Consider the following 121,080-nt stretch of genomic DNA (forward strand, 5'->3'; position numbering starts at 1 on the left):
CACTTTTTGGCATGAAAACAATGTTTTTGATCACAACGTTTGATAGCAAATGTTTAATAACAACTAACATTAATTACAGACACGGTGACGTTTGCTAGCGACATGTTTTTGCATTAATGAATTAACTTAGTTAACTTATAGTTTGAGATATGCTGTTTACTGCAGACCATAGTAGTTTATGTGACTAAATAATAAGTAATAAGTAAGTATTTTGGAGGAGGCACTGATATTCAGCCCAGGGGCAGTCCACCTCCTCAGGCTCAGCTCAGGGGCAGTCCACCTCCTCAGGCTCAGCCCAGGGGCAGTCCACCTCCTCAGGTTCAGCCCAGGGGCAGTCCACCTCCTCAGGCTCAGCTCAGGGGCAGTCCACCTCCTCAGGCTCAGCCCAGGGGCAGTCCACCTCCTCAGGTTCAGCTCAGGGGCAGTCCACCTCCTCAGGCTCAGCCCAGGTGCAGTCCACCTCCTCAGGCTCAGCCCAGGTGCAGTCCACCTCCTCAGGCTCAGCCCAGGGGCAGTCCACCTCCTCAGGTTCAGCCAAGGCTAATGAATCAGGTGAGGGAAAAACTCCATATATAACTCACCATATATATTTAATTTCTAGTCAAATTATCTCATTAAGATATACTAATATAAGATATAATTATATGACAAGGGACATGTTTTTCATTTTGGGTCCATCTCCATCCTCTGCTCTGTGCCTACTGTCCCCTCTGTGTCTGCTGCAACCTCAGCTCTACCTGGTAAGTTAACAACACAACAGCCTTTGTAATTGCTCAGTGTACTGCAGAACATTCTGAGATGAATAATTTTTAATATAAGACATAATCATATAAAAAAGGGACATGTTTTTAGACAAATGCATATTATGTTTTTATTATCCACTGTGCCCACTGTCCCCTCTGTGTTGCAGTTTATTTAAAACAAAAATAATAAAGCAGATTGTGTTTACAGTAAATGACTGGCTTATTTTGTAACTTTTAGTTGGCCTAGATGACATTTGGTATCCCACTTAGTACTATATCACTTTGAATACTAAGTGTAAACCCCAGGCTGCTCTTGTAGCTGAATTTGCTACCATTTCAGATTAAAACCCATAGATGGGTAAAACATGCCAGGCTGCTCTTTAAGGTTTTATGTATTGACTCTCTGTGTGGCCAGTAGGGGGAGTTGCTGACTTTGCCAAATATTAATTGAAAGATTTTTCAGCAAGTTTGCAAATCTGTTGTCTGCTTCCATGGCCTTAATCACTGTGGATTACAATCTAACTACAACAAAAAGTTCTCACATCTAGTTTTACAAGTGATGACAGAGTAGAACATGAAATAAATTACAGTAGGTGTGTGAATGATCAATAATCAGTATTATTGGCAGTAAGAGAGGGCCCCAAAATTAGATTTTGCTTAGGGCCCCATGTAGGTTTGGCCCGGCCCTGACTGGGACATGTAACAGTAAAATCACTGGACGGAGTTACACAGCTGCAGATCAATGTAAATACAAAGTAGCTTGTGAGTTCCTGGCGTGTGTGCTGCGTTGCCTGGCAACAGACTGGGGGAACTGTTTTTTTTGTTTTTCGCAGAGCTACATAACATGCCTAAATAATTTATTTCATCACCTTTTGTTAACATTTCCTTACTCAGCATTGCTGTTTAAGCTGTTGTTGAACTGTTGTATAAAAGCAATATCACACTCGAGGTCGTGATGTTGGACTGTATATCGTCACGGCTGTGATTGTCTTCTATGACCGAATCATAGCCGTGATGATATACAGTACAACGTCACAACCTCGAGTGTGATATTGCTTAAATACAAGGCAATTTTAGGTTTGCTTTCGTCTTACCTATGTGTCCTTACCATGCCAAGGAGTACTGGACAGTACTCCTTATGCTCCCATGACCTTTACCTACTTTCAGTCTCAAACGTCCGTACTGAGCTTGGGAAAAAGGCATTTGCTTATTCTGCCCCCACTGCATGGAACAATCTGCAAAATATCTTACAACTGGACTGCCTAGTTTCTCTAAATGAGTTTAAATCTAAACTTAAGGACTTAGAGGCGGCTTCAAGCTGTCAGTGCTCTTAATTCTGTGCAATGAACTAGTTTTTAAAATTGTTACTAATTTACTCTTTTTACTGTATGTACTTTTATGATGTTGTCCTTTTTATGTTGCCTGTAACTGTGTTTATTTCATGCTGCTGCCTGTCTTGGCCAGGTCTCCCTTGAAAAAGAGGTTTTTAATCTCAATGGGACCTCCTGGTTAAATTAAAAAAAAAAAAAAAGATTATTGTCACCTTAACCCATATGTATACTATAATATATTAACATATACCTACAACCGTAATATATAGCCGTAATTGTAACTATAATATTATTACTTTCATTAATGTTTTTGTAAGCTACTGTCATTACTGTCTGTCCTGCATCTCTCTCTCTCTCTCTGTCTCTCTCTCTCTCTCTGTCTCTCTGTCTCTCTCTCTCTGTCTCATTGTGTCATACGGATTACTGTTAATTTATCATGCTGATCTGTTCTGTACGACATCTATTGCACGTCTGTCCGTCCTGGAAGAGGGATCCCTCCTCAGTTGCTCTTCCTGAGGTTTCTACCGTTTTTTCCCCGTTAAAGGGTTTTTTGGGGAGTTTTTCCTGATCAGCTGTGAGGGTCATAAGGACAGAGGGATGTCGTATGCTGTAAAGCCCTGTGAGGCAAATTGTGATTTGTGATATTGGGCTTTATAAATAAAATTGATTGATTTCTTGATGAATTGCTAACAGCAGCTGTTCTTCACTGAGTTAGCTGTTAACTGCTAACTGCTGCTGTTCTTCTTTGAGTTAGCTGCTAACTGCTAACAGCTGCTGTTCTTCTTTGAGTTAGCTGCTTACTGCTAACAGCTGCGGTTCTTCTTTGAGTTAGCTGCTAACTGCTAACAGCTGCTGTTCTTCTCTGAGTTAGCTACTAACTGCTGCTGTTCTTCTTTGAGTTAGCTGCTAACTGCTAATAGCTGCCGTTCTTCTTTGAGTTAGCTGCTGACTGCTAACAGCTGCTGTTCTTCTTTGAGTGGCTGCTAACTGCTAGCAGCTGCTGTTCTTCTTCTTTGAGTTAGCTGCTAACTGCTAACAGCTGCTGTTCTTCTTCTTTGAGTTAGCTGCTGACTGCCAACTGCTGCTGTTCTTCTTTGAGTTAGCTTACTGCTAACAGCTGATATTCTTCTTCTTTGAGTTAGCAGCTAACTGCTAACAGCTGCTGTTCTTCTTTGAGTTAGCTGCTAACTGTTAACAGCTGCTGTTCTTCTTCTTTGAGTTAGCTGCTGACTGCCAACTGCTGCTGTTCATCTTTGAGTTAGCTTACTGCTAACAGCTGATATTCTTCTTCTTTGAGTTAGCAGCTAACTGCTAACAGCTGCTGTTCTTCTTCTTTGAGTTAGCTGCTAACTGCCAACTGCTGCTGTTCTTCTTCTTTGAGTTAGCAGCTGACTGCTAACAGCTTCTGTTCTTCTTTGAGTTAGCTGCTGACTGCTAACAGCTGCTGTTCTTCTTCTTTGAGTTAGCTGCTGACTTCTAACTGCTGCTGTTCTTCTTCTTTGAGTTAGCTTACTGCTAACAGCTGATGTTCTTCTTCGAGTTAGCTGCTAACTGCTGCTGTTCCTCTTTGGGTTAGCTGCTAACTGCTAACAGCTGCTGTTCTTCTTTGAGTGAGCTGCTAACTGCTAACAGCAACTGTTTACATCACCCACAGTGGGTCGCACACAGAACACTTTGTCAATACCTCACACCTGTCCTGTCCATGTTCGTCCTGCTGTCTGTCCCTTTGTCTCGGTGCTGTTACTACCCTTTGATTAAAGGTGAGACAACTCTGTCCCTCAATCTGTGTCGGACCTTTTACACAGAACGGCGACACAGAACAGTGAAGTGTTGGACTGACCTTGGAGACAGAGACAGACGGTGTGGATGGTGGACTCTGACGTCATCAGCAGATATTCTGATGTCAGCGTGCAACAGATCTGGGTTGAGCGTCGGTGGGCGGAGCTTCTGTAAATGTCTCCTGAGACTGTTGACACCTGTTCGTCACACAGGAAGGTGAAATATGGAGAGAGGAAAGCTGTGACTGAAAGCTGTGTCACAGCCCCACCTGGTGGACGTCAGAGGAAGTGCACACAAGCCAAACACAGCACACCTGTCAGGCTTTTATTTTGAAATCCAGTGATAATCCATGATGACACTGACAGTCACAGATAAGTGTGTGTGATGTCACACAGCACGCTCCGCCCCCCCAGGTGACCTGTTGTAAAGTTCAGTTTAAATACAAATCTGGGCATGGAGGCTGTATGAGCCCTCTGATTGGCCGACCCTGCAGTATGTGGGCATCAGCTTTGTAGCGTCTTCCAACCATTGTCTTTTATATTTAATTTCATATAAGTTTTTCCTGGAGATGATGGAGAATCAGACAGGATCAATAGTTATCACAGAACAATACTCAACATAAAGAAAAACATCAGCCGTCATCACTGTTCAATAGCCTACATCAGTCAATCAATCAATCAATCAATCAATCACATGAAAAAAAAACACATCACATCTGCTCAGATCCACATATTCAGTCACTATGGTAACCGGCACAGTCATGTGTGGGCAGGGCTTAGCCTGACCTCTGACCTGAGCAGAAACAAACACAAACCTTCACATTAAAAACGGGAGTCATGGCCCTTTAACCCGTTTGAGTGGGGCCCCGTCCCCTGGTAGCTGTCAGCCACCGAAACAGGAGAGGCGGGGCTTCCACTGATGCTACCCACGCTAACTAATCTACCCACAATTCATTGTTCCAGTGCAACAGCTCAGCTAACTAATAACTAACTATGGGTTAGAGTGCAACAGCTCAGCTAACAGGCTAACACGCTAACATCTAGCCTAGCATGGTTCATTAGACACAGTGCACCTGATCAAGCTAATGGCTAATGAGCAGCTGATTGGTTCAGATTGTCGTTTGATCCCTGATAAAACTTGATATGTTATTCAGTAAAAATCAGTTCAGAGCTCAAAACTTTGATATTAAAAAATATTCAGATCTCTGGAGCTAACGTCGGAATGCCGTCTGTCAGCAGCTGTGGGCGGGGCCTCTTATTAGAATTATCAGCTGGCTGCAGTCTGCAGAGGAAATATCAGCAACATGAGTTTTATTACTCCGAGCGGAGAGATGATAAAGTGTAACTAACAGCTGCTGTTCTTCTTCTCTGAGTTAGCTGCTAACTGCTAACAGCTGCTGTTCTTCTACTGTGAGTTCACTGCAAACTGCTAACAGCTGCTGTTCTTCCTGTTCTTCTTCTTTGTGTTAGCTGCTAACTGCTAACAGCTGTTGTTCTTCACTGAGTTAGCCCCTAACTGCTAACAGAGGCTGTTCTTCTTTTTTGAGTTAGCTGCTAACTGCTAACAGCTTTTGTTATTTTTCTTTGAGTTAGTCACTAACTGCTAAAAGCTGCTGTTCTTCTTCTCTGATTTAGCTGCTAACTGCTAACAGCTGCTGTTCTTCTAATCTGAATTAGCTGCTAACTGCTAAAAGCTAACCGCAAACAATGCCTGAGAATTTCACAACATCACATAAAAAAATTTACAGGTAACACTTGTAAAATTTCAAATATCATGCAGGAATTTAACAACGAAAACTGACAGAAATGTCACAAGAAAAAATCTAAAGATTTCATGAACAAATCTGAAAGTCAAAATATTTTTAGGATACAAAAGTTGTAATATCTTAAAATAAAGTTTTAATATTTTTAATAATAAAATTTGAAAAATCAAATTTCAATATTTCCATAAGAAAAGTCATTACATTTGAAGAAAGCCTGAATTTTTAAAGAGCAATAAAGTTCATAACATTTCAGAGAGAAACTTTGACAACAGGCTAATGTGACGTCATCATGTTGGTTTTAACGTATCGTTTAATGATGGAACATGACCCTGATAAAAACTCGCTGTGTTCACACGCGTGCTTTTACACTCCAACAGAAACCTGATTGGTTAGTTTGGTCTTGTCTCAGCACCATGACTCCACCCACAGCTGCTCAGCTCTGCCTTCCTATTGGTCCGAACTCCTGATTGTCATAATCAAAGCATTGATTGGTGATTGGAGGTTTTATTGCTCTCACAGTGACCTCAGTGTTCACTTTGCTGGTTTCAATAAAGCTGGCTTCATTCAAATTAGGTGCGTCTTAATAAAGTTTGATTCAAATCAAAGCTACGCTAATAAAGTTTTTTTTTCTGTGTTCAAAGCAGCTAACAGAGCTAACAGGCTGACTGTAGCACCGACTGGAAGACGTTTACGACATCATTATCATCGTCATCATCATCATCATCATGTTTTCCCAGCATGCCTTTGGCATCCTCAGCCACCTCTCTGACCTGTGACCCTGAGATTCATGTTGCTATGACAACCATCCAACCGACATGATGTTGTGATACTTAAACTACAACAATCAAACACCTTCATCTGCCCCATCATCCTCATCCTCACAGTAGTGCAGTAAAGACACAGTGTCTGTGTGTGTGTGTGTGTGTGTGTGTTACAGTTTATATACAGTTTGGGTGTCTACATATATCAGAGTCTGTTGGATGTGTCTGATGGTGTGTGTGTGTGTTATATAAATATATGCGTTATATATAAATAAGTGTATATATATCAGTGTTCGCTGGACATGTGTCTGATGGTGTGTGTTATATAAATATGTGTGTTATGTATAAATGAGTGTATACACATATGTATATATATGTGTGTGTATATATACATATATATATATATGTGTGTGTGTATATATATATATATATATATATATATATATATCAGTGTTCGTTGGGCATGTGTCTGATGGTGTGGAAGATCCAGTCCATCTTGGTGCTCCAGCCTCCATGATGAGCGTCGTTCATCTGTTTGGTGAAATACTCCAACGCCTCCTGCTGGCTTTTCTCTGAGAGACAGAGACAGGTGGACAAACAGACAGACAGACAGACAGACAGACAGACAGAGACAGAAGAAGATGAGACATTATCTTTGAGAGTCAGAGGATTTCTGCTGAAGTCGTCAAATGTGGAGGTGAAGCTTTGTGTGGACGTTTGTGCCAAATTTGAGAAAACTCCCTCAAGATGTTCGTGAGATAATGTGATAACAAGAATCTGATAGATGGGGTCACAGTGACCTTTGACCTCTGACCATCAAAATCTTATCAGTTTATCTTACGACTGTGTAATTCAACTGGACGTTTGAGCCAAATTTGAGGAAAATTACGTGTTTTTGAGACATCGTGTTCACATTGGTCTCATTCTCGTGAAAATGATATCTTAAGACAGTATGACAGAGTTCTTCAAATCTGGCACAAACGTCCACATGCACTCAACAGTGAACTGATTCCATTTTGATGGTCAAAGATCATTGTGTAGCACACAGCCTGAAAAACAGCAGGCTGCACTTTCTTTCTGTGCAGAGGAGGATTTGGTGAGTGGCTGTGACAGCAGAGGAGTGGGTGTGATGGTAAATGTGGGGTGTGGTTAAAACAGAGCAACAGATAACGATTGCTGACTGCAGACACCTGTGACGTGTGAAAAGAAGACAACAGGTTCGTTCGAGATGAGCCAGTCCTGCGCAGATTCGATCACTGGCGATCGGCGCACAATGCATGCCGGTTAGTTTTGTGTCTGACTTCATCCCGACTTTCTCTGACGTATTACAAAAGTGGACAGCGCAAGAGCGAGGTGGCCGCAGTTTTTAGAGCCAGGTGCTGCAGTTGCTCTCCACCGACTGCACCGCCTGGCTCTCACCTGATCTAACAGCTGATTGGTTCAGATGTCGACTCAACAAGATGACGTTTTAGATAAACTACTCATTTTTGTTGACTTCTAGAGATTAAGATTGTATTTGTCTGATCTGAAGGTTTACTCTGTGAACAGAAAACATGTTATGTGACTGATGGTGAAAACAAACTGATATATGGGTCTGATCACTTTTTTAATGAACTGACATCATTCCAGACAGGATGTAAGTGTGTCTGTGACTTCCTGCACGGACTGAAGGCTGCTGGAAACTGTCGGGAAACTGTCCGACTTCACTGCAGCTTTTTGTCACCGCCCCCCGCTGCGGCCGCCTGCTCTCGTCTACTTTCCAGGCGAGGCGCAGTTCATCTCGAACGAGCCTAACGCCAGTGTGGAGTAGAGTGGCATGAGCAGAGGAGTTTTTGAGACACAAACAGCATTTTCGGCACACAAGTCATCTCTTTTTGACTGATCATTACAAGCTCCTTGAGGTGAGTTCTCCCTTCTTAGAGGATCTTGGAGAATGACAGTGTGACCATGAAGGATTGTTGATTGTGATTGTTGTTATAGTGACCATCATCAACCCTCTGTGTTCTTCTCCCATACGAGTGTAAAAGCACTCGTTTGTTACGTTTAATGCTTTTAAACTTTTAATCTATGTAAAGGAACTTTACATGTGTAATAACAGACTTACTTTCTGTCCAGGGCGACGTTCAGCAGTTACGAGCCGTCACGTGTTTTTAGAATCCATCGAGGAGAGAAGTAATCCATCAGGGAAACACTTCAGAAACATTATAAAGTGATAGCTGTATGTTTTATCCACTTATTTCTTGAATACCTAAATAATTATTTACTGTTTTGGAAGCGGCGTTTGTTAGACGGTGGCAGCTGTGTTGATTCTCTCGTCCAATCACAAATTGTGTTATTAGATGGTGAAACGCGTGTAAACAGCTGAACCAATGACCGTTGCGAATAGCGGAGGCGATCCTCAGAGAGTAAATAATGACCAAGATAGTTATCTGTAGTTTACCGAACTAACTAAAAAGATAAGTTTTTAGCTCAATTATTATTTTATATTAATTTTTGATGTGTTTATCTAAAACCCGCAATCCGACCCGCATGTTATTTTTTCCACCCAGATCCGAACCTGGGAAAAAAAAAATTTCTTTTAAAAACCCACCCGCAAATCAGCTGTTTTTGCGGGTACCCGTTGGGTACCCCCAGTGCAGGACTCTGATTCACAGTTGTTACCGGCCAGCTCTTCGCTTTAAGACGGTGGCCATGTGGGTGTGACGTAGTAGATGTTGTCGGAAGTAAAGCGGCGTATAGCGTGTACGGACGGGAATGCCCCGTGAAAACAGTACTGTTCATGCTACGGGGTGGTTGCAGTCTGTTTACAGTCTGTTTACAGTGTTTAGATAGGCTCCAGTTACAGCATAGTCTCTGTGAGAAGACCCTGCGTTATGTTGTGTTATGTTTTCCTGCTGTAGAGAAGAAATAAATGTGCTTCTGCACGGACGTCAGTTCTGCATCCTCGTTCTTCAAGCAGAGTTGGTCCGGACTCCTAGAGCTAGTTACAGCAACGAGCCAGGTTGTAAAGATAATCTAAAGATACCCCCCCCCCCAAAGAAAAAAAAAACGTTTTTAAGTTTTTCGTGTTCTAATTTTTCATAACCGTTTATGATCTCAAACACATGTAAACGTGCAGGAAGAGGCAGGTGAGGAGGATGAGGCAGGTGAGGAGGACGAGGCAGGTGAGGGTATGAGGTAGGTGAGGAAGAAGAAGCAGATGAGGAGGATGAGGCAGGTGGGGAGGATGAGGCAGGTGAGGGAATGAGGCAGGTGAGGAAGAAGGAGCAGGTGAGGAGGATGAGGCAGGTGAGGAGGACGAGGCAGGTGAGGGCATGAGGTAGGTGAGGAGGACGAGGCAGGTGAGGAGGATGAGGCAGGTGAGGAGGATGAGGCAGGTGAGGGAATGAGGCAGGTGAGGAAGAAGAAGCAGATGAGGAGGATGAGGCAGGTGAGGAGGATGAGGCAGGTGAGGGAATGAGGCAGGTGAGGAAGAAGGAGCAGGTGAGGAGGATGAGGCAGGTGAGGAGAAAGAAGCAGGTGAGGAAGATGAGGCAGATGAGGAAGGAGCAGGTGAGGAGGAAGAGACAGGTGAGGTATGAGGTAGGTGAAGAGGAAGAGGCAGGTGAGGAAGAAGAAGCAGGTGAGGAGGATGAAGCAGATGAGGAGGATGAGGCAGATGAGGAGGAAGAAGCAGGTGAGGAGGATGAAGCAGATGAGGAGGAAGAAGCAGGTGAGGAGGATGAAGCAGATGAGGAGGAAGAAATAGGTGAGGAGGATGAGGCAGGTGAGGAGGAAGGACAGGTGAGGGAATGAGGCAGGTGAGGAAGAAGAAGCAGATGAGGAGGATGAGGCAGGTGAGGAGGATGAGGCAGGTGAGGGAATGAGGCAGGTGAGGAAGAAGGAGCAGGTGAGGAGGATGAGGCAGGTGAGGAGAAAGAAGCAGGTGAGGAGGATGAGGCAGATGAGGAAGGAGCAGGTGAGGAGGATGAGGTAGGTGAGGTATGAGGTAGGTGAAGAGGAAGAGGCAGGTGAGGAAGAAGAAGCAGGTGAGGAGGATGAAGCAGATGAGGAGGAAGAAGCAGGTGAGGAGGATGAGGCAGATGAGGAGGAAGAAGCAGGTGAGGAGGATGAAGCAGGTGAGGAGGATGAAGCAGATGAGGAGGAAGAAATAGGTGAGGAGGATGAGGCAGGTGAGGAGGAAGGACAGGTGAGGAGGAAGAGGCAGGTGAGGAGGATGAGGCAGGTGAGGGAATGAGGCAGGTGAGGAAGAAGAAGCAGATGAGGAGGATGAGGCAGGTGAGGAGGATGAGGCAGGTGAGGGAATGAGGCAGGTGAGGAAGAAGGAGCAGGTGAGGAGGATGAGGCAGGTGAGGAGAAAGAAGCAGGTGAGGAGGATGAGGCAGATGAGGAGGGAGCAGGTGAGGAGGAAGAGACAGGTGAGGTATGAGGTAGGTGAAGAGGAAGAGGCAGGTGAGGAAGAAGAAGCAGGTGAGGAGGATGAAGCAGATGAGGAGGAAGAAGCAGGTGAGGAGGATGAGGCAGATGAGGAGGAAGAAGCAGGTGAGGAGGATGAAGCAGATGAGGAGGAAGAAGCAGGTGAGGAGGATGAAGCAGGTGAGGAGGATGAAGCAGATGAGGAGGAAGAAATAGGTGAGGAGGATGAGGCAGGTGAGGAGGAAGAGACAGGTGAGGAGGATGAGGCAGGTGAGGAGGAAGGACAGGTGAGGAGGATGAGGTAGGTGAGGGAATGAGGCAGGTGAGGAGGAAGAGACAGGTGAGGAGGATGAGGTAGGTGAGGGAATGAGGCAGGTGAGGAGGAAGAGGCAGGTGAGGAGGAAGAGACAGGTGAGGAGGAAGGACAGGTGAGGAGGAAGAGGCAGGTGAGGAGGAAGAGACAGGTGAGGAGGATGAGGTAGGTGAGGGAATGAGGCAGGTGAGGAGGAAGAGACAGGTGAGGAGGAAGGACAGGTGAGGAGGAAGAGGCAGGTGAGGAGGATGAGGCAGGTGAGGAGGAAGAAGCAGGTGAGGAGGAAGATCTGAAATGACATCAATAGTTGATATGAAAACAGATGAAGACATGAACTTAGTGTCTCACACACTTGGAGGACTCTGAAGACAAAGTCTGACGTGATGAGTTCTGTGTTTGGAGAAGCTCCGTCCCCCACTGACTCTGTGTCACGACAGGACGGGGTGGAGTTCATTAACAAGTAAGATGTTTTTTTTAAAGGTGTATTAACTGTTTTTGGTCCCTATCAGACACCGTATCAAGTTTCATTCTTCATTTATCAGGGCTGACACCAGGTCAGTAAACAATGTGACGTTTTTTGGTGGGCGGGGCTTAGCTGAGGCAAAACAGTTCTCCACAGACATTAGCTAGTGCTAGCTAACATTAACGGTTATCAAGTTTTAGACAATGGAGGAAGATGATGTGAGTGGTGCGTTCAGAAACACTCATTCTGAGTGTCTGAATGTACCGTTTGGTTATCCAGAGCGCCGCACTGTCAGGGTGTCAATCTCTGCCTCTGTCTCCACCTGCCTGTCTCTGTCTCCACCTGTCTCCGGCCATGTGTCTTACCCAGTGCCAGGGTCTTCCTCAGGTAGGCGATGTCATCAAAGCTCTGCAGTTCGGGCATGCCGCAGCCCAGCAGGAGGGAGAAGAGGTTGATGAAGAGGCTGGCGTGCTGCCGGATGGCCAGGTAGGCTTTATAACACATCTCCTGGAACCTGACACACAGATGGGTAAACAGACAGTGAGATGGGCACAGGTGGAGACAGGAGGACCAGCACTGAGACAGGTGAGGTGCAGGTGAGACCTCTCAAACTCTTTGGTCTTGGTGGACTCCTGGACTCCTTTACTGATTACGATGAGGAAGTCCTGAGTGAGAACGAACGGCACTCGCTCCCTCTTGTACCCAAACTTCTTCTTCTTGTGGTCCAGGAAGTGGCCGAAGTCGATGTGGAACAGCTGGAGGAGGAAGAGGAGGAGGAAGAGTTAGGGGGTTTGGAGTTTGGACACTTCCAGGATGTGTGGACGACCGCCAGCTCACCTGTCCGTTCTCCTTCACCATGATGTTGGAGTTGTGTCTATCTCCGATTCCCAGGATGAATGTTGCCACACAATAACCTGCACACGACCTGGTGAAGAGGTCGATGGCCCGGTCGTACCTGAGACACACACAGGAAGTCAGGTGAGATCAGTGGTTAAACTGCTTCCTGTGGGGGCGGCGAGGACAGACATGTAGGGATGGAAAATAAAAGAGCCGTCACAGCCACGGTGTTTCCATTCAGACGGTATGGAGTTTATTTGCTAACATTTCTATCGTCACTTTATTCTGTTCTGTCTTCACGTTCTGGATTTTTACCTTTACCTTTATCGTTGTTTATCATTTATCGTTATTTATCACTGTTTATCATTTATTGTTGTTTATCACACCCATCAGTGTTCATTTCATTGAAGAAAACTCTGATTAAAAAAAATACGTCAACAGCGTTTACTTCCAGAACGAAGACGAGACGATGACGAGCTGAAAACAGATCTTGATGATAAAAACTGATGACGTGTGTGTTAGTCAGCTGAGGACTGTTGGACATCTAAAATAAGACAGGAGGAGGATTGGACGGACGGAGAAATGTTTCTAAGAGTGCAGAGTAGAATCAAAGATCCCCGTCTGATGCCACCTGTCCCCTGGACACCTGAAAGTTCAGACAGCTGTCGTCGACTGAAACTGTGAATCTAACGAGCATTTTCATGTGAAGACAGAATCTGAAACAGCTGCCAACATCAACACTGGTTCTGACACACCAAAACAAATCTGTTGTAGGTTCAGTCCTCCTGGTGATAAACCTGATTCTGTCTCTGACTGACAGCACTACCTCAACAAACTTTGTACACCTGCACCAAATTCATACGTCATACATGTTTAGATGTTCCCCACACGAAGACTTTTAAAAACTCGATCACTGAATCCATACGTCCAGTTTGTCTTATTGTAATCAGATCTGTTCATAGACTGATAAAATGACACAACACGTTTACCGCAATATGTCAGATAATCATATTGATTTACTCAGTCTCACTGAAACCTGGCTGTGTCAAGATGAATATGTTAGTCTAAATGAATCCACTCCTCCCAGTCATAATAATACCCACATTCCTCGAGGCAGCGGCCGAGGAGGGGGAGTTGCAGCCATTTTTAGCTCTAGTCTGTTAATCAGCCCTAAACCTAAACTAGAATATAATTCATTTGAAAGCCTCGTTCTTAGTGTTTTACATCCGACCTGGAAAACCTCGCAGCCACTTTTATTTGTTATAGTGTACCGTGCTCCTGGCCCGTATTCTGAATTTGTATCTGAATTCTCAGAGTTTTTATCCAGTTTAGTTCTTAAATCAGATAAAGTTATTATTGTAGGCGATTTTAACATTCATGTCGATGTTGATAATGACTCCCTGGCTACTGCGTTTATCTCATTATTAGACTCCATTGACTTCAGTCAGGGTGTACATGAACCCATTCACTGTTTTCACCATACCCTCGATCTAGTTCTGACGTATGGAATTGAAATTGATAACCTAACAGTCTTTCCACAGAATCCCTCGCTATCGGATCATTATCTGATTACTTTTGATTTCTTTTTACTCGATTACACGCCACTCAGCAACAGTTACTATACTAGATGTTTATCAGATAGTGCTGTCACAAAATTTAAGGAAAAGATTACTCCGTCGTTAAATTCAATACCAAGTCCCTCAGTAACAGAGGTTTCCCGTACTGACTTTGATCGTTTTGTCGATAGCGCCGTAGGCTCGCTGCGAACAACACTTGACTCTGTAGCTCCTCTTAAAAAGAAGTTAACAAAGCAAAGAAAGTTCGCTCCTTGGTATAACTCTCAAACCCGTAAGTTAAAACAAATATCACGAAAATTTGAAAGGAATTGGCGATTAACCAAACTGGAAGAATCTCGTTTAATCTGGACAGACAGTCTCAAAACTTATAAGAGCGGCCTCCGCAATGCCAGAGCAAACTATTACTCAGCATTAATAGAAGACAATAAGAACAACCCCAGGTTTCTTTTCAGCACTGTAGCCAGGCTGACTGAGAGTCAAAGCTCTATTGAGCCTTGTATTCCTTTAGCCCTTAGCAGTAATGATTTTATGAGCTTTTTTAATGACAAAATTCTAACTATTAGAGGCAAAATTCATGACCTCCTGTCCTCAGATAGTACCTATCTAACCTCAAACACAGCTGTAAGACCTAATATATATTTAGATTGCTTCTCCCCAATTTCTCTTCAAGAATTGACCGCAGTGATTTCTTCATCTAAATCATCAACGTGTCTCTTAGACCCCATCCCAACTAGGCTACTTAAGGAGGTCTTTCCTTTAGTTAACACTCATATATTAGATATGATCAATATATCCTTATTAACAGGCTATGTACCACAGTCTTTTAAGGTAGCTGTAATTAAACCTCTACTAAAAAAAGCCCACCCTGGATCCAGAGGTGTTAGCCAACTATAGACCAATATCTAATCTTCCTTTTATGTCAAAGATCCTTCAGAAAGTAGTCGCAGACCAGCTGTGTGATTTTCTCCATGATAATAATTTATTTGAGGAATTTCAGTCAGGATTTAGAGTGCATCATAGCACTGAGACAGCACTAGTTAAAATTACAAATGACCTTCTGATTGCTTCAGACAAAGGACTCGTCTCTGTACTTGTTTTATTAGATCTTAGTGCGGCGTTTGACACAATTGACCATCAAATTCTACTGCAGATACTGGTAATGGTAAATGGACCTGCATTTGTATAGCGCCTTTCTAGTCATCTAGTGACCACTCAAAGCGCTTTTTACACTACGAGTCACGTTCACCCATTCACACACACACATTCATACACTGGTGGCCGAGGCTACCATACAAGGTGTCACCTGCTACTCAGTTTTCACACACTCACACACCGATGGAACAGCTATCGGGAGCAATTTGGAGTTCAGTATCTTGCTCAAGGATGCTCCGACATGCAGCCTGGAGGAGCCCAGGATAGAACCGCTGATCTTTTGATTGGTGGACGACCCGCTCTACCTCTGAGCCACAGCCGCCCCACACTGGAACACTTAATTGGCCTAAAAGGTTCTGCACTAAGCTGGTTTAAATCTTATTTATCTGATCGTTTTCAGTTTGTTGACGTTCATAATGAATCATCCTTACGTACCAAAGTTTGTTTTGGAGTTCCGCAAGGTTCTGTGCTCGGACCAATCCTATTTACTCTATATATGCTTCCTTTAGGTAACATCATTAGAAATCACTCTGTAAATTTCCATTGTTATGTGGATGATACACAGTTGTATTTATCTATGAAGCCAGAAGAAAGTAATCAATTAACTAAACTCCATAACTGCCTTAAAGACATAAAAACCTGGATGAGCACCAATTTCCTGATGTTAAATTCAGACAAAACTGAAGTTATTGTTCTTGGCCCCAAACAACTCAGAGGCTCTTTATCTGATGACATAGTTTCTCTAGATGGCATTGCTCTGGCCTCTAGCACTACCGTAAGAAACCTCGGAGAAACATTTGATCAAGATTTGTCTTTTAATTCTCATTTAAAACAAACCTCACGGACTGCATTTTTTCATCTGCGTAATATTGCGAACATTAGGCCTATCCTGACCCGAAAAGATGCAGAAAAATTGGTCCATGCTTTTGTTACCTCAAGGCTGGATTACTGTAACTCTCTATTATCAGGTAGCTCTAGTAAGTCCTTAAAAACTCTCCAGCTAATTCAGAATGCAGCAGCACGTGTACTAACAGGAACTAAGAAACAAGATCATATTTCTCCTGTTTTAGCTTCTCTGCACTGGCTCCCTGTAAAATCCAGAATTGAATTTAAAATCCCACTGTTAACTTATAAAGCTCTAAATGGTCAAGCTCCGTCATATCTTAGAGAGCTCATAGTGCCATATTATTCCACCAGAACACTGCGCTCCGAGAACGCAGGGTTACTCGTGGTCCCTAAAGTCTCCAAAAGTAGATCAGGAGCCAGAGCCTTCAGCTATCAGGCTCCTCTCCTGTGGAATCATCTTCCTGTTACGGTCCGGGAGGCAGACACCGTCTCCACATTTAAGACTAGACATAAGACTTTCCTCTTTGATAAAGCTTATAGTTAGGGCTGGGTCAGGCTTGCCCTGTACCAGCCCCTAGTTAGGCTGACTTAGGCCTAGTCTGCTGGAGGACCCCCCTATAATACACCGGGCACCTTCTCTCCTTCTCTCCTTCTCTCTCTCTCTCTCTCTCTCTCTCTCTCTCTCTCCCTCTCTCTCTCTCTCGTGTCCTATTACTGCATGTCACTAACTCGGCTTCTTCTCCGGAGCCTTTGTGCTCCACTGTCTCTCAGATTAACTCATATCACAGCGGTGCCTGGACAGTGTGACGTGTGTGGTTGTGCTGCTGCCGTGGTCCTGCCACGATGCCTCCTGCTGCTGCTGCCATCATTAGTCATTAGTCATACTTCTACTGTTATTATACACATATGATTATTGTCACACATGTATACTGCCAGATATTAATATATACTTTCAACATATTGTACCACAGTAGCCAGAACTATAATCATAATATTAATACTTTCATTAATGTTGTTGTAAGCTACTGTCATTACCGTCTGTCCCGCATCTCTCTCTGTCTCTCTCTCTCTCTCTCTCTGTCTCTCTCTCTGTCTCTCTTTCTGTCTCATTGTGTCATACAGATTACTGTTAATTTATTATGCTGATCTGTTCTGTACGACATCTATTGCACGTCTGTCCGTCCTGGAAGAGGGATCCCTCCTCAGTTGCTCTTCCTGAGGTTTCTACCGTTTTTTTTCCCCATTAAAGGGTTTTTTGGGGAGTTTTTCCTGATCAGCTGTGAGGGTCATAAGGACAGAGGGATGTCGTATGCTGTAAAGCCCTGTGAGGCAAATTGTGATTTGTGATATTGGGCTTTATATATAAAATTGAATTGAATTGAATTGATTTCAGTGGACAAACAGACAGACACTTGGACAGACAATTGAACAGTTGTATTGTTTGACTCTCACCCCTCTCTGCGGTTCTTGTCTTTAGTCCAGTGGTGCAGGGTGTTGAAGTTGACAGGTATTCAGACATTTGGACAGACAGTTGGACTGACAGACAGTTGAACAGACAGACAGTTGGACAGTGGGACACTGACCCCTCTCCGCGGTTCTTGTCTTTGATCCAGTGGTGCAGGGTGTTGGAGTTGAACTGCAGCGCCCCCTTCAGGCCTCCTTTACACTGAATCTGCATGATGGTGAAACTGTTCTTCACCACCTCGATCAGACCCACACAGTCCCCGATGGACAGGCAGCCATAAGGCAGCATGCTGACACACACACACACACACACACAGAGGTTAGACAGCTGCATGATGATGTCACAGAGGTCACTGATGATGTCACAGGTTCTCACCGCAGGTCCAGGCCCTGGTTCTGCCAGATGTTCTCCATAATTTTGATGATCTGCAGTGTCAACATGTCCTGACGCAGGTCTGCGACACACACATACACAGGTCACACACTATATTACCCACAATCCCCAAGCACAGCGCTCATGTTAACATAGTTAGCAATGTGCATCGAAACCAGTGTAGTTGTTAGCACTGAGCTAGCTACCATCTCCATTCTTAAAGATGATCTCGTTGTTGATGAAGAGCAGCTCGGACATGATGTCGGGATTCTCCCAGTTCAACCACAGGGGGCGCTTTGCCGACGACATGATGCGACACTCCTCCAGCCTGAACACACACACACTCTAATTTAGTATAGTTGTTTGGTCAGTCAGTCGGTCGGTCAGACGGTTGGTCAGTCGGTTGATCAGTCGGTAGGATGGTCAGTTGTTCGGTCGGTCGTTGGTCAGTCGATCAGTCAGTTGATCAGTCGGTCACTTGGTTGGTCAGTCGGTTGATCAGTCGGTCGGTTGGCTGGTCGATCAATTGGTTGGTCGGTCTATCTGCTGATCAATCGGTCGGTTGGTTGATCAGTCCGTCGGTTGGTCTGTCGATCAGTCGGTCACTTGATCGGTCAGTCAGTTTATCAGTTGGCTTGTGGTCGGTCGATCAATCTGTCGCTCGGTCGGTCGGTCGGTCGATCAGTCAGTAGGTTGGTCAGTTGGTCGATCGGTCGTTGGTCAGTCGATCAGTCAGCTGATCAGTCGGTCACTTGGTCGGTCGGTTGGTCTGTTGATCAGTCGGTTGGTCGATCAATCGGTCGGTTGGTTGATCAGTCCGTCGGTTGGTCGATCAGTCTGTCGGTTGGTCAGTCGGTTGGACAGTCAGTCGGTTTATCAGTCGGTCGGTTGGTCGGTCGATCAATCGGTCGCTCGGTCTGTCTGTTGATCAGTCGGTAGGTTGGTCAGTCAGTCAATCAGTTGGTCAGTCGGTTGGTCAGTCGGTTGATCAGTTGGTAGGTTGGTCAGTTGGTTGATCGGTCGTTGGTCAGTCTATCAGTCAGTTGATCAGTCGGTCACTCGGTCGGTCAGTCGGTTTATCAGTCAATCAATCGGTCGGTCGGTCTGTCCGTTGATCAGTCGGTCAGTTGAACAATCAGTCGGTTGATCAGTCCGTCGGTTCGTCTGTCGATCAATTGCTCCGTCAGTCAGTGGGTTGAAATGGTACCTGAGGTTTCCCAGCTGATGAACAGGGTTCAGCGGAGAGACAAATCCTTGAAGAGCCTCCATGTAATCAGGACGAGACATGTGTTCAACCAGGAACTTCATCTGAGTCTGACAACCAATCACAGTACAGACACATCAGATTAACCAATCACAGCACAGACACATCCGATCAACCAATCACAGACATAGTTTAAATGTTTCTTACTTTCTGTGTTTCATCCTTCTTCTCTTGTTTCAGTGTGTCGGTCAGATTCACCAGTTTGTCCATGGCCTCCACCTGCAGACACACACACACACACACACACACACACACACACACACACACACACAGGTTTGTTATTGGTGTTTCAGGTCTCACCTGTCTGTTCAGGTGTTTCGGTCTCACCTGTCTGTCCAGGTGTTTCAGGTCTCACCTGTGTGTTCAGGTGTTTCAGGTCTCACCTGTCTGTTCAGGTGTTTCAGGTCTCACCTGTGTGTTCAGGTGTTTCAGGTATTGCCTGTGTGTTCAGGTGTTTCAGGTCTCACCTGTCTGTTCAGGTGTTTCAGGTCTCACCTGTCTGTTCAGGTGTTTCAGGTACATGCCACAGGCTCTGCAGAAAGCCTCCAGCAGCAGGCCGAAGCGGCGGGACACGGTCTTGTTGTGCATCTCTGACCTGAGAACAGACTTCCTGTTAGTGTGAACACGTCACAGACTAATTAATGACTCATTAACATCAACACAAACTCTGTGCGCCGGCTACTCCTCACTTGAGATGCCAGAAGAAGAAGTGTCCTATCCTCTGATTGGTCAGAGCCTTCTTGATCAGGAAACGTGCCAGTGGATTGTCCAGGTACATCTCATACTTCAACACCTGAAAACACATCATGTGATTCTTCATTAAACTTTATCAGCACAGCATGATGTAACAGTGATCAGTGAGGACAGGTGGTGAGGACAGCTGGTGAGAACACATGGTGAGAACATGTGGTGAGGACACGTGGTGAGGACATTTAGATTCAGATTCAGATTCAGACAACTTTATTTATCCCGCAAGGGGCAATTCATATGTAGCTTTCCCAGTGTACCTTCATACATACATCAGACAACAACGTCAATAAAACATATTAAGAGCATGGGACAGAGAAGAAGCTACGGTAAAAGCAAAAATACAAAAGAAATAAATTAAACAATAAATAGGACAACCTAAAAATTTCCTGTAAGAGTCATTTAAAACGGGTGCGGTCTGTGTTCAGCAGCTTAATAGCAGAAGGAACATGTGGTGAGGACAGGTGGTGAGGACAGGTGGTGAGGACGGGTGGTGAGCACACATGGTGAAGACAGGTGGTGAGAACAGGTAGTGAGCACACATGGTGAGGACAGGTGGTGAGGACAGGTGGTGAGAACGGGTAGTGAGCACACATAGTGAGGACAGGTGGTGAGAACAGGTGGTGAGCACACATGGTGAAGATAGGTGGTGAGCACACATGGTGAAGACAGGTGGTGAGGACACATGGTGAAGACAGGTGGTGAGCACACATGGTGAGGACAGGTGGTGAGCACACATGGTGAGGACAGGTGGTGAGCACACATGGTGAGGACAGGTGGTGAGCACACATGGTGAGGACAGGTGGTGAGGACAGGTAGTGAGAACAGGTGGTGAGCACACATGGTGAGGACAGGTGGTGAGCACACATGGTGAAGACAGGTGGTGAGCACACATGGTGAAGACAGGTGGTGAGAACAGGTGGTGAGGACACATGGTGAGGACAGGTGGTGAGGACACATGGTGAGGACAGGTGGTGAGGACAGGTGGTGAGAACAGGTCATGAGAACAAGTGGTGAGAACAGGTGGTTAGGACACATGGTGAGGACAGGTGGTGAGGACAGGTGGTGAGAACAGGTGGTGAGGACACATGGTGAGGACAGGTGGTGAGGACAGGTGGTGAGAACAGGTGGTGAGGACAGGTGGTGAGAACAGGTGGTGAGAACAGGTGGTGAGGACAGGTGGTGAGGACAGGTTGTGGGAACAGGTGGTGAGAACAGGTGGTGAGAACAGGTGGTGGGAACAGGTGGTGAGGACAGGTGGTGGGAACAGGTGGTGAGGACAGGTGGTGAGGACACATGGTGAGGACAGGTGGTGAGGACAGGTGGTGAGAACAGGTCATGAGAACAAGTGGTGAGAACAGGTGGTTAGGACACATGGTGAGGACAGGTGGTGAGGACAGGTGGTGAGAACAGGTGGTGAGGACACATGGTGAGGACAGGTGGTGAGGACAGGTGGTGAGAACAGGTGGTGAGGACAGGTGGTGAGAACAGGTGGTGAGAACAGGTGGTGAGGACAGGTGGTGAGGACAGGTTGTGGGAACAGGTGGTGAGAACAGGTGGTGAGAACAGGTGGTGGGAACAGGTGGTGAGGACAGGTGGTGGGAACAGGTGGTGAGGACAGGTGGTGAGGACACATGGTGAGGACAGGTGGTGAGGACAGGTGGTGAGAACAGGTCATGAGAACAAGTGGTGAGAACAGGTGGTTAGGACACATGGTGAGGACAGGTGGTGAGGACAGGTGGTGAGAACAGGTGGTGAGGACACATGGTGAGGACAGGTGGTGAGGACAGGTGGTGAGAACAGGTGGTGAGGACAGGTGGTGAGAACAGGTGGTGAGAACAGGTGGTGAGGACAGGTGGTGAGGACAGGTTGTGGGAACAGGTGGTGAGAACAGGTGGTGGGAACAGGTGGTGAGAACAGGTGGTGAGAACAGGTGGTGAGAACAGGTGGTGAGCACAGGTGGTGAAGACAGGTGGTAAGGACAGGCAGTGAGGACACATGGTGAGGACGTGGTGAGAATTGACCAATCAACAGTTAATATTTAAAATAATCAATGATAATATGTTCTAGTTACTGTGTTCATCACATGATTGTTACATGACAGGTGGTGAGCACACATGGTGAAGACAGGTGATGAGAACAGGTGGTGAGCACACATGGTGAGGACAGGTGGTGAGCACACATGGTGAGGACAGGTGGTGAGGACAGGTAGTGAGAACAGGTGGTGAGCACACATGGTGAGGACAGGTGGTGAGCACACATGGTGAAGACAGGTGGTGAGCACACATGGTGAAGACAGGTGGTGAGAACAGGTGGTGAGGACACATGGTGAGGACACATGGTGAGGACAGGTGGTGAGGACAGGTGGTGAGAACAGGTCATGAAAACAGGTGGTGAGAACAGGTGGTTAGGACGGGTGGTGAGCACACATGGTGAGGACAGGTGGTGGGAACAGGTGGTGAGAACAGGTGGTGAGGACACATGGTGAGAACAGGTGGTGAGGACACATGGTGAGAACAGGTAGTGAGCACACATGGTGAAGACAGGTGGTGAGAACAGGTAGTGAGCACACATGGTGAGGACAGGTGGTGAGGACAGGTGGTGAGAACAGGTAGTGAGCACACATGGTGAGGACAGGTGGTGAGAACAGGTGGTGAGCACACATGGTGAAGATAGGTGGTGAGCACACATGGTGAAGACAGGTGGTGAGGACACATGGTGAAGACAGGTGGTGAGCACACATGGTGAGGACAGGTGGTGAGCACACATGGTGAGGACAGGTGGTGAGCACACATGGTGAGGACAGGTGGTGAGCACACATGGTGAAGACAGGTGATGAGAACAGGTGGTGAGCACACATGGTGAGGACAGGTAGTGAGGACAGGTAGTGAGAACAGGTGGTGAGCACACATGGTGAGGACAGGTGGTGAGCACACATGGTGAAGACAGGTGGTGAGCACACATGGTGAAGACAGGTGGTGAGCACACATGGTGAAGACAGGTGGTGAGAACAGGTGGTGAGGACACATGGTGAGGACAGGTGGTGAGGACACATGGTGAGGACAGATGGTGAGGACAGGTGGTGAGAACAGGTCATGAGAACAAGTGGTGAGAACAGGTGGTGAGGACACATGGTGAGGACAGGTGGTGAGGACAGGTGGTGAGAACAGGTGGTGAGGACACATGGTGAGGACAGGTGGTGAGGACAGCTGGTGAGAACAGGTGGTGAGGACAGGTGGTGAGAACAGGTGGTGAGAACAGGTGGTGAGGACAGGTGGTGAGGACAGGTTGTGGGAACAGGTGGTGAGAACAGGTGGTGAGAACAGGTGGTGGGAACAGGTGGTGAGAACAGGTGGTGGGAACAGGTGGTGAGGACAGGTGGTGAGAACAGGTGGTGAGAACAGGTGGTGAGGACAGGTGGTGAGCACAGGTGGTGAGGACAGGTGGTGAGAACAGGTAGTGAGAACAGGTGGTGAGCACAGGTGGTGAAGACAGGTGGTAAGGACAGGCAGTGAGGACACATGGTGAGGACGTGGTGAGAATTGACCAATCAACAGTTAATATTTAAAATAATCAATGATAATATGTTCTAGTTACTGTGTTCATCACATGATTGTTACATGACAGGTGGTGAGCACACATGGTGAAGACAAGTGATGAGAACAGGTGGTGAGCACACATGGTGAGGACAGGTGGTGAGCACACATGGTGAGGACAGGTGGTGAGGACAGGTAGTGAGAACAGGTGGTGAGCACACATGGTGAGGACAGGTGGTGAGCACACATGGTGAAGACAGGTGGTGAGCACACATGGTGAAGACAGGTGGTGAGAACAGGTGGTGAGGACACATGGTGAGGACACATGGTGAGGACAGGTAGTGAGAACAGGTGGTGAGAACAGGTCATGAGAACAGGTGGTGAGAACAGGTGGTTAGGACGGGTGGTGAGCACACATGGTGAGGACAAGTGGTGAGAACAGGTAGTGAGCACACATGGTGAGGACAGGTGGTGAGGACAGGTGGTGAGAACAGGTAGTGAGCACACATGGTGAGGACAGGTGGTGAGCACACATGGTGAAGATAGGTGGTGAGCACACATGGTGAAGATAGGTGGTGAGCACACATGGTGAGGACAGGTGGTGAGGACAGGTGGTGAGAACAGGTAGTGAGCACACATGGTGAGGACGGGTGGTGAGCACACATGGTGAGGACAGGTGGTGAGAACAGGTAGTGAGCACACATGGTGAGGACAGGTGGTGAGGACAGGTGGTGAGAACAGGTAGTGAGCACACATGGTGAGAACAGGTGGTGAGCACACATGGTGAAGATAGGTGGTGAGCACACATGGTGAAGATAGGTGGTGAGCACACATGGTGAAGACAGGTAGTGAGCACACATGGTGAGGACAGGTGGTGAGCACACATGGTGAGGACAGGTGGTGAGCACACATGGTGAGGACAGGTGGTGAGCACACATGGTGAGGACAGGTGGTGAGCACACATGGTGAGGACAGGTGGTGAGCACACATGGTGAGGACAGGTGGTGAGCACACATGGTGAGGACAGGTGGTGAGCACACATGGTGAAGACAGGTGATGAGAACAGGTGGTGAGCACACATGGTGAGGACAGGTGGTGAGGACAGGTGGTGAGAACAGGTGGTGAGGACAGGTGGTGAGAACAGGTGGTGAGGACAGGTGGTGAGGACAGGTTGTGGGAACAGGTGGTGAGAACAGGTCATGAGAACAGGTCATGAGAACAGGTGGTGAGAACAGGTGGTGAGAACAGGTGGTGAGGACAGGTGGTGAGGACACATGGTGAGGACAGGTGGTGAGAACAGGTGGTGAGGACACATGGTGAGGACAGGTGGTGAGGACAGGTGGTGAGAACAGGTGGTGAGAACAGGTGGTGAGGACAGGTGGTGAGAACAGGTGGTGAGGACAGGTGGTGAGGACAGGTTGTGGGAACAGGTGGTGAGAACAGGTCATGAGAACAGGTCATGAGAACAGGTGGTGAGAACAGGTGGTGAGGACAGGTGGTGAGGACAGGTTGTGGGAACAGGTGGTGAGAACAGGTGGTGGGAACAGGTGGTGAGAACAGGTGGTGGGAACAGGTGGTGAGGACAGGTGGTGAGGACAGGTGGTGAGAACAGGTGGTGAGGACAGGTGGTGAGCACAGGTGGTGAAGACAGGTGGTAAGGACAGGCAGTGAGGACACATGGTGAGGACGTGGTGAGAATTGACCAATCAACAGTTAATATTTAAAATAATCAATGATAATATGTTCTAGTTACTGTGTTCATCACATGATTGTTACATGACAGGTGGTGAGCACACATGGTGAAGACAGGTGATGAGAACAGGTGGTGAGCACACATGATGAGGACAGGTGGTGAGGACAGGTAGTGAGAACAGGTGGTGAGCACACATGGTGAGGACAGGTGGTGAGCACACATGGTGAAGACAGGTGGTGAGCACACATGGTGAAGACAGGTGGTGAGAACAGGTAGTGAGCACACATGGTGAAGACAGGTGGTGAGCACACATGGTGAAGACAGGTGGTGAGAACAGGTAGTGAGGACACATGGTGAGGACAGGTGGTGAGGACAGTTGGTGAGAACAGGTCATGAGAACAGGTGGTGAGAACAGGTGGTTAGGACACATGGTGAGGACAGGTGGTGAGGACAGGTGGTGAGAACAGGTGGTGAGGACAGGTGGTGAGAACAGGTGGTGAGGACACATGGTGAGGACAGGTGGTGAGGACAGGTGGTGAGAACAGGTGGTGAGGACAGGTGGTGAGAACAGATGGTGAGGACAGGTGGTGAGCACAGGTGGTGAAGACAGGTGGTAAGGACAGGCAGTGAGGACACATGGTGAGGACGTGGTGAGAATTGACCAATCAACAGTTAATATTTAAAATAATCAATGATAATATGTTCTAGTTACTGTGTTCATCACATGATTGTTACATGACAGGTGGTGAGCACACATGGTGAAGACAGGTGATGAGAACAGGTGGTGAGCACACATGATGAGGACAGGTGGTGAGGACAGGTAGTGAGAACAGGTGGTGAGCACACATGGTGAGGACAGGTGGTGAGCACACATGGTGAAGACAGGTGGTGAGCACACATGGTGAAGACAGGTGGTGAGAACAGGTAGTGAGCACACATGGTGAAGACAGGTGGTGAGCACACATGGTGAAGACAGGTGGTGAGAACAGGTAGTGAGGACACATGGTGAGGACAGGTGGTGAGGACAGTTGGTGAGAACAGGTCATGAGAACAGGTGGTGAGAACAGGTGGTTAGGACACATGGTGAGGACAGGTGGTGAGGACAGGTGGTGAGAACAGGTGGTGAGGACAGGTGGTGAGAACAGGTGGTGAGGACACATGGTGAGGACAGGTGGTGAGGACAGGTGGTGAGAACAGGTGGTGAGGACAGGTGGTGAGAACAGGTGGTGAGGACAGGTGGTGAGGACAGGTGGTGAGAACAGGTGGTGAGGACAGGTGGTGAGGACAGGTGGTGAGAACAGGTGGTGAGGACAGGTGGTGAGAACAGGTGGTGAGGACAGGTGGTGAGAACAGGTGGTGAGAACAGGCGGTGAGGACAGGTGGTGAGGACAGGTTGTGGGAACAGGTGGTGAGAACAGGTCATGAGAACAGGTCATGAGAACAGGTGGTGAGAACAGGTGGTGAGAACAGGTGGTGGGAACAGGTGGTGGGAACAGGTGGTGAGAACAGGTGGTGGGAACAGGTGGTGAGAACAGGTGGTGAGAACAGGTGGTGAGAACAGGTGGTGAGCACAGGTGGTGAAGACAGGTGGTAAGGACAGGCAGTGAGGACACATGGTGAGGACGTGGTGAGAATTGACCAATCAACAGTTAATATTTAAAATAATCAATGATAATATGTTCTAGTTACTGTGTTCATCACATGATTGTTACATGACAGGTGGTGAGCACACATGGTGAAGACAGGTGATGAGAACAGGTGGTGAGCACACATGGTGAGGACAGGTGGTGAGGACAGGTAGTGAGAACAGGTGGTGAGCACACATGGTGAGGACAGGTGGTGAGGACACATGGTGAAGACAGGTGGTGAGCACACATGGTGAAGACAGGTGGTGAGAACAGGTGGTGAGGACACATGGTGAAGACAGGTGGTGAGCACACATGGTGAAGACAGGTGGTGAGAACAGGTGGTGAGCACACATGGTGAAGACAGGTGGTGAGCACACATGGTGAAGACAGGTGGTGAGAACAGGTGGTGAGGACACATGGTGAGGACACATGGTGAGGACAGGTAGTGAGAACAGGTGGTGAGAACAGGTCATGAGAACAGGTGGTGAGAACAGGTGGTTAGGACGGGTGGTGAGCACACATGGTGAGGACAGGTGGTGAGAACAGGTAGTGAGCACACATGGTGAGGACAGGTGGTGAGGACAGGTGGTGAGAACAGGTAGTGAGCACACATGGTGAGGACAGGTGGTGAGAACAGGTGGTGAGCACACATGGTGAAGATAGGTGGTGAGCACACATGGTGAAGACAGGTGGTGAGGACACATGGTGAGGACAGGTGGTGAGCACACATGGTGAGGACAGGTGGTGAGCACACATGGTGAGGACAGGTGGTGAGCACACATGGTGAGGACAGGTGGTGAGCACACATGGTGAGGACAGGTGGTGAGCACACATGGTGAAGACAGGTGATGAGAACAGGTGGTGAGGACAGGTAGTGAGGACAGGTGGTGAGGACAGGTAGTGAGAACAGGTGGTGAGCACACATGGTGAGGACAGGTGGTGAGCACACATGGTGAAGACAGGTGGTGAGCACACATGGTGAAGACAGGTGGTGAGAACAGGTGGTGAGGACACATGGTGAGGACAGGTGGTGAGGACACATGGTGAGGACAGGTGGTGAGGACAGGTGGTGAGAACAGGTCATGAGAACAAGTGGTGAGAACAGGTGGTTAGGACACATGGTGAGGACAGGTGGTGAGGACAGGTGGTGAGAACAGGTGGTGAGGACACATGGTGAGGACAGGTGGTGAGGACAGGTGGTGAGAACAGGTGGTGAGAACAGGTGGTGAGAACAGGTGGTGAGGACAGGTGGTGAGGACAGGTTGTGGGAACAGGTGGTGAGAACAGGTGGTGAGAACAGGTGGTGGGAACAGGTGGTGAGAACAGGTGGTGGGAACAGGTGGTGAGGACAGGTGGTGAGAACAGGTGGTGAGAACAGGTGGTGAGGACAGGTGGTGAGCACAGGTGGTGAGGACAGGTGGTGAGAACAGGTGGTGAGAACAGGTGGTGAAGACAGGTGGTAAGGACAGGCAGTGAGGACACATGGTGAGGACGTGGTGAGAATTGACCAATCAACAGTTAATATTTAAAATAATCAATGATAATATGTTCTAGTTACTGTGTTTATCACATGATTGTTACATGGCAGGTGGTGAGCACACATGGTGAAGACAGGTGATGAGAACAGGTGGTGAGCACACATGGTGAGGACAGGTGGTGAGCACACATGGTGAGGACAGGTGGTGAGGACAGGTAGTGAGAACAGGTGGTGAGCACACATGGTGAGGACAGGTGGTGAGCACACATGGTGAAGACAGGTGGTGAGCACACATGGTGAAGACAGGTGGTGAGAACAGGTGGTGAGGACAGGTGGTGAGAACAGGTCATGAGAACAGGTGGTGAGAACAGGTAGTTAGGACACATGGTGAGGACAGGTGGTGAGGACAGGTGGTGAGAACAGGTGGTGAGGACACATGGTGAGGACAGGTGGTGAGAACAGGTCATGAGAACAGGTCATGAGAACAGGTGGTGAGAACAGGTGGTGAGAACAGGTGGTGAGGACAGGTGGTGAGAACAGGTGGTGGGAACAGGTGGTGAGGACGGGTGGTAAGAACAGGTGGTGAGAACAGGTGGTGAGGACAGGTGGTGAGGACAGGTGGTGAGAACAAGTGGTGAGGACAGGTGGTGAGCACACATGGTGAAGACAGGTGGTGAGGACAGGTGGTGAGCACACATGGTGAGGACAGGTGGTGAGCACACATGGTGAGGACAGGTGGTGAGAACAGGTGGTGAGCACACATGGTGAGGACAGGTGGTGAGCACACATGGTGAGGACAGGTGGTGAGCACACATGGTGAGGACAGGTGGTGAGCACACATGGTGAGGACAGGTGGTGAAGACAGGTGGTGAGCACACATGGTGAAGACAGGTGATGAGAACAGGTGGTGAGCACACATGGTGAGGACAGGTGGTGAGCACACATGGTGAAGACAGGTGGTGAGCACACATGGTGAGAACAGGTGGTGAGCACACATGGTGAGAACAGGTGGTGAGCACACATGGTGAAGACAGGTGGTGAGAACACATGGTGAGGACAGGTGGTGAGCACACATGGTGAGAACAGGTGGTGAGCACACATGGTGAGAACAGGTGGTGAGCACACATGGTGAGAACAGGTGGTGAGCACACATGGTGAAGACAGGTGGTGAGAACAGGTGGTGAGGACACATGGTGAGGACAGGTGGTGAGGACACATGGTGAGGACAGGTGGTGAGGACAGGTGGTGAGAACAGGTCATGAGAACAAGTGGTGAGAATAGGTGGTTAGGACACATGGTGAGGACAGGTGGTGAGGACACATGGTGAGGACAGGTGGTGAGAACAGGTGGTGAGGACACATGGTGAGGACAGGTGGTGAGGACAGGTGGTGAGAACAGGTGGTGAGGACAGGTGGTGAGAACAGGTGGTGAGGACAGGTGGTGAGGACAGGTTGTGGGAACAGGTGGTGAGGACAGGTCATGAGAACAGGTCATGAGAACAGGTGGTGAGAACAGGTGGTGAGAACAGGTGGTGAGGACAGGTGGTGAGGACACATGGTGAGGACAGGTGGTGAGAACAGGTGGTGAGGACACATGGTGAGGACAGGTGGTGAGGACAGGTGGTGAGAACAGGTGGTGAGGACAGGTGGTGAGAACAGGTGGTGATGACAGGTGGTGAGGACAGGTTGTGGGAACAGGTGGTGAGAACAGGTCATGAGAACAGGTCATGAGAACAGGTGGTGAGAACAGGTGGTGAGGACAGGTGGTGAGGACACATGGTGAAGACAGGTGGTGAAGACAGGTGGTGAGGACAGGTGGTGAGCACACATGGTGAAGACAGGTGGTGAGAACAGGTGGTGAGGACAGGTGGTGAGGACACATGGTGAGGACAGGTGGTGAGGACAGGTGGTGAGAACAGGTCATGAGAACAAGTGGTGAGAACAGGTGGTTAGGACAGGTGGTGAGGACAGGTGGTGAGGACACATGGTGAGGACAGGTGGTGAGAACAGGTGGTGAGGACACATGGTGAGGACAGGTGGTGAGAACAGGTGGTGAGGACACATGGTGAGGACAGGTGGTGAGAACAGGTGGTGAGGACACATGGTGAGGACAGGTGGTGAGGACAGGTGGTGAGAACAGGTGGTGAGGACAGGTGGTGAGAACAGGTGGTGAGGACAGGTGGTGAGGACAGGTTGTGGGAACAGGTGGTGAGAACAGGTCATGAGAACAGGTCATGAGAACAGGTGGTGAGAACAGGTGGTGAGAACAGGTGGTGAGGACAGGTGGTGAGGACAGGTTGTGGGAACAGGTGGTGAGAACAGGTGGTGGGAACAGGTGGTGAGAACAGGTGGTGTGAACAGGTGGTGAGGACAGGTGGTGAGGACAGGTGGTGGGAACAGGTGATGAGGACGGGTGGTAAGAACAGGTGGTGAGAACAGGTGGTGAGGACAGGTGGTGAGCACAGGTGGTGAGGACAGGTGGTGAGAACAGATGGTGAGAACAGGTGGTGAGCACAGGTGGTGAGGACAGGTGGTAAGGACAGGCAGTGAGGACACATGGTGAGGACGTGGTGAGAATTGACCAATCAACAGTTAATATTTAAAATAATCAATGATAATATGTTCTAGTTACTGTGTTCATCACATGATTGTTACATGACAGGTGGTGAGCACACATGGTGAAGACAGGTGATGACAACAGGTCGTGAGCACACATGGTGAGGACAGGTGGTGAGCACACATGGTGAAGACAGGTGATGAGAACAGGTGGTGAGCACACATGGTGAGGACAGGTGGTGAGGACAGGTAGTGAGAACAGGTGGTGAGCACACATGGTGAGGACAGGTGGTGAGCACACATGGTGAAGACAGGTGGTGAGCACACATGGTGAAGACAGGTGGTGAGAACAGGTGGTGAGGACACATGGTGAGGACAGGTGGTGAGGACACATGGTGAGGACAGGTGGTGAGGACAGGTGGTGAGAACAGGTGGTGAGGACAGGTGGTGAGAACAGGTGGTGAGGACAGATGATGAGGACAGGTTGTGGGAACAGGTGGTGAGAACAGGTGGTGAGAACAGGTGGTGAGAACAGGTGGTGGGAACAGGTGGTGAGGACAGGTGGTGAGAACAGGTGGTGGGAACAGGTGGTGAGGACGGGTGGTAAGAACAGGTGGTGAGGACAGGTGGTGAGCACACATGGTGAAGACAGGTGGTGAGGACACATGGTGAAGACAGGTGGTGAGGACAGGTAGTGAGCACACATGGTGAGGACAGGTGGTGAGAACAGGTGGTGAGAACAGGTTGTGGGAACAGGTGGTGAGGACAGGTGGTGAGAACAGGTGGTGGGAACAGGTGGTGAGGACGGGTGGTAAGAACAGGTGGTGAGGACAGGTGGTGAGCACACATGGTGAAGACAGGTGGTGAGGACACATGGTGAAGACAGGTGGTGAGGACAGGTAGTGAGCACACATGGTGAGGACAGGTGGTGAGCACACATGGTGAGGACAGGTAGTGAGCACACATGGTGAGGACAGGTGGTGAGCACACATGGTGAAGACAGGTGGTGAGCACACATGGTGAAGACAGGTAGTGAGCACACATGGTGAGGACAGGTGGTGGCACACATGGTGAGGACAGGTGGTGAGCACACATGGTGAGGACAGGTAGTGAGCACACATGGTGAGGACAGGTGGTGAGCACACATGGTGAAGACAGGTGGTGAGCACACATGTGGGGACGGGTGGTGAGGACAGGTGGTGAGCACACATGGTGAAGACAGGTGGTGAGCACACATGTGGGGACGGGTGGTGAGGACAGGTGGTGAGCACACATGGTGAAGACAGGTGGTGAGCACACATGGTGAAGACAGGTGATGACAACAGGTCGTGAGCACACATGGTGAGGACAGGTGGTGAGGACAGGTAGTGAGAACAGGTGGTGAGCACACATGGTGAAGACAGGTGGTGAGAACAGGTGGTGAGGACACATGGTGAGGACAGGTGGTGAGGACACATGGTGAGGACAGGTGGTGAGGACAGGTGGTGAGAACAGGTGGTGAGGACACATGGTGAGGACAGGTGGTGAGAACAGGTGGTGAGGACACATGGTGAGGACAGGTGGTGAGGACAGGTGGTGAGAACAGGTGGTGAGGACAGGTGGTGAGGACAGGTTGTGGGAACAGGTGGTGAGAACAGGTCATGAGAACAGGTCATGAGAACAGGTGGTGAGAACAGGTAGTGAGAACAGGTGGTGAGGACAGGTGGTGAGAACAGGTGGTGGGAACAGGTGGTGAGGACGGGTGGTAAGAACAGGTGGTGAGGACAGGTGGTGAGCACACATGGTGAAGACAGGTGGTGAGGACACATGGTGAGGACAGGTGGTGAGGACAGGTAGTGAGCACACATGGTGAGGACAGGTGGTGAGCACACATGGTGAGGACAGGTAGTGAGCACACATGGTGAGGACAGGTGGTGAGCACACATGGTGAAGACAGGTGGTGAGCACACATGGTGAAGACAGGTAGTGAGCACACATGGTGAGGACAGGTGGTGGCACACATGGTGAGGACAGGTGGTGAGCACACATGGTGAGGACAGGTAGTGAGCACACATGGTGAGGACAGGTGGTGAGCACACATGGTGAAGACAGGTGGTGAGCACACATGTGGGGACGGGTGGTGAGGACAGGTGGTGAGCACACATGGTGAAGACAGGTGGTGAGCACACATGTGGGGACGGGTGGTGAGGACAGGTGGTGAGCACACATGGTGAAGACAGGTGGTGAGCACACATGGTGAAGACAGGTGATGAGAACAGGTCGTGAGCACACATGGTGAGGACAGGTGGTGAGGACAGGTAGTGAGAACAGGTGGTGAGCACACATGGTGAAGACAGGTGGTGAGAACAGGTCATGAGAACAAGTGGTGAGAACAGGTGGTTAGGACACATGGTGAGGACAGGTGGTGAGGACAGGTGGTGAGAACAGGTGGTGAGGACACATGGTGAGGACAGGTGGTGAGGACAGGTGGTGAGAACAGGTGGTGAGGACAGGTGGTGAGAACAGGTGGTGAGAACAGGTGGTGAGGACAGGTGGTGAGGACAGGTGGTGAGGACAGGTTGTGGGAACAGGCGGTGAGAACAGGTCATGAGAACAGGTGGTGAGAACAGGTGGTGAGAACAGGTGGTGAGGACAGGTGGTGAGGACAGGTGGTGGCAACAGGTGGTGAGAACAGGTGGTGAGAACAGGTGGTGGGAACAGGTGGTGAGAACAGCTGGTGAGCACACATGGTGAAGACAGGTGATGAGAACAGGTGGTGAGCACACATGGTGAGGACAGGTGGTGAGGACAGGTAGTGAGAACAGGTGGTGAGCACACATGGTGAGGACAGGTGGTGAGCACACATGGTGAGGACAGGTGGTGAGCACACATGGTGAAGACAGGTGGTGAGCACACATGGTGAAGACAGGTGGTGAGAACAGGTGGTGAGGACACATGCTGAGGACAGGTGGTGAGGACACATGGTGAGGACAGGTGGTGAGGACAGGTGGTGAGAACAGGTGGTGAGGACACGTGGTGAGGACAGGTGGTGAGAACAGGTGGTGAGGACACATGGTGAGGACAGGTGGTGAGAACAGGTGGTGAGGACAGGTGGTGAGAACAGGTGGTGAGGACAGGTGGTGAGGACAGGTGGTGAGAACATGTGGTGAGAACAGGTCATGAGAACAGGTCATGAGAACAGGTGGTGAGAACAGGTGGTGAGGACAGGTGGTGAGAACAGGTGGTGAGAACAGGTGGTGAGGACAGGTGGTGAGGACAGGTTGTGGGAACAGGTGGTGAGAACAGGTGGTGAGAACAGGTGGTGGGAACAGGTGGTGAGAACAGGTGGTGGGAACGGGTGGTGAGAACAGGTGGTGAGAACAGGTGGTGAGAACAGGTGGTGGGAACGGGTGGTGAGAACAGGTGGTGAGAACAGGTGGTGGGAACAGGTGGTGAGAACAGGTGGTGGGAACAGGTGGTGAGGACAGGTGGTGAGGACAGGTGGTGGGAACAGGTGGTGAGGCCAGGTGGTGAGGACAGGTGGTGAGAACAGGTGGTGAGAACAGGTGGTGAGGACAGGTGGTGAGGACAGGTTGTGGGAACAGGTGGTGAGAACAGGTGGTGAGAACAGGTGGTGGGAACAGGTGGTGAGGACAGGTGGTGAGGACAGGTGGTGGGAACAGGTGGTGAGGACAGGTGGTGAGGACAGGTGGTGAGAACAGGTGGTGAGAACAGGTGGTGAGGACAGGTGGTGAGGACAGGTTGTGGGAACAGGTGGTGAGAACAGGTGGTGAGAACAGGTGGTGGGAACAGGTGGTGAGAACAGGTGGTGGGAACAGGTGGTGAGGACAGGTGGTGAGGACAGGTGGTGGGAACAGGTGGTGAGGACGGGTGGTAAGAACAGGTGGTGAGAACAGGTGGTGAGGACAGGTGGTGAGGACAGGTCATGAGAACAGGTGGTGAGGACAGGTGGTGAGAACAGGTGGTGAGAACAGGTGGTGAGGACAGGTGGTGAGAACAGGTGGTGAGGACAGGTGGTGAGCACAGGTGGTAAGGACAGGCAGTGAGGACACATGGTGAGGACGTGGTGAGAATTGACCAATCAACAGTTAATATTTAAAATAATCAATGATAATATGTTCTAGTCACTGTGTTCATCACATGATTGTTACATGACAGGTGGTGAGCACACATGGTGAAGACAGGTGATGAGAACAGGTGGTGAGCACACATGGTGAGGACAGGTGGTGAGGACAGGTAGTGAGAACAGGTGGTGGGCACACATGGTGAGGACAGGTGGTGAGCACACATGGTGAAGACAGGTGGTGAGCACACATGGTGAAGACAGGTGGTGAGAACAGGTGGTGAGGACAGGTAGTGAGAACAGGTGGTGAGCACACATGGTGAGGACAGGTGGTGAGCACACATGGTGAAGACAGGTGGTGAGCACACATGGTGAGGACAGGTGGTGAGAACAGGTGGTGAGGACACATGGTGAGGACAGGTGGTGAGCACACATGGTGAAGACAGGTGGTGAGAACAGGTGGTGAGGACACATGGTGAGGACAGGTGGTGAGGACACGTGGTGAGGACAGGTGGTGAGGACAGGTGGTGAGAACAGGTCATGAGAACAGGTGGTGAGAACAGGTGATTAGGACACATGGTGAGGACAGGTGGTGAGGACAGGTGGTGAGAACAGGTGGTGAGGACAGGTGGTGAGAACAGGTGGTGAGGACAGGTGGTGAGAACAGGTTGTGGGAACAGGTGGTGAGAACAGGTCATGAAAACAGGTCATGAGAACAGGTGGTGAGAACAGGTGGTGGGAACAGGTGGTGAGAACAGGTGGTGAGAACAGGTGGTGGGAACAGGTGGTGAGAACAGGTGGTGAGAACAGGTGGTGGGAACAGGTGGTGAGGACAGGTGGTGAGCACAGGTGGTAAGGACAGGCAGTGAGGACACATGGTGAGGACGTGGTGAGAATTGACCAATCAACAGTTAATATTTAAAATAATCAATGATAATATGTTCTAGTCACTGTGTTAATCACATGATTGTTACATGACAGGTGGTGAGCACACATGGTGAAGACAGGTGATGAGAACAGGTGGTGAGCACACATGGTGAGGACAGGTGGTGAGGACAGGTAGTGAGAACAGGTGGTGGGCACACATGGTGAGGACAGGTGGTGAGCACACATGGTGAAGACAGGTGGTGAGCACACATGGTGAAGACAGGTGGTGAGAACAGGTGGTGAGGACAGGTAGTGAGAACAGGTGGTGAGCACACATGGTGAGGACAGGTGGTGAGCACACATGGTGAAGACAGGTGGTGAGCACACATGGTGAAGACAGGTGGTGAGAACAGGTGGTGAGGACACATGGTGAGGACAGGTGGTGAGGACAGGTGGTGAGGACAGGTGGTGAGAACAGGTCATGAGAACAGGTGGTGAGAACAGGTGGTTAGGACACATGGTGAGGACAGGTGGTGAGGACAGGTGGTGAGAACAGGTGGTGAGGACACATGGTGAGGACAGGTGGTGAGGACAGGTGGTGAGAACAGGTGGTGAGGACACATGGTGAGGACAGGTGGTGAGGACAGGTGGTGAGAACAGGTGGTGAGGACAGGTGGTGAGAACAGGTGGTGAGGACAGGTGGTGAGGACAGGTGGTGAGAACAGGTCATGAGAACAGGTGGTGAGAACAGGTGGTTAGGACACATGGTGAGGACAGGTGGTGAGGACAGGTGGTGAGGACAGGTGGTGAGAACAGGTGGTGAGGACAGGTGGTGAGGACAGGTGGTGAGAACAGGTGGTGAGGACACATGGTGAGGACAGGTGGTGAGGACAGGTGGTGAGAACAGGTGGTGAGGACAGGTGGTGAGAACAGGTGGTGAGGACAGGTGGTGAGGACAGGTTGTGGGAACAGGTGGTGAGAACAGGTCATGAAAACAGGTCATGAGAACAGGTGGTGAGAACAGGTGGTGGGAACAGGTGGTGAGAACAGGTGGTGAGAACAGGTGGTGGGAACAGGTGGTGAGAACAGGTGGTGAGAACAGGTGGTGAGAACAGGTGGTGGGAACAGGTGGTGAGGACAGGTGGTGAGAACAGGTGGTGGGAACAGGTGGTGAGGACGGGTGGTAAGAACAGGTGGTGAGAACAGGTGGTGAGGACAGGTAGTGAGGACAGGTGGTGAGAACAGGTGGTGAGGACAGGTGGTGAGCACACATGGTCAAGACAGGTGGTGAGGACACATGGTGAAGACAGGTGGTGAGGACAGGTGGTAAGAACAGGTGCTGAGAACAGGTGGTGAGGACAGGTGGTGAGGACAGGTGGTGAGGACAGGTGGTGAGAACAGGTGGTGAGCACAGGTGGTGAGGACAGGTGGTGAGGACAGGTGGTAAGGACAGGCAGTGAGGACACATGGTGAGGACGTGGTGAGAATTGACCAATCAACAGTTAATATTTAAAATAATCAATGATAATATGTTCTAGTTACTGTGTTCATCACATGATTGTTACATGTTCGTCACATGAACGGCGGGGGTTTGTCGAGTAACGTGAGGTGATGCCATGCTGTGATGGTTGATGGTTGGAAATATTTCCCTTCGAGAGCTGAGTGAAGACAACGACTATGTCGGGTGATATTGAGAACTCAGAGTCCAGGAAGTGAAACCTGTGTGTAGTGGCAGCAGGACGTGTAGCAGCAGGTGAGACAGAAGGTGTAGCAGGAGGTGTAACAGGAAGTGTAACAGAAGGTGTAGCAGCAGGTGAGACAGAGGGTGTTGCAGGAGGTGTAACAGGAAGTGTAACAGAGGGTATAACAGAAGGTGGAACAGGAAGTTTAGCAGAAGGTGAGACAGAAGGTGTAACAGAAGGTGTAGTAGGAGATGTAGCGTGAGGTGTAACAGAAGGTATAAGAGGAGGTGTAGCAGGAGCCGAACAGCAGGAGGTGGAGCTGGAGGTGAGACAGAAGACACATCTGGGCCAGTCAGACCACTTGTCCCTGCTTACGATACCAGCATACACCCCCCTCAGTAAAACTGCTCTTATCACATCCAAAACTGTTCAGGCCTGGCCGGAAGGTGCCTCCCAACAGCTGCTGGACTGCTTTGAAACAACAAACTGGGATGTTTTCAAGCATCAGAACCTGGAGCAGTACACCTCAGCTGTTTTGGGGTACATCAATTTCTGCACCGACAACGTCACTGTGGATAAGAACATCCAGATCTATCCAAACAGGAAGCCATGGATGAACGGGAAGGTCGAGAACCTGCTCAGAGAAAGAAACATTGCCTTCAGATCTGGTGATGGGGTGCTGTACAACACCGCCAGAGCCAACCTGGGGAGGGGCACCAGGGAGGCCAAAGCTGCCTACAGGAGGAGGACCGAGAAATGCTTCCAGAGCAGTGACTCCCAGCAGGTGTGGCAAGGAATACAGAACATCACCAACTACAGATCTACCAGCCCATCAGTCACCAACAGCAACGCCTTACCGGCGGAGGAGCTGAACAACTTCTTTGCTCGCTTTGAGGTGCTGCAACCAGAGATAGCTGTGCAATATTCATCAGCTTGCAGCAGTGATGTCCTCATTTTGGAGGAGCAGCAGGTGAGGCGTACGCTGAGAGCTGTGAACCCCAGGAAAGCTGCCGGTCCTGATGGTGTCCCTGGAAGGGTGCTGAAGTACTGTACGGCTCAGCTGGCCGGCATCTTCACCAGCATCTTTAACCAGTCCCTGAGTCAGGCTGCTGTCCCTCCCTGTCTGAAGTTCTCCATCATTGTTCCCCTCCCCAAGAAGAACATCATCAGTGGTTTGAATGACTATCGGCCAGTAGCCCCTACAACGTTTGCTATGAAATGCTTATGAAAGCTTGTCCGTGCCCACATCACCTCTAGTCTCCCCCCCAGGCTCGACCCCCACCAGTTTGCCTACAGAGCAAATAGGTCCACAGAAGACGCCATCCCCACAGCTCACCACTCTGCTCTTTCCCACCTGGAGCAGCAGGGGAGCTACACTCGGTTGCTCTTCGTGGACTTCAGCTCTGCTTTTAATACCATCCTACCTGACAGACTGGTGACCAAACTGTCAAACCGGGAATACCACACTCCAGACCGCCCCCAGAGGGTAAGAGTAGGTGCCCACCTCTCCTCAGCCATCAGCCTCAGCACAGGCTCTCCACAGGGCTGTGTGCTGAGTCCACTATTCTTCACCCTATACACACATAACTGTACCCCCACACAGGCCAGCAACTGCATCATAAAGTTCGCTGATGACACCACCGTGGTGGGGCTCATCTCGGGGGGTATTAGTCAGCGTATCGGGATGAGGTGAAGCGGCTGTTGGTGTGGTGCACAGAAAACAACCTGATCCTAAACACTACCAAGACAAAAGAGATGGTGGTAGACTTTAGGAGGGCAAAAAAGAACGTCATTCAACCACTGTTCATCGGAGGAGACAGTGTGGAGAGGGTCTTTGACTTCTGGTTCCTGGGAGTACATCTGAAGGACGACCTCACATGGAGTGTTAACACCACCACAAATGTCAAGAAGGCCCAGCAGAGACTGCATTTTCTGCAGGTTCTCAGGAACAACCACCGGACCCAAAACCTGCTGGTGTCCTTCTACCACTGTTCCATAGAGAGCATTTTGACATACTGCCTGTGCGTGTGGTTTAGCAGCTGTACTGCAGCAGACAGGAAAGCACTCCAAAGACTTATAAACACAGCTCAAAAAATCACAGGTTGTCCTCTGGCATCCCTCGAGGAACTGTTCAAGGCCCGCTGTCAAAAGTGAGCACAGAACATACTCCGGGACCCCTCCCACCCTGGACACTCCCTGTTCCAAGTGCTGCCCTCAGGCAGACGTTTCAGGACACTGAAGGAAAAAACAAACAGGCTAAGGAACAGCTTCTTTGCCAGAGACATCACTGAAGTAATGAAAATGTGGGTTGTGTGCGCCATAGACTGAGATCTCCTCTGAGTGTCACGATTTATTTATTGTTTTTATTGTGCTTTTTTATTATTTATTGTATTTTTACATATTCTCGTACTTGTACTCGTCGTCCTCCGCTTATCCGGGTCGTGGGGGCAGCAGCCTCAGCAAAGAAGCCCAGACAGTCAGCCCAGCCACTTCCCTCAGCTCTTCCGCGGGAACCCCGAGGCGTTCCCAGGCCAGCCGGGTGATGTAATCCCTCCAGCGTGTCCTGGGGCGTCCCAGAGGTCTCCTCCCGGTTGGACATGCCCGAAAGAGTGGGCAATCTACCATTTTCTGGCTGAGCACCATGGCCTCAGACTTGGAGGAACTGATTCTCATCCCAGCCGCTAAACACTCGGCTGTGAACCATCCCAGCAAGAGCTGGAGGTCACTGTTCGATGGAGCTAGGAGGACCACGTCATCTGTAAAAAGCAGGGACGAGATTCTCCCGTCACCGAAGCTGACACCCTCCACCACTCGGCTGCGCCTAGAAATTCTGTCCATTAAAGTTATGAACAGAACTGGTGACAAAGGGCAGCCCTGGCCTAGTCCAACCCTCACCGGGAACAGGTCCGACTTACTGCCAGCCACGCGAACCAGACTCACGCTTCGTCAGTACAGGGACTGGATGGCACTTAGCAAGGGGCCACCAACCCCTTACTCCCGGAGCACCACCCCCCAGGATGCCCCTGGGGACACGGTCGTAAGCCTTCTCCAAATCCACAAAACACATGTGGACCGGTTGGGCGAACTCCCATGCCCCCTCCAGCACCCTGGCGAGGGTAAAGCGCTGGTCCACAGTTCCGCGTCCAGGACGAAAACCACATTGCTCCTCCTCAATCTGAGGTTCAACTATCGACCGGACCCTCTTCTCCAGCACCCTGGAGTAGATCTTACCGGGTAGGCTGAGGAGTGTGACCCTTCTGTAGTTGGAAAACACTCTCTGGTCCCCTTTCTTGAAAATGGGGACCACCACCCCGGTCTGCCACTCCAGAGGCACTGCCCCCGATGTCCACACAATGTTGCAAAGGCGTGTCAGCCAGGACAGCCCTACAACATCCAGAGACTTGAGATATCCAGGGCGAATCTCATCCACCCCTGGGGCTCCGCCGCCTCGGAGTTGCTTCACTACGTCAGCGACTTCTGCCCCAGAAGTCACCAAACCCCTCCCACCAACTCCAATGACAAGTTTTTGCCTCCGCGACTGCCGCTGCTGCGCTCTGTTTGGCCCGCCGGCACCCGTCAGCTGCTTCCGTAGACCCACAAACCAACCCTGCCCTGTAGGCCTCCTTCTTCAGCCTGACGGCTCCCCTCACCTCTGGTGTCCACCAGCGGGTTCGGGGATTGCTGCCGCGACTGGCCCCAGTGGCCTTGCGGCCACAGCTCGCAACCGCCACCTCGACAGTGGAAGAGCGGAACAAGGCCCATTTGGACTCAATGTCCCCCTCTGCCCTCGGGACGCAGTCGAAGCTCTCCCGGAGGTGGGAGTTGAAGATCATCTGGACAGGTTCTTCCGCCAGGCGTTCCCAGCAGACCCTCACTGTTCGTTTGGGCCTGCCAGGTCTGCGCGGCGGCGTCCTCGCCTGCCATCTGATCCAACCAGGTGGTGATCAGTTGACAGCTCTGCTCCTCTCTTCACCCGAGTGTCCAGAACATATGGCCGCAGGTCAAATGATACGACTACAAAGTCAATCACTGACCTGCGACCTAGGCTGTCCTGGTGCCACGTGCACCGATGGACATCCTTATGTTTGAACATGATGTTAGTTATGGCCAAACTGCAACCCGCACAGAAGTCCAATAACTGAACACCACTTGGGTTCAGATCAGGCAGGCTGTTCCTCCCAATCACTCCCCTCCAGGTCCTGCTGTCATTGCCCACGTGAGCGTTGAAGTCCCCCAGCAGAACAATGGAGTCCCCAGTCAGGGCACTGTCCAGCACCCGTCCCAGGGACTCCAAAAAGGGCGGGTACTCTGAACTGTTGTTCGGCTCATAAGCGCAGACAACAGTCAGGACCTTTTCCCCCGACCCGAAGGTGCAGGGAAGCAACCCTTTCGTCTACCAGGGTGAACCCCAACGTACAGGCAGAGTCTGGGGGCTATCAGAAAGCCCACCCCGGCCCTCCGCCTCTCACCCGGAGCAACTCCAGCAAAGGAGAGAGTCCAACCCCTCTCAAGGACTTGGGTTCCAGAGCCGGAACTATGTGTCGAGTTGAGGCCGACTATATCTAGCCGGTAGCGCTCAACCTTTTCCACAAGCTCCGGCTCCTTCCCCGCCAGAGAGGTGACATTCCATGTCCCAAGAGCCAACTTCTGTAGCCAAGGATCGGACCGCCAATGCCCCTGCCTTGGTCTGCTGCCCAATCCACATAGCACCGATCCCTTCTGGATCCCTCTGCGGGTGGTGGGCCTGCAGGGGGACGAGCCCATCTAGCTGGTTCGGGCTGGGCCCGGCCGGACCCCATGGGCAAAGGGCCAGCCACCAGGCGCTCGCCCATGGGCCTGGGTTTGGGCCCATGGGCGAGCGCCTGGTGGCTGGCCCTTTGCCCATGGGGAAGGAAGTGTAACAGGAAGTGTAGTGGCAGCTGTAACGGGAGGTGTAGCATGAGGTGCAACAGAATTATAACATGATGTGTGAAAAGGGGGGTGTAACAGAACGTTTAACAGGAGGTGTAACGGGTGTAACAGAAGGTGTAACAGAAGATGTAATAGGGGGTGTAGAGGGAGGTGTAGCAGCAGGTGTAACAGGAGGTGTAGGGGGAGGAGTAGCAGGAGGTGTTACAGGAGGTATAGCAGGAGGCGTAGCAACATGTGTAACAGCATGTGTAACAGGAGGTGTAGCAGCAGGTCTAACAGCATGTGTAACAAGAGGTGTAGCAGGAGGAATAACAGCAAGTGTAACAGCAGGTGTAACAGGAGGTGTAGCAAGAGGTGTAGCAGGAGGTGTAGCAGCAGGTGTAACAGAAGATGTAGCTGGAGATGTAGCAGCAGGTGTAACAGAAGGTGTAGCTGGAGGTGTAGCAGCAGTAGACTCACCTGTACCAGCTGCAGCAGGTACTGTGACAGCTTGTCGTCGGTCAGATTCTGAACCAGGCAGCGCAGAGCAAATTCTCTGACCATCGGATCAGGAAAGTTACAGTCCAACAACTCCAAAGCTGATTCAGGCTCCATCAGAGGCCACTCCTTCAACAGGCAGTACATCTGAGGAGGGACAGGAGGAGGAGCAAGAGCAGGAGGAGCAGGAGCAGGAGGAGGAAGAGGAGTAGCAGGAGGAGGAGGAGCAGAAGGAGCAGGAGGACAAACACAGGTAACTGATGAGACAAACTGAGACACAGTGAGACACCATCCTGACCGAAGAGTGTTTTGTACCTGGGACACTTCGTCTCTTGAGTTCCATTTGACGGACAGAAGCAGCTTAGGAAGAGACTCAGGGATGTTTACACAGTAATGTCTGCAGAGAGAGAGACAGGGACACACAGAGACACAGACAGAGACAATAACACAGACAGGGACAAAGACGGACACAGTTAAAGACAGGTAGAGACACAGAGACAGGTGTAAACAGGAAGGAAGACACAAAGTCACATACAGGTAGAGAAAGTCAAAGGGAAAGACAAAGGTAGAGTGAGCTAGATAAAAGCCCTGCCCCTCACTGGTGTCTCCAGAGGAAGCCCCGCCCTCACCTGTGTCTCCAGAGGAAGCCCCGCCCTCACTTGTTTCTCCAAAGGAAGCCCCGCCCTCACCTGTGTCTCCAGAGGAAGTCCTTCTCCTGCTCTGAGAGCTCGTACAGAGGATCTTTGGAGCAGAGACAACGAAGCTGTTCTGCATCACCTGCTGATACACTGCTGTCACAGGCCAGACGACTGCTCTGAGACACAGAAACAGGGACGGACAGGGAGGGACAGGGAGAGAAAGGGATGGACAGAGTTGTTGTGCATATGTGTTTATGTTACCTCTCCTCTGCAGTAGCTGTGTATATGTTTATGTTACCTGTCCTCTGCAGTAGCTGTGTATATGTTTATGTTACCTGTCCTTGGATGTAGTTGTATATATGTTTATGTTACCTGTCCTCTGCAGTAGTTGTATATATGTTTATGTTACCTGTCCTCTGCAGTAGTTGTATATATGTTTATGTTACCTGTCCTCTGCAGCAGTTGTATATACGTTTATGTTACCTGTCCTTGGCAGTAGTTGTATATACGTTTATGTTACCTGTCCTTGGCAGTAGTCGTATATACGTTTATGTTACCAGTCCTCTGCAGTAGTTGTATATATGTTTATGTTACCTGTCCTTGGCAGTAGTTGTGTATATGTTTATGTTACCTGTCCTCTGCAGTAGTTGTATATATGTTTATGTTACCTGTCCTTCGCAGTAGTTGTATATATGTTTATGTTACCTGTCCTTGGCAGTAGTTGTATATACGTTTATGTTACCAGTCCTCTGCAGTAGTTGTGTATATGTTTATGTTACCTGTCCTTGGCAGTAGTTGTATATATGTTTATGTTACCTGTCCTTGGCAGTAGTTGTATATGTGTTTATGTTACCTGTCCTTGGATGTAGTTGTATATATGTTTATGTTACCTGTCCTTGGCAGTAGTTGTATATATGTTTATGTTACCTGTCCTTGGCAGTAGTTGTGTATATGTTTATGTTACATGTCCTCTGCAGTAGTTGTGTATATGTTTATGTTACCTGTCCTCTGCAATAGTTGTGTATATGTTTATGTTACCTGTCCCCGGCAGTAGTTGTGTATATGTTTATGTTACCTGTCCTCTGCAGTAGTTGTGTATACGTTTATGTTACCAGTCCTCTGCAGTAGTTGTATATATGTTTATGTTACCTGTCCTTGGCAGTAGTTGTATATATGTTTATGTTACCTGTCCTTGGATGTAGTTGTATATATGTTTATGTTACCTGTCCTTGGATGTAGCTGTATATATGTTTATGTTACCTGTCCTTGGATGTAGTTGTATATATGTTTATGTTACCTGTCCTTGGCTGTAGTTGTATATATGTTCATGTTACCTGTCCTCTGCAGTAGTTGTACATGTGTTTATGTTACCTGTCCTTGGCAGTAGTTGTATATATGTTTATGTTACCTGTCCTTGGCAGTAGTTGTATATATGTTTATGTTACCTGTCCTTGGATGTAGTTGTATATATGTTTATGTTACCTGTCCTTGGATGTAGCTGTATATATGTTTATGTTACCTGTCCTTGGATGTAGTTGTATATATGTTTATGTTACCTGTCCTTGGCTGTAGTTGTATATATGTTCATGTTACCTGTCCTCTGCAGTAGTTGTACATGTGTTTATGTTACCTGTCCTTGGCAGTAGTTGTATATATGTTTATGTTACCTGTCCTTGGCAGTAGTTGTATATATGTTTATGTTACCTGTCCTCTGCAGTAGTTGTGTATATGTTTATGTTACCTGTCCTTGGCAGTAGTTGTATATATGTTTATGTTACCTGTCCTCTGCAGTAGTTGTGTATATGTTTATGTTACCTGCCCTCTGCAGTAGTTGTATATATGTTTATGTTACCTGTCCTCTGCAGTAGTTGTGTATACGTTTATGTTACCAGTCCTCTGCAGTAGTTGTATATATGTTTATGTTACCTGTCCTCTGCAGTAGTTGTGTATATGTTTATGTTGCCTGTCCTTGGCAGTAGTTGTATATATGTTAATGTTACCTGCCCTCTGCAGTAGTTGTGTATATGTTTATGTTACCTGTCCTCTGCAGTAGTTGTATATATGTTTATGTTACCTGTCCTTGGCAGTAGTTGTATATATGTTTATGTTACCTGTCCTTGGCAGTAGTTGTATATATGTTTATGTTACCTGTCCTCGGCAGTAGTTGTATATATGTTTATGTTACCTGTCCTCTGCAGTAGTTGTATATATGTTTATGTTACCTGTCCTTGGATGTAGTTGTTTATGTGTTTATGTTACCTGTCCTTAGCAGTAGTTGTATTTATGGTTATGTTACCTGTCCTTGGCAGTAGTTGTATATATGTTTATGTTACCTGTCCTCTGCAGTAGTTGTATATATGTTTATGTTACCTGTCCTTGGCTGTAGTTGTATATATGTTTATGTTACCTGTCCTTGGCTGTAGTTGTATATATGTTTATGTTACCTGCCCTCTGCAGTAGTTATGTATATGTTTATGTTACCTGTCCTCTGCAGTAGTTGTATATATGTTTATGTTACCTGTCCTTGGCTGTAGTTGTATATATGTTTATGTTACCTGTCCTCTGCAGTAGTTGTATATATGTTTATGTTACCTGTTCTCTGCAGTAGTTGTGTATATGTTTATGTTACCTGTCATTGGCAGTAGTTGTGTATACGTTTATGTTACCAGTCCTCTGCAGTAGTTGTATATATGTTTATGTTACCTGTCCTTGGCAGTAGTTGTATATATGTTTATGTTACCTGTCCTTGGCTGTAGTTGTATATATGTTTATGTTAAGTGTCCTCTGCAGTAATTGTGTATATGTTTATGTTACCTGTCCTCTGCAGTAGTTGTGTATATGTTTATGTTACCTGTCCTTGGCTGTAGTTGTATATATGTTTATGTTACCTGTCCTCTGCAGTAATTGTGTATATGTTTATGTTACCTGTCCTCTGCAGTAGTTGTGTATATGTTTATGTTACCTGTCCTTGGCTGTAGTTGTATATATGTTTATGTTACCTGTCCTCTGCCGTAGTTGTATATATGTTTATGTTACCTGTCCTCTGCAGTAGTTGTGTATATTTTTATGTTACCTGTCCTTGGCAGTAGTTGTATATATGTTTATGTTACCTGCCCTCTGCAGTAGTTGTGTGTATGTTTATGTTACCTGTCCTCTGCAGTAGTTGTATATATGTTTATGTTACCTGTCCTCTGCAGTAGTTGTATATATGTTTATGTTACCTGTCCTCTGCAGTAGTTGTATATATGTTTATGTTACCTGTCCTTGGCAGTAGTTGTGTATATGTTTATGTTACCTGTCCTTGGCAGTAGTTGTATATATGTTGTATATATGTTTATGTTACCTGTCCTTGGCAGTAGTTGTATATATGTTTATGTTACCTGTCCTCTGCAGTAGTTGTATATATGTTTATGTTACCTGTGCTCTGCAGTAGTTGTATATATGTTTATGTTACCTGTCCTCTGCAGTAATTGTATATATGTTTATGTTACCTGTCCTCTGCAGTAGTTGTACATATGTTTATGTTAGCTGTCCTCTGCAGTAATAGTATGTATGTTTATGTTACCTGTCCTCTGCAGTAGTTGTATATATCCCAAATTCCTCTTCTCCAAAATTGATATTTTAACAATCAGTAATTTTAATAGATCACCTAAGACAACGACCAATGCCCTTTGTGAGGACTTTGCAGACCACTTCAGAAGTAAAATCAATGACATCAGATCCAGTCTCTTATCGCAACAGATTTTAACGGTCAACACACCTGGATCATTGCTTTTACCTGAGGAAACACTGGAGAGTTTTGCCCTGGTTGATGCGAGGACACTTTGTCGAGTTTTCTCCCAAGTAAAGCCCACAACCTGCCTTTCATACCCAATTCCCACACCATTTTTTAAAACATTTTATGGATTCTTTGAGAAACAGCTACTGTACATGGTGAATTGCTCTCTTCAGACAGGTGTCTTCCCGGCCTCCTTGAAAATGGCGGTAGTGAAGCCCCTTCTGAAGAAGAGCAATTTAAACCCCAACATTTTTAATAATTATCGACGTGTATCCAACTTACCATTTTTAAGCAAAATTTTAGAAAAACTGGTTTTTAACCAAGTAAATGATTTTTTAAATACAAACAACACTTTAGAGAAGTATCAGTCTGGTTTTAGGATGAACCACAGTACTGAGACAGCCCTTTTAAAGATTGTAAACGACATCAGGTGCAATTTAGATAACCATAAACTCACAGTCTTGGTACTACTGGATCTAACCACCGCCTTCCATACAGTAGACCATCACATTTTATTAAATAGACTGAGGCACCTGGTCGGCCTCTCTGGTACTGTTTTTAACTGGTTCGTCTCTTACCTTACTGATCGACACTTCTTTGTAAGTATGGATACATGTTCCTCAGGAACCCATGAGATCAATTTTAGGTCCAACTCCTTTTAATCTCTACATGCTTCCTCGGGGGGACGTCATCAGGAGGCACGGCATCAGCTTCCACAGTTACGCAGATGACACACAGCTGTACATCGCCGTGTCTCCTGATGACACAGGGCCAATTGATGCCCTTTTTAACTGCATTTTAGAGATCAAGCCATGGATGGCAGTGAATTTCCTGCAGCTCAACCAGGACAAAACAGAGGTTTTAGTCATTGGTCCTGAAGGCCAGAGAGAGAAACTTCTACCAAAACTACAGGATTTTAAACCAACACAATCTGTATAAAATCTGGGTGTGATTTTTGACTCTGAGCTCTGTTTTATTCCACATATTAAAAACATAACAAAGGCAGATTTCTACCACCTTAAAAATATAGCCAGAGTCCGCCCGTTTCTCTCTCAGGCCAGCACGGAGGTGCTGATGCATGCTTTTATCTCCTGGAGGTTAGATTATTGTAATGCCCTGCTCTCTGGTCTTCCCAAAAAGAGTATCTCAAATCTACAATTATTACAGAATTCAGCCGCACGAGTGCTGACGAGGACCAGAGGGCGGGAGCACATTACACCAGTTTTAAAATTGCTGCATTGGCTCCCCGTGCGCTTCAGGATCGATTTTAAGGTTCTTTTATTAGTTTTTAAATGTCTTAACGGTCTTGGGCCTTCTTATTTATCTGACCTGCTTTTACCATATCAACCCTCGCGGACCCTGAGGTCCTCCGGCACCGGCCTTTTAACCATACCACAAGTTAGGACTAAAACACACGGGGAGGCGGCATTTAATTATTATGGCCCCCGATTGTGGAACAGCCTGCCGGAGAACCTCAGAGCTGCAGAGACTGTTGATGTTTTTAAAAAGAGGCTCAAGACTCATCTTTTTAATCAGGCTTTTAACTGATCTCTTTATTGATCTATTTCTAATTCCTCTTATAACTGATTTATCCATCTATTATCTATTTTTTATTTATTTATTATGTTCTTACCCTTCCTCTTTTTACGTTCTTATCTCATTTAACCTTTATCTCTTGTTATTTTAGTTAGCCTATAGGTTTTAGTTTTGATGCATTTTATGTCTCTGTTTAAGATCATTCTTACCTAGCTACTAACTCAATTTTATGAGCTAAATAGCTTTTTGTTGGGTGGGAGGGTTGGGTTTTCTCTTTTCTTTTTGTTTTCTGTTTGGATCTTTGTTGTTTTTAACCTCTGTGAGGCACTTTGTGTTACTGTTGTATGAAAAGTGCCATATAAATAAAGTTGATTTGATTTGATATGTTTATGTTACCTGTCCTCTGCAGTAGTTATATATATGTTTATGTTACCTGTCCTCTGCAGTAGTTGTATATATGTTTATGTTACCTGTCCTTGGCAGTAGTTGTATATATGTTTATGTTACCTGTCCTTGGCAGTAGTTGTATATATGTTGATGTTACCTGTCCTCTGCAGTAGTTGTATATATGTTTATGTTACCTGTCCTCTGCAGTAGTTGTATATATGTTTATGTTACCTGTCCTCTGCAGTAGTTGTATATATGTTTATGTTACCTGTCCTTGGCAGTAGTTGTGTATATGTTTATGTTACCTGTCCTTGGATGTAGTTGTATATATGTTTATGTTACCTGTCCTCTGCAGTAGTTGTATATATGTTTATGTTACCTGTCCTCTGCAGTAGTTGTGTATATGTTTATGTTACCTGTCCTCTGCAGTAGTTGTATATATTTTTATGTTACCTGTCCTCTGCAGTAGTTGTGTATACAGTACAGGCCAAAAGTTTGGACACACCTTCTCATTCAATGCGTTTTCTTTATTTTCATGACTATTTACATTGTAGATTCTCACTGAAGGCATCAAAACTATGAATGAACACGTGGAGTTATGTACTTAACAAAAAAAGGTGAAATAACTGAAAACATGTTTTATATTCTAGTTTCTTCAAAATAGCCACCCTTTGCTCTGATTACTGCTTCGCACACTCTTGGCATTCTCTCCATGAGCTTCAAGAGGTAGTCACCTGAAATGGTTTCCACTTCACAGGTGTGCCTTATCAGGGTTAATTAGTGGAATTTCTTGCTTTATCAATGGGGTTGGGACCATCAGTTGTGTTGTGCAGAAGTCAGGTTAATACACAGCTGACAGCCCTATTGGACAACTGTTAAAATTCATATTATGGCAAGAACCAATCAGCTAACTAAAGAAAAACGTGTGGCCATCATTACTTTAAGAAATGAAGGTCAGTCAGTCCGGAAAATTGCAAAAACTTTAAATGTGTCCCCAAGTGGAGTCGCAAAAACCATCAAGCGCTACAACGAAACTGGCACACATGAGGACCGACCCAGGAAAGGAAGACCAAGAGTCACCTCTGCTTCTGAGGATAAGTTCATCCGAGTCACCAGCCTCAGAAATCACAAGTTAACAGCAGCTCAGATCAGAGACCAGATGAATGCCACACAGAGTTCTAGCAGCAGACCCATCTCTAGAACAACTGTTAAGAGGAGACTGCGCGAATCAGGCCTTCATGGTCAAATAGCTGCTAGGAAACCACTGCTAAGGAGAGGCAACAAGCAGAAGAGATTTGTTTGGGCCAAGAAACACAAGGAATGGACATTAGACCAGTGGAAATCTGTGCTTTGGTCTGATGAGTCCAAATTTGAGATCTTTGGTTCCAACCGCCGTGTCTTTGTGAGACGCAGAAAAGGTGAACGGATGGATTCCACATGCCTGGTTCCCACTGTGAAGCATGGAGGAGGAGGTGTGATGGTGTGGGGGTGTTTTGCTGGTGACACTGTTGGGGATTTATTCAAAATTGAAGGCACACTGAACCAGCATGGCTACCACAGCATCCTGCAGCGACATGCCATCCCATCCGGTTTGCGTTTAGTTGGACGATCATTTATTTTTCAACAGGACAATGACCCCAAACACACCTCCAGGCTGTGTAAGGGCTATTTGACCAAGAAGGAGAGTGATGGAGTGCTGCGGCAGATGACCTGGCCTCCACAGTCACCGGACCTGAACCCAATCCAGATGGTTTGGGGTGAGCTGGACCGCAGAGTGAAGGCAAAGGGGCCAACAAGTGCTAAACACCTCTGGGAACTCCTTCATGACTGTTGGAAAACCATTTCAGGTGACTACCTCTTGAAGCTCATGGAGAGAATGCCAAGAGTGTGCAAAGCAGTAATCAGAGCAAAGGGTGGCTATTTTGAAGAAACTAGAATATAAAACATGTTTTCAGTTATTTCACCTTTTTTTGTTAAGTACATAACTCCACGTGTTCATTCATAGTTTTGAAGCCTTCAGTGAGAATCTACAATGTAAATAGTCATGAAAATAAAGAAATCGCATTGAATGAGAAGGTGTGTCCAAACTTTTGGCCTGTACTGTATATGTTTATGTTACCTGTCCTCTGCAGTAGTTGTGTATATGTTTATGTTACCTGTCCTTGGCAGTAGTTGTATATATGTTTATGTTACCTGTCCTTGGCAGTAGTTGTATATATGTTTATGTTACCTGTTCTCTGCAGTAGTTGTGTATATGTTTATGTTACCTGTCCTTACCAGTCCTTGGCAGTAGTTGTAGCCCAGCTCTCGGCTGATGGTCCAGTTGGCGTGTTCTTCTATCTGCTGCTCATCTGGAAAAACAACAGTCTGATTGAACCAGGAGAACTCCAGCTCCACACAAGGCGTCTCCTACAGAAGACAATCAATCAATCAATCAGCTGAATTAATTATATGTCCTCACTGTGATGGACAGGTGGAGAGACAGGTCAACAGAGGTGTTGTGTACCTTGTTCGGATTTGAACCGGCGACTCCGATAGGATTCAGGAGGTCCTCGAGCCCATGAGGGACTGGCCAAAGACTGAGAGCCACTTTACCAGAAACCAGAACGTCTGTGTAGTCAAAGAGGTTGACGTTCCCCCAGGCCAGAGGACAGTGCTCCTGACGGACAGAGAGACGGACGGACAGACAGACAGACAGACAGGTTAATTCAGCCATTCCTTCATTAATTATTTTGTTTACTCATGTGCCCCTGTCTCCTTCCGGTCTCACCTCCTTGGCTCCTTTCCTTCCCTTCACAGAGCAGATAGACAGACAGAGTCTGGCTGAGCGAGGGAGGTCAGCCAGGTAGATGTCATACGCCAACCACTCGTTCCACCTGGAAATAAGGAGAGACAGGTGAGACGGACAGGTGAGACAGACAGAGGAAAAGAGAGGCGGTAAAAGGTGTGTATACAGTAAGTGTGTGTTACCTGGGGTTGGAGCAGGGGACTCTCTGAGTGTTGACGTTGTCACAGAGCGGCTCTCCACCGTGATAGATACCTGTTCTCACATAGATCTATAAACAAACACACACATATTTAAACCTTTACACACTGTGACTCACTGATGTCAAACTGATGTCAGGTCTGTACATTAGGGACAGTCCAAGGGGACAGGAGGACAGACGACACAACCACAGAGACACAAAACAATCCCAGAGACACAAAACAACCATTTTTTTCCGGTTCCGGTAGCATGCCGTGACACGCTTAGCTGCTTCTCTCCTTGTCCCGCACTATTTAATTATTTAATTTCTGCCTGATGGAGTTTTGTTGAACAATCTTTCAGCCGAAAATTTAACATAAGAATTTTTGGCCTTCCTGGAGGTGCTGAGTCTGGTAACCCTACTACTTTTACAACTAAAGTTTTATATGAACTGTTCGGGGAAGAGTCCATTGGGCCCGCTCCGTTGATCAGTATAGCGCACCGCACCGGACCTGCCAGGAAGGACTCCCGATGCATGATCGCAAGGCTGTACAGCTTTGAGGTCAAAAGGAAGATTATTCGTCTGGCAGCAGAATCCCGTACTTTAATTCATAATGGGAGAAGGATCAGCATTTACCCAGATCTCAGTGCTGAAACCATGAAGCAGAGAGCAACCTTCAATCAAGTCAGATCGGAGCTGCGGAGGCTTAATTTGAGATCTGGATTTATTCACCCTGCCACTCTCATCTTGACCTTCTGTGATGTGACACACAATTTTTCCACTGCGAAGGCTGCGCAAGACTTCTTCGATCAACACATACGGCGTGGAGATGAGGGTGACGCTCCTTCCACTAACGGCTGATTGATTTATTGTTTCTTTTTTTCATTCATTCATTCATTCAAAGCTCTAAATGGTCAAGCTCCATCATATCTTAGAGAGCTCATAGTGCCATATTATCCCACCAGAACACTGCGCTCCAAGAACGCAGGGTTACTCGTGGTCCCTAAAGTCTCCAAAAGTAGATCAGGAGCCAGAGCCTTCAGCTATCAGGCTCCTCTCCTGTGGAATCATCTTCCTGTTACGGTCCGGGAGGCAGACACCGTCTCCACATTTAAGACTAGACTTAAGACTTTCCTCTTTGATAAAGCTTATAGTTAGGGCTGGCTCAGGCTTGCCCTGTACCAGCCCCTAGTTAGGCTGACTTAGGCCTAGTCTGCCGGAGGACCCCCCTATAATACACCGGGCACCTTCTCTCTCTCTCTCTCTCTCTCTCTCTCTCTCTCAGTCTCTCGTATTCTATTACTGCATCTTGCTAACTCGGCCATTCTGGATGTCACTAACTCGGCTTCTTCTCCGGAGCCTTTGTGCTCCACTGTCTCTCAGATTAACTCATATCACAGCGGTGCCTGGACAGCGTGACGTGTGTGGTTGTGCTGCTGCCGTGGTCCTGCCAGATGCCTCCTGCTGCTGCTGCCATCATTAGTCATTAGTCATACTTCTACTGTTATTATACACATATGACTATTGTCACACATGTATACTGCCAGATATTAATACATACTTTCAACATATTGTACCACAGTAGCCAGAACTATAACTATAATATTATTACTTTCAATAATGTTGTTGTAAGCTACTGTTATTACCTGCATCTCTCTCTCTCTCTCTCTGTCTCATTGTGTCATATGGATTACTGTTAATTTATTATGCTGATCTGTTCTGTACGACATCTATTGCACGTCTGTCCGTCCTGGAAGAGGGATCCCTCCTCAGTTGCTCTTCCTGAGGTTTCTACCGTTTTTTTCATCAGCTCCCATGACGTAACGGCTGCACAAGTTTTTGTTTTGTTTTGTGTTTTTTTTCTCCCCTCCTTTTTTTCTGTGCATAAACTATGGCGATAATACGGACGATGCTTGTTCCACTAAGGGCTGATCGACCATGCGACCTACTAAAATCAGGTACTGTCTCGATTAACCCACAGTTGGATAATCCTGCGATAAGGGTCACTACTTATTTAAACTACAGGACAATATATTTATTATCTTCTTGTTTTGTTTGTAGGTTTAACAATTGGCTTACTTTGTTGTATGAGTTATGATATTATCATCGGGTTATGTGTCCTGGATGATAACGATGATAGCAATATTGCGTCGTGCACATGGGTGTGTATATGTGTGCGCACACGTGTGTGTGTGTGTGTGTGTGTGTCTATGTGTGTATGTGTATATGATTTTTTCTCCTCCTGTTTTTTCATTAGACTATGCTGCATTTCTTCATTTAGTACTTCATTCAGGATATATTAAATTTGAGAATGGTGAGGTACTTGGCTGCTTGGAGCTATGCTGCATCCCTGTGCTATCTATACAGAGCGGGGAGGATTTACTGGGAGGGACGCCGACCACTGTTTCTATTTTATTTGCTCCTATTTTTTGGAGGGGATATATTTGGTGTTGATTAAGGGGTTTTATTTTCTATGGACCTTCCTTTTTTGTTTTTTTCCCATTATATGGGCTTCTTAATAAAAAAGAACTGAATATTATATTTATACTCCATTTTTTTAAATCAGAATGGCCTCACTAGCTATTCTTTCATGGAACCTTAAAAGTCTTAACTCTCCTATTAAACGGGCTAGCTGTCTTGACATTTTATGAAGAAATAAAGTTGAGATTGCCATGTTACAAGAAACTCATTTAACTAAGAAAGATATATATAGATTGGAAAATCATCGTTATAAAGTATCTGCTTTCTCTTCAGCTCTAAGTAAAACTAAGGGAGTTGCTATTATTATTGATAATAAACTTAAAATTTCTATTACGGATAAAGACAGTGATCAGGGTGGCAGAATCACTTTTCTCAAATGTATTTTTAACGGTATAAAAATAGCTTTAGTCAGTGTGTATGCACCCAACTGTTACGGACAAAAATTTTTCCAGTCTTTAACTAATATACTGATGGGTTTATCTGACTTTCAATTGTTTATTGGGACCGATATGAATGTTGTGGTGGACCATATCTATGACAAATCTAAGACAGTTAATTATAATTTTAGGTCCTCAAATGCATTAAGACATGTAATATCAGACTTTAAGGCGAGCACATAATCCAGGCATCAAAGAATTTACTTTTTATTCTAACAGACATCAGTCTTTCTCTCGGATCGATTTTATTTTGATGTCTTCATCATTATTTTCTTTTGTTAAAAAAATTGAAATTCAACCCATGAGTTTATCAGATCATCATGCCTATTACTGTCAACTCCACTTATCTCAGTTCAAACAAAAAGCCAATAGATGGCGCTTTAATTGTACTTTACTGGATAATCAAGCATTTTGTGAACAATTTCAAAATGAACTAAGTTATTTCATAACGATAAACAAAAACTCAGTTGATGATTTCCGTGTATTTTGGGATGCCATTAAAGGCTTTGGAAGAAATAATACTACTGCATTTGCTTCAGGTCTTAATAAATTACATTTGAAGAAAATATCTGAATTAGAAAATCTGTTATCTGTCCTGGAGCTTTCACAACAGAGAAACTACTCTCAAAATGTGGCCCACACTCTTGCTAAGGTTAAGACTGAATTAAATATTGTGATTAGGAAAAGAGCTTAATTTACCATCCATAGAGCTCGAGTTAATCATTATTTTCATGGCAATCAACCGAGCCAGTTTCTGGCCAACAAATTACGTAATAGCGACCATTTAGCGAATATTGCATCTATCATATCAGAAGATGGTGATTCGTTTACTGATCCAAGTTTAATTCATCTCAGATTTGCTAATTTTTACAATAAACTATATACATCAGAAGGTGAGCCTTCTTCTGTAGAGATTGATATATTTTTAAAAGGGCTTAAACTCCCTGTCTTATCGGCAGCCGAATCAAGTTCACTGGGTGATCCATTATCTCTACAGGAGCTTAGAACATCTTTAGAAACCATGAATAAAGGCAGATCATTTGGCTGGGACGGCATTCCTCCTGAATTTTATTTGAAATTTTGGGATCAATTTGGTCCATTATTACTGGAGATGTTTAATACAGCCATTTCTAAAGGTTCATTTGGGAGAGATGTAAAAATGTCTTTAATCTCACTTTTGCTGAAAAAAGGCAAAGACTCAAATCATTGCTCTAATTGGTGCCCACTATTATTGATAAATACTGATGTTAATTTTCCAAAATTTTATCTCGTCGCCTTGAATTCTTTCTACCTAAATTGATTCACCCAGACCAAAGTGGTTTTGTGAAGAAAAGACTTTCTTCAGATTACTTACGCCGTCTTTTTCATATTATCAATTTTTCTCCAGATGCAAAGGCCTCTTCAGCAGTTCTTTCCATGACGCTGAAAAGGCTATTGATTGCCTAGAGTGGTCTTATCTCTAGTCCGTCTTAAAATATATGGGACTGGGTGAAAGATTATAAACATGATTAAAATATCATTTGCTAATCCATCTGCTAGTGTTATAACAGGTAACGTGCTCTCCTTCTTTTAAAATTACATGTGGGAATAGGTAGGGAGATCCAATCTGTCCTATCTTATTTATTTTATCCATGGAACCATTAGCTCAAACTATTCGTCAGTCTAAACATATCAAACCAATCACTGTTAATTCTACTGATCATCATATTTCTTTTTATGCTGATGACATACTGCTATATCTAGAGGGCACTTCTCATTCTCAAATCTTCTTGATATTTTTAATCTTCTTGATATTTTTAATACTTGTAGTTCAATTTCAAGTTATAAAATAAATTGGTCTAAATCATCTTTAATGTATCTTAAGACCCCTCCCAAATGTACTCCCACTCATCAGATCCCTGTTGTATCTCATTTCAAATATTTAGACATAGATATATTCCCTTAAATTGAAAAAATTGTAAACATGAATTATAGTAAAATTCCTACATCAATCATAGATGACCTAAACAGATGGTGTAATATTCCTGTTTCTCTGTCAGGAAGAATCTCTGTCATTAAAATTAATATATTGCCTCCAATTAATTTTTGTAGTTCTATGATTCCTATTTCTCCTCTCGTGATTATTGAGCGAAACTACATAAAAATGTTTCAAAATTCATCTGGAAAGGTAAGCAAGCTCATGTCAAACTCTCAGCTTTGTAGAATAGCAAACAAGCTGGTGGACTTGCTGTTGCAAATTTTAAATTGTATTCTTATGCCTTTTCAATTTGCCCTTTATTAAGCTGGTTTGATCCTATCACTAATGTCCCCTGGATAGGGATTGAAAAAAATATTGTTGCATCTATTCACCTGCAAGACCTTCTTATTACATATATTTCTTTAAAGCACTGTAAATTAAGTTTTGGGCCAATAATTTCTCATGCGGTGTCAACTTGGCGTAAATATCAAAAGCTACATAACTGGGACATTAAGTGGCACATGTGGCTCATAATCCCTCATTACGTAAGGGTGGTTCCTGTTTTGTATCTTACCAGTGGTCCAACTCAGGCTTACATACTTTAGGGGATGTCATGGATCCTAATGGTCTCAGAGCCTTTTTTCCTGATCTGAAAGATTATTATAATTTGCCTGGCTCCTCTTTCTTTTTACACTTACAACTTCACTCAGCTATGTGGGCCTATGGCGTTCCCTGGTCTCAACCACCCAATCATCCTTTATTTATTTTTATTTTATTTTTCCTAAAAGATATGTTTCCATAATATATATAGATTTGTTAAAAAGAACAGCATCTTCACCATCTGCCATTCAAGCTTGGAATTTTGATCTTGACACACAACATCATATAAACTGGGACAAAGTCTGGGTAAATATTTATATGGCATCCCGAAACCTAAATCATCAGCTGATTCATTTTAATTTCGCCCATAGAACTTATTTGATTCCCCAAAAATCCCATAGAATGAAATTATCACATTCACCAAATTGTTTACTTTGCCCTTTAAAAGTTACTGGTACTTTCTTACACATGATGTGGGAGTGTCCCATGGTTAAATCTTTTTGGGAGCAAGTTTCTAACTATCTTTCTACAGTATTACAAATAAATATACCTTGCTCCCTAAAAATGATGCTCCGATAATAACGATGTATTAACCCTAAATTCATATCAAAGACGTTTTTGGCTAGCAGGAAGCACAGCAGCAAAAAAAATGTTAGTACTCAGATGGCAACCTCCTCATACTCTGTCCCTTAACCAATGGAAACAATCACTTGCAGACATTGTTTTATTAGAATTATCTACAGCAAGATTAAATGGTGTTAGTCAGCAAACAATAGAAGTTGGAATTCCATTTTAGATCAAGTTAAGACCTCTATCTCATAAAGTTAGGTTCTCTGCTATGTAAACAAGACGCCCAATTTACTGTACTTTGCTTCTCATTATAGGTCCATATATTTAATTATTATTCAGTTATTTGTTTGTTTATTTTATTTATTTATTACTATTTCATTTATTTGTTTTCATTTTTTTCCCTCATTTTGTTTTGTCTGCTCTGTCTTGGTTTCCTAATTGAATGTTATCAATTTTATTTTCTTTTTTCTTTAGTTTAAGAATACCAGTGAACATTTCTTCCAGTGTGGCAAATGTATAGAATGTGAATGCTCTGAGTGGAAAATATGGTGATGTTTTGTTCTTTTCTTTCATTATTGTTTATCTACCTCCCTTGGAAAATAAAACTAAAAAAAAATAAAAAGTTGGTCACAAAAAAAAAACAATCACAGAGACACAAAACAACCACAAAGAGACACAAAACCATCAAAGCGACACAAAATAACCACAAAGAGACACAAAACCATCAAAGCGACACAAAACAACCACAAAGAGACACAAAACCATCAAAGCGACACAAAACAACCACAAAGAGACACAAAACAACCAAAGAGACACAAAACCATCACAAAGAGACACAAAACAACCACAAAGAGACACAAAACCATCAAAGTGAAACAAAACAACCACAAAGAGGCACTAAACAACCACAGAGACACAAAACAACCACAAAGAGGCACAAAACAACCAAAGAGACACAAAACAACCACAAAGCGACACAAAACAACCAAAGAGAGACACAAAACAGCCAAAGAGACACAAAACAACCAGAGAGACACAAAACAACCACAAAGAGACACAAAACCACCAAAGAGACACAAAACAACCAAAGAGACACAAAACAACCACAGAGAGACACAAAACAATCAAAGAGACACAAAACAACCACAGAGAGACACAAAACAACCAAAGGGACACAAAACCACCAAAGAGACACAAAACAACCACAGAGAGACACAAAACAACCACAAAGAGACACAAAACAACCACAGAGACACAAAACCACCAAAGAGACACAAAACAACCACAAAGAGACACAAAACAACCAGAGACACAAAACCACCAAAGAGACACAAAACCACCAAAGAGACACAAAACAACCACAGAGATACACAAAACAACCAAAGAGACACAAAACCACCAAAGAGACACAAAACAACCACAGAGACACAAAACCACCAAAGAGACACAAAACAACCAAAGATACACAAAACCACCAAAGAGACACAAAACAACCACAGAGAGACACAAAACAATCAAAGAGACACAAAACAGCCACAGAGACACAAAACAACCACAAAGAGACACAAAACAATCACAAAACAGCCACAAAGAGACACAAAACCACCACAGAGAGACAAAACAATCAAAGAGACACAAAACAACCACAGAGACACAAAACAATCAAAGAGACACAAAACAGCCACAGAGACACAAAACAACCACAAAGAGACACAAAACAACCACAGAGACACAAAACAATCAAAGAGACACAAAACAGCCACAGAGACACAAAACAACCACAAAGAGACACAAAACAATCACAAAACAGCCACAAAGAGACACAAAACAACCAAAGTGACACAAAACAACCACAGAGACACAAAACAATAAAAGAGACACAAAACAGCCACAGAGACACAAAACAACCACAAAGAGACACAAAACAATCAAAGAGACACAAAACAGCCACAGAGACACAAAACAACCACAAAGAGACACAAAACAACCACAAAGAGACACAAAACAATCAAAGAGACACAAAACAGCCACAAAGACACAAAACAACCAAAAAGACACAAAACCATCACAAAGAGACACAAAACAACCACAAAGAGACACAAAACCATCAAAGTGAAACAAAACAACCACAAAGAGGCACTAAACAACCACAGAGACACAAAACAACCACAAAGAGGCACAAAACAACCAAAGAGACACAAAACAACCACAAAGCGACACAAAACAACCAAAGAGAGACACAAAACAGCCAAAAAGACACAAAACAACCAGAGAGACACAAAACAACCACAAAGAGACACAAAACAACCACAGAGACACAAAACAACCACAGAGAGACACAAAACAATCAAAGAGACACAAAACAACCACAGAGAGACACAAAACAACCAAAGAGACACAAAACCACCAAAGAGACACAAAACAACCACAGAGAGACACAAAACCACCAAATAGACACAAAACAACCACAAAGAGACACAAAACAACCACAAAGAGACACAAAACCACCAAAGAGACACAAAAAAACCACAGAGATACACAAAACAACCACAGAGACACAAAACCACCAAAGAGACACAAAACAACAACAGAGACACAAAACCACCAAAGAGACACAAAACAACCACAGAGAGACACAAAACAACCACAAAGAGACACAAAACAACCACAGAGACACAAAACCACCAAATAGACACAAAACAACCACGAAGAGACACAAAACAACCACAAAGAGACACAAAACCACCAAAGAGACACAAAACCACCAAAGAGACACAAAAAAACCACAGAGATACACAAAACAACCAAAGAGACACAAAACCAACAAAGAGACACAAAACAACCACAGAGACACAAAACCACCAAAGAGACACAAAACAACCAAAGAGACACAAAACAACCACAAAGATACACAAAACAACCAAAGAGACACAAAACCACCAAAGAGACACAAAACAACCACAGAGAGACACAAAACAATCAAAGAGACACAAAACAGCCACAGAGACACAAAACAACCACAAAGAGACACAAAACAATCACAAAACAGCCACAAAGAGACACAAAACCACCACAGAGAGACAAAACCATCACAAAGAGACACAAAACAACCACAAAGAGACACAAAACCATCAAAGTGAAACAAAACAACCACAAAGAGGCACTAACCAACCACAGAGACACAAAACAACCACAAAGAGGCACAAAACAACCAAAGAGACACAAAACAACCACAAAGCGACACAAAACAACCGAAGACAGACACAAAACAACCAAAGAGACACAAAACAACCACAAAGAGACACAAAACAACCACAGAGACACAAAACCACCAAAGAGACACAAAACAACCAAAGAGACACAAAACAACCACAGAGAGACACAAAACAATCAAAGAGACACAAAACAACCACAAAGAGACACAAAACAACCAAAAAGACACAAAACCACCAAAGAGACACAAAACAACCACAGAGAGACACAAAACAACCACAAAGAGACACAAAACAATCACAAAGAGACACAAAACAACCACAGAGACACAAAACCACCAAAGAGACACAAAACAACCAGAGACACAAAACCACCAAAGAGACACAAAACCACCAAAGAGACACAAAACAACCACAGAGATACACAAAACAACCAAAGAGACACAAAACCACCAAAGAGACACAAAACAACCACAGAGACACAAAACCACCAAAGAGACACAAAACAACCACAGAGATACACAAAACAACCAAAGAGACACAAAACCACCAAAGAGACACAAAACAACCACAGAGAGACACAAAACAATCAAAGAGACACAAAACAGCCACAGAGACACAAAACAACCACAAAGAGACACAAAACAATCACAAAACAGCCACAAAGAGACACAAAACCACCACAGAGAGACAAAACAATCAAAGAGACACAAAACAACCACAGAGACACAAAACAATCAAAGAGACACAAAACAGCCACAGAGACACAAAACAACCACAAAGAGACACAAAACAATCACAAAACAGCCACAAAGAGACACAAAACAACCACAAAGAGACACAAAACAACCACAGAGACACAAAACAATCAAAGAGACACAAAACAGCCACAGAGACACAAAACAACCACAAAGAGACACAAAACAATCACAAAACAGCCACAAAGAGACACAAAACAACCAAAGTGACACAAAACAACCACAGAGACACAAAACAACCACAGAGACACAAAACAGCCACAGAGACACAAAACAACCACAGAGACACAAAACAATCAAAGAGACACAAAACAGCCACAGAGACACAAAACAACCACAGAGACACAAAACAACCAGAGACACAAAACAATCAAAGAGACACAAAACAACCACAGAGACACAAAACAATCAAAGAGACACAAAACAACCAAAGAGACATAAAACAACCACAGAGACACAAAACAACCAAAGAGAGACACAAAACAATCAAAGAGACACAAAACAGCAACAGAGACACAAAACAACCACAAAGAGACACAAAACAATCACAAAACAGCCACAAAGAGACACAAAACCACCACAGAGAGACAAAACAATCAAAGAGACACAAAACAACCACAGAGACACAAAACAACCACAAAGAGACACAAAACAATCACAAAACAGCCACAAAGAGACACAAAACAACCACAAAGAGACACAAAACAACCACAGAGACACAAAACAATCAAAGAGACACAAAACAGCCACAGAGACACAAAACAATCACAAAACAGCCACAAAGAGACACAAAACAACCAAAGTGACACAAAACAACCACAGAGACACAAAACAGCCACAGAGACACAAAACAACCACAGAGACACAAAACAATCACAAAACAGCCACAAAGAGACACAAAACAACCACAGAGACACAAAACAACCAAAGAGACACAAAACAACCAAAGAGAGACACAAAACAACCACAGAGACACAAAACAGCCACAGAGACACAAAACAACCACAAAGAGACACAAAACAATCACAAAACAGCCACAAAGAGACACAAAACAACCAAAGAGACACAAAACAACCACAGAGACACAAAACAACCAAAGAGAGACACAAAAAGTGACCCACAATGTGACCAATTTGTTTAGCTGCTATGTCTAGCATGTGTTTTATATTGTGTATTGATGCATGATGAACAGGATTTAACTGACTGTATTCGTCTTTTTAGTTTCACGGTGTAAATGGTGAGGACGGAGAATAAAAATCCACTGTTGCACCCGTAAAGGAGACTCTCTGCGTGTTTCATAAAGCCAAGAGCAGCTACAGTGAAACTTGACTCTAAGATCGAGACCTCCACTACGCTGCTGCGGGCGGCCTGCTGTCGGCAAAGAGATCCCTGATCCTCCACGCCGACCCACACATGCCACAGTTACTGTACCACTAAGAGATTTGCATCGGGTGGCGCTGTTCCTTTTTCTCTGCATTTAAAAAAAAAAAAGAAGGAAGGGAAAACGAACTTAAAGTCGGTGTGAAAGGAACTGATACAAGCTGGTCTCATTTCCTCAAATTCATTTCGTTTTAATGACATGAAACGACTGCAAGGAGAAGTCAAAGGTCTGTTGTGTTATTTGTTTAAAAGTGTTTTATGAAATGTGTGATAATGACTGAGGTAAAGGCTTGAGTCTTAATGTTAATTGTGATTGAGTGAAACATTGTGTCATGAAAGCAAACTCTTGAACCTGAGCAAATATTCCTAAAAGAGTAAAACTGACTGACTAAATTTAAATGCTACTTTGCTCAAGGAAAAATGCTCTTGTTTTGTTTAACCTTCGTCTACAAATTGTAAATGTCTGATATGCGTGGTATTAAAAAAAAAAAAAAATCCATAGGGATTAAATTAAAGCTACCATTCATTTATATCTGAATAGACATAAATCACCTTTAAAATTGTTAATGAGACAAATTTCATACAAACAAAATGTCAACACCTGCTGAAGAATCAGACAAACCCCAAGAGGCACAACATAGCAGATCCAGCTCCCGTGACAGAGCTTTAACAGAGAAAGGACTCAAATTGCGTGAACAGCAAGCAAAGAAAAATGAAAAGGAATTCAGCAAAGCTTACGACTCGTGGAAACAGACAGCAAAGGAGGTTCGAATGAGACTGAAAGCCTTTTGTTCATCTGATGATCTGGATAAAATGAAGACAGATAGTAAACAAAAGAGTGCCTTAGTACAACGCCATTATGAACCCATTCGACGTAACCAAACTGCAACTACAGTTATTGTCAAGAGAATGGACGCATGCATCATATTAACAACTGAAATCTGCGAACTCATCGACAAACGACAGGAAAATGTTGAACAACCCTTCAATGATCAACTGGAGAAGGAAAGAGTGAGAATGGTGTTAAACAAGGAGGAACATGGATCAGTTTTTGGAAATACAAATACTGAAACTGTTATCTCTGACAAGTCACAAGAATCCAGTAGTCAACTGAGCATTGCCTCCATGTCCTCAAGTAAATGTGTAGACGCAGAGGCAGAACTAGCAGTCAAACTAGAACAAGCAAAGGCTATACAAATAATGAATACTCAACAAGCAAAACTTGACAAATTAGAAAATGAATGGAAATTAAAGGAGACACAAATGCTAGTAGAGATCAAGCAGAAGGAGGCTGAAATGAAATTAAAGCTAGAAGAAGAAAGGACTAAATTAAGGCAGCTACAAGCAGACAATGAAGTGAAGGTTGCAGCTGCTCGAGTGAAAGCATATAGTAGCTCTGCTGCCTTTGAAAATGGGTCTCAAGAGACTGACCAGAAATTTAAAGGTGACTGTCAAAATCCTGAAAACAGATCTTTTCTTGACCCTGAAGCAGTCCCATTCCAGCCCCACTTAGCAGCCTGTCAAGCACCAACAACTCCAGAGTATCTCAGCTTAACCCAAGCACTTGTAAGCTCACTCATTTTAAACCGTCTACCTGTGCCTGAACCAACAATATTCACTGGTGATCCTTTAAAGTTCATAGATTGGAAAATATCCTTTATGGCCCTTATTGACCAGAAGCCTCTCCCAGTCAGTGAAAAAATGTTTTATTTAAAGAGTTATCTCGCTGGAGAAGCATGCAAGGCTGTCGAGGGATTTTTCTACCGTAACTCAGAAGAAGCATATCGAGGTGCCTGGGCAGTGTTGGACGACAGGTATGGAAATCCATTTATTGTTCAGAGAGCATTCAAAGATTAACTTACAAGGTGGCCAAAAATATCTGCAAACAATCCAACTGCGCTCAGAGAGTTTGCTGATTTCCTTCAGGGTTGTGTGGAAGCCATCCCTCATGTCAAAGGCTTAGCCATTATGAATGACTGTGAAGAAAATCAAAGGCTCTTAAAAAAACTGCCTGAACGTATGGTATACAGATGGAGTCGAATTGTTTTGGAAGAATTGGATAAATCTGGAGACTATCCAAGTCTTGCACGTTTTGCAGATTTTGTGAGAACAGAAGCCCGAATAGCATGCAACCCCACCTGTGCCCCTCTCCTGATGAATACAGCTGCTGAAGTGAGGGTTTCTACAAGAGCCAAGACTTTCAATACAATTGCAAAGGTTAACAATCCTAATTCAGGAACATTTGAAACTTCAAACTCAACACCAAAACTGCCTTGTGTTGTGTGTAAGGACGAATTTCAGGGTGTCATTCGGTGTCCAACCTTTGCAGCCAAAACAGCTGATGAGAAAAGGGCCATCATTCATGAAAACCATCTCTGCTTTGGTTGCTTAAGAAAGGGACATGTTACAAAGGACTGTAAGAGGCGCCACACCTGTATCATATGTGGCCGACGTCATCCAACCTGCTTGCACATAGAAAGAGACCAAAATCCTGAAAGATCAAGTAGTGATTCTGAAGCCACAGGAAATCAGTCAGACACAGCTATTCACAAGGTTATGGTTCATGCCTTGACACACAATGCTTCTGCCACTTCTAGTATCGTTCCTGTTTTTGTGTCATCAGTAACCGAGCCTCAGAGGGAAATTCTCACCTATGCACTACTTGATACTCAAAGTGACTCAACCTTTATTTTGGAGGATTTAGTAACTGAAATCGCTGTGGATGTTCAACCTGTGCAACTTAAGCTCAGCACTATGACAGCCGCTAATACAATTATAGCAAGTAAAACCACATGTGGTCTACAAGTTCGTGGATTCAACTCTGATATATGTCCAATTGAAGCAAGCCTACACAAGAGACTTTATCCCAGTTGATAAGTCCCATATTCCCACCAAAGCTACAGCGCAGCAGTGGCCTCATTTAAAACACCTTGCAGCTGAGTTACCACCACTACAGGACTGTGAAGTTGGATTGTTAACTGGTTACAACTGTCCATCAGCACTGGCGCCTTTGGAGGTCATCACAGGTGGCGAAAACGAACCATTTGCACAAAGGACCACACTTGGATGGAGCATTATAGGATCAACAAATCCTCATTTGGATAGACAAGGAAACCAAAGTGTTGTGCATCGTATTACAGTGAAGGAAACGCCATCAGCCACCGACATGTTGAAAGTTCTTGAATCTGACTTCATTGAAAGGAGCTGTGAGGACAAGTATGTGTCTCAGGATGATGTCCAATTTATTCAGTTCCTCAGTAATAACATCCAACAAAAAGCAGATGGACATTATGAGATGCCCCTTCCCTTCAAGGGTGATAGTCCACCATTATTGCCATACAACAGGAAGCTGGTTGCTGTTCGACTCCAACATCTTAAGAAAAAGTTAAAGAACAATAAGCAGTATTACGACCACTACACAGCCTTTATGAAAGAAATTATCAGCAAAAGTGATGCAGAGCTTGCCCCTCCTGCTTCTCATGGAGAGACTGTGTGGTACACCCCTCATCATGGGGTGTACCACCCCAGAAAGCCGGGCAAATTGAGGGTCGTTTTTGATTGCTCGGCAAAGCAGCGTGGTATTGCTCTTAACAACACTCTTCTGACTGGCCCAGACCTAATAAACTCATTAGTTGGAGTTTTGTGTTGGTTTAGAAAGGATGCAGTTGCTGTGGTCTGTGACATTGAAAAGATGTTCCACCAATTCAGTGTGTCACCTGAAGGGCGTAACTACTTGAGGTTTCTATGGTGGGAGGATGGGCAGTTGGAGAGGGAGCCTCAAGAATACAGAATGACTGTCCATCTCTTTGGTGCTGCTTCTTCCCCCGGATGTGCCAATTTTGGTTTGAAGTACCTAGCACAACAACACAAAATGGACTACCTTGCAGCATCAGCCTTCCTGGAAAGGAGCTTTTATGTGGACAATGGGCTTATCAGTGTATCTTCAGCCAAGGAAGCCAAGGAACTGATTGTCGAAGCACAGGAGTTGTGTAAACATGCAGGGCTACGCCTTCATAAATTTGATTCAAACCAAAGGGAAGTGCTCTCCTGCTTAGCCATCTCAGAAAGAGCCTCAACCACTGACTCAGTCAACTTCAATCCAAATGCGACTCCAGAAGGACAAGTACTCCGCATTCAGTGGTCAGTGAATAATGACACCTTGAGCTTTAATATCAATGCCAAGGACTTTCCCCCAACTCGTCGTGGTGTCTTGTCAGCTGTTGCCTCTCTGTACTCCCACTTGGTTTTGTTGCTCCATTCACTCTAACTGGGAAGCGTGTTCTACAAGAGCTGTGTCGCAGAGGCATTGGATGGGACGATTCACTTCCCGAAAACTTGTGTCCACGGTGGGAGGAGTGGAAGAATGGTCAAGACTTTGGTAACATCAGCAGGGTGGAATTGCACCACTTTTCAGATGCCAGTAATACAGGATATGGAACCTGCTCCTACCTAAGATACAAGAATGACAACAACGAAGTTCACTGCAGTCTTGTCATGGCTAAGGCAAGGGTCGCACCTACTAAAGTTACAAGTGTTCTAAGACTGGAACTCTCTGCAGCAGTCACATTGGTCAGGATGAGTGTGATGCTGAAGAATGAGCTTGAGATGAAAATCACTGAAGAATTTTTCTGGACTGACTCTCAAGTGCTGCTGGCGTACATCAACAATGAGGCTCGAAGGTTTCATGTGTTCGTCGCAAATTGGGTTCAACTAATTAGAGAAAACACAAACCCCAGTCAGTGGCACTATGTTGACACAGCACAGAATCCAGCCGACCACGCTTCCAGGGGCCTTCGGGTGGTAGACATCTCCTCAACCAACTGGCTGTCAGGACCCAAGTTTTTGTGGCTCTCTATAGCCGACCCTCCTACAGAGCTGCTAGTTGGTGATCCTGAAGTCAAGACAACTCAAGTGTTTACCACCAATGTCAATGAGGGTGAGGATATTCTAAGCCGACTGAAGCGGTTTTCCAACTGGAGAATGCTTGTCAAGGTGGTTGCAAGAATTAAAAGACTGGGGTCCCAGAAGAAACATCCTGGAGACCTTTTGACAGTCAAGGAACGTAATGAAGCAGCTGAGGTGGTTATTAAACTGGTTCAAGAGCAGGCTTTCCCTTGAGAACTTAAGTTGCTTCAAGAAGGTTCTCAAGGCAACAGTCTCCTGAGCTCAAGTCCCCTTTTTTGTCTCAACCCCATTTTGGAAGGAGGACTACTCCGTGTTGGTGGAAGCCTGAGACGGCCAAGTCTGAGTTATGATGTCAATCAATCAATCAAACTTTATTTGTATAGCACTTTTCATACATTAAAAATGCAGCACAAAGTGCTTCACAGAATAAAAACAAACAAAAATAATACATACATATTGAAAACCCGCCCCTCCCACCCCCACATATAAACACACACACACACACACACACACACACAGTCAATGTAGTCAATAACATGGCTGGGCACTGAGGAACCAGGTGAGGAAAGAACCACCTATGGGGAGCTCATCCACACTGAGAGGCACTACAGCCCACGGCCACAGGGAGAGCCGCCACAGAGACCACCCCGACCCAGACAGACTGGGGTGGTCTCCACACATGGTGTGGAGATTATGAAAAATTAAAGAGTTAAAGATTAAAATAATATTAATAATAATAAATAAATTAATTAATTAAGATTTAGAGACTAAAATGCATAAAGATTTAAAAATAAATAATTTAAAAGCATTAGAAAGTAAAAAGAACATATAATAGAAGAATTAAAAGAGTAAAAGAAATCAGTTAAAAGCTAAATTAAAAAGGTGAGTCTTGAGCCTCCTTTTAAAAACATCAACAGTCTCTGCTGTCCTGATGCTCTCTGGCAGGCTGTTCCATAAGTGAGGGCCATAATGGCTGAATGCAGCCTCCCTGTGGGTTTTTGTTCTAACTCTTGGAACAATTAAAAGGCCGGTGCCGGAGGACCTCAGGATCCGCGAGGGTTGATATGACAAAAGCAGGTCAGATAAATAAGATGGCCCAAGACCGTTAAGACATTTAAAAACTAATAAAAGAACCTTAAAATCTGTCCTGAAACACACGGGGAGCCAATGCAGCGATTGTAAAACTGGTGTAATGTGCTCCCGCCCTCTGGTCCTTGTCAGCACTCGTGCGGCTGAGTTTTGGAGTAGCTGCAGGTTAGAGATGGTCTTTTTGGGAAGACCAGACAGCAGGGCATTACAGTAATCTAAACGACAAGAGATAAAAGCATGCATCAGCACCTCCGTGCTGGCCTGAGAGAGAAACAGGCGGACTCTGGCTATATTCTTAAGATGATAAAAACCTGTCTTCATTACATTTTTGATGTGGGGAATAAAACAGAGCTCAGAGTCAAAAATGACGCCCAGGTTCTTTACACATTGTGAAGGTTTAAAATCTTGTAGTTTTGGTAAAAGTTTCTCTCTCTGGCCTTCAGGACCAATAATTAAAACCTCTGTTTTGTCCTGGTTGAGCTGCAGGAAATTCACTGCCATCCATGACTTGATATCTAAAATACAGTTAAAAAGGGCATCAATTGGCCCTGTGTCATCAGGAGACACGGCGATGTATAGCTGTGTGTCATCTGTGTAACTGTGGAAGCTGATGCTGTGTCTCCTGATGACGTCCCCAAGGGGAAGCATGTATAGATTAAAAAGAGTTGGACCTAAAATTGACCCCTGGGGCACCCCACATCTGATTTCATGTGTTCTGGAGGAACATGTATCCATACTTACAAAGAAACAACAATCTGTGAGATAAGAGCTGAACTAGTTAAAAACAGTACCAGAGAGGCCGACCAGGTTTCTGAGTCTGTTTAATAAAATGTGGTGATCTACTGTAGATCCAGTAGTACCAAGACTGTGAGTTTTTGTGAATCAACATTCAACCTGATATCATTTAAAATCTTTAAAAGGGCTGTTTCGGTACTGTGGTTCATCCTAAAACCAGACTGATATTTCTCTAAAATACTGTTTCTTTTTAAAAAATCATTTACTTGGTTAAAAACCAGTTTTTCTAAAATCTTACTTAAAAATGCTAAGTTGGATACAGGTCGATAATTATTAAAAATGTTGGGATCTAAATTACTCTTCTTCAGAAGGGGCTTCACCACCGCCGTTTTGAAGGCAGCGGGGAAGACACCCGTCTGAAGAGAGTAATTCACTATATTTAAAATCTGTTCCTCAAAGAATCCATAAAATGACTTTAAAAGTGATGTGGGAATCGGATCTAAAAGGCAGGTTGTTGGGTTTACCTGGGAGAAAACTTGACCAAGTGCCCTTGCATCAACCAGGACAAAACTCTCCAGTGTTTCCTCAGGTAAAAGCAATGATCCAGGTGTGTTAAAAATTACATTCTGTTGGGATAAAAGACTGGACCTGATATCGTCGATTTTACTTCAGAAGTGGTCTGCGAAGTCCTCACAGAGGGCGTCTGTTGATATGTTGGATGGTTTATTAAAATTGGTGCTGGTTAAAAGATCGAAGGTGGAGAAAAGGAATTTGGGGTTGTTTTTATGATCGGAAATGAGTTTTGAAAAGTGGGATATTCTTGCCTGTTTGACTGTTTTATTGTAGGATTTGAGTTGATCGCATAATATTTCATAATGAACTGTCAGTTTGGTTTTTCTCCACCTCCTCTCTGCACTCCTGCATTTTCTTTTCAGTCTTTTGATGTTATCATTTCTCCACGGGGGTGTAGGTTTTGTTTTTATTGTTTTTGTTAAAAGTGGAGCCACTGAGTCAAGTGTTGACTTTAATTTACTGTTAAAATTGTCCACAATAAAATCACAGGGTGCTGGTAAAATTTCAGCAGGAGTGCTCTGTAAAATCTGGATAAAATGTGCAGCCACTTCAGAAGTTAGGTAGTGTTTCCTCACCGTTCTCACCGGGGCCTCCTGATGGCTAAAACTGGTGATGTTAAAATACACACAGTAGTGGTCAGACACAGCCAGGTCAACAACAGAGGACACACCAGTGGACAGGCCATAGGTTATGACCAGGTCCAGGGTGTGTCCTCTGTTGTGAGTTGGCTGTGTGACGTGCTGTTTAAGATCCATGCAGGTTAAAAGGTTTAAAAATTCTCTGGTCATTGGATCCGAGGTATTATCTTTTTTTTTTTTTTTTTTTTAACTTGTCTGCATTGGTCTTCATAGCTTAGCGCCACTAAAGGGTGTAAGCTTCTTGTGAAGACTGATGCACTGTTAATCTTGCAGTCAAGTATTTTATACCCATAATGCGTGGTTGTGACCGTCACCCACCCTCCCTGGAGACTAGCCTAACAGCCTTTATTGGAAAAAACTTCCTAATATGAGTCAGAGAGGGCCGTGATACACCAAAGTGTGTCAGGGGGAAAGTAAGGAAACAAGCAAGGGGGAGGGGGCAGGTGCTTAAGTCCTGAGTTATATAGTGATAGTGCATGCGGAGAAGAAGGAGGAAAAACAAACAAACAAAAAAACGGGAGAAACAGGCAGCGTAGCTGATGTATTGTGGCCTTGAGGTGGTTGTGCTCCATGCAGATTATCGAAAATAAACATATACATGTCTACTATACTGTACTGAAAAACAAAAACAAAAGAGAAGTCTATACTGAACACCAAAAATGTGAGAGTCTTGGTGGAGGAGGAAAGCCCAATTGCAGAGAAGAGTTGCCAGCGCGGTGTGGTAGGTTTGAGAAGCAAGTGGGCCCCTTTGGAGTGATCCCATCGGTTCTTTGTGATGCGTCACGGAGCTGAAGTATCGAACATGCATGTGTGTATTTGAACCCTTCCAATGTGTTTATGAAAACCATCACCAGGGTCCAGGGCCAGCCCTGTGGGGGAAGGGGGGCGGTATGGCACCCCAAGACCGCAGGAGCGCCCAGGCCCCAAGACCAGGGAGCCGCAGAGGCTGCAGGACACCACGCAGGCCCAAGGACCCAGGGCGGCGAAGGCCGGCACCCCCAGAGAGCCAAAGACACACCCCAGACAGGCGGGGCAGGAGGGCCCGCCCACCCACCGCCCGACGCGGACCGCCCCCACCCCCCGAACCACCACCCGCACCCGACCACCCGCCCGCCCCCACCCACGGACGCACCCAGGGACCGCCCCCGACCCAAGGAGCCAGGCGCGGGGGCCCGGCACCGCCCCCAGGGAGAGAACCAGCACCGGACGGGCCCGCACCAGACACCAGCAGACGCCGGACCGGACAGTAATGAGAGCCCACCCAGGCCCGGGCGGACGAGGGAGGCAAGGAGGCGGTGATACTGCAAGGCATATGTCCCCGGCGCATCGGGAACCAGGGGACCGCGAAGGGCCACCCGCCCAAACCCTCCAGGACGGGCCCCCACCAACACACAGGAGAGAGCGGCCCGCCACGAGCAGTCAATCCCCCATCAGGACCCCATAGCAGAGGGCCCATAAACCACAGCCGGTCAGGAGGCAGAACCCCAGCAGAAACCCACAGAGCCCCCAGGGCGCCACCCGGCCCACCCGCCACAGGGCCACGGGACCCCCCAGACACCGGGAACCCAGCCAAACCACCATGATGTAAATGGGCTCCCTGGCTCCGTATCTACAGTGTGTGTAAACCTGACGGAGAAACATTAACCCTACACCGTGAATGTGAATGTGAGTGCCCATAAGTGTGATGTGGTGCATTAAAATTGAGGAACATAGGAGACAGGTGGGGGCAAGGCTGGTGGCTACAGCACACTGCTGTCCTGCAGCCCGTGCAGCCATAAGGCACCTGGAACCTGTTCCCATCTGTCCCCCAAAATGTAGGTGTATGTGGTGCTTTAAAATTGGAGAACAGATAAAGATGGGCTGGGGGGCAGCATGGAGGGCTACCGGACACCACTGTCCCATAGCCTGCCCCATCATGAAGCCCCCCAATCCATCAGTGGTCTGCACCTCGAAGAGTGAGTGTATGTGGTGCATTAAAACTGTGCAATGTGTGGTGAGTGAACTAAATGTGGTTTAGGAGGCCAGGCCAGTGTAGGCCCGGCCCGAGGGCTGGAGGGATGGATGGGAGGGGCCAGGAGGTGGCGCCAACCAGACCCCGGCGCCGCGAGGCCCCCAGCGCCCATGGACAGCGGGCCAGGCGGGCCCCAAGGAAACCCAACGGGCCCCCACCTAACTCCGCCCCCCTGGCAACTGCAGCGTCGGGCCCCCGCAGTGGTCCCGACCTGGACCACACGCAGCAAATCGGCCCCCAGCAGAAGGACAAGGCACGCCACCAGGGTGCACGGACGACGGGCCCCACCCAGCCCCCCCGAACCCTGACGCGCAGGAGCACAGGCCAACCCGCAACCCCGCCAGTACCCCCCCAGACAGCCACAGACCCCAAGCCGGACCCCCAGCCCATCCGACCCGCCCCCCACCGCCGACCGCACACCAACGGGCAGGCCCACACTGTGCAGCACCAGAACACCCCCCGCGGGCAGCACCCAGCCCCCACGCCAGGCCCCGCAACCCAGGGGAGGACCCCGGGCCCACCCGAGGCCGGGAGAGAGGAGCAGGGAGGGACGGGGAGAGGGGGGAGGGAGGAGGGAGGGGGAAGGGCGGGAGCGGAGCGAGGGGGGGGGGGGAGGAGGAGGAGCCCACCCACCCCGCACCACCAGGGGCGGAAACAGCCCCCCAGGGGGGACCGGCCACGCCGCCCCAGGCCCAGGGAGCACGAGGAGACCCCGCCCCCCCCAGGCACACAGGGCGAGCAGTCCAGACGCACCCGCCCCCAGGGGAAACCGCCCGGCCCCGCAATCCCCCACAGAGCCAGGGAGCAGGCCCGGATTCAAGGGGAAGAAGGTGCACCTGACACATTCTTAAGACCTTGAGTTCTGATGAACCGCTGTGGTGTATTGTGGTGAGTGAGATAGAGGGATTAGGGGTTACATCATTAACAGAAACACATTACATATTACACAACAGTCTTTCTTGAGTTGTAATATTTATATGTACAGGTGGCATATGCTCACAGGCTGAGTGGCACTATACAGACACGTTTAGTGAGTGGATAAATGGTGACCATTTTTCTGTAAAGTATGTTAATTGGTTTCTGTGGCCAGCAGATATTTTCTCCAGCGAAATATGTTCTACAAGGAGATTCAGCCAATGGTTGATGTTGAGGGTCTGTTTATCTTTCCAGTTGACTAGGATTGTTTTCTTGGTGATGGCGAGAGCTACAAGAAGAGAGTTGCAGTGGCTGTTTGGGGGGTCAATTGTCATCAGGTCACCAATTAAGCACAGGTTGGGAGATAATGGGATCCTGCAGTCCAAAATGGAGGAGAGTTTTTGAGTGACTGTTGACCAGAAGTGCTGGACGGGTGAACATAACCACAGTGCATGAAAGTAGGTGTCTGCAGTGTTCTGAGTACACTGAGTGCATGTGTCAGATTGACTAAAGCCCATTCTATTCATCTTTTGTTGGGTGATGTGTGTTCTGTGGAGTACTTTAAATTGGATAAGTCGTATATTAGTGTGTCTTGTCATCTTAAATGTATTTTTGCATATCTGAGTCCAGAAGTCAGGGTCCGGTGATACACCCAGTTCTTTTTACCATTTTAAAGTTGGTAAATGTATAGAACTGGTCTTTGACAGTAATTTATAAATCTTAGAAAGGTTCTTCTTATTACTCGGAGAAAGCTTTGTAATATGTTTGGCAAATTCTGGTGGCTGCAAAGTGTCCTGAGGCGCTGGAATTCTCCTCTTGATTGTTTTTATCAATTGTAAATATTGTAGAAAATTGCCATTTCTTATTTCAAAAGTTTGAAATAAGTTTGTGTATGTCATAAGTATATTGTCTTGGAAAAGGTGATGGAGATGAGTTACTCCCTTCATCTCCCATGTGCTAAAATGGAGAGGTCTTTTGTTAATTTCAAAAGTGTGTGTTATGAGATTAAATACTTCATGTAAAGACGATTTCAGTTCTTGTAGATAAAGTAAAAAGTCGTCGGCATATAGCTTAATTTTATGCTCTGAATTGGCGGAATGGATACCTATGATCTTGCTGTTCTGACGGACTGCCATAGCCAATGGTTCGATGAATATTGCAAACAGTAGAGGCGAGAGTGGGCACCCTTGTCTTGTTCCTCTCTGCAAAATGAAGCTTTTAGATGTCATCCCGTTGGTGGTGACTGTGGCCTTAGGGGAATTGTATAAGGCTGATACCCACTGGATAAATGACTCTCCAAAGCCAAATCCACTCAGGGTGGCAAATAGGAAGGACCAGTTGACCTTGTCGAAGGCTTTTTCTGCATCAAGTGACAAAATAATTGGTTTTGTATTAACGCGTTTTTGCTTTACTTATCAGATTAAGAACTCTTCTGACATTATTGCTTGAGTGTCTGCCATTAATGAAGCCCGTTTGATCATTATGAATTATTGATGCGATTATTTTCTCCAGTCTAGAAGCAAGTGCCTTTGAGATAATTTTGATATCACTGTTAATTAGTGATAGAGGACGGTAGCTAGAAGGAAGTGTGGGGTCTTTGTCTGGCTTTAGTAATAATTTGATTGCTGCTGTATTCATGTGAGGTCTTATACCTCCGTTCTTTTTGATCTCTGTTACTGTCCTGATGAAAAGTGGTGCTAATATTGTCCAGAAATGTTTTATAAATTCGGCAGGAAAGCCGTCTGGACCTGGAGCCTTACCTGTTGGCATTTTGTCTAATGCGCTCTGCAGGTCATTAATAGTCAGGGGGGCGTCTAACATATTTCTGTGTTCCGTGGATAACTGAGGTAAATTTAGGTTATCGAGAAAAGCCTGAATATCTTCTGGGTTTGGATTGTTTACTGTTGAATATAAGTTATGGTAGAAAGAATAGAAAATCTGATTGATCTCCTGAGGAGATTGTGTATAATTTCCGGACGGCCCCTGGATTGTTGGTATCAGAGATTTTTCTTTATTGCGTTGGAGCTGATTAGCCAAAAATTTTCCTGATTTGTTACTGTGTTCAAAATTATTATATCTTAGTTGTTGTATGATAAATTCAGTTTTCTTTGATAGAATATTGTCCAGTTGCGATTTTGTACACTGTAATTGGGTCCATACTTGATCACTTGGATTGTTTGCATATTCCTGTGTTAGTTGTTTAATTTTTTCCTCAATGTTTTTTTCTGCTTGCAATTCCTTTTTCTTCTTGTAGGAGGAGTATGATATAATTTTTCCTCTGATTACTGCCTTCCCAGTTTCCCATATTAAAGATGGAGATAAAGTTGGAGAGTCATTGTCTTCAAGAAAGTTTGCCCACTCCCGTCTCACCATTTTGTCAAAGTCTGGGTCTTTGAGTAAAGAGATATTAAAGCGCCATGTTGGGGGCCGTTTATGGATGGTTTCTATTTGCAGATTGAGTGATATTGGTGCATGGTCGCTGATAATGATCGGGTGTATTTTTGTGGTAATTTTTTGTGAGATGGAGTTATTTAAGAGAAAAAAGTCAATTCTTGAAAATGAGCGATGCACAGGAGAGAAGAAAGTATATTCCCTCTTCGATGGGTATTTGAGTCTCCAGCCATCGCCAAGCCCAAAATCATCCATGTATTCCTGTATTACCTTAGCCGATTGTGATTGCTTTGTGTGTACTGAGTTGCTAGATCGGTCTAATGAAGCATTTCGGACTGTGTTAAAGTCTCCTCCAATTATAGTTGTCGAGCTGTCTGATAGGTTAGATAGTAAAGAGAAGATTGTGTGAAAGAAGGCTGGATCATCATTATTAGGGGCATACAGATTAACGATTGTATATAATTTGTTAAAGATTGTTGCCTGAACAATGATGTAGCGGCCTTCTGGGTCTGTTACCGTGCTGTTTAAAGTAAATGGTAGTCTCTTGTGGACCATGATAGAGACACCTCTTTGTCTGTTGTTATAGCAGGATGAAAAAATTTGATTAAAATTTGGATCTTTAAGAGATTTTTCTTCTGACTTTAGCAAGTGGGTTTCTTGTAGGAGAAAAATATCTGTTTTCAATCTTGTGACAAAGTCCATCACTTTAATTTTTTTCACCTGTGAGCGGATGCCATGTACATTCCAGGAAACCAAGTTTAGGTGTGACATTGACAAAGTGGGGGTTTTATCATACTGTGTGTGGGTATGGAGAATGATCTGTGTGTGTTTCTATGTGAGTTTCTATCTGCGTGGATTTTGCATGAGTATATGTAATTGTTAAGTGTATGTATTACAGTCAACCGATGTGTCATGGTGAAGCACCGCAGGGTTATGGAGCAGAGCATTAGAATATATACAAGCATGTTCAACAACCAGAAGCGCCTGTGCCTTGAGGTATTTACAAACCTGAAAGAACAAAGGGGTTACATGGAGTGTATTTGTGTGTGAGGTGAGGGAGGGGGAGTGAGTGAAGTAAAGGGAGAATGCTGGGTGGAGTATGTGAAGTGTACATTCACACCCTGTGAGATTTTTTTTTTTTTTCCTTTTCAATAAGTCAGTGTTGTGTTCATTATATATACATATATATATATATATACATACATATATACACATACATATACATACATACACATACACACATACATATATATACATATACACACATACACATACATACATAAATATATATATATATATATATATATATATATATACATATATATATATATCCATATAACCACATGTACATACATATACATCTGCATATATACATATATACATACATATATACCACGGCCGCATGATTAATTGCATTGCAATCGCAGGAATGCTTAATTATCTGTTGCAGGAGAAATGTGTCAGAGTACCATTTTCAATGAAATATACATACATATATTTATTTATGTATTTCAAGAATAGTGCAGCCCCAATATATACAGTACAGGCCAAAAGTTTGGACACACCTTCTCATTCAATGCGTTTTCTTTATTTTCATGACTATTTACATTGTAGATTCTCACTGAAGGCATCAAAACTATGAATGAACACATGTGGAGTTATGTACTTAACAAAAAAGGTGAAATAACTGAAAACATGTTTTATATTCTAGTTTCTTCAAAATAACCACCCTTTGCTCTGATTACTGCTTTGCACACTCTTGGCATTCTCTCCATGAGCTTCAAGAGGTAGTCACCTGAAATGGTTTTCTAACAGTCTTGAAGGAGTTCCCAGAGGTGTTTAGCACTTGTTGGCCCCTTTGCCCTCACTCTGCGGTCCAGCTCACCCCAAACCATCTGGATTGGGTTAAGGTCCGGTGACTGTGGAGGCCAGGTCATCTGCCGCAGCACTCCATCACTCTCCTTCTTGGTCAAATAGCCCTTACACAGCCTGGAGGTGTGTTGGGGGTCATTGTCCTGTTGAAAAATAAATGATCGTCCAACTAAACGCAAACCGGATGGGATGGCATGTCGCTGCAGGATGCTGTGGTAGCCATGCTGGTTCAGTGTGCCTTCAATTTTGAATAAATCCCCAACAGTGTCACCAGCAAAACACCCCCACACCATCACACCTCCTCCTCCATGCTTCACAGTGGGAACCAGGCATGTGGAATCCATCCGTTCACCTTTTCTGCGTCTCACAAAGACACGGCGGTTGGAACCAAAGATCTCAAATTTGGACTCATCAGACCAAAGCACAGATTTCCACTGGTCTAATGTCCATTCCTTGTGTTTCTTGGCCCAAACAAATCTCTTCTGCTTGTTGCCTCTCCTTAGCAGTGGTTTCCTAGCAGCTATTTGACCATGAAGGCCTGATTGGCGCAGTCTCCTCTTAACAGTTGTTCTAGAGATGGGTCTGCTGCTAGAACTCTGTGTGGCATTCATCTGGTCTCTGATCTGAGCTGCTGTTAACTTGCGATTTCTGAGGCTGGTGACTTGGATGAACTTATCCTCAGAAGCAGAGGTGACTCTTGGTCTTCCTTTCCTGGGTCGGTCCTCATGTGTGCCAGTTTCATTGTAGCGCTTGATGGTTTTTGCGACTCCACTTGGGGACACATTTAAAGTTTTTGCAATTTTCCGGACTGACTGACCTTCATTTCTTAAAGTAATGATGGCCACTCGTTTTTCTTTAGTTAGCTGATTGGTTCTTGCCATAATATGAATTTTAACAGTTGTCCAATAGGGCTGTCGGCTGTGTATTAACCTGACTTCTGCACAACACAACTGATGGTCCCAACCCCATTGATAAAGCAAGAAATTCCACTAATTAACCCTGATAAGGCACACCTGTGAAGTGGAAACCATTTCAGGTGACTACCTCTTGAAGCTCATGGAGAGAATGCCAAGAGTGTGCAAAGCAGTAATCAGAGCAAAGGGTGGCTATTTTGAAGAAACTAGAATATAAAACATGTTTTCAGTTATTTCACCTTTTTTTGTTAAGTACATAACTCCACATGTGTTCATTCATAATTTTGATGCCTTCAGTGAGAATCTACAATGTAAATAGTCATGAAAATAAAGAAAACGCATTGAATGAGAAGGTGTGTCCAAACTTTTGGCCTGTACTGTATATACATGTATACCCGCATCTTTTTTTATTTATTTATTTATTTATTTTTTAATTCCTTTTATGATACAATTAAGCTATGGTTCTACTTTGTTTTGTGGTTTTAGGGGCACTTATCTCACTTAGAAGAGCCATGGGGTGGTGGTAGAGTGCCGGAACAGCTGCCCATCTATGTATAATTTGTCGACCACAAGAGAGGTCCTATTTCCCTTCTGCCTGTGCTCTTTTAAAATGGGATATAACACTTTACGCCTCTCGTTGATTTCCCTGGGGAACTGATCGTTCATACCGAACGAAGTGCCTTTTAGCTCTCATCCTTTACTCTTAACGAGCATTTTCTGCTGATAATGTTCAAATTTGGCGATGATCGGACGAGGACGCTGACCTCCTCAGGGTCCGAGCCTGTGGACGCGGTGAAAGGTGATGTTGTTGACAGTCTCCATCGGGATCTTGAGGGCCGTCACCATGAACTTTTTTACCTGGACTTCTGGGTTGTCTGGTGTGCTCTCCGGGATGCCAGAAATGATTAAATTGTCTCTCATGCTTCTGGACTGCACGTCGAGAACAGTTTCCTTCAGGAGTTTATTTTCCTTTTTGAGGAGATCTACATCTGACGTGACCGCCGCTAAGGTGGAGCGGAGTTCAGCATTGTTTTGCTGCAGGTCGCTAATCTGCTGGTAAGTGAACTCCAAGCTTACCTTCAGGTCTTTTATCTCCTGGTGAAGCATACCGAGCACTTCTAGCTTCTTGTTGATGGATTCCAAGACGCTAAATTCGGAGGATAACAAGTCTTGTGTATCGGTGGCTGAGTCGGTCTTCTTCCTCTTATTGGGGTTGTCGGCAGGACCCTCCATGACGCACTCGTAGTAGTATTGATCGATAAACTCTTCTAGGTCCTCCACTCTGGCTGATGGTGCAGGCTGGAGTTGTCACCCGTTAGGTAATTATATTTGTTTGGCTAGTTTGTTGATATCTAATCTAGCAGCTAGGCGCCGCCATGTTGAATCTCAAAATCCCACAGTGGTCTCGTGGTCTCACGCTGCCATCCGGTCTCAATCCGAGGTATTATCAACATGTAAATTAAAATCACCAGTTATTAAAATTCTGTTATAGGTGGTGTGTATGATTGATAATAGTTCTGAAAAATCAGTGATAAAAGAGGTGGAATGGTGGGGTGGTCTGTAAACTGTGATGCAAAGAATAGGAGGGCTGCTAAAAACAAAGGCATGATACTCAAATGATGAATAGCTGTTACAAGAAACTTCAGTAGAGTGCAGCAAATTTTTGGTGACTGAAGCAGTTCCGCCTCCTCTTTTACCTCCCCTAGTAGAAAATAAAAAGTTAAAATTTGTTGGGCAGGCCTCAGTGAGAACAACAGGTGCGTCAGTGCCAAGCCATGTCTCTGTTAAAAGAATACTGTCCAACTTGTTATCTAAAATCAGGTCATTTATGATAAAAGTTTTATTTAAAAGAGAGCGCACGTTCAGCACGGCCAGGTTAATGTTCGTGCCGAACATGCGCTCATCATCACAATGTGGTGAGTGTGGAGCAGGTGTGAGGGGAACTAAGTTTTTGGGGTTGCTATTGGTCCATGGTGAAGTTGTTCTGTTAAATCTGTTTGAAATTCTGACTGGGATGGATGTGGATGTGGGAGTGGGAGTGGGTTGGGGATGAACCAAAGAGGAAAGCAGGGGGGCGTGTGCTTCCAATGTACGTCAGTCACATGGGGCACACTGAACAGCGTGCTGAATGTTAGCCACTAACATGTGGCTGCCCAGCCTGCTCGGGTGAAGCCCGTCAGCCCTGAAAAAAGAGGACCGGTTCCAAAATAAGTTAAAATTGTCGATAAAAGTGAAACCATAGGTGCTACAGGCAGCCTGGACCCATGAATTGAGGGAGAGGAGCCGACTGAAGCGTTCTGCCCCGCGGGACAGTGTTGGCAGGGGACCGCTGATAAAGACCGACTTACTACAGTTTTTTAAAGGTTAAAAAGAGCAACAAAATCCATTTTTGTCTGCTCTGATTGCCAGCGGGCCGTGTCGTTTAAGCCCAAATGGAAAATCAGCCGATTTATGGAGGAAGGGAGTGAATGAAGCAGTTCTGGAAGTTTGTCAACGATGACCGGGACTGTGGCTCCAGGAAAGCAGTGAGTTGTGGCGTTGAAAAAACGAATATTCCTGATGATGCTGTCTCCAAACAACACGGTGGAAGGAGGGAAAAGAGGACGAAGAGGAACACGATGGGGATTGGGTGACTCACATGAGGCAGGTGGACGGTCCATGCTGCGTGACCGGGGGGGCAGGAGCGGCGGCGACTCGGCGGTCCCGGTCCCGGCCCCTCCAGGAGCAGCGCCATCCCGGCTGTGGGAGAGGATTCCCCCGCAGCGTCTCCGTACAGCCTCCTTTAGGAGCCTCCGACTCGCCGTAGAAGCCGATGTCCGGGATGGGAGTCGATGGTCGGGTCCTGCAGCCGCGGCACTCCGGTCCACAGGTGCCAGCGAGGAAGACGCGGATCCATCCGTGTAGGGCGCTGCAGGTGTACCACCAGCCGGCGGAGAGGGAGCCACAGTACCGTTAGATGCCAAGGCCGACTCCTCCAAGCGGGGAGCGGCTGGAATAGCACCGGTCGGCGGGGAAGGAGCCACAGCAGCAGCGTCTGCAGTGCCAGCGTCTGGATCTCCGTCCGATGCCAGGGCGCTGTAGCGGTTTGACAGGCTGAGGCGCGGAGGTGAGGCAGCACAGCCAGGGCCTCTTTTACCGCTGCCAACCACCTCCACCCAAGACCACCGGCGACTCGGTGTTGAGCTGGAGGACGGTGGAGGCCAAGCGCTGGGATCCCAGTGCACCGTGTCCTGGAGGGCCGCCGTGAGTGAGGCGATCTGGAGCGACTGTTCATGAGCCACCTCCTGGAGAGCGGTCAGCATGGAGGATTTGATGTTTAGCTCACCAGAGAGCTGGCGAATGTCCTTTTTCAGGTCAGAAATCTTTTTGTCTGCTTTTACAAGCTGGGGGTCCACATCGGCGTGCATAGATGTAGCCGTATATAGGCTATGCTGGCGGAAGTTTTCCCACCTGTCAAGCAGGCCATGTCTGGCTGTTAAAACCCCTAATGCTTGGACATCCAGTGATTAAAATAACGTCCGATTAAATGAGATAAATAAAAACAAAAATAAAAACAACTGATGTCCAAGCAGATAGCTTAAAAGTCACTCCAAAGCTAAAATAAATCAGTTTAAAATCGCGGGTTAGGGAAAGCACAGACAGGCAGCTACAGACGCCAGTTATTCTTACTAAAAATGACCACATTACTCAGTTGATTCTGTCTCATTATCATGTTCAGATCTGTCACCAAGGCCGGAGTCAAACTTTAATCGAAGTTAGAGCAAATGGGTTTTGGGCCATTGGTGGGAGCAAAGCTGTTGCCAAGTTAATACATAAATGTGTGCCATGTCGCAAGCTCAGACGACCTGCTGAGGAGCAACAAATGTCCCAGCTGCCCAGAGAACGTGTTGAAGTCTCAGCTCCTTTCTCGTTCTGCGGAATGGATTGTTTTGGCCCATTTGTTGTCAAACGAGGCTGCAAGAAGTGCAAGAGGTATGGGCTCATCTTCACCTGCCTGGCCTCTCGGGCTGTGCATCTCGAAATGTTGGAAGACTTATCCACAGACTCCTTCATTAATGCTTTGAGGTGCTTTATCAGCCTCAGAGGGGCTGTCCTGCAGCTCCGTTGTGACCAAGGCACAAATTTTGTAGGAGCCAAAAATGAATTCCAGGAAGTGCTCAAGCAATGTGATATCAAGGCTCTGGAAGCTTTTCTGACAAACAAGCAGTGTGAGTTCGTTTTCATCGCCCCTTCAGCAAGTCACACGGGTGGTGTATGGGAGCGACAAATTCGGACCATTCGTAATGTACTGAACATGACTGTTGCTCAGAGTCAGGGCAGGCTAGATGACTCCTCCCTTAGAACATTGCTCTATGAAGCTATGGCTATTGTTAATAGCCGGCCATTGAATGTTGATGGTATCAATGACCCCATGTCACCTGAACCTTTGACTCCAAACCACCTCACCTTGATGAGGGTGGTTTGGTTTGAGGTGGTTTGAGGTCAAAGGTGGCATGCAATCCGGCGAAACAGTGGATGACATTGTCATCATTAAGGAGGACACGCTCTCGAGACAACATTGGCAACTTGGAAGAGTGGTCGAAACTGTAGAGGCAACTGACGGCCTTGTCCACAGGGTTAAGGTACAAGTTGGAGACCGAAGACTAACAAACAAAGCAGGCAATTGCTCCAAGTCCTCTATCATTGAACGTCCCATTCAGAAGCTTGTGCTCCTCATTGAAAGCGAGTAATTTGCTGTCAGTTACACATTCACATCAGACATCTTAAGGTTGAATCTGCCTATGTATTCAAATAAACACAAGAAGTTTGTGCTAATAAAAAAAAAAAAAGGGATTAGCACTCAGTGAATAATCCTCCTAAGTCCTACGATAAGCTATTATGGCAAGGCTTAACTATACAGACCCGTGAGCAGTGATAACTAACATGTCTTTGGGGTCATCGGGTGGGAACCTCCTTTCACCTGTGTTTCGTCTAGTTAGTCCCACGACACCTCCAGGAGGCTAGACAGTGATCTCTGGCGTCCCAGAGACACTCCCCTAATGCCAGGTCTCACTGCTCCCCACACTAACCGAACAACCTCCTTTCCCTTACCTATACTACCACAGAGGAGGTAGACCCAGGGAAGGAAGCCTTGTTAGGCTATCACACTCCCCCGCCGGGTTAGGCTGTACAGTCTACCTCCCCAGGACGAGCCCTCACAACAATGACACCTCCAGGAGGCTGGACAGTGATCTCAGCCCAACCAGCACTGCCACCTTCAACCAAGCCCAGGCTCCGTTTATGCGAGCTCCAGGCAGAAGCAATGCTGATACTACCTTTACTAGCACATTCACCATACTCTATTTCACACGCTACATAGCATAACTACAATGTAAGCTAAAGTTAAAGGAGATAAATGAACTCACAGGATCAGCAAACACACTCACTTTGCAGCATGGTCTCAAACAAAATGGATTCAAATAGGCCACTCCCACACTTAAATAACCTTCCTCTTCCTGGATTTCCTTCTTACTTACGCATGGCTTTCTCAGCCCAAACAGCACTGCCATCTTCAACCAAACCCAGGCTCCATACATGCGAGCTCCAGGTAGAAGCAATGCTGATACTAGCTTTCCTGTCACATTCACCATACTCTATTTCACACACTACATAGCATAACTACAATTCAATTCAATTTTCAATTTTATTTATAAAGCCCAATATCACAAATCACAATTTGCCTCACAGGGCTTTACAGCATACGACATCCCTCTGTCCTTAAGACCCTCACAGCGGATAAGGAAAAACTCCCCAAAAAAAACCCCTTTAACGGGGAAAAAAAAAACGGTAGAAACCTCAGGAAGAGCAACTGAGGAGGGATCCCTCTTCCAGGACGGACAGACGTGCAATAGATGTCGTACAGAACAGATCAGCATAATAAATTAACAGTAATCCATATGACACAATGAGACAGAGAGAGAGAGAGAGAGAGAGAGAGAGAGAGAGAGATATGCAGGTAATGACAGTAGCTTACAACAACATTAATGAAAGTAATAATATTATAGTTATAGTTCTGGCTACTGTGGTACAATATGTTGAAAATATGTATTAGTATCAGACAGTATACTTGTGTGACAATAGTCATATGTGTATAATAACAGTAGAAGTATGACTAATGACTAATGATGGCAGCAGCAGCAGGAGGCATCTGGCAGGACCACGGCAGCAGCACAACCACACACGTCACGCTGTCCAGGCACCGCTGTGATATGAGTTAATCTGAGAGACAGTGGAGCACAAAGGCTCCGGAGAAGAAGCCGAGTTAGTGACATCCAGAATGGCCGAGTTAGCAAGATGCAGTAATAGGATGAGAGTGAGAGAGAGAGAGAGAGAGAGAGAGAGAGAGAGAGGGAGAGAGAGGGAGCCCGGTGTATTATAGGGGGTCCTCCGGCAGACTAGGCCTAAGTCAGCCTAACTAGGGGCTGGTACAGGGCAAGCCTGAGCCAGCCCTAACTATAAGCTTTATCAAAGAGGAAAGTCTTAAGTCTAGTCTTAAATGTGGAGACGGTGTCTGCCTCCCGGACCGTAACAGGAAGATGATTCCACAGGAGAGGAGCCTGATAGCTGAAGGCTCTGGCTCCTGATCTGCTTTTGGAGACTTTAGGGACCACGAGTAACCCTGCGTTCTCAGAGCGCAGTGTTCTGGTGGGATAATATGGCACTATGAGCTCTCTAAGATATGACGGAGCTTGACCATTTAGAGCTTTATAAGTTAACAGTAGGATTTTAAATTCAATTCTGGATTTTACAGGGAGCCAGTGCAGAGAAGCTAAAACAGGAGAAATATGATCTCGTTTCTTAGTTCCTGTTAGTACACGAGCTGCTGCATTCTGAATTAGCTGGAGAGTTTTTAAGGACTTACTAGAGCTACCTGATAATAGAGAGTTACAGTAATCCAGCCTTGAGGTAACAAAAGCGTGGACCAATTTTTCTGCATCTTTTCGGGTCAGGATAGGCCTAATTTTCGCAATATTACGCAGATGAAAAAATGCAGTCCGTGAGGTTTGCTTTAAATGAGAATTAAAAGACAAATCTTGATCAAATATTACTCCGAGGTTTCTTACGGTAGTGCTAGAGGCCAGAGCAATGCCATCTAGAGAAACTATGTCATCAGATAAAGAGTCTCTGAGTTGTTTGGGGCCAAGAACAATAACTTCAGTTTTGTCTGAATTTAACATCAGGAAATTGGTGCTCATCCAATTTTTTATGTCTTTAAGGCAGTTATGGAGTTTAGTTAATTGATTACTTTCTTCTGGCTTCATCGATAAATACAACTGTGTATCATCCGCATAACAATGGAAGTTTATAGAGTGATTTCTAATGATGTTACCTAAAGGAAGCATATATAGAGTAAATAGGATTGGTCCGAGCACAGAACCTTGCGGAACTCCAAAACAAACTTTGGTACGTAAGGATGATTCATTACGAACGTCAACAAATTGAAAACGATCAGATAAATAAGATTTAAACCAGCTTAGTGCTGAACCTTTTAGGCCAATTAAGTGATCCAGTCTCTGCAGTAGAATTTGATGGTCAATTGTGTCAAACGCCGCACTAAGATCTAATAAAACAAGAACAGAGACGAGTCCTTTGTCTGAAGCAATCAGAAGGTCATTTGTAATTTTAACTAGAGCTGTCTCAGTGCTATGATGCACTCTAAATCCTGACTGAAATTCCTCAAATAAATTATTATCCTGGAGAAAATCACACAGCTGGTCTGCGACTACTTTCTCAAGGATCTTTGACATAAAGGGAAGATTAGATATTGGTCTATAGTTGGCTAACACCTCTGGATCCAGGGTGGGCTTTTTTAGGAGAGGTTTAATTACAGCTACCTTAAAAGACTGTGGTACATAGCCTGTTAATAGGGATATATTGATCATATCTAATATATGAGTGTTAACTAAAGGAAAGACCTCCTTAAGTAGCCTAGTTGGGATGGGGTCTAAGAGACACGTTGATGATTTAGATGAAGAAATCACTGCGGTCAATTCTTGAAGAGAAATTGGGGAGAAGCAATCTAAATATATATTAGATTCTACAGCTGTGTTTGAGGTTAGATAGGTACCATCCGAGGGCAGGAGGTCATGAATTTTGCCTCTAATAGTTAGAATTTTGTCATTAAAAAAGCTCATAAAATCATTACTGCTAAGGGCTAAAGGAATACAAGGCTCAATAGAGCTTTGACTCTCAGTCAGCCTGGCTACAGTGCTGAAAAGAAACCTGGGGTTGTTCTTGTTTTCTTCTATTAATGCTGAGTAATAGTTTGCTCTGGCATTGCGGAGGCCCCTCTTATAAGTTTTGAGACTGTCTGTCCAGATTAAACGAGATTCTTCCAGTTTGGTTAATCGCCAATTCCTTTCAAATTTTCGCGATATTTGTTTTAACCTACGGGTTTGAGAGTTATACCAAGGAGCAAACTTTCTTTGCTTTGTTAACTTCTTTTTAAGAGGAGCTACAGAGTCGAGCGTTGTTCGCAGCGAGCCTACGGCGCTATCAACAAAATGATCAATTTGGGAGAGGTTAAAGTCGGCACGGGAAACCTCTGTTACTGAAGGTATTGGTATTGAATTTAACGACGAAGTAATCTTTTCCTTAAATTTTGTGACAGCACTATCTGATAAACATCTAGTATAGTAACTGTTGCTAAGTGGCGTGTAATCGAGTAAAAAGAAATCAAAAGTAATCAGATAATGATCTGATAGCAAGGGATTCTGTGGAAAGACTTTTAGGTTATCAATTTCAATTCCATACGTCAGAACTAGATCGAGGGTATGGTTAAAACAGTGAGTGGGTTCATGTACACCCTGACTGAAGCCAATGGAGTCTATTAATGAGATAAACGCGGTAGCCAGGGAGTCATTATCAACGTCGACATGAATGTTAAAATCGCCTACAATAATAACTTTATCTGATTTAAGAACTAAACTGGATAAAAACTCTGAGAATTCAGATACAAATTCAGAATACGGGCCAGGAGCACGGTACACTATAACAAATAAAAGTGGCTGCGAGGTTTTCCAGGTCGGATGTAAAACACTAAGAACGAGGCTTTCAAATGAATTATAATCTAGTTTAGGTTTAGGGCTGATTAACAGACTAGAGTTAAAAATGGCTGCAACTCCCCCTCCTCGGCCGCTGCCTCGAGGAATGTGGGTATTATTATGACTGGGAGGAGTGGACTCATTTAGACTAACATATTCATCTTGACACAGCCAGGTTTCAGTGAGACTGAGTAAATCAATATGATTATCTGATATTAATTCGTTTACTAACACTGCTTTAGACGATAGAGACCTGATATTTAACAGTCCGCATTTAATTCTCCTGTTTTGTCTTTCTGTCACAGAAGAGGTTTTAATTTTTATGAGGTTGTTATGCACAACTCCTCTTTGTTTAATTTTAGATTTAAATAATTTAGGTGGTCGGGGGACAGACACCGTTTGTATAAAACTATGAAAACTATGGCTGGGTAACTGAACTAGAAGCTCAGAGAGGCGTTTAGGACTGCAACTCTCTGTCCTGGTCTCAACTCTGGGTTGTCAGGGATTTAAATTACTAATAAAATTTCCAGGTTCCTAGAAATGAGAGCAGCTCCATCCAAAGTGGGGTGAATGCCGTCTCTCCTAATAAGACCAGGTTTTCCCCAGAAAGTTTGCCAATTATTAACAAAACCCACATCGTTTGCTGGACACCACCTGGACAGCCAGCGGTTAAATGATGACATGCGGCTAAACATGTCATCACTGGTCAGATTTGGGAGGGGTCCAGAGAAAACTACGGAGTCCGACATCGTTTTTGCATATTCACACACCGAGGCAATATTAATTTTAGTGACCTCCGATTGGCGTAACCGGGTGTCATTGCCGCCGACGTGAATAACAATCTTACTGAATCTACGTTTAGCTTTAGCCAGCAGTTTTAAATTTGATTCAATGTCGCCCGCTCTGGCCCCAGGGATACATTTGACTATGGCCGCTGGTGTTGCTAATTTCACGTTCCTCAGAATAGAGCTGCCAATAACCAGAGTTTTATCCTCAGCGGGTGTGTCGCTGAGTGGGGAAAAGCGGTTGGAAACGTGAACAGGCTGGTGGTGAACCGTGGGCTTCTGCTTGGAGCTGTGCTTCTGGCGAACCGTAACCCAACCTCCCGGCTGAACGGGAGTTACCGGAGGACAGTTAGCAGAGGCTAAGGCTATGCTATGTGGCTCCGCACCGGCTACAGGGGGCTGGCTAACTACCGCAGCTTTTGAATGGTTTTCCATGGTGCGGAGCCGCGCTTCTAATTCACTAAGCCTCGCCTCCAACGCAGCAAATAAGCTACACTTATTACAATTACCACTGTCGCTAAAGGAGGCAGAGGCATAACTGAACATTTGGCACACCGGGCAAGAAAGAGCAGGAGAAGGAGAAGCCATGGCTAAGCTAAAGTAGCTAACAAGGCTAAGAGCGTGCAAACAACAGCTAAGAGATTAGCGAGAAACAGAACCAGTGTGGGTTATGACTTGAAGTAGACGTTAAAGCAGCGTTAAAGCAACTGAGGTGAGAAAGCAGGCTAGCAGAATTCACCAGAGCAGTACAGAGACACTGTCACAGAAACACCGGAAATGACACAACTCGCTTACCGCAAACTACAATGTAAGCTAAAGTTAAAGGAGCTAACTGGACTTACAGGATCAGCAAGCACACTCACCTTGCCGCATGGCCTCAAACAAAATGGATTCCAATAGGCCACTCCCACACTTAAATACTTCCTCTTCCTGGATTTCTCCTGACAGGAAGTGGATCTCTCCACCTGATCTCAAGGAGTTATGTGCCCTGCTTAGTAGTTCCCCGTGCTGGCCCCCAGCTGACATTATTTCTTTTGTAATAGATAATGTTGGGAATAGAATGATGTTATGTGTTTTACTATAAGTTGTGTTTCACTATATAAGTTTTAGATGTGTGAACAATGAGAATACTGAGATGATTTCAGCTGATCTGAATGTGTTTGCTTTGCAGAAGTGGAGAAGTACAGGAGAGGAAGAGACATGAAGTCTGAGGAGCACATACCGCAATGCTTAGATAATTAGTTTCATATATGGTAAAAAGAATAGAAAGTGATATACAGATAGTAAGGTACAGCACGTGTAGGGAGTTGTGTTGTTCTCTTGTCTTTCAAAACAGGAACCACGCCCCCACCGCCAGCGGGAAGGAGTCAGATTAACAGGAGGCAGGGGCGTGGTGTGGTGAAGGAGGAAGTGGAACTGCCAATGAGAAGAGGACAACGCCTTGCGTGCACAATGACACTCTGTTACGCTCAAATATACTGGGTCAGGGGAAGGACAGGAGGTCAGACTTCGTGAACTGACACACCTTTGTTGTTCGTCAGGGACGTGAAGTTGAGACCCAGAGCTCTGTAATTTTATTCCTTTACTGCTTAATAAACTACATTAACTGAGACCGAATATCTTCTCCTATTGCTTCATTAAAGAACACGCAGGACTGAGCTCACACATAGCACACTGGAGAGTAGGAGGAGACTCTTAGTCCATCAATTGGTGACCCCGACGTGATGAAGCCGGAGGAGTGACGGGACAAAAGACATTCAACAGCGGAGGACAGCAGTATCGTGACAACACTTGCCGCGGCCTAAAAAGAAGGTAAGCAGACGCCTGTTTTATCAAAGTTCTGCATTTGGAAACACTAAAACTTGTGTTGTCATTGTACTAAAGTGTCCTAGTCTAAAATGTAAAGGAATAAAATTAAAACAAAACACAAAAGTGAAATGCCCCGGGGCAGGGTGAAAGGCCCTGGAGCAAATCATAAATTTGACTCCTAAATACGAAACATAGTCAACACCTCGACAGGACAGGGTGAAAGGCCCTGGAGCAAATCATAAATTTGACTCCTAAATATGAAACATAGTCGGGTGTAAGGCCCTGGAGCAAATCATAAATTTGACTCCTAAATATGAAACATAGTTGGGTGAAAAGCCCTGAGATTAGGTTTTCCATCTAATCTCTAAAAAAGAAAAAGACGAGTGTCCTGAGGTGGATAAGCTCGGGGGGAAACCCATAAGGTTGCTCCTTGGACAGCTGAGAATATAGTCTGAAGACACGGGTTGTCTGAGGTTGAAAGACCTTTGTGTAGATTGTTACAACACAAAAAAGAGGTTACAGAGTTCTGCGGGCAGGGGAGCGTTTTCCATGTGATCCCTAACACTGAATACTATCGCTTATGTTGAGACATCTATTCAGTGGTCCGCAGAACCACCCTGATATTGGGAGTGTAAATAAATAAGTCTTTTAAGGGGTTATTGTTTTGTGGGTGGCTTACCGACAACCAGCTATTTTTACGGGGCGAGAGAGTTGTGTAGAGTCTATTAGAGGTGACTCAAATTCCTGCTCTCTCAGTGCCTGAGCGGTGGTCGTGTTCTGTGGGGAAGAAAAAGAGGAAGCTGTGTAATTTTGCCTTAAGATAGAAGCTAGTTGTCGCCGAGCCATAGGCATCCCGCACCCTCCTAGGAGAGTGGTGTAGAAGCTTGGATGTGTCGGCCTGCAACTGGTGGAACTTAAGCAGCGAAATCACAGCGATAAAAGGGGAATAATAAGCCCGCGTGAACTGCATTGTAGAGCGGTCACGTGGCACAAAGCATTGTGTACAGTTTTGTTTTTTGAATAATAAGCCCGCGTGAACTGCATTGTAGAGCGGTCACTTGGCACAAAGCATTGTGTATAGTTTTGTTTTGTTTTTGTTTTTTATTGTGTGCAGCAGTACCTTACTGGTAGAAACAAGTCAGAGCGGAAGAGGGACAGAGAAACGTGATGATCGGTGAATTCGACAGGGACTGTCGCGAGCAGGGAGGCTGCCCTCCCATGCTGGTAAAAACTCAGTTTAGGGAAATTAGAAAACAGTTGTTGTCAGGAGTAGAGGATAAGCGGAGACAGGAAGTTGGTAGAGAGTTTGATGAGCTGTGGAAGGCATTACAGGCACAAGGTGAGTTGCCTGGGGATGATGAGGAGGGAAACGTCACAAAGAAATTGCAGGCTGCAGAAGTAAAAGCACAAAATGATGTGGAAGAACACGCTAAAAAGGAGAATGAACCTAAATTTATGAAGAGAAAATGGAAAAATCAGAAAGAAATGAAGGAGCGCAAACGAGCTCTGCTCCATCAGATGGCAGTTACAGCCATGGCCTATTGGAAAAACACAGACAAAAGTCACAAAAAACAAAACAGAGATAAGCAACCTCTGTCTGCTCCTGCAAAGGATCCAGCCTCACCCCCACCAGAGCCCACCTCTAATAGGTTGTATCCTGAGCTACCCCAAACAACACAGCTCCGGACAGGTCAGTAACTAAGGCGCTAGAAGGGCTGCGCACGCTCTCTGAGGAAATGCATGAACACTCAGGCATTGATAAACCCCTGGGTGGTATCTTCGAGAAGTGGTTCGGTAAGTGGAAAGATTTAGTGGTATCGGTATTCTTGTCTCTGGTGGGAATGCTCGCGGTGTTAGCATTATGTGGTTGTTGTTGTATCCCATGTATCCGGTCACTCTGTGAAAGAATCATAGTGACAGCTGTGGAGAGAAAACATCCACAACCCCCACCATATCAAATGACTCAAATGGAGACGGCCACCCTGTTAGGAGAGCCGCCTACTGATTCAGATTTGGACTCAGACTCAGGAGAAGACAAGGTGTGAGTGGTCTCATGTGTATGAGACCAAAAGGGGAGTTATAACTTTTTGTTTCAAAAGAAACAAAAAGTGCAGTAATCAAAAGACCTAAAAAGGGGGACCTGGATACATTGAGACTGAAAAAAGTGGCCTCAGTCCTATGAGGCCAAAAGGGGGACTGTTGGGAACAGAATGATGTTATGTGTTTTACTATAAGTTGTGTTTCACTATATAAGTTTTAGATGTGTGAACAATGAGAATACTGAGATGATTTCAGCTGATCTGAATGTGTTTGCTTTGCAGAAGTGGAGAAGTACAGGAGAGGAAGAGACATGAAGTCTGAGGAGCACATACCGCAATGCTTAGATAATTAGTTTCATATATGGTAAAAAGAATAGAAAGTGATATACAGATAGTAAGGTACAGCACGTGTAGGGAGTTGTGTTGTTCTCTTGTCTTTCAAAACAGGAACCACGCCCCCACCGCCAGCGGGAAGGAGTCAGATTAACAGGAGGCAGGGGCGTGGTGTGGTGAAGGAGGAAGTGGAACTGCCAATGAGAAGAGGACAACGCCTTGCGTGCACAATGACACTCTGTTACGCTCAAATATACTGGGTCAGGGGAAGGACAGGAGGTCAGACTTCGTGAACTGACACACCTTTGTTGTTCGTCAGGGACGTGAAGTTGAGACCCAGAGCTCTGTAATTTTATTCCTTTACTGCTTAATAAACTACATTAACTGAGACCGAATATCTTCTCCTATTGCTTCATTAAAGAACACGCAGGACTGAGCTCACACATAGCACATTAGAGAGTAGGATGAGACTCTTAGTCCATCAATAAACTGGCTGCATTTAATTGCTTCATCTGACATTTCCCTCACTGTCTTCCTCAAATTCTGTCCCCGCACTCCGAGTTCCCCCAGGAGTGAGACAGCTGGTCTTGCTATGAACACCCCACTTCCACTGGACAAATCCTAGTCCTCCATCCTCGCTGCTCAGCTTCTGCTCCTAAGTCTGCATATCTAAGCTTTTTTCTTTCATAGGCTTCTTCCACTGAGTCTTCCCAAGGAACTGTCAGCTCAATGAAATAAACTATCTGTTGACTCACTGACCACAACACTAAGTCAGGCCTCTGCCTGGTACAGACTATTTCCTGAGGAACAACAAGCTTTCCCCCTAAATCTACTTGCATTTCCCAATCACAAGCACCTTCTAGGCGGCCACACCCTTGCCTCCTCACTAACTTATCCCTTCTGTATTTCTCTCCCTCACGGACAAACTGAATTACTAAGCCCCTATCCTTAACACCTTCTGAATTCACCTGTCTTCGTTTCCCTTCGATGCCTGCAGCTAAACATTTCAACAGCTGATTATGTCGCCATGTATATCGGCCTTGTGACAAGCTAACTTTACAGCCTGACAAAATATGCTTTAAAGTTGCGGTACGTGAACACAATGGGCATGATGGGTCCTCATTTACCCACAGTTTTAGGTTCTGGGGGGTTGGTAACACATCGTATGTAGCCCCTACCAGGAATCTAATACGATTCTCCTCCATACTCCACAGGTCCCTCCAACTAAGCTTCCTCTTCTCTACACTTTCCCAATTCAACCACTGTCCCTGTTTAGCCTGGGCCACTACCTTTGCACCCCTTACTATCTCTTCCTGTCTGCGTATCTGTTCTACAACCAGCTTTCTTTTATCTTTGAGGCCTGCTGTATTCCATACCGGTTTACCTGAGCCAAGCCCCAGGCCTCCCCGGCCAAACTGAACATTACCTACAATCTCTGCATGTCTAAGAGCTGCCTCTGCCTCCTGAACTGCCGATCTTGGGTTCCACTTCCTCCCCTTGGTTGGATTTGGAACCACACTCCTGACTACCACGTCCTTACTCCCAGATAACAAGAGCTCTGTCCTGACCTTGGTACATTTAAATTCCTCTGTTAAACTAGATACTAGCAGCTGAAGTATCCCTTTTCCATACAATGCAACACTACTTAGGCACCTAGGAGCACCCAACCACTTCCTAATGTAGGAGCTAACCGACCTTTCCATTCTCTCCACAACAGATATTGGAATTTCATAAACTGACAATGGCCACATTAACCTAGGATATAGCCCAAATTGCAAACACCACAACTTCAACTTTCCTGGAAGTTCTGATTTATCTATTCTATCCAATCCTTCAGCCACATCTTTTCTAAATTTCACCACCTGTTCCTTATCATTCAACTCTACATTGTACCACCTACCTAAGCTCTTTACTGACTTTTCCCTAATTGTTGGGATTTCCTCATCATCTATGACAAACTTCCTATCACTTAACTTCCCTCTACATATCGAGATGCTTCTAGATTTACTAGGCTTGATTTTCATGCTGGCCCACTTGAGGTTCTTATTTACCTTCTCTAGTAGCCTCTTTGTACATGGCATTGTTGTGGTCACCAGTGTCATGTCATCCATGTAAGCCCTAACTGGTGGAAGATGCAACCCATTCTGTCGTCTCTCTCCACCTACCACCCACTTAGAAGCCCTGATGATTACTTCCATTTCCATAGTAAATGCTAATGGAGAAATTGTACACCCTGCCATGATGCCTATTTCTAGCCTCTGCCAACCTGTTGTGAAATCTGCTGTACTTAGACACAACCTAATATCCTGAAAATATGCTTTCACTAAGTTAACAACTACCTGTGGCACTCTGAAGTAGTCAAACGCACTCCAAATGAGGCTGTGCGGTACTGAACCAAACGCATTTGCAAGATCTAAAAATATTACATGTAGGTCCCTTTTGTTAATCTTCGCTGCCTGAATCTGGTGCCAGATCATGCTAGTATGCTCTAAACACCCTGAAAAACCTGGTATTCCTGCCTTCTGCACCATGGTATCTATTAAGCTATTCCTTTCTAAGTAGCTAGCTAGTCTCTGCACTACTACACTAAACAAAATCTTCCCCTCCACATTCAAGAGAGAAATCATCCGGAACTGGCTAAGGTCCACAGACTCATTCTCCGTAGGAATGAGGACACCCCCTGCCCTACACCATGCTCTTGGTATAATTTGTTTTTCCCAAACTATTCTTAGCTGTTTCCACAAAAATTTAAGGGTATCAGGCGCACTTTTATAAACCCGGTAGGGGACTCCATTAGGCCGAAGAAGCCTTTGCACGCCTGACCACCTCCTGAACTTCCTTCCACCTAGGTGGCCTGACATCCATCTCATGCTCTATCCCTCCTAATGGAGGGATATCTAGTGGAAAACCTACTATCCTATTCTTCTCCAAATCTGAATACGTGTTTCTCAAATATTCTTCAACCTCTAACCTTTCTGCTTTAAGCTGCCCTCCCTTTTCCTGGCTGAACAATCCTTTAACAAACTTAAAAGGGTCCCTGAAAAAACCTGTCCTAGCATATTCTTTCTTCCTCCTCTTTTTCCTGAGATGCTCCGCCCTTCTAAGAACTGCTAGCCTGCTTCTCAACTCCTCTTGCAACACCTTAATTCCCTCCCTTTCTTCTTCTGTAGCCTTTTTCCACTGCTTTCTTAACTGTCTCCTTTCCTTGACTAACTTCTCTATTTCTCTCTGCCGCCTAGACTTACCTGACTGTACCCTCTCACTCCTCTTTCTCTCATGCACCCCAAACCTCTCTACACCATATGAATACATTATATCTCCCATCTTTTCTAACCTTTGTATTGCATTTCCTCTAAGCCTACTCAAGATTACTGACAAGTCTCTATTAACTATCTCCCATTCTTTACTGTCATTTGCTCTAGGCCATCTAACTCTAACCTTTTGCTCCATGGTTCTTTCTCTAGCTAGCATACTGGCCTCAGTGTCACCTGCATCCTCTCTTACTACCCCCTCCTCCTCAGTGGCAGCGTTACTGATATCCTGCGAACTGTGGTTTTCTACCTGCCGCTGGACTTCATCCGACTGACTCGACTGACTTCTTAGGAAGTACTGATCAATGCGGCTACTCTGCCCTTTCTTTGCCACACACTTCTTTCCCTGATGAGTTCTGAGGCCTTTCACTGATGTTACTTTCTGCCAGCCGCAAGGACAAACCTGAAGCATCTTGTTCTCAACTATGCTACTTTTGCCCTCTACAGATGCGCTCACCTTGCCCTGAGTGCTGCTAATTCTAGCACTGGTGGATAGGTCCGTGCCCCTATCCTTCACTGAGTCACCGGTCCAAGTCATAGTCGTGTCCTTTCCAACGTCTGTTACCGTGTAATCCACCTGTGAGTCATCTTCCACCCCTGCTCTCGCTGACTCTTGGGGTATTTTCCCTATGTTGGCTGTAGCTAATTTTGGTTGTATGTATGTGTGTAAATTGCTTATGATTTTATATACAATCATTTGTTGATTGGAAATCGTGTATAATTATGAATTGTTTGACCTTTGATGAGCTGGTCCATTATGATACAATTTGGTGGGAGTGTAAGTGACCCACAATGTGCGGAGGTTGTCAGATGTGGGCGCTGTAACCTGTGTCATAATACCTGGGCGAAGTGCCCGGAAGCTTTATGTACCTCCTTACCTCTTTTCCTCTTTTGACTCCTCACAGTAATGGTGATCCTCCAGAAAAGCCATGAGTTAACATTTATTTGTGCCTTTGTTGAAATTTGTCTTTGTTGTTTCATTGTTTGTTAAATCTCCTGGTTAATTGGCGTTTAATTTTGTGTCGGGTAGCAATAGTGCCCGAAATGGCAGATTGACAGGAGGAAAAGAGGACGCTAGATAAAGTTTGCACCCTTGGTGAGCAGAGCGAGGTGCGTTCATGATTTTAACTCTTGATAAATGTATTATTAAAATCATTAAATAATGTTTGTAAAGTGACCAATTTGTTTAGCTGCTATGTGGAGCATGTGTTTTATATTGTGTATTGATGCATGATGAACAGGATTTAATTGACTGTATTCGTCTTTTTAGTTTCACGGTGTAAATGGTGAGGACGGAGAATAAAAATCCACTGTTGCACCCGTAAAGGAGACTCTCTGCGTGTTTCATAAAGCCAAGGGCAGCTACAACCACCACAGAGAGACAAAACATTACATTAAAATCTAAACAGTGACTTTTATTAAACATGATGTGGGGACAAGTGTCTCCCATAAAGGGACAGAGCACGGACACTTCCTCTTGTCTACACAGGGACTCTGAACAGCACACACCTAGACTGAAGATGTCTCACAAGAACAGACGTAAGGACAGACCAAGGACACCCAGAGACAAACCTTGTCGATGTCTCTGATGTTGACGTTGACGTAGGTGGCACAGAGCAGGCGGACCCTCAGCATAGTGTTGAAGGCCCACAGGGAGCAGGGAGGAGAACCATCACCTCCTCCTGGACAGGGAGACGGCTGAGGAGTCCTCCGACTGAAACACAAACAACAAACATCTTCCGCCTGATACCGGACACCTGTGCAGGCTCCTGATTGGCTGTGATACCTGTGTGACAGCTGCTGATTGGCTGCTGTACCTGTACGAAGGCGTGACAAAGCCAGAGGCAGGAAGCTGAGAGTAGAGACTGTCCTTAGAGACCAGCATCAGGTGAGGAAGACGACCCACGATGATACAGGAGCGGATGTACTGCAGACAGACGAACAGACAGGTGGAGACTGTGAGACTGGTGGAGACAGACAGCTGGAGTCAGACAGATATGTGGAAACAGTGAGAGGGGTTGTTCTGTGACAGTTTGTTTTCAGAGTGAAGTTGTTACCTTGTACTGACTGAGAGGATACTTCTCCAACAGGTACTCGTCACAGCCACACACCTGAGGAGAGACAGACAGGTGGGACAGGTGAGTCAGACAGGTGAGACAGACAAACAGACAGACAGACAGTTGAGACAGACAGGTGAGACAGGTGAGACAGACAGACAGTTGAGACAGACAGTTGAGTCAGACAGGTGAGACAGACAGACAGACAGACAGTTGAGACAGACAGGTGAGACAGGTGAGACAGACAGACAGACAGACAGTTGAGTCAGACAGGTGAGACAGACAGACAGACAGACAGACAGTTGAGATAGACAGGTGAAACAGGTGAGACAGACAGACAGGTGTACCTTGAGAATGTACTGTCCCTGGTACTCCTGGACACAGAGGCGGAGTTGCTGAGGTGACAGGTGCATGGATCGGCTCTTCTTCCTGATGGACTCTGCTATGAGCTGCTCAGGTAAACTGTCATGACTCACCTGGACACAAACACACAGCAGACAGTGACATCATCATTGCTGCAGGCTGATGACATCGTTACACGCTGACAACATCATTACAGGCTGACGTCTGAGCTGGGTCCTGGACTTCATTTGACACGTAGCACTGACCTAAACATCGACCAACTACACTGCACAGAAACATGAAGGTCACAGTGTTAAAGATCACAGTGTTAATGACCATAGTGTTAGAGGTCACAGTGGTAATGGTCACAGTGTTAGAGCTCACACCGGTAAGGGTCACAGTGTTAGAGATCACAGTGTTAATGGTCACAGTGTTAATGACCATAGTGTTAGAGGTCACAGTCCTAAAGGTCACAGTGGTAATGGTCACAGTGTTAGAGGTCACAGTGGTAATGACCATAGTGTTAGAGGTCACAGTCCTAAAGGTCACAGTGGTAATGGTCACAGTGTTAGAGGTCACAGTCCTAAAGGTCACAGTGGTAATGGTCACAGTGTTAGAGGTCACAGTCCTAAAGGTCACAGTGTTAGAGGTCACAGTCCTAAAGGTCACAGTGTTAGAGGTCACAGTCCTAAAGGTCACAGTGTTAATGGTCACAGTGTTAGAGGTCACAGTGGTAATGGTCACAGTGTTAATGGTCACAGTGTTAGAGGTCACAGTCCTAAAGGTCACAGTGGTAATGGTCACAGTGTTAGAGGTCACAGTGGTAATGGTCACAGTCCTAAAGGTCACAGTGGTAATGGTCACAGTGTTAGAGGTCACAGTGGTAATGGTCAGTGTTAATGGTCACAGTGTTAGAGGTCACAGTCTAACAGGAAGTCAGTTAAACTATCATTCCAGTGTGTGAATCAGTTTCAGCTGCTTTGGGTCAAATCAAAGAGACAACAGGAACAATGGAGAGACAAACAGGAAATGGTTTTACATGTGGTGTCCACAGACAGTTGCTCTCTCCTTATCCTTCCTGACTGATTCTTCTCTAGTTTGGTCTTCTGCAAGTGTCCTTATCACTACTGGTAGCATGGGGCGGCACCTGCAGCCCAATCAGGTTGATACTAGATACCAGGAGACCGGCCGTCACACCAGGAGAGCTGGACAGGGCCGTAGAAGGGCATCAACCCAGCAGCAGGACCGCTATCTGCTCCTTTGTGTGAGGAGGAACAGGAGGAGCACTGCCAGAGCCCTACAACATGACCTCCAGCAGGCTACTGGTGTGCATGTTTCTGACCACACTGTCAGAAACAGACTCCATGAGGGTGGCATGAGGGCCCCACGTCCTCTGGTGGGACCTGTGCTCACAGCCCAGCACCGTGCAGCTCCATCATTCACCAGAGAACACCAGAACTGGCAGGTCCACCATCGGTGCCCTGTTCTCTTCACAGATGAGAGCAGGTTCACACTGAGCACATGTGACAGGCGTGAAAGAGTCTGAAGACACTGTGGTGAACGTTATGCTGCCTGTGACACCATCCAGCATGACCGGTTTGCTGGTGGGTCAGTGATGGTCTGGGGAGGCAGATCCTTGGAGGGCCGCACAGACCTCCACATGCTAGCCAGAGGTACCCTGACTGCTGTTAGGTACCATGATGAAATCCTCAGAGCGATTGTCAGAACTTACGCTGGTGCAGAGGGCCATGGGTTCCTCCTGGTGTGGAGGGCTCTGGGTTCCACCTGGTGTGGCGGGTCCTGGGTTCCGCCTGGTACAGAGGGCTCTGGGTTCCTCCTGGTGCAGAGGGCCATGGGTTCCTCCTGGTGCAGAGGGCCCTGGGTTCCTCCTAGTGCGGAGGGCCCTGGGTTCCACCTGGTGCGGTGTGCCCTGGGTTTCTCCTGGTGCAGAGGGTCCTGGGTTCCACCTGGTACAGAGGGCCCTGGTTTCCTCCTGGTGCGGAGGGCCCTGGGTTCCACCTGGTGTGGCGGGCCCTGGGTTCCTCCTGGTGCGGAAGGCCCTGGGTTCCACCTGGTGCGGTGTGCCCTGGGTTTCTCCTGGTGCGGAGGGCCCTGGGTTCCACCTGGTGTGGCGGGCCCTGGGTTCCACCTGCTGCGGAGGGCCCTGGGTTCCTCCTGGTGCGGAGGGCCCTGGGTTCCTCCTGGTGCGGAGGGCCCTGGGTTCCACCTGGTGCGGTGGGTCCTGGGTTTCTCCTGGTGCGGCGGGCCCTGGGTTCCTCCTGGTGCGGCGGGCCCTGGGTTCCTCCTGGTGCAGAGAGCCATGGGTTCCACCTGGTGCGGTGGGTCCTGGGTTCCACCTGGTGCGGCAGGTCCTGGGTTTCTCCTGGTGCGGCAGGTCCTGGGTTCCGCCTGGTGCAGAGGGCCCTGGATTCCACCTGGTGTGGCAGGTCCTGGGTTTCTCCTGGTGTTGCAGGTCCTGGGTTCCTCCTGGTGCTGAGGGCCCTGGATTCCACCTGGTGTGGCAGGTCCTGGTTTCCTCCTGGTGCAGAGGGCTCTGGGTTCCGCCTGGTGCAGAGAGCCCTGGATTCCACCTGGTGTGGCAGGTCCTGGGTTTCTCCTGGTGCGGCAGGTCCTGGGTTCCTCCTGGTGCAGAGGACCATGGGTTCCACCTGGTGCAGAGGGCCATGGGTTCCTCCTGGTGCAGAGGGCCATGGGTTCCTCCTGGTGTGGCGAATCCTGGGTTTCACCTGGTGCAGAGGGCCATGGGTTCCTCCTGGTGCTGGGGGCCCTGGGTTCCACCTGGTGCAGAGGGCCCTGGGTTCCACCTGGTGCAGAGGGCCATGGGTTCCTCCTGGTGCAGAGGGCCATGGGTTTCTTTTGGTGTGGTGATTTTGATTCCAGCCCTCAGTGGGTGGATGATTTTGGTTATTATGTCATTTTGTTCTCAGCAGATTACTCAGTGTGCGTTAGTTAAGTTTGCACTGTCGCTCGTTCATCAAGATGTGACAGTATTCCTGACGGCAGTGGTTCTTCCAGGAGGATCATGTATCTGTCACAACATGAAACGTGTTCAGGGATGGTTTGAGGAACAGGACAGAGTTCGAGGTTTGGCCTTTAAACTCCACAGATATGAATCTGATCGATCATCTGTGGGATAAGCTGGAAAAATCGGTCTGATCCATGGAGGTCCCAGATCACAGCTGACAGGACTGACCGCTCAGGGTGTTGGATTTATTTAGTGGTGTCCATCAGTAAGAACTGAAACTTGTCCTGGTCAGATTCCTTCATTGATCAGGATCTGAATGATCCTCAGAGTCTCTGTCTCTCAGAAACTAACAGAGCAGCTGATTTACACCAGGAAACACTCTGACCAGGTTTCTCCTGGTGCGGAGGACCCTGGGTTCCACCTGGTGTGGCGGGTCCTGGGTTCCGCCTGGTACAGAGGGCCATGGGTTCCTCCTGGTGCAGAGGGCCTTGGGTTCCTCCTGATGCGGAGGGCCCTGGGTTCCACCTGGTGCGGTGGGTCCTGGGTTTCTCCTGGTGCAGAGGGCCCTGGGTTCCTCCTGGTGCGGAGGGCCCTGGGTTCCTCCTGGTGTGGCGGGCCCTGGGTTCCTCCTGGTGCAGTGGGTCCTGGGTTTCTCCTGGTGCGGAGGGCCCTGGGTTCCACCTGGTGTGGCAGGCCCTGGGTTCCACCTGGTGCGGAGGGCCCTGGGTTCCTCCTGGTGCAGAGGGCCCTGGGTTCCTCCTGGTGCGGTGGGTCCTGGGTTTCTCCTGGTGCGGTCGGTCCTGGGTTCCTCCTGGTGCAGCGGGCCCTGGGTTCCTCCTGGTGCAGAGGGCCCTGGGTTCCACCTGGTGCGGTGGGTCCTGGGTTCCACCTGGTGCGGCAGGTCCTGGGTTTGTCCTGGTGCGGCAGGTCCTGGGTTCCGCCTGGTGCAGAGGGCCCTGGATTCCACCTGGTGTGGCAGGTCCTGGGTTTCTCCTGGTGTTGCAGGTCCTGGGTTCCTCCTGGTGCTGAGGACCCTGGGTTCCACCTGGTGCAGAGGGCCATGGATTCCACCTGGTGTGGCAGGTCCTGGGTTCCTCCTGGTGCAGAGGGCTCTGGGTTCCGCCTGGTGCAGAGGGCCCTGGATTCCACCTGGTGTGGCAGGTCCTGGGTTTCTCCTGGTTTCGGCAGGTCCTGGGTTCCTCCTGGTGCAGAGGACCATGGGTTCCACCTGGTGCAGAGGGCCATGGGTTCCTCCTGGTGCAGAGGGCCATGGGTTCCTCCTGGTGTGGCGAATCCTGGGTTCCTCCTGGTGCAGAGGGCCATGGGTTCCTCCTGGTGCTGGGGGCCCTGGGTTCCACCTGGTGCAGAGGGCCATGGGTTCCACCTGGTGCAGAGGGCCATGGGTTCCTCCTGGTGTGGCGAATCCTGGGTTCCTCCTGGTGCAGAGGGCCATGGGTTCCTCCTGGTGCAGAGGGCCCTGGTTTTCTTTTGGTGTGGTGATTTTGATTCCAGCCCTCAGTGGGTGGATGATTTTGGTTATTATGTCATTTTGTTATCAGCAGGTTACTCAGTGTGCGTTAGTTAACTTTGCACTGTCGCTCGTTCATCAAGATGTGACAGTATTCCTGATGGCAGTGGTTCTTCCAGGAGGATCATGTATCTGTCACAACATGAAACGTGTTCAGGGATGGTTTGAGGAACAGGACAGAGTTCGAGGTTTGGCCTTTAAACTCCACAGATATGAATCTGATCGATCATCTGTGGGATAAGCTGGAAAAATCGGTCTGATCCATGGAGGTCCCAGATCACAGCTGACAGGACTGACCGCTCAGGGTATTGGATTTATTTAGTGGTGTCCATCAGTAAGAACTGAAACTTGTCCTGGTCAGATTCCTTCATTGATCAGAATCTGAATGATCCTCAGAGTCTCTGTCTCTCAGAAACTAACAGAGCAGCTGATTTAAACCAGGAAACACTCTGAACATACAGGTTCAGGTTTCTCTGGCTTTGCTCCTTGTGGAGGAGCTGCTGATTATGAACACATGAATGTCTCTATCTATTTGGTTTCTCCGTTCTGGGATACTGCAGAAACATGGTGGTCCAACATGGTGATCTCTGCAGACTAGGACCTGCTCCCTGTGTAGATATGAACGTCTCATTCTGAGGTAATGAGGACACATAAACTGATCAGATGAGGTTTAAATCCAACATGGCGGCACCTGACAGGATCTGCTGCAACAGTCTGTCGGACCTTCGATTGCTGTGTCCTGACGTACAGCTGGTCCTTCTGAGGTCCAGGACGTGTTGGTGCCACATGCCACAGTCATCCCGAGGGGGACCTGCACACCACCAGGCAGCAGCCGGTTTTAATTTTGTGGCCAACCCCGACTGGACCAGACCCAACCCCCGGATCATCATCAGACACACGGTCCTGATCTGTGGCCACGCCTTCCGCTGGTGATGAAGTTTTCATTTCTAAAATAATACATCATTAATCAGGTTACATACAACCAAATGTTACATGGTGAAGTGGGAGGGTGAGGGGCCACATGGACGTCCACACAGGGGTTATTCATGGAAATGGGGATGCAGAAACTGTGAACTGGCCTTTAGTTTAAGACTCTGACTCAGCTTTGACACGTCCTGTGATCTCACAGCACAAGACGGACACAAACGTACATCAGGTTTACCTTCAGGGTGTATTTCTGTTTGGAGTTGGACGGAGACACGATAACCCAGATGGTCACGATCAACCTCCCTGCAGAGACAGACAGGAAGACACAGACAGACAGTTAGAGACAGGCAGGTGTGTTAACATGTGCTTGTCCCCGGGCTCCTGAGACTAGCTGTCCAACTGTGTCCAACAGGTGTGTACCTTTGTCCAGCTTGCTGTAGATGTGGGGGGGGAGCTGGGGGCTAGACTCCACGTTGGGCGGGTACACGTAGAGCGCCTGGCTGTGGGCCCCTCCCCCCTCTCTCTCCTCCATGGCCTCTCTGCACACGCTCAGTATGGAGCGGCGGAAGTCCTGAACCTCGGGGTCCTTCATCATCTCGAACTCACAGACCGGCATCCCAATGGCAAACCCTGAGGACAGGACGGACTTAGTCTGAGGGTGGGGGCGGAGTCTGATGAGACATGAGGTCAGGATCAGTGATGAGGTCATAGGGGTGAGGACATGGACCAATAAGAAGCAGACGAACTGTGTTCTAGGCAACAGGTGATGACAGGTGACAACAGGTGATGACAGTTGAGGTGAGGTGAGGACAGGTGAGGACAAGTGATGACAGGTGATTACAGGTGATGACAGGTGAAAACAGGTGATGACAGGTGATGACAGGTGATGACAGGTGAGGTCAGGTGATTACAGGTGATGACAGGTGATAACAAGTGATGACAGGTGAGGTCAGGTGATGACAGGTGATTACAGGTGATGACAGGTGAAAACAGGTGAGGACAGGTGATGACAGATGAGGACAGGTGAGGTCAGGTGATTACAGGTGATAACAGGTGATGACAGGTGATGACAGGTGATTACAGGTGATGACAGGTGAGGTCAGGTGATGACAGGTGATTACAGGTGATAACAGGTGATGACAGGTGAGGTCAGGTGATGACAGGTGATTACAGGTGATGACAGGTGAGGACAGGTGAGGTCAGGCGATGACAGGTGATTACAGGTCAGGTCAGGTGATGACAGGTGACGACAGGTGATGACAGGTGATAACAGGTGATGTCAGGTGATGACAGGTGATTACAGGTGATTACAGGTGAGGACAGGTGAGGTCAGGCGATGACAGGTGAGGACAGGTGATTACAGGTGAGGACAGGTGACGACAGGTGAGGGCAGGAGATGACAGGTGAAGACACGAGATGACAGGTGAGGACAGGTGATTACAGGTGATGACAGGTGTATGGAGTTAGATTTATGTCATTAATACCTGTAAATGCACAGAGGGTGATCTACAAATATTTCTTGATCTGCACACGTTTCATAATTATGTGTGTGAACAGATCGACAGTCTGTGTGTAAATGTGTAATCTGTAAATATAAAACACATTCCACAAATACAAAAAATATCTGTGAATACATTAAATTAATTTGCAATAAATGAAAAGCATTTGTGAATATATCTTCCTAACATTTACAAGTTTTGAACAGGCATTTGTGAACTCAGTTTTTATTTGTGAATCAAAAAAACATTTGTGGATCTCAGTTCTACGCGTGTGGATTTACTTTTTACACACACGGATTTTTGGGACAAACTTTCCACCGGTCCGAACGAAAATGCACTCGTATCACTCGGCCATCTTCAGACAGCACGTGATCACCCAGCTGATGACGTCATTTCCGCATGTGAAAGTAAGAGCACGCAGTCTTTCTATGAGCTGTTTTTTGTTGTTGTTGTTTTAATAATAATCAGCGATAAGTAACGTGCATTCATTGTTTTATATTAATGTCATACAGTGAGTACTAGTGTGTGTTTATTTGTTCTATGTATCTGGCACACACTTTTGTATACATTTCTGTTTGAGTATGAAAGGCACGGTGGCTTGGCTGCTTCTTCAGTTGGCAGTTATCAGCCAACTCACCCTTCATAGTTTTCATTTATTCTTTCGAGTAGGATTAAAGTCACAAAGCACTTCACACCTTATTATTAGTGTACTCTTACTAATGTAGTTGTAATGTCTGTGCTGACCGCACCGTGTTTAGTTAGGTTACATCGTTTCAGTGAGGTTACATTAACTATTGTAAGATATGACAAGTGGCAACACCCTGGTTAAGGTCTTTGATAGAACAGCTGTTGGTGTTGGTAGCTCTTTTTGTTTAGAAATGTAATATTGTAGTTTTATTGTTCATTGTTAAAATGTAGATCGCGCTAAGCTAATGTTAGCTACTGAAACAGCATCTGCTGCCATGGCAACATTAAACATTTATGTTGCAAAATATAAGTGTACCTACATCTGATCTAACCCATGCAGTCTATGTTCTAACTGCTCAGTTTTCTAGTTTCAATACAGCCGTAAGTCATGATGACACAAAAACACTTTGACCAGTAGATGGCGGTAGCAGGTCTGCTGGCCAAACAAAGACAACTGCCAACTGATTAGGCTATACATATAGAAAATACCAATTATGCTAAAAACAACAAATGGGGTGCATGATTGCAATAAATGTAATGGTAAGTGTAACATGACACAAGTTGTCTTTAGAGGTTGGATGGTACTGACTTCTGGTCTATTAACAATGTATAAAATGCTGCACCTTGCTTTTGTCCCCCCAGCCCGCAACATGAATGTTTACTGTTGCCATGGCAGCGTTAGCTTAGCGCAATCTACATATTAACAATGAACAATACAACTACAACATTACATTTCTAAACAAAAAGAGCTACCAACACCAACAGCTGCTCTATCAAAGACCTTAACCAGGGTGTTGTGTAATTATGAAACGTGTGCAGATCAAGAAATATTTGTAGATCACCCTATGTGCATTTACAGGTATTAATGAGACAAATCTAACTCCATATGGGTGAGGTCAGGTAATGACAGGTGAGGACAGGTGAGGTCAGGTGATGACAGGTGATTACAGGTGATGACAGGTGAGGACAGGTGAGGTGTGTTACCTATCTCTCGGTTCAGGATCTTCTCCTCTCGGTTGCCCAGCGGCTCGATAACCTTCAGGATGGGGTGGAACAGTCGGAGGTCACAAAGCCGCCTCGTCTCATCATAAAACTCTTCCCTCTCCGCCTCCTGGGTCACGCCAACAAAGATGTAGCACGACTCCTCCTGGCCAATCAGAGGGGAGAGTTTATAACAACTGATAGCACCTGTGATGGTGAGACGCGGGGTCAAAGGTCAGGCAGCGATGACGTACCTGCAGCAGGTGGTAGAGCGGGTACTTCCTGGCCTCAGTGAAGAGCTGCTGCTTGATGTTGATAAGAGGAGTTTCTCTGAGACACTCGAGACTGACCATCATCCCTGAGACACGACATCACATCAGACAACAGAACATAGAACCAAACACAACAGACTGACCATCATCCCTGAGACACATGACATCACATCAGACAACAGAACATAGAACCAAACACAACAGACTGACCATCATCCCTGAGACACGACATCACATCAGACAACAGAACATAGAACCAAACAAAACAGACTGACCATCATCCCTGAGACACATGACATCACAAATGACATCAGAACATAGAACCAAACACAACAGACTGACCATCATCCCTGAGACACATGACATCACAAATGACATCAGAACATAGAACCAAACACAACAGACTGACCATCATCCCTGAGACACGACATCACATCAGACAACAGAACATAGAACCAAACAAAACAGACTGACCATCATCCCTGAGACACATGACATCACAAATGACATCAGAACATAGAACCAAACACAACAGACTGGCCATCATCCCTGAGACACATGACATCACATATGACATCAGAACATAGAACCAAACACAACAGACCGACCATCATCCCTGAGACACATGACATTACATATGACATCAGAACATAGAACCAAACACAACAGACTGACCATCATCCCTGAGACACATGACATCACATATGACATCAGAACATAGAACCAAACACAACAGACTGGCCATCATCCCTGAGACACATGACATCCCATATGACATCAGAACATAGAGCCAAACACGACAGACTGACCATCATCCCTGAGACACATGACATCACATATGACATCAGAACATAGAACCAAACACAACAGACTGACCATCATCCCTGAGACACATGACATCACATCAAACAACAGAACATAGAACCAAACACAACAGACTGACCATCATCCCTGAGACACATGACAACCCATCAGACAACAGAACATAGAACCAAACACAACAGACTGACCATCATCCCTGAGACACATGACATCGCATATGACATCGGAACATAGAACCAAATACAACAGACTGACCATCATCCCTGAGACACATGACAACCCATCAGACAACAGAACATAGAACCAAACAAAACAGACTGACAAACATCCCTGAGACACATGACATCACATCAGACAACAGAACATAGAACCAAACAAAACAGACTGACAAACATCCCTGAGACACATGACATCACATCAGACAACAGAACATAGAACCAAACACAACAGACTGACCATCATCCCTGAGACACATGACATCACATCAGACAACAGAACATAGAACCAAACAAAACAGACTGACAAACATTCCTGAGACACATGACATCACATATAACAACAGAACATAGAACCAAACACAACAGACTTACCATCATCCCTGAGACACATGACAACCCATCAGACAACAGAACATAGAACCAAATACAACAGACTGACCATCATCCCTGAGACACATGACATCACATCAGACAACAGAACATAGAACCAAACACAACAGACTGACCATCATCCCTGAGACACATGACATCACATATGACATCAGAACATAGATCCAAACACAACAGACTGACCATCATCCCTGAGACACATGACATCACATCAGACAACATAACATAGAACAAAACACAACAGACTGACCATCATCCCTGAGACACATGACATCACATATCACATCAGAACATAGAACCAAACACAACAGACTGACCATCATCCCTGAGACACATGACATCACATATGACATCAGAACATAGAACCAAACACAACAGACTGACCATCATCCCTGAGACACATGACATCACATATGACATCAGAACATAGAACCAAACACAACAGACTGACCATCATCCCTGAGACACATGACATCACATATGACATAGGAGAACATAGAACCAAACACAACAGACTGACCATCATCCCCGAGACACATGACATCACATGACATCAGAACATAGAACCAAACACAACAGACTGACCATCATCCCTGAGACACATGACATCACATATGACATCAGAACATAGAACCAAACACAACAGACTGACCATTATCCCTGAGACACATGACATCCCATATGACATCAGAACATAGAACCAAACACAACAGACTGGCCATCATCCCTGAGACACATGACATCACATCAGACAACAGAACATTGAACCAAACACAACAGACTGGCCATCATCCCTGAGACACATGACATCACATATGACATCAGAACATAGAACCAAACACAACAGACTGACCATCATCCCTGAGACACATGACATCACATATGACATCAGAACATAGAACCAAACACAACAGACTGACCATCATCCCTGAGACACATGACATCACATCAGACAACAGAACATAGAACCAAACACAACAGACTGACCATCATCCCTGAGACACATGACATCACATCAGACAACAGAACATAGATCCAAACACAACAGACTGACCATCATCCCTGAGACACATGACATCCCATATGACATCAGAACATAGAGCCAAACACGACAGACTGACCATCATCCCTGAGACACATGACATCACATCAAACAACAGAACATAGATCCAAACACAACAGACTGACCATCATCCCTGAGACACATGACATCACATCAAACAACAGAACATAGAACCAAACACAACAGACTGACCATCATCCCTGAGACACATGACAACCCATCAGACAACAGAACATAGAACCAAACACAACAGACTGACCATCATCCCTGAGACACATGACATCGCATATGACATCGGAACATAGAACCAAATACAACAGACTGACCATCATCCCTGAGACACATGACAACCCATCAGACAACAGAACATAGAACCAAACAAAACAGACTGACAAACATCCCTGAGACACATGACATCACATCAGACAACAGAACATAGAACCAAACAAAACAGACTGACCATCATCCCTGAGACACATGACATCACATCAGACAACAGAACATAGAACCAAACAAAACAGACTGACAAACATTCCTGAGACACATGACATCACATATAACAACAGAACATAGAACCAAACACAACAGACTGACCATTATCCCTGAGACACATGACATCCCATATGACATCAGAACATAGAACCAAACACAACAGACTGGCCATCATCCCTGAGACACATGACATCACATATGACATCAGAACATTGAACCAAACACAACAGACTGGCCATCATCCCTGAGACACATGACATCACATATGACATCAGAACATAGATCCAAACACAACAGACTGGCCATCATCCCTGAGACACATGACATCACATCAGACAACAGAACATAGAACCAAACACAACAGACTGACCATCATCCCTGAGACACATGACATCACATATGACATCAGAACATAGATCCAAACACAACAGACTGACCATCATCCCTGAGACACATGACATCACATCAGACAACAGAACATTGAACCAAACACAACAGACTGACCATCATCCCTGAGACACATGACATCACATCAGACAACAGAACATAGAACCAAACACAACAGACTGACCATCATCCCTGAGACACATGACATCACATCAGACAACAGAACATAGATCCAAACACAACAGACTGACCATCATCCCTGAGACACATGACATCACATCAGACAACAGAACATAGATCCAAACAAAACAGACTGACCATCATCCCTGAGACAAATGACATCACATATGACATCAGAACATAGAACCAAACACAACAGACTGGCCATCATCCCTGAGACATATGACATCACATATGACATCAGAACATAGAACCAAACACAACAGACTGACCATCATCCCTGAGACACATGACATCACATCAGACAACAGAACATAGAACCAAACACAACAGACTGACCATCATCCCTGAGACACATGACATCACATATGACATCAGAACATAGAACCAAACACAACAGACTGACCATCATCCCTGAGACACATGACATCACATCAAACAACAGAACATAGAACCAAACACAACAGACTGACCATCATCCCTGAGACACATGACATCACATATGACATCAGAACATAGAACCAAACACAACAGACTGACCATCATCCCCGAGACACATGACATCACATCAGACATCAGAACATAGAACCAAACACAACAGACTGACCATCATCCCTGAGACACATGACATCACATCAGACAACAGAACATAGAACCAAACACAACAGACTGACCATCATCCCCGAGACACATGACATCACATCAGACAACAGAACATAGAACCAAACACAACATAGAACAGAACAAAGGCGTACCATTGGGCAGGCAGCAGTCCACCAGGATGCGAGGGGGCATCAGGTGGAGCCCCCACAGCTCCCCAGACGACGGCCTGGGTGCCATGGCAACCACCAATCACAAGCTGCCTCACCTCAGCGCTGGGCTAGTTGGACAGACACAGACAGACACAGACAGACACACACACACACACACACACACACACGCACACACACACACACGCACACACACACACACACACACACACACACAGACAGGTGAGACCACACGGGTCTTCGACTGTTCAGGGACCACAGGTTAACCCTTTCTGGTCCTTTTCTCCTGCACACATTTTGGACAGGGACCACATGAGCACACTTTTGACCTGACTGACCCTGTTCTGTAACCAGATTGACTCTCTCTGGCCCTGCTTGGTCCTGTTTGGTCTTCTTTTGCACCCACATTGGACCAGACTGAAACAGTTTGACCCTATTTGGACCTAATGGACCCAGTTTAACCTTGTTTGGCCCAGACTGATGCAGTTTGGTCCACTCTGGTCCTGTTTAGGCCCAGTTTGTCCCTAACAGACCCAGTTTGGTCCTGTTTGGCCCAGACTGACCTAGACTGACCCAGTTTGGGGTCAGTCTAGGTCAATGATGAAGTTTATTGTTCCTGTCTTCCATCGGGGACAAGGACGGTCCCAGGAGACAGTTTCAGTCTGTCTCACATCAGACGATTAAATATTAATAAAATATATAACATTTTATTTTACAGGTGAAAAATACTTTTAAATCTTTTAGACATGATGTATGATGTTTCTAATATTTGTCCCTTAACCTGTGAAACATGTCATCACATGTGGTTCATCATGTTCTGATAGGATAAGATAAGATAAGATACACCTCATTTCTCACAATTGAGAAATTCCAGTGTTACAGCAGTCAAGGAGAAAGAGTCAGATTAAAAATTTCAAAATTAAAAATGTAAGGGTTAGGTTTACAAACAACATTCACAATATTAAGAACAATAATAAACAAAATTTCTGTCATGTTTATCTGTGAATCACGTCCTCTGTGGACATTTGTTTTTATTTGTTCTTTAATATTTGTCCTTTATTTTATATCAGTTTAAAACACAATTCTTTATTTATCTATTTATTTATGAATTCATTTTTATTTTGAGTCAGTTTTCTATAAATATCTCTTCACTTCTTTCATGTCTTCATGTCTCTTTGTCTCTGTGTTTTTTCAATGAAGCCGTCAAACAAAGAGCAGAAAGTAGGACACACACACACAGTAGGACACACACACACACACACGCACACACACACACACACAGACAACAGACAAAAGCAGAAGCAGCGTGTGTGTGTGTGTGTGTGTGTGTGTGTATTATGTGTGTATATTGTGCGTGTGTGTGAGGAAGTGGACTTCCTGTAGCTCTTCCTGTTGACCTGCTGAATTAAAGCTGTGATCTGATGAAACGTTCACTGTTTGTTTGTTTCTTTCTTTCATTTACAGAAAACTGTTTGTTTATTTATCAACAATCACATTTTTAAAAATACAAAATAAATTAGATTCTGTTTTTTCTTCAAATATGAAGACAGAATATACTTACAGAATATAACCAGGAGCCTCCCATGAGCTTTTAACTTTATATCTTTAAATGTTAGAGCAGAAACATCAGACGGGTCAGACCGCAGCCTTTAGCTATATATCTTTAAATGTTAGAGCAGAAACATCAGACGGGTCGGACCGCAGCCTTTAGCTATATATCTTTAAATGTTAGAGCAGAAACATCAGACGGGTCGGACCGCAGCCTTTAGCTATATATCTTTAAATGTTAGAGCAGAAACATCAGACGGATGGGACCGCAGCCTTTAACTATATATCTTTAAATGTTAGAGCAGAAACATCAGACGGGTCGGACCGCAGCCTTTAGCTATATATCTTTAAATGTTAGAGCAGAAACATCAGACGGATGGGACCGCAGCCTTTAGCTATATATCTTTAAATGTTAGAGCAGAAACATCAGACGGATGGGACCGCAGCCTTTAGCTATATATCTTTAAATGTTAGAGCAGAAACATCAGACGGGTCGGACCGCAGCCTTTAGCTATATATCTTTAAATGTTAGAGCAGAAACATCAGACGGGTCGGACCGCAGCCTTTAGCTATATATCTTTAAATGTTAGAGCAGAAACATCAGACGGATGGGACCGCAGCCTTTAACTATATATCTTTAAATGTTAGAGCAGAAACATCAGACGGGTCGGACCGCAGCCTTTAGCTATATATCTTTAAATGTTAGAGCAGAAACATCAGACGGATGGGACCGCAGCCTTTAGCTATATATCTTTAAATGTTAGAGCAGAAACATCAGACGGATGGGACCGCAGCCTTTAACTATATATCTTTAAATGTTAGAGCAGAAACATCAGACGGGTCGGACCGCAGCCTTTAGCTATATATCTTTAAATGTTAGAGCAGAAACATCAGACGGGTCGGACCGCAGCCTTTAGCTATATATCTTTAAATGTTAGAGCAGAAACATCAGACGGATGGGACCACAGCCTTTAACTATATATCTTTAAATGTTAGAGCAGAAACAGATGTGACATGTTTACTGATGATGTCACGTTTGTAAACACAGCAGGTAAACAGGAAGTTGTTTACTAACACAGACTGATGTGTTCTGAGACAAACTGAATCTTTATTATTGAAACTCATTTGATCTCCTCCACTCATCTCCTGTTTCATCTCCTGTCTCCTCTCCTCCCTCCCTACTTTCCTCTCCTGTTTCCTTGCCTACTCTCCTCTCCTGTTTCCTCTCCCCTCTCCTCCCCTCTGCTTTTCCTCCCTCCCCTCCTTTCCTGATTCCTCTCTTCTCCTCCTCTCCTCTCCTCTCCTGTGTCTTCTTGTCTCCCCTCTCCTCTCCTCCTCTCCTGTCTCCTCTCCTCTCCTCCTCTCCTGTCTCCTCTCCTCCCCTCCTCCTTCCTCTCCTCTCCTGTCTCCTCTCCTGTCTCCTCTCCTCCCCTCCTCCTTCCTCTTCTCTCCTGTTTCTTCCCCTTTTCAGTACTCCTCTCCTCCCTCCCTCCTCTCCTGTGTCCTCTCCTGTTTCCTTCCCTCTCCTCCTCTCCTGTTTCTTCTCCTCTCACCTCTCCTGTCTCCTCTCCTCTCCTGTTTCCTCTCTTCTCCTCTCCTCTCCTGTTTCCTCTCCGCCCCTCCTCTCCTATTCCTCCCTCCTCTCCTCTCCTGTTTCCTCTCTTCTCCTCCTCTCCTCTCCTGTTTCCTCTCCTCTCCTCTCCTGTTTCCTCTCCTCTTCTCCTCTCCTGTTTCCTCTCCTCTCCCCTCTCCTCCTCCTTCCTCTCCTCTCCTCCCCTCCTCTCCTGTCTCCTCTCCTCCCCTCCTCTCATCTCTTCCTCCTTCCTCTCCTCTCCTGTTTCCTCCCCTCTTCGCTCCTCCTCTCCTCCCTCCCTCCCTCCTCTCCTGTCTCCTCTCCTCTTCGCTTCTCCTCTCCCCTCTCCTCCCCTCCTCTCCTGTCTCCTCTCCTCTTCCCTCTCCTCCCCTCCTGTTTGCTCTCATCTCGTGTTTCCTCTCCTCTCCTGTTTCCTCTCCTCTTCCTTATCCTCCCCTCCTCTCCTGTCTCCTCTCCTCCCTCCCTCCTCTCCTGTTTCCTCTTCTGTCTCCTTTCCTCCTCTCCTGTCTCCTCTTCTCCCCTCCTCCCCTCCTCTCCTGTCTCCTCTCCTGTTTCCTCCCCTTTTCGCTCCTCCTCCCCTCCCTCCCTCCCTCCTCTCCTGTCTCCTGTCCTCTTCTCCTCTCCTGTTTCCTCTCCTCCCCTCCTCCCTCCTCTCCTGTCTCCTCTGTCTCCTCTTGTCCCCTCCTCCCCTCCTCCCCTCCTCTCCTGTCTCCTCTCCTGTCTCCTCTCCTCTCCTCCTCTCCTGTCTCCTATTCTCCCCTCCTCCCCTCCTCTCGTGTCTCCTCTACTCCCCTCCCTCCCTCCTCTCCTGTTTCCTCTCCTCCCCTCATGACCTCAGACTATGGGATGGTTGCCATGGCAGCAGCAGTAGGAGCATCAGCGGATGAAATCAAAGAAACTCTTTGTTCTGTCACTCACCTGAGCTCGTGCCTGTCGCTCCAGCAGCGCGTGCCTCCGCACATAGCGCCTGTCTGTCTACCTGTCTGTGTCTCTCTGTCCGCCTGTCTGTCCACCTGTCTGTCCCTCAGTCTGTCTCCGTGTCTTCCTGTGTCTTTGTCTCCGGTTATGTCTCCGCCGGTTGATCCATCAGTCACCGCCCCGCTACTGCTCTGTTCAACACACACACAGAGACACGTCACAAACACCTGTCTGTCCCTCTGTCTGTCCCCCTGTCTGTCCCCGTAGCCGGTAGCAGCAGCAGACGGAGGGAAGCCGCCGTTCACCGGGAGCTGCAGAACAATGTGCTGGAAGAGGAGGAGGAGGAGGAGGAGGGTGTGGGCTCATCCTCTTCCTCTCTTAAAGGGCCAGCAGCCTCAAAGAGCTGCTGCCAACACACAACCAACCAACCACACACACACACACACACACACATTCATATATGTATATATATACGTGTGTGTGTGTGTGTATGCGTGCGTATATATGCATATATACACACACATACAATATGTGAGTGTATATATATATATATATATATATATATATATATATATATATATATATATATATATATAAATCAATCAGTTTTATTTATAAAGGCCAATATCACAAATCACAATTTGCCTCACAGGGCTTTACAGCATACGACATCCCTCTGTCCTTATGACCCTCACAGCTGATCAGGAAAAACTCCCCAAAAAACCCTTTAATGGGGAAAAAACGGTAGAAACCTCAGGAAGAGCAACTGAGGAGGGATCCCTCTTCCAGGACGGACAGACGTGCAATAGATGTCGTACAGAACAGATCAGCATAATACATTAACAGTAATCCGTATGACACAATGAGACAGAGAGAGAGAGAGAGAGAGAGAGACAGAGAGAGAGACAGAGAGAGAGAGATGCAGGTAATGACAGTAGCTTACAACAACATTATTGAAAGTAATAATATTATAGTTATAGTTCTGGCTACTGTGGTACAATATGTTGAAAGTATGTATTAATATCAGACAGTATACATGTGTGACAATAATCATATGTGTATAATAACAGTAGAAGTATGACTAATGACTAATGATGGCAGCAGCAGCAGGAGGCATCTGGCAGGACCACGGCAGCAGCACAACCACACACGTCACGCTATCCACTATCCTTATCACTATAAGGTGCCCGGTGTATTATAGGGGGGGTCCTCCATCAGACAGGGCAAGCCTGAGCCAGCCCTAACTATAAGTATGTATATCTATTTATACATATGTATTAAATATATATACAGTACAGGCCAAAAGTTTGGACACACCTTCTCATTCAATGCGTTTTCTGTATTTTCATGACTATTTACATTGTAGATTCTCACTGAAGGCATCAAAACTATGAATGAACACATGTGGAGTTATGTACTTAACAAAAAAAGGTGAAATAACTGAAAACGTTTTATATTCTAGTTTCTTCAAAATAGCCACCCTTTGCTCTGATTACTGCTTTGCACACTCTTGGCATTCTCTCCATGAGCTTCAAGAGGTAGTCACCTGAAATGGTTTTCCAACAGTCTTGAAGGAGTTCCCAGAGGTGTTTAGCACTTGTTGGCCCCTTTGCCTTCACTCTGCGGTCCAGCTCACCCCAAACCATCTGGATTGGGTTCAGGTCCGGTGACTGTGGAGGCCAGGTCATCTGCCGCAGCACTCCATCACTCTCCTTCTTGGTCAAATAGCCCTTACACAGCCTGGAGGTGTGTTTGGGGTCATTGTCCTGTTGAAAAATAAATGATCGTCCAACTAAACGCAAACCGGATGGGATGGCATGTCGCTGCAGGATGCTGTGGTAGCCATGCTGGTTCAGTGTGCCTTCAATTTTGAATAAATCCCCAACAGTGTCACCAGCAAAACACCCCCACACCATCACACCTCCTCCTCCATGCTTCACAGTGGGAACCAGGCATGTGGAATCCATCCGTTCACCTTTTCTGCGTCTCACAAAGACACGGCGGTTGGAACCAAAGATCTCAAATTTGGACTCATCAGACCAAAGCACAGATTTCCACTGGTCTAATGTCCATTCCTTGTGTTTCTTGGCCCAAACAAATCTCTTCTGCTTGTTGCCTCTCCTTAGCAGTGGTTTCCTAGCAGCTATTTGACCATGAAGGCCTGATTGGCGCAGTCTCCTCTTAACAGTTGTTCTAGAGATGGGTCTGCTGCTAGAACTCTGTGTGGCATTCATCTGGTCTCTGATCTGAGCTGCTGTTAACTTGCCATTTCTGAGGCTGGTGACTCGGATGAACTTATCCTCAGAAGCAGAGGTGACTCTTGGTCTTCCTTTCCTGGGTCGGTCCTCATGTGTGCCAGTTTCGTTGTAGCGCTTGATGGTTTTTGCGACTCCACTTGGGGACACATTTAAAGTTTTTGCAATTTTCCGGACTGACTGACCTTCATTTCTTAAAGTAATGATGGCCACTGGTTTTTCTTTAGTTAGCTGATTGGTTCTTGCCATAATATGAATTTTAACAGTTGTCCAATAGGGCTGTCGGCTGTGTATTAACCTGACTTCTGCACAACACAACTGATGGTCCCAACCCCATTGATAAAGCAAGAAATTCCACTAATTAACCCTGATAAGGCACACCTGTGAAGTGGAAACCATTTCAGGTGACTACCTCTTGAAGCTCATGGAGAGAATGCCAAGAGTGTGCAAAGCAGTAATCAGAGCAAAGGGTGGCTATTTTGAAGAAACTAGAATATAAAACATGTTTTCAGTTATTTCACCTTTTTTTGTTAAGTACATAACTCCACATGTGTTCATTCATAGTTTTGATGCCTTCAGTGAGAATCTACAATGTAAATAGTCATGAAAATAAAGAAAACGCATTGAATGAGAAGGTGTGTCCAAACTTTTGGCCTGTACTGTATAAATGTATAGATAGATAGATATAGGCATATTTATACTGTACAGTATGTACACACACACACATAGATATATGTTTAGACATATAAACAGACAGACAGACAGACAGACAGATGGGGGGTTCAGAGGTTCCACTGATCCTTCAACATGTTTGATGTCTGACAGCCAATCAGAGAGCAGCATGTAAACAACACAAACAGCACTCAGTTAAACACTTTGTTTACATCCAGGACGTGTGTGTGTGTGTGTGTGTGTGTGTGTGTGCACGTGTGTATTAATGTTAAAACAAAGATTAAAACGTGTCAATAAACACAGACTGATAATAAACATGTAAATAAATACACAGACCTGATGAGTTCAGCTCGACACTGTGAGCGACAGCCTCATTCTTCTTCTCCTTCTTCTTTGAGCTCAAAACATGTTTTTCATTTCACAGTCAAACAATACTCTCTTCCTCTCCCTCTTCCTCTTCCTCTGTGGGTGAAACTGTTTCCTCTCCTCAGGACAAGAGGTCATGTGATGTCACAGTGATGTCAGACAGGGTCATGATCTACATCATCTGATGTGATGTGATGTCATCTCTGAGATTATTTACAGTACGACACTTGGGACAGAAGGCTGAGGAAATAACTACTCAAGCTATAGTGCAACTGTACTCTAACTCCAACTGTTGTAACTGTATTTAAAGTAACAGTACTCTAAATTTAGTAACTGTAATTAAAGTAACAGTACAATAACTGTAGTAACTGGATTTGAAGTAACAGTACTCTCACTGTGGTAACTGTAATTAAAGTAACAGTACTCCAACTGTAGTAACTGTACTTAAAGTAACAGTACTCTAAATATAGTAACTGTAATTAAAGTAACAGTACTTTATCTGTAGTAACTGTAATTGACGTAACAGTACTCTAACTGTAGTAACTGTAATTGATGTAACAGTACTGTAACTGTAGTAACTGTAATTGAAGGAAGACTATTCTAACTGTAGTAATTGAATTTAAAGTAAGATTACTCTAACTGTAGTAACTGTATTTAAAGTAACAGTACTCTAACTGTAGTAACTGTAATTGAAGTAACAGTACTGTAACTTTAGTAACTGTATTTACAGTAACAGTACTGTAACTTCAGTAACTGCATTTAAAGTAACAGTACTCTAACTGTAGTAACTGTATTTAAAGTAACAATACCTTAACTGTAGTGACTGTTTTTAAAGTAACATTACTCTAACTGTAGCACCTGTAATTGAAGTAACGGTACTGTAACTTTAGTAACTATTTACAGTAACAGTACTCTAACGTTAGTAACTGTATTGAAAGTAACAGTACTCTAACTGTAGTAACAGTATTTCAAGTAACAGTACTCTAACTGTAGTAACTGTATTTCAAGTAACAGTACTGTAACTGTAGTTACTGCAATGAAAGTAACAGTACTCTAACTGTAGTTACTGCATTGAAAGTAACAGTACTCTAACTGTAGTAACTGTATTTCAAGTAACAGTACTCTAACATTAGTAACTGTATTTAAAGTAACAGTACTCTAACTGTAATAACTGTATTTCAAGTAACAGTATTCTAACTGTAGTTACTGTATTTAAAGTAACAGTACTCTAACTGCAGTAACCATAATTAAAGTAACAGTACTCTAATTGTAGTAACTGTATTTAAAGTAACAGTACTCTAACTGT

At 45.9% G+C, this 121,080-nt stretch overlaps 1 protein-coding gene across 4 annotated transcripts; it reads right to left on the bottom strand.

Annotated features, from left to right (window-relative positions):
* Positions 1-3,203: 3,203 nt before the first annotated feature.
* Positions 3,204-120,095, bottom strand: LOC117245761 (phosphatidylinositol 4,5-bisphosphate 3-kinase catalytic subunit alpha isoform-like). Of its 4 annotated transcripts, XM_078164044.1 has the most exons (29): positions 119,745-120,095; positions 116,482-116,672; positions 112,407-112,531; positions 108,082-108,185; positions 107,831-107,993; positions 105,081-105,290; positions 104,896-104,963; positions 99,225-99,353; positions 98,878-98,931; positions 98,638-98,747; positions 98,393-98,534; positions 52,027-52,112; positions 51,827-51,932; positions 51,563-51,715; positions 51,334-51,465; positions 43,407-43,531; positions 43,033-43,114; positions 42,700-42,864; positions 19,771-19,874; positions 19,577-19,676; positions 19,229-19,300; positions 19,025-19,131; positions 18,024-18,145; positions 17,821-17,899; positions 17,564-17,734; positions 12,406-12,523; positions 12,172-12,323; positions 11,934-12,082; positions 3,204-6,948 (listed from the first exon to the last, which is right to left on the bottom strand). In XM_078164044.1, exons 3-29 carry the CDS (start codon positions 112,489-112,491, stop codon positions 6,824-6,826), a joined length of 3,213 nt encoding a protein of 1,070 aa, XP_078020170.1. In that variant the 5' UTR covers positions 112,492-112,531; positions 116,482-116,672; positions 119,745-120,095; the 3' UTR covers positions 3,204-6,823. The 4 variants fall into 4 exon arrangements, 3 of the variants coding, with proteins under 3 accessions (XP_078020170.1, XP_078020171.1, XP_078020172.1); XR_013488503.1 differs by lacking the exon at positions 119,745-120,095 and having other exon boundaries at positions 17,433-17,734; positions 116,482-116,821; XM_078164045.1 differs by lacking the exons at positions 112,407-112,531; positions 119,745-120,095 and having other exon boundaries at positions 116,482-116,818.
* Between the last annotated feature and the right edge of the window lie 985 nt (positions 120,096-121,080).

This window comes from Epinephelus lanceolatus, chromosome 22 (assembly GCF_041903045.1).
Source record: "Epinephelus lanceolatus isolate andai-2023 chromosome 22, ASM4190304v1, whole genome shotgun sequence".
In the NCBI taxonomy this organism is placed as follows: Eukaryota; Metazoa; Chordata; class Actinopteri; order Perciformes; family Serranidae; genus Epinephelus; species Epinephelus lanceolatus.

Excerpts from the sequence above, each read along its gene's own strand:
- LOC117245761 (XM_078164044.1), bottom strand. The coding sequence starts at position 112,491 with ATGGCACCCAGGCCGTCGTCTGGGGAGCTGTGGGGGCTCCACCTGATG. Across the intron at positions 99,354-104,895 it reads AACAGAAATACACCCTGAAG|GTGAGTCATGACAGTTTACC; the intron begins GTAAACCTGATG and ends GTTTGTGTCCAG. Across the intron at positions 42,865-43,032 it reads CAAGAGACGAAGTGTCCCAG|ATGTACTGCCTGTTGAAGGA; the intron begins GTACAAAACACT and ends GTCCCTCCTCAG.